This window comes from Pistacia vera, unplaced genomic scaffold (genome assembly GCF_008641045.1).
Source record: "Pistacia vera cultivar Batoury unplaced genomic scaffold, PisVer_v2 Contig292, whole genome shotgun sequence".
NCBI classification, from domain to species: Eukaryota; Viridiplantae; Streptophyta; class Magnoliopsida; order Sapindales; family Anacardiaceae; genus Pistacia; species Pistacia vera.
In genome coordinates this window covers 148,064-270,589 of record NW_022196104.1, presented here as the reverse complement: position 1 = coordinate 270,589, position 122,526 = coordinate 148,064, and the positions used below count along the sequence as shown (strand labels likewise).

Sequence of the window (122,526 nt, the reverse complement as noted above, 5' to 3'; positions counted from 1 at the left end):
ATTAAATAATTTTTTTATTAAATTATTCATCTTCAATTTCATCGTCAACAATAGTTACATCATTCAAATCTGTATTCCTAAAGAGTTCAAGTAGTTCGGGATCTTCAGGATGCTGTTGTAGTCTTCTTTCTGCATGAGTCCAATCCCATAAACACTTTATTACTTCAATCATCTCATCGGTTAAAGAACATCTTCTGTCTTCAACAATTTGACCACTCGTTGAAAATGTTGACTCGGATGCAATTGTAGAAACCGGCATAGATAAAATGTCACATGCCATTTGGGATACAATGGGGAATCGACTTTCATGTTGGTTCCACCATTGAAGAATATCTATGTCAAGTTGCTCCTTCATCGTCATAAACGTTAGGTCCAACTGTAGGTAGCGATTCAGCTCATTTGGTACATGTATGTACGAGCTGGAGCTTCCACCACGTTCCACATACGTCCACTTGCTTGATCCTTGACGGAGGGCTGAATCAAGGTCCTGATCCTCTCTCCTGAACGTTCCTTTTCCACTTCTACTTCCATTGTACCTGTTCTCATATAAAGAAAAAAGTCTATCCAATTTTTGTTTAAAGTTAGTCAAAAAAGACGTATAATCATGTCCTAAATGCTGGCTTAACTCAGTAATTACACCGTTAACTATGTGTAATTTAAACCTAGGATCTAGAAAAAGGCCTAATTCATATAAGAATGGAATATCTAACCAATATTTCTGATATTTTTCTTCTATCTTTAAAACAATTTCCCTTAAAACGTTATTATATCTATATTTAGCAAAAGTTATAGCAATTTGAAGTAAAATATCTAACACTAAATTAGTAATCGGATAATAAATACCACTTAATGTATTAGTAGCATCATAAAAATTTTTAAAAAATGAATAAAAAAGTTCACAAACCGCCCAATCATCATAGCTGACAACTTCCTCTAGATAGTGCTTTCGGTTGACGAAATCTGTAATTTGTTTCGCAGTTGGCAAAGCTTTTTCCAACATCAAGTAGGTGGAGTTCCAACGGATAGGCATGTCCGTACATAACTTCAAAGGTCGAACCGGTGGCTCTTCTTGCTTACAATATTTGACGTACTCCTGCCATCTTTTATTGCCTCCGCTGACGATAAATCCGATAGCTGCACACACCCTCTCCATGTTCGAATGTATAGCATCTAAACCTGCTTTAACTATTAAATTGATGATGTGACAAGCACATCTCTGGTGAAAAAAATTGCCTACACCACGTAGATCCAATCTCTTTTCAAATAAAGAGATTGTCGCGGTGTTAGCAGCTGCATTATCAAGCGTTAGCCCTACAACTCTATCAGTTAATAAATTTTCTTGCAAAACTTCAAGAATTGTAAAATAAATAGTTTTAACACCTTTTTTTTTCTTCATATAATGGTTTAAAACCTATCAATTTTTGTTGTAAACCCTAATTATGATCTAAGAAATATACTGTGACAGTTAAAAAATCACCAAAAAAACAGGTACTTAGGGATATGGTACAAAATGACTCCTCAGGAAGTTGTGTGGGTTGCCAACAGAAAAATCCCATACCTGATAAAAACGGAGTTCTTGCTATTTCCGTAACGGAAGCCTTCTACTCATCAACGAAGCTCAGAGCATTTTCTGGTCGTCTAATTCATCATGGATGCCTGCAAATCCAGAAGCACAACTCCTAGATTCCGGGAACTTTGTCCTCAGAGACGGTAATGACAGGAGTTCTGAAAACTACATCTGGCAGAGCTTTGATTACCCATCAGATACGTTGTTAAAAGGCATGAAGCTAGGATGGAATTAAAGACTAATTTTCAGCGGAATCTACATCATGGAGAAGTGCTGATGATCCATCCCCGGAGAATATAGCCTCAAACTCGAGGCTGATGATGTACCTCAGTTAGTCCTTGTCTCTCGATCAAAAATAGTGGCGCGCAGTGGGCCTTGGAATGGCCTTCAGTTTGGAGGTATTCCCATGATGCAAAACTATGTCTCAAACCAAAGTTGGTGCATAACGAAGATGATTGTACTACATGATGACCCTTTCAACGACACAGTTCTCACTCGATTGACAGTTAATCAATCAACCGGAAAAATGCAGCGTTTTGTTTCGAATGTGGCAGCAGAGAATGGGTATTCTCTACTCTTGGCCATTGACATATGTGACAATATGAACAGTGTGGTGCTAATAGTTACTGCAGAGTTGGCGGGCTACCATGTGGTGTTTGAAAGGATTTGTAACCAAGCCACAGACGAATGGGGTACACCTCAGACCCCAACATGTGTAAAGAAACCACCAGTAGGATCAGATTGCCGGAATGGAGAAGGGTTTCTGAAGCTTGCTCGTATGAAATTGCCTGATGATAACTGGTCCAACAAAGTATGAATACTAAGGAATGCCGGGCCGAGGGCTGAAGAATTGTTCATGCAGGGCTATGCGAATTCAGAATAAGGGAAAAGGTAGTGGCTGTTTGATGTGGTTTGGGACCTGGCTGATATGAAAGAATGTTCAACAGGTATCAGTTGGGGACAGGATATATTTATAAGGGTTCCCGCTCAGAACTAGGTAAGTTTTAAATTTCTTTTTGATTTACAGTGAACAAGGCGTAAAAGCATTCTCTGTTTCTTATTCTGTCTTTGATTTTAAAAATATAGAACTTAATAAGTTCCAAAGGTTTGATCAAGTTTCCTGATGTTTTGTTTCTAAAACAGTTAATCATTCGCATAAAAAAAAATAATGATGATCGTCGTGACGGTGGTCCATCATTTTTTGCTGTTTCTATTGGGCCTTTTAGTCTACAAGCTTGGAAGAACGAGGAGCAAAGGTAATACATTCTTCAATCTTGTTGATTTTAACTCGGAAAAAGTTTATTGACTCCTCAAATGGACTAGGTGAATTTTGAAATTGTTAGATTTTATCATACAATTCTGAAATTCATTAGCAACTCCTTAGCAGGAATGTTATGAAAATTAAGCAATCAGATTGTCCATATTTTATTCAAATTTCAGGGAGGTCCTTGTCATTTTGTTAAAACTCAATAAAATAAATAATGATGTATGGTTCATTGTTGAACAGGTAAGGAAGAAGTTCAAACTTCAATAAACATGGAGAATAGGAAGGAGGTATAGAAGTACCTTTGTTGATTTGGCCCATTGTTGCTGCTACATACAATTTCTCCCACGCAACATGATTGGTGAGGGTGGATTTGGTCCTGTTTACAAGGTACTCAAATTCTATTGTAGTAGAAACTCTCAACAGAAAGGATATGATATTGAACCTCTAGCTAATAATGTTGGAGAACATGGATTATCTCTATGACAAACACAGGGAACACTTTTGGACGGACAAGAAATTGCAGTAAAGAGACTTTCGAAAAAATCAGGACAAGGTCTGGAAGAGTTCAAGAATGAAGTAGAGTTAATTGGAAAACTTCAACACAGGAATCTGTTGCACTTGTTGGCGGCTGCATTGAAGGAGATGAAAGGATGCTGATCTACGAGTATATGCCCAACAAGAGCGGATATTTTATTTTCGGTTAGCACATCTGGACCTTGCCTTCTTGCTCGTTACACATATTTAGTGCTCAAGCTTAAAGCTACATTATTTTGCATTTGTTTGAAATACTGCAATTGAAACTTAGAGGCAACAGGTCAACTGTCAACATACTGAAGTCGGCAATGGTGTGCAGATAAGGAAAGAAGGGAACTACTGTCATGGAAAAAGCGCTTTGAAATTATATTGGATTGCACGAGGACTTCTATACCCACCAAGATTCACACTTAAAGTAGTTCATAGAGATTTGAAGACAAGCAATGTTTGTGTAGACAGGCCTGAATCTACAGATTTCAGATTTTGGTTTGGCAAGAATATTCGGGGATGATGACACAGAAGTAAGCACAAAGAGAGTCGTTGGAACATAGTAAGTTCTACTACTACTATAATTTGTAAATTGTAAAAATGTGTTTTACAAGATAAAGTACATGCTTGATAATTTGATACAGTGGCTACATGTCTCTGAGTATGCCACGGAAGGGATATTTTCATTGCAATCCGATGTTACAGCTTTGGAGTGCTTCTGCTAGAGATAATAACTGGAAAAAGGAATAAAGGGTTTGTCATATGTCACCATCATAATCTCATTGGACATGTAAGTAGAAAAAATACATCCCGCTTCCTTTTCACACATTGTCCATTTTGGTGAAAAAATTAGCATACGTGTTGAAATATTTCAGGCCTGCTGTTGTGGAATAATGGAAGGGCCCTGGAACTAATGGATAGGCATTTAGAAGATTCTTTCATAGAATCTAAAGTCCAAAGATGTATTCAAGTGGGTTTGTTATGTGTGCAAAAGTTCCCAGAAAAAAGACCAGATATGTCATCTGTGGTTCATGAGCAAATGAAGAGGTAGCACTGCTCGACCTAGAGAGCCAGGTTTCTTCACAGAAAGAGGTTTCAGCACAGATACCATCAAGTAAAGAAACAGCTAATACACACAAATGATGAGTATAACCATCCGGAAGGAAGATAGAATTTCATGCCCCAGTTAATAGTTATTTTCTGTTGGAGCCTGCAGTAACTATGCTATATTTTTTGTCAGGTCTATTTTTGAGTTTAAATCCTACCCAAACCCGTTTATCAAGAGAAAAAAAAAAAAAAAAAATCAAGAGAAAAAAAAAAAAAAAAAAAAAAAAAAGGGCATCATAACAATTAAACAACCATACGGCATTAGGGCCCTGATTTTCAGAATACAAAGAATTTATGTCCTCAGGTCGCAACTTTGTAAGAAAAATCAAAGCTTCGTTACACATGGATGGTACTTGTGAAATGAAATCAAGTAACTGAGTTCTTCTTTTACAGGACAACTTTAATTATACTTCTCTATGACTTAAATTTCTAATATACACAAACTGGGAATAGCGAAATTTGTTAAATTTAGTTGCCAGGAGAACATCTTTTAGATTTTATTTTGCTTCTTTAGATTACAGTTCGAAATTTCCAGGGTCCGTAATAAGTGGGAGCTGGGATGTGACCAATATTTAGATCAAACAACCAGAAACTGAAACCAAGTGTGAACTTGCTGTATCATAGATGGAAAAAAAGTTGCTTGAGACAACGACTGCATTGGATTATATATGCATGGCAAAAACATCTCAACTACATGGTTCCGCAAATCATCATACTTAACACCAACAACACATGTATATAAAAATTTGATTTCCAAAAAGGTAAAGATTTCAAATTAAAACCAAAATAATATAATTATGCATATACCTACCGTTCGAGCCATTAAAACAAGATTTAAAACAAAATTTACTATTCCACTCACACTCTTTCCTTCCTCCTAGCTCAAATGCTCGAGTCTTGGCTCCTCCTCTCTCTTCTTCTTCTTTACCAAATTTCACTCAATCCTTCTTCTTCTCTCCTTAATTCTCTCGGCACTCTCTCTAAAATTGCTCTCCAATTTCACTTCTTCAATTTTTTTGTTGCAAATGAACTAAAATTGCGTTTACATATAACACTTCCCTAGAACATTTCACTTGAGTCCAAAGTCCCTCGGTAATTTTTTTGCACCTTCTAGGAATCCACTATCACACTTCACCCCCTAAAACATATAACAAATGTTTTGACATGTTACAAATCACCCCTTGGCAAAAGCATGCACCTCTATTTGGCAACATTTTTGAAAACCCTTCATCTTTTGATAAACTAATTTGCCCCCTTAAATTTCTACCTCTTCTTGCACTCAAGTCCCCTTGCCAAATTACTTAATGATCCTACCAGTTCTTATTTCCTTAGCACGACACCCTGGCAAGTTTTAATTTCTTTCAATTTACACTCATATAGAAAAATCAATTATTATACTTTAATAAAGGAAATATTGAGGAATTTCAAATTTACTGTTCCCATATATATTGTGAAGGTAATCAAATTGCTGATCGATTAGCTAATATAGGGTTACGATCTTCCCTTACGGAATGATGGGTTGAACCTCCTTTGGATATTCGTAATATGCTTCTTCAAGATTGTTGGGGGTTTACTAGTTAGATACTTATTTTTTTTATTTTTTTTTCAATAATACTACTCCCTAATCTTTTAGGTTTGCTTAAAAACAAAAAAAAAAAATACATCGTTAAATACTCTTATCTTGATAGAAATCCTTCATAATGTTGTCCGCATCACAACAAGTCTTTGACTAAAGGGAGTATGACTTTGGCACCATGAATGGCATTATCTACAGAAAGAGAAATGTTGAAATTTCAAGGATTGTCACAAATTTGTAGGCAAAATTCCTAAAAATAACAGTGCCTTATGGACCACAGACAAGTGACATAGAAATTCTAAGAAGTTACCGGACTTAGTTAAGGTTTATGGTGATGACACTATTTAATAAACTTAGTTGGTTACCTCTTTGAAAATTCTTCAAAATTATCAGCTCTATCTGACTACAATAATTGCTGATACTATATAAGTTTGAAACGGCAGACAGACTTAGTAGTAGTTCCAGGATTGGTACAAAGGGTTAGGTGACACATAAATAACTTGTCAATTTTTTCCAGCAAGAACTGTATCCTGGACCATTCAATTGATTAGCCCCGAACAGATTCTTTACTCCTATACCCAAATTCCAGGTCAGCTTTGGATGCCCTTTGTTGATTTTTCATAGTTAATTGGTTCTATTTGAGAGCTATTTTAATCATAGAAACTATTCCAATGTCTTGGATCGATGACAACCATCTCATTTTCCTTGTAATTATTCAGTTTTCAACAAAGCTTATCAGTAAAAAAAAAAAAAAAAAAAAAAAAAATCAAGTCTAGGTGGTCAACTATGTGAAAACTTATGAAAGGTTTTAAAAAATATTTTCTTCCAGCATGAAAGCAATTTGATTTTTTTTTTTTTTTTTTTCCCTCTGAAATAAGAATGGGGAGCCTTCCATTCTTCGCTTCCTTTTGCACTTTGATTCTTTTGTCAATCTTGGAGTTCTCATCTGCAGCTGATAAGATAACTTCCGGACAGTCTATCAGAGACGATGAGACCTTAATTTCGTTGTCCCAAAGATTTGAGCTAGGATTCTTCTTACCAGGAAACTCAAAAAACAGGTACTTAGGGATATGGTACAAAATGACTCCTCAGGAAGTTGTGTGGGTTGCCAACAGAAAAAATCCCATACCTGATAAAACCGGAGTTCTGACTATTTCCAGTAACGGAAGCCTTCTACTCATCAACGAAGCTCAGAGCATTTTCTGGTCGTCTAATTCATCATGGATGCCTGCAAATCCAGAAGCACAACTCCTAGATTCCGGGAACTTTGTCCTCAGAGACGGTAATGACAGGAGTTCTGAAAACTACATCTGGCAGAGCTTTGATTACCCATCAGATACGTTGTTAACAGGCATGAAGCTAGGATGGAATTTAAAGACTAATTTTCAGCGGAATCTAACATCATGGAGAAGTGCTGATGATCCATCCCCCGGAGAATATAGCCTCAAACTCGAGGCTGATGATGTACCTCAGTTAGTCCTTGTCTCTCGATCAAAAATAGTAGCGCGCAGTGGGCCTTGGAATGGCCTTCAGTTTGGAGGTATTCCCATGATGCAAAACTATGTCTTCAAACCAAAGTTGGTGCATAACGAAGATGAGTTGTACTACATGTATGACCCTTTCAACGACACAGTTCTCACTCGATTGACAGTTAATCAATCAACCGGAAAAATGCAGCGTTTTGTTTCGAATGTGGGCAGCAGAGAATGGGATATTCTCTACTCTTGGCCATTTGACTTATGTGACAATTATGAACAGTGTGGTGCTAATGGTTACTGCAGAGTTGGCGGGCTACCTATGTGTGAGTGTTTGAAAGGATTTGTAACCAAGCCACAAGATGAATGGGGTACACCTCAGACCACAACATGTGTAAAGAAACCACCAGTAGGATCAGATTGCCGGAATGGAGAAGGGTTTCTGAAGCTTGCTCGTATGAAATTGCCTGATGATAACTGGTCCAACCAAAGTATGAATACTAAGGAATGCCGGGCCGAGTGCTTGAAGAATTGTTCATGCAGGGCTTATGCGAATTCAGATATAAGGGGAAAAGGTAGTGGCTGTTTGATGTGGTTTGGGGACCTGGCTGATATGAAAGAATGTTCAACAGGTATCAGTTGGGGACAGGATATATTTATAAGGGTTCCAGCTTCAGAACTAGGTAAGTTTTTAAATTTCTTTTTGATTTACAGTTGAACAAGCGTAATGTAAAAGCATTCCTCTGTTTCTTATTCTGTCTTTGATTTTAAAAATATAGAACTTAATAAGTTCCAAAGGTTTGATCAAGTTTCCTGATGTTTTGTGTTCTAAAAACAGTTAATCATTCGCATAAAAAAAAAATAATGATGATCGTCGTGACGGTGGTCTCAATCATTTTTTGCATGTTTCTATTGGGCCTTTTAGTCTACAAAGCTTGGAAGAATACGAGGAGCAAAGGTAATACATTCTTCAATCTTGTTGATTTTAACTCGGAAAAAGTTTATTGACCTCCCTCAAATGGACTAGGTAAATTTTGAAATTGTTAGAATTTTATCATACAAATTCGTGAAATTCATTAGCAACATCCTTGCAGGAATGTTATGAATAAATTAAGCAATCAGATCTGTCCATATTTTATTCAATTTCCCGGGGGTCCTTGTCATTTAGTTTAAAACTCATAAAATAAATAATGATGTCATGGTTCATTGTTGAACAGGTAAGGAAGAAGTTCAAACTTAATAAACATGGAGAATAGGAAGGAGGATAAGAAGTACCTTTGTTTGATTTGGCACCATGTTGCTGCTACTAACAATTTCTCCCACGCCAACATGATTGGTGAGGGTGGATTTGGTCCTGTTTACAAGGTACTACAAATTCTATTGTAAGTAGAAACTCTCAACAGAAAGGAATATGTCATATTGAACCTCTAGCTAATCAATGATTGGAGTAATGGATTATCTCTATGACAAAACACAGGGAAACTTTTGGACGGACAAGAAATTGCAGTAAAGAGACTTTCGAAAAAATCAGGACAAGGTCTGGAAGAGTTCAAGAATGAAGTAGAGTTAATTGGAAAACTTCACACAGGAATCTTGTTGCACTTGTTGGCGGCTGCATTGAAGGAGATGAAGGATGCTGATCTACGAGTATATGCCCACAAGAGCTTGGATTATTTTATTTTCGGTTAGCACATCTGGATCCCTTGCCTTCTTGCTCGTTACACATATTTAGTGCTCAAGCTTAAAGCTATTCATTATTTTGCATTTGTTTGAACTTACTGATGAAACTTAGAGAGCAACAGGTCTAACTGTAACATACTGAAGTCGGCAATGGGGGCAGGTAAGGAAAGAAGGAACTACTGTCATGGAAAAAGCGCTTTGAAATATTATTGGAATTGCACGAGGACTTCTATACCTCCACCAAGATTCTACACTTAAGTAGTTCAGAGATTTGAAGACAAGCAATGTTTTGTTAGACAGGGACCTGAATCCTAAGATTTCAGATTTTGTGGGGCAAGAATATTCGGGGATGATGACACAGAAGTAAGCACAAAGAGAGTCGTTGGAACATAGTAAGTCTACTACTACTATAATTGTAAATTGTAAACATGTGTAATACAAGATAAAAGTATATGCTTGATAATTTGATACAGTGGCTACATGTCTCCTGAGTATGCCACGGAAGGGATATTTTCATTGCAATCCGATGTTTACAGCTTTGGAGTGCTTCTGCTAGAGATAATAAATGGAAAAAGGAATAAAGGGTTTCGTATATTGATCACCATCATAAACATTGGACATGTAAGTAGAAAAAATACCCGCTTCCTTTTTCACACATTGTCCATTTTGGTGAAAAAATTAAGCATACGTGTTGAAATATTTCAGGCCGGCTGTTGTGGAATAATGGAAGGGCCCTGGAACTAATGGATAGGCATTTAGAAGATTCTTTCATAGAATCTAAAGTCAAAGATGTATTCAAGGGGGTTTGTATGTGTGCAAAAGTTCCCAGAAAACAGACCAGATATGTCATCTGTGGTTTTCAGTTAGCAAATGAAGAGGTGCACGCCTCGACCTAGAGAGCCAGGTTCTTCACAGAAAGAGGTTTCAGCACAGATACATCATCAAGTAAAGAAACAGCTAATACACAAAATGCATTGAGTAAACCATCCCGGAAGGAAGATAGAATTTCATGCCCCAGTTTAATAGTTATTTCTGTTGGAGCATGCAGTAACTAGCATAATTTTATCTTGGATCACTAAGCTTTAGGACGATTCATTGCCATAGATAATTTCTTGTGTACAAACGTTTCCATAAGCTTAAAATGGAGACTCGTCTCAATTCTGTAATATTATGTGTCAATTTAGCAAAGCTATATATTATAGGATGAATTGTATCTTAAAACTACAGACCTGTACTTTAATTTCAGGCTTTTACTCTTCCTTTTCCTCTTTAGCCACAGTTTTTTCTTTCCTCTCATGAAAATCTTCTAATTATACATGAGTAATGGCTTTTTAAAGTACAACATGAACCCAAAAAAACAAATTACAGAAAGTTTCTTCTTTGTTTCTTTAAGAAAAACCAAAAAAAAAAAAAAAAAAAAAAAAAGGCAGCATTATAACAACCAGCAACCATACGGCAGTAAGGTTCAATTTCAGAATCCAAAGAATTTGTTATGATCTCAGGTCACAACTTCGTAAGAAAAATCAAAGCTTCATAAGATGGATGGCACTTGTGAAGTGAACAAAGTAAATTGGTACTTTGATGCAAAACAAATTTAGTTATACTTCTCTATACTTTAATATCTATTACATACAACCAAGGAACAGGGAAATTGGTTAAATTAGTTGCCAGGATTAGTGCTGGTCAAGGACTAGTCCCAAGCAGGCCCAGGCCTGGGCTGTTGGGACTGGTCCATCGCTCATGGACTTGAGACTGGTCCTAGGCCCATGAGAAACATGAGGACCGGACTAGACTTAGGAGGATAATTCCCCCCTTCCTCCCCCTCACAACACATCTTTTTTTATATTTTAGGGACAAAATGAAATTTATAGGGGGTTTTTAGTATTTTTTAGGGTTGATTAGTAAGTTTCTAAAAATTTAATTAATTTGAAAAATATAAATTATAGTTATTCTAATTTTAACATAAATGTATATTCACATTTCACACATTCACGCTTCACAAATAAAAAATTAAATAATTTTTTTATTAAATTATTCATCTTCAATTTCATGTCAACAATAGTTACATCATTCAAATCTGTATTCCTAAAGAGTTCAAGTAGTTCGGGATCTTCAGGATGCTGTTGTAGTCTTCTTTCTGCAGAGTCCAATCCCATAAACACTTTATTACTTCAATCATCACGGTTAAAGAACATCTTCTGTCTTCAACAATTTGACCACTCGTTGAAAATGTTGACTCGGATGCAATTGTAGAAACCGCATAGATAAAATGTCACATGCCATTTGGGTACAATGGGATCGACTTTCATGTTGGTTCCACATTGAAGAATATCTATGTCAAGTTGCTCTTCACGTCATAACGTTAGGTCCAACTGTAGTAGCGATTCAGCTCATTTGGTACATGTATGTACGAGCTGGGAGCTTCACCACGTTCCACATACGCCACTTGCTTGATCCTTGACGGAGGGCTAATCAAGGTCCTGATCCTCTCTCCTGAACGTTCCTTTTCCACTTCTACTTCCATTGTACCGTTCTCATATAAAGAAAAAGTCTATCCAATTTTGTTTAAAGTAGTCAAAAAGACGTATAATCATGTCCTAAATGCTGGCTCTAACTCAGTAATTACACGTTAACTATGTGTAATTTAAACCTAGGATCTAGAAAAAAGGCCTAATTCATATAAGAATGGAATATCTAACCAATATTTCTGATATTTTTCTTCATCTTTAAAACAATTTCCCTTAAAACGTTATTAATATATTTAGCAAAAGTTTTAGCAATTTGAAGTAAAATATCTAACACTAAATTAGTAATCGGATAATAAATACACTTAATGTATTAGTAGCATCATAAAAATTTTTAAAAAATGAATAAAAAAGTTCACAAACCGCCCATCATCATAGCTGACAACTTCTCTAGATAGTGTTTCGGTTGACGAAATCTGTAATTTGTTTCGCAGTGGCAAAGCTTTTCCAACATCAAGTAGGTGGAGTTCCAACGGATAGGCATGTCCGTACATAACTTCAAAGGTCGAACCGGTGGCTCTTCTTGCTTACAATATTTGACGTACTCCTGCCATCTTTTATGCTCCGCTGACGATAAATCGATAGTGCACACACCCTCTCCATGTTGAATGTATAGCATCTAAACCTGCTTTAACTATTAAATTGATGATGTGACAAGCACATCTCTGGTGAAAAAAATTGCCTACACCACGTAGATCCAATCTCTTTTCAAATAAAGAGATTGCGCGGTGGTAGCAGCTGCATTATCAAGCGTTAGCCCTACAACTTATCAGTTAATAAATTTTCTTGCAAAACTTCAAGAATTGTAAAATAAATAGTTTAACACCTTTTTTTTCTTCATATAATGGTTTAAAACCTATCAATTTGTTGTAAACCCTAATTATGATTAGAAATATAGTGACAGTAAAAATCGTTTTTGATCTACAAACCCATATGTCTGATGTAAGTGCAATAGATATATTCCTAAAATTTTGAAATTCGTTTTTAAGTTTATTATTTATTTTGTTATAAAGTTTTAGTATATATATCTCTTCTACTTGACTCTACTAACAGGGGTATATGTTGGACAAAATGCAGTTTTAATTATGTGAATAAATAAGGATTTCTGATAAACAAATGGGAGAGTCCGTAGCAACTATGAATCTTGCTACTTCCTTCGTGCAATATGTGATTGTATTGTCATGTTGAGAGAGTTGAGGATTGTAGATTAAAATTAAGTTGAGTTTGAATTTGTCTACCTGATCGGTTGAAGATGTACGGGCAATACATATTTGGGGGTGCTTCTTTCCACGTGTTGTCGATCGTCGAAGTCCCCTCTTAGCGCCAATAATGGTTTCACAAAATTACATATCCCACACGATTCTTCCCCTTCCATTTGTCTTTGCCGTTTGATTTGGTGAAGTGTCGCCATAATACGGACACGACCCTCTTTGACGGTCGGGGGGTTGGGCTATGCCCGTGCCGTTGACTCGCAGCTTGCATATGTTTGGCTACACCTCGTCCCGATCGAATGTGGTTGTGGAATTGCAACTATTGCCTCTGGAGGAAATGGTGAAAATGGATTGAACCTTCCATTTCTTCGGTGGATGGAATGTAAAACTCATTTGGGGAATCCATTATAAATTTATGATAAAATAATAAATAAATAAAATGAAAGAAATTAATAATAATATGAAATTATGATGATATTGAAAAATAGAAAAAAAATTGTAATAAAATAAATAATATGAATAATATAAATATAAATTGAATGAGAATTTGCTTGGAGATTTAGAGTAGAGATTGGAGAATGAGAGAGAATGAGAGAATGAGAGATTGATTGGTGTGGAAAAAATAAAAGATTTTAGGGTTATTTATAGTGTGGTTGGGGGGGAAAATGAAAAAAAAAAGGTTATAATATAAATTATAAACGTTGGCTGGCAACGGTTAAAAAAAATATATTTTTTTTTTATTTTTTATAATTTTATAAAATATCAGTTTAACCGTTATAATTTATGTTTATTTTAATTGATAAGGGGTTTCAGTAATTTGCAGGGGACTAAACTAAAAAAGCCAATAAAATTTGGGCCCGGGCATGGGACCGGAGGAGGGCCTCCTCCTTAGGGCTAGTCCCATTTTGGGACCAGACCTCCTAGACAATCCTCTCAAGGACCGATCCTAGGATCAGTTTGTGGCTAGGTTTTTGGGCCCAGTCCCGGCACCTCTAGCCAGGATAAAGTTTCCAGGTTGGTGTTAAGTGGGGGCTAGGATGAGACTAAGAATTAATTCGAAACGATCGACTTTGATTTTATGATTTGAATTAATGATGTTTACACTGATGGATTTTCCACCAGAGGCTGAACCTAAGTGTGAACATGTTATTTCATAGATGGAAAAACTTGCTTCAGAAAACGACTTTATTGGATTATTATAAATGTGTATGGCACCAGTAGGTAGAAATAAGAATTTCTGTTGACCTTAAATTCCAAATGTTTAGGCAGGGAGGTTTTATACTTAGAATGTGAACACTTTTTTGTAGTTGATGAAGATTTTTAGGAGAATTTCAGTTTGAGGCAAATTTCTATTTAAGAGTTTGTATTGGAGTATATTTGTTTTTCTTTATTTTGATATGAATTAGAAAAAAAGAATTGGTTTAAGATTTTATTTTAAGTCAAATAGAGAATGAATTAAATAAGAGAAGTCATATTAGGATTTAAATATCAATCTTAGTAGAAAAAAAAAATGTCCTATTCTGCATCTAAATATAGAGGTGAACCAATTTATGGTTTTTGAGAGAAATCACAAGAGAAGAGAGAATGAGAAAACACAAGATGAGAAAGGGTATTAAATACCTTTGGAAGGGGTATTAAATACCTTAGGAATAGAATGTTGCCTATTGTAACAAATCCCACATTGAAAGCGTATTGGAGAGGTCTTGGGGTTTTAAATGGGGGGAGTCCCTCTACTAATAGGTTAGCCTTTTGAGTGTGAGACTCCTAGCCCGTGACAAGTGGTATCAGAGTAGACCCATCCATCTTTCGATGTCCCGTCAAGCGCCGACACAGGGGCATCCACGTGTGATTGTGGGTCTACACGAGAGTGAGGTGGATGGGTAAGCAGGGGACCCCACCGTGACGAGGGAGTCACAGGATTGGGTGGGGAGAATGTAACAAATCCCACATTGAAAGCATATTGAGGAGGTCTTGGGTTATAAATGGGGGGAGTCCTCTACCTAATAGATTAGCCTTTTGGGTGTGAAACTCCTAGCCATGACACTATGTAATGGTTGATGGTGTTGTACTGATAAAACAACCATAGGGTAGAGTTCCTGCCTAACGCTCTAGCATTGTGTTCTTAAAATTATAGAGAAACCATCTCATCCGTGAATATAGGCGATTTATGCTGAACCACATAAATATGTGTCCTGTGTGTTGTATTTTTACTCCTCCATATTTTGACATGGTATCATACTAGATTCTGATTTTTAATAACAGCTTGTAGTTCCAAACTTCACGGTTGACTGATAGGTAGAAACTGTCAGGTGGCTTGCATAGTTTTCAGTCGTTCAAGTGTGCTACAAAATTGTTTGCATTTATGAGGAGTCAGGAGTTATTCACAAAGAAGTATTGGTTCTATACAAATACAGTCCATCTTTGACCCTAAGAATACATTCAAACCAAATATATCATTTGGAACTATTCATTCTTCACCAAAATTACTGATTACCGGCTATGCCGTCACTTTCAAGAAAAACAAGCGCATGGAATTCACTGAACAAATACACTTGTAAATTATCCTCGACTAATTTGGGACCACAAATGTCATCGTTTATGGGGAGTTGGAAGACTAGGTGCCTTAGAAAGTTCAAAGATTGTGACAACTCTGAGGGAATGTCCCTCAATGACAGTTGTATGTATACTGCAGACAAACGACATTATATTCCAAGAAGTGACAGGACTGAGATAACGTTTTTCGTGGTTTTGATTAGAAACTTGGTATCTCCTAGAAATTTCTTACAAATTACCAGCTCTCTAACTACAATAATTGTTGATACCACAAAAGTTATAAAACGTAGGGCTGGGAATGGTAAGGAAAGGATTAGGTGAAACACAAATAAACTATCAAATTTCCACAAGAACTGACACAAACCCATCATGACCTGAAAACGTTATGCTTGGCCAACCTTGGTTAACCTTGTTTATCTTTCAGGGCCAGCTATTCTTATGTGAAATGATATTCTTTGCGGGATGCTTTCCGTCTCATTTTCCATCAATTCTGAGTTTTCAACAAAGCCTTATCAGTGGGAAACACAAATCTACGAGGTCAACTATGGGACAATGTATGAAAGTTCTAAATTAAAAGAACTTCTTGACCTCTTCCACCATGAATGCAATTTTCAATTTTTCCTCTCCAAAATAAGAATGGAGAGCCTTATATCTTCACCTTGTTTGGTCTTTAATTCTTTTATCAGCCATGGAGGTTCTCATCTGCAGCTGATACGATAACTCCGGGACAACCTATCAGAGATGGTGAGACATTAATTTCCTCATCCCAGAGATTTGAGCTAGGCTTCTTCTCACCAGGAAACTCAAACAACAGGTACCTGGGAATCTGGTACTACACGATTAGTCCTAAGGCCGTTGTATGGGTTGCCAACAGAAACATCCCAATAGATGATAAGTCCGGAGTTTAACTGTGTTAAATGGAAACCTTGTAATTCTCAAACAAGATAAGAGAATTATCTGGTCTTCAAATTCTTCAAGATTGCCAGAAAATCCAGTGGCAAAACTCTAGTCTGGGAACTTTATTCTTAGGGAAGATATTGACACTTTTGAAAATTATATGTGGCAGAGCTTTGATTACCAATCGGACACATTGTTAACGGGCATGAAGTTGGGATGGAACTTGAAAACTGACTTTCAGAGAACTATGACAGCATGGAGAAGTGCCAGTGATCCAGCCCCTGGAAACTTTACTCTAAGACTTGAGAAAAATGATGTACCTGAGTTAGTCATTAGCACGCCATCAAAAAAAGTAGCCCGCAGCGGACCATGGAATGGTTTCCAGTTTAATGGTATTCCCATGATGCACAACTTGATCTTCAAACCAGATTTGGTGCATAACGAAGATGAGTCATACTACATGTATGATGTTTTCAGTGACACGGTTGTGACACGATTAATATTGGATCCATCTGGCTCAATTCAGCGTTTGATATGGGACGAGGGGAACGGAGAATGGAATCGTTTGTACTCTTTGCCATATGACATATGTGACCATTATGCAGAGTGTGGTGCTAATGGTTACTGCAGAATTGGCAAGACAGGTTTGTGGACACCTATTTGTGAGTGCTTAAAGGGGTTTGTACCTAATTCAGAAGAAGGGGACACAACTCAGACTAAAAAATGTGTCAAGAAATCGTCAATGGAATCAGAATGCCGAAATGGAGAAGGATTTCTAAAGCTTGTGCGGATGAAAGTGCCTGATTCTCCTTGGTTGAATGAGAGTATGAATTTTCAGGAATGTCAGGCAGAGTGCTTGAAGAATTGTGCATGCAGCGCTTTCTCGAATCTGGATATCAGGGGAAAGGGTAGTGGCTGTTTGATGTGGTTTGGAGACCTCACTGATATGAAAGAATGCTCAGAAGGATTCACTTGGGGACAGGATATTTTTATACGAGTTCCAGCTTCAGAACTAGGTCAGTTTGCTTTTCAATTTACAGCTGACAGCAAATTCAAAGCATTCTTTATAGCTTGGCTTGGATCTACACTCTACCAATTTAAGGAAAATTAATCTCGAAAATGTTTGTCCTCTTTGTTTCTTTCTTTTTGTTCTTGGTTTTTGAAATGTAAAACAGAATTAGTTGATCAAGTTTCTTGATGTTCGCTGTTATAAAATCAGTTAACGATTCGCGCAAAAGAAAAGTAGTAAAAATTGTCCTGGTGGTCTCAACAGTCGCTGGCTTCTTTATATTGGTCATGGTACTCTGCAAAGCTTGGAAGAAAAGAAAGAACAAAGGTAATATATTCATCTAATATTGCTGACTTTAATAAAGTTCACTGACCTCCTCAAACCTTTGGTTAAATTATTTAAAATTCATTTGGAACCTCCATGCCCATCTGGCATCTATATATTGTTTTACTCAAATTTTAGAGAGTTCCCTAAAAAGATGAAAGTAATGTTCTGGTTCATGGCTGTACAGGTAAGAAAGAAGTTCAAACTTTAACAAGCATGGAGAAGAGAAAGGGGGAAATAGAAGTACCTTTATTTGATTTGGCTACCATTGCTGCTGCAACTAACAATTTCTCTAACGCCAACTTAATTGGCGAGGGTGGCTTTGGTCCTGTTTACAAGGTAGTAGTTACATATATGTTTACAAATCACTCAATAGAAAGGTATAAGGTGCGGTGTAACCTCACGCTAAATAGCAAAGCACGCATTATATACAGGGAAATCTTTCAGAGGGACAGGAAATTGCAGTCAAGAGGCTTTCAAGAAAATCAGGACAGGGTCTTGAAGAATTCATGAATGAAGTAATTTTAATTGGAAAGCTTCAACACAGGAATCTTGTTGCACTTGTTGGCAGCTGCATTGAAGGAGATGAAAGGATGCTAATCTATGAGTATTTGCCCAACAAAAGCTTGGATAACTTTATCTTCGGTTACTTCTCTAGACTTTATACTCAATCAGTTAGTTAACTACTATGAGTAACACAAGCTTGAAGCTACTCATTATATTGATTCATCTTATTGTCAAAATAGAAAATTGAACAACAGGTCTAGTTTTTGAAGTTACTAAAGTTGGCAACGATGTGCAGATCGTGAAAGAAGCAAACTATTATCCTGGAAAAAACGCTTAGATATTGTTATTTGGATTGCAAGAGGACTTCTCTACCTCCACCAAGATTCTAAACTTCAAATAGTTCACAGGGATCTGAAGACAAGCAATATTTTATTAGATATTGACCTGAATCCTAAAATTTCAGACTTCGGGTTGGCAAGAATTTTTGCAAGTGATGACAAAGAAGTGAACACAAAGAGAGTCGTCGGAACATAGTAAGTAGTATTACTGTAATCATGTGTGTTACCTAATTGAAGAACTTATATTTTGTGTTTTGATGCAGTGGCTATATGTCTCCTGAGTATGCAACCGAGGGCACATTTTCATTGAAATCCGATGTTTTTAGTTTTGGTGTGCTTCTGCTAGAGATAATAAGTGGTAGAAGGAATAGAGGGTTCCGTCACCAAGACCACCATCATAATCTTCTTGGACATGTAAGTAGAAAAAATGATGTGCCACTCACTCTTGCACACACTATCGGCTTTGGTGAATAAATAAAGCATATGCATTGCAATATTTCAGGCTTGGCTACTGTGGAATGATGGAAGGGCCCTGGATTTAATGGATACATGTTTGGAAGATTCTTTCATTGAATCTCTAGTTCAAAGGTGTATTCAAGTGGGCTTGTTGTGTGTTCAAAAGTTCCCAGAAAACAGGCCAGAAATGTCTTCTGTAGTTTTCATGTTAGGGAATGAAGAGGTGGTGCTTCCTCAGCCTAAACAGCCAGGTTTCTTCACAGAAATAAGTTTCAGCACAGATACAACATCTAGTAAAGATAAATTACAAACAGAAAATGCATTGAGCATAACCATTCAGCAGGGTAGATAGAGTTTCAAGCATTACTTTGGTGATAGTTTTACTGTTAAGGAATGCAGCAATTATACATAAATTTTTCCTTTACCTTATAAACTTTAAAGACTTATTTGTCATTGAATAACTTGTAGAAAATAATTGTACGAGTGTTTTCACAATGTGTTAATTTGAAGTGGAGATTGATTTCTAGTAAATATCAGTGGCAATGTGGATCCACTCAATCCTCAATCCTAGATATCAGTTAAGTTGATCTCTCTTTGTTTATTTTGTTTTATTATCACACGGCAGAGGCACCAAAATATAAGTCATATTTATATATTACTCTTCCTAATATATATAAATATATATATTTGGTGATTGAGAGTGTCCGGGCCAACTTGCACATACCTCAACTAATCCCTCGGGATCTTGAAGTTAACAATCGGGTAAATCTCCTTAGTAACCATCCCTATTAGCAACCCAAGTGCATCGAACTCAAGATCTCTTGAGTAATATATTTTAGAATCCTAGTTGACCGTTAGGCCACTCAATGGTGGTTCATTTATCCTAATATTCCTTCACCTAATATTGAATACCCCTATTAATAAAATAAAATAAATCTTGTGTTTTTATCTCATATCATGATGATGGAAATGTATTTTCACTGCTGTGAAAAACTTGAAGTTGATTGCAACTTAAAAATAGAATGCCAGAAGAAATAGTCCGCTTGAGCCAAGTGTCAGAAATTACAACAGAACGGACAATCTTTTCATCTTCTGTGTTAGAATTTGAGATGAGCCTAACTCCTCACCCAAAAGACCTTGTTGAATGGGAGGATTACCCCCTCTTATAACCCAATAGGCTTGAGCGTGCCTAGTCGATGTGGGACTCCAACATTCTGAATCAAACACTTGCAATTAGTACAGACACTAATGGTATAATAAAGCATCACAAACAAACAATTTTAACAACAGACTTGTATACTAACCATTAAACAGATTGTCTGGATATCTAAGGGCTGTTGAGATAATTGGTGATGTTCTACCTTGCCTCCAAAATGGAAAAAGTTGCCTGATGAAGACTCAGGTTCAAACAGATTTCTTTCTGAGAAAAACCCAGGTTGCTTTGGGTCAGGCAATGAACACTCACTTCCCAGCATTAGAACCACAGATGACATGCTTGGCCTGTCTTCTGGTCGTTGTTGCACGCATAACAAACCCACATGAATGCATCTCAACACAGGTGCGGACGAGAGTCACCAAATGCATCACCAATTAACTTCAATGGCCTTCACTCTTTCCAAAGTAAAACATAAAGCACAGATGACATATTTGTTTCAGAATAGTTATATATAAAATGTTATTCTCAACTCTTACATGTCCAAGAAGGTTAAGGTAATGATCTGGATGGGAAAATCCTCTGTTTTTCTTCCCACTAACAATCTCTAGGACTAAAACTCCAAAACTACATAAATATGTCAGATTTCATCGAGAAAACCCTATCAATTGCATACTCCGGAGACATATAGCCATGCAAAATGACATTGGAAGAGAAGGTCACAAGCTGAAGAAAGTAAAAGCAGAAAACAACGTTAGGTGTACTTACTATGTTCCAACTACTTTGTTTGTATTAGCCTCAATCATCTCCCCCAAATATTGTGGCCATGCCAAAGTCAGAAATTTTTGGGTTCGTATCATTATCTAGTAACAGATTGCTGGCTTTGAGGTCCCTATGTACAATCCTCATTCTAGAGTCTTGATGAAGATAGAGCATTCATCTCGCAACCGGTAATATGGATGCGCTTTGACCAAACAAATAATTCGCCTCTTGTTTGATCTGATCAACATCTTATCCATGTTAGTACAATGCTAAATCTTCACTGATCACAAATAAAAAACAAAGGAGTGTTTAGAGTTCAAACTAAAGATAAAGAAGTCCAAGCTTTTGTTAGGCATGTATTCATAGAGTAACAAATTTTCATTTGCTTGGATGCAACAACCAAGAAGCTTTACAAGATTCCAGTGTTGAAGATTATCGGTTAGTGTAACTTCGCTTTTGAACTCTTCGATTCCTTGCCTGGAACTTTTTGACAGCCTTTTAACTGCAATCTCCTGCCCCTCCTCCAATGTACCTGTAATCATCACTCAAAACTAGTATATATAAGCTGAATACTAATCTTGGAAGAATGTTGTAATGTTACCTTGTCTACTGGTCCAGAACCACCTTCTCCCAGTTTGTTATTACTTGAGAAGTTGCCTGTGGCATTTGCTATACTGGCAAAATTAAATACCCCCATAACTCCCTTTCTTCTTTCCCACCTTCATTATTATAATTCATTTTGTAGTTTCTCTTCATCATTCATGAAATTATATGACACTTCTCTTTTTAGCATTTTCATGATGATCTCTGTTATTGTTTGATTAGACAGGTAATGAATTTACCTTGTGTTGATGCTTGATTTTGACACCAACGACTCATACGTGCAAAGTGCTAAGCAGACTTAGAAATCACACGTGATAAGAAAACATGAAATGAAACAATGAATGAGAAGCGATATTTAAAGTGGTTCGAATGCCTAAAAGTGAATCCTATGTCCACTGCTATTGTATTAATAAATAGGTATGATTAGATCGCGTCCAGTGAGCTGAGTTATAATCTAGAGAATACAAAAAGAGCGAGAGAATGTGTAAGCTATTTTAGACTAAGATTAGCCAATCCCGTAAATGAGAGGGGTGTCATCTATTTATAGTGGGAGAGTTCAAGGTAATGATTACAAGTCTGCAAGTGGGTGGATGATGTGCAAATCTGATACAACACGCGAAGTGCGGGTGTACAAGAAGCGTGGGAAGGAGCACCAGGGGATCAATAATATTAAAAGAAGCAACTAAAGTGTGAATTGAAGGTAGTGGGACAGGTGGCGAAAGATTACTGGAGGAGGGATAAATTCTATTAGCAGAAGAAATGAATAAAAGGAGCAGCAGAAGGGTAAATAGGCATCGAGAAAGAAGTGAGGAAAAGGGGAGGTAGCTAGCCCTCGAAGTCTAGCATATCGGTTTCTATTATGTTCTAGTCTTGGTTTCTCTTATTTTCATTGTAGTTAATTAAATCCAGTAGTTCTTTTATTAGAGAGACGATCTAGAGTGGTGTAAACTGAGTTATCAATGAAATACCTCTCTTCTGTTATTTTGGAACTTTAGAGGTTGCTATAAACTGCTGTTTGTTTCAGTTATGAGCTATTGTATGTGTGAATGACTGAGAAATCTGGGTAGGTTCGCAACAATTTGGTATCAGAGCAGGTGTGTGTGTGGGTTATGGTAGCAACAAGAATAGAATCTAGGCTTGAAAATGTGGAACGGGAGGTAACGAAATTGGGCGTGGATATGGGGACAATTCGTGAATGCATGGTAGAGATACAGAGTTGGATGAGAAGAAAGGATGAAGAAGAAGCTGGGCGTGGGGAACAAAATTCATCTAGAAACGTGAGAAATCAGGAAGAGGAGAATCAAAACAGAGTAAGTGGATCAGGGAGTTTGGGACATAGTCAAAGTGAGTTGGGAGGAAGAAAACTGGAATTACCCATTTTCATGGGTGAAGATCCTTACGGGTGGATCTTTAGAATTGAAAGGTATTTTTCTTTGAATGGAATTCCTGATGATGGTAAATGAAACCTTGTAATTCTCAAACAAGATAAGAGAATTATCTGGTCTTCAAATTCTTCAAGATTGCCAGAAAATCCAGTGGCAAAACTCTAGTCTGGGAACTTTATTCTTAGGGAAGATATTGACACTTTTGAAATTATATGTGGCAGAGCTTTGATTACCAATCGGACACATTGTTAACGGGCATGAAGTTGGGATGGAACTTGAAAACTGACTTTCAGAGAACTATGACAGCATGGAGAAGTGCCAGTGATCCAGCCCCTGGAAACTTTACTTAAGACTTGAGAAAAATGATGTGACCTGAGTTAGTCATTAGCACGCCATCAAAAAAAGTAGCCCGCAGCGGACCATGGAATGGTTTCCAGTTTAATGGTATTCCCATGATGCACAACTTGATCTTCAAACCAGATTTGGTGCATAACGAAGATGAGTCATACTACATGTATGATGTTTTCAGTGACACGGTTGTGACACGATTAATATTGGATCCATCTGGCTCAATTCAGCGTTTGATATGGGACGAGGGGAACGGAGAATGGAATCGTTTGTACTCTTGGATATGACATATGTGACCATTATGCAGAGTGTGGTGCTAATGGTAACTGCAGAATCGGCAAGACAGGTTTGTGGACACCTATTTGTGGATGCTTAAAGGGGTGTACCTAATTCAGAAGAAGGGGACAAAACTCAGACTAACAAATGTGTCAAGAAATCGTCAATGGAATCAGAATGCCGAAAGGAGAAGGATTTCTAAAGCTTGTGCGGATGAAAGTGCCTGATTCCCTTGGTTGAATGAGAGTATGAATATTCAGGAATGTCAGGCAGAGTGCTTGAAGAATTGTGCATGCAGCGCTTTCTCGAATCTGGATACAGGGGAAAGGGTAGTGGCTGTTTGATGTGGTTTGGAGACCTCACTGATATGAAAGAATGCTCAGAAGGATTCACTGGGGACAGGATATTTTTATACGAGTTCCAGCTTCAGAACTAGGTCAGTTGCTTCAATTACAGCTGACAGCAAATTCAAAGCATTCTTTATAGCTTGGCTTGGATACACTCTACCAATTTAAGGAAAATTAATCTCGAAAATGTTTGTCCTCTTTGTTTCTTTCTTTTTCTGGTTTTTGAAATGTAAAACAGAATTAGTTGATCAAGTTTTTTGATGTTCGCTGTTATAAAATCAGTTACGATTCGCGCAAAGAAAAGTAGTTAAAAATTGTCCTGGTGGTCTCAACAGTCGCTGGCTTCTTTATATTGGTCATGGTACTCTGCAAAGCTTGGAAGAAAAGAAAGAACAAAGGTAATATACATCTAATATTGCTGACTTTAATAAAGTTCACTGACCTCCTCAAACCTTTGGTTAAATTATTTAATCATTTGGAACCTCCATGCCCATCTGGCATCTGATATTGTTTTACTCAAATTTTAGAGAGTTCCCTAAAAAGATGAAAGTAATGTCTGGCTCATGGCTGTACAGATAAGCAAGAAGTTCAAACTTAACAAGCATGGAGAAGAGAAAGGGGGAAATAGAAGTACCTTTATTTGATTTGGCTACCATTGCTGCGAACTAACAATTTCTCTAACGCAACTTAATTGGCGAGGGTGGCTTTGGTCCTGTTTACAAGGTAGTAGTTACATACATGTTTACAAATCCCTCAATAGAAAGGTATAAGGTGCGGTGTAACCTCACGCTAAATAGCAAAGCACGCATTATATACAGGAAATCTTTCAGAGGGACAGGAAATTGCAGTCAAGAGGCTTTCAAGAAAATCAGGACAGGGTCTTGAAGAATTCATGAATGAAGTAATTTTAATTGGAAAGGTTCAACAAGGAATCGTTGCCATTGTTGGCAGCTGCATTGAAGGAGATGAAAGGAGCTAATCTACGAGTATTTGCCCAACAAAAGCTGGATAACTTTATCTTCGGTTACTTCTCTAGACTTTATACTCAATCAGTTAGTTAACTACTATGAGTAACACAGCTTGAAGCTACTCATATATTGATTCATCTTATTGTCAAAATAGAAAATTGAACAACAGGTCTAGTTTTTGGTTACTAAAGTTGGCAACGATGTGCAGATCGTGAAAGAAGCAAACTATTATCCTGGAAAAAACGCTTAGACATTGTTATGGGATTGCAAGAGGACTTCTCTACCTCCACCAAGATTCTAAACTTCAAATAGTTCACAGGGATCTGAAGACAAGCAATATTTTAAGATATGACCTGATCCTAAAATTTCAGACTTCGGTGGTGGCAAGAATTTTTGCAAGTGATGACAAAGAAGTGAACAAAGAGAGTCGTCGGAACATAGTAAGTAGTATTACTGTAATCATGTGTGTTACTAATTGAAGAACTTATTTTTGTGTTTTGATGCAGTGGCTATATGTCTCCTGAGTATGCACCGAGGGCACATTTTCATTGAAATCCGATGTTTTAGTTTTGGTGTGCTTCTGCAGAGAAATAAGTGGTAGAAGGAATAGAGGGTTCCGTCACCCAAGACCACATCATAATCTTCTTGGACATGTAAGTAGAAAAAAGATGTGCACTCACTCTTGCACACACTATCGGCTTGGTGAATAAATAAAGCATATGCATTGCAATATTTCAGGCTGGCTACTGTGGAATGATGGAAGGGCCCTGGATTTAATGGATACATGTTTGGGATTCTTTCATTGAATCTCTAGTTCAAAGGTGTATTCAAGTGGGCTTGTTGTGTGTTCAAAAGTTCCCAGAAAACAGGCCAGAAATGTCTTCTGTAGTTTTCATGTTAGGGAATGAAGAGGTGGTGCTTCCTCAGCCTAAACAGCCAGGTTTCTCACAGAATAGGTTTCAGCACAGATACAACATCTAGGAACAAAATTACAACAGAAAATGCATTGAGCTTAACCATTCAGCAGGGTAGATAGAGTTTCAGCATTACTTTGGTGATAGTTTTACTGTTAAGGAATGCAGCAATTATACATAAATTTTTTCCTATACTTATACTTTAAAGACTATTTGTCATTGAATAACTTGTAGAAAATAATTGTACGAGTGTTTTCACAATGTGTTAATTTGAGTGGAGATTGATTCTAGAATATCAGTGGCAATGTGGATCCACTCAATCTCAATCCTAGATATCAGTTAAGTGATCTCTCTTTGTTTATTTGTTTATTATCACACGGCAGAGGCACCAAAATATAAGTATATTTATATATTACTCTCCTAATATATAAAATTATATATTTGGTGATTGGAGTGTCCGGGCCAACTTGCAACACCTCAACTAATCCCTCGGGATCTGAGTTAACAATCGGGTAAATCTCCTTAGTAACCATCCCTATTAGCAACCCAAGTGCATCGAACTCAAGATCTCTTGAGTAAATATTCCAGAATCCTAGTTGACCGTTAGGCCACCCAATGGTGGTTCATTTATCCTAATATTCCTTCACCTAATATTGAATACCCCTATTAATAAAATAAAATAAATCGTGTTTTTATCATATCATGATGATGGAAATGTATTTTCACTGCTGTGAAAAACTTGAAGTTGATTGCACTTAAAAATAGAATGCCAGAAGAAATAGTCCGCTTGAGCCAGTGTCAGAAATTACAACAGAACGGACAACTTTTCATCTTCTGTGTTAGAATTTGAGATGAGCCTAACTCTCACCCAAAAGACCTGTTGAATGGGAGGATTACCCCTCTTATAACCCAATAGGCTTGAGCGTGCCTAGTCGATGTGGGACTCCAACACTCCCCTCAAGGTCAAGCCCATATGTTGGGTCATGCCTATTATTGGAGGTAGTTGCTGGCCTAACTCCTCACTCGCTGGTGAAACGCTCAGCTCAAATAAACCTGGGCATGATACCACGTAGAATTTGAGGTGAGCCTAACTCCTCACCCAAAAGGCCTTGTTGAATGGGAGGATTACCCCTTTTATAACCCAATAGGCTGAGCGTGCCTAGTCGATGTGGGACTCCAACATTCTGAATCAAACACTTGCAATTAGTACAGACACTAATGGTATAATAAAGCATCACAACAAACAATTTAACAACAGACTTGTATAATAACCATTAAACAGATTGTCTGGATACTAAGGGCTGTTGGTAATTGGTGATGTTCTACCTTGCCTCCAAAATGGAAAAGTTGCCTGATGAAGACTCAGGGTCAAACAGATTTCTTTCTGAGAAAAACCCAGGTTGCTTTGGGTAGGCAATGAACACCACTTCCAGCATTAGAACTTAATTCGAAACGATCGACTTTGATTTTATGATTTGAATTAATGATGTTTACACTGATGGATTTTCCACCAGAGGCTGAACCTAAGTGTGAACATGTTATTTCATAGATGGAAAAACTTGCTTCAGAAAACGACTTTATTGGATTATTATATAAATGTGTATGGCACCAGTTAGGTAGACAAATAAGAATTTTCTGTTGACCTTAAATTCCAAATGTTTAGGCAGTGAGGTTTTATACTTAGAATGTGAACACTTTTTTGTAGTTGATGAAGATTTTTAGGAGAATTTCAGTTTGAGGCAAATTTCTATTTTAAGAGTTTGTATTGGAGTATATTTGTTTTTCTTTTATTTTGATATGAATTAGAAAAAAAGAATTGGTTTAAGATTTTATTTTAAGTCAAAATATGAGAATGAATTAAATAAGAGAAGTCATATTAGGATTTAAAATATCAATCTTAGTAGAAAAAAAAAATGTCCTATTCTGCATCTAAATATAGAGGTTAGAACCAATTTATGGTTTTTGAGAGAAATCACAAGAGAAGAGAGAATGTAAGAAACACAAGATGAGAAAGGGTATTAAATACCTTTGGAAGGGGTATTAAATACCTTAGGAATAGAATGTCTGCCTATTGTAACAAATCCCACATTGAAAGCGTATTGGAGAGGTCTTGGGCTTTTAAATGGGGGGAGTCCCTCTACCTAATAGGTTAGCCTTTTTGAGTGTGAGACTCCTAGCCCGTGACAAGTGGTATCAGAGTAGACCCAATCCATCTTTCGATGTCCCGTCAAGCGCCGACACAGGGGCATCCACGTGTGATTGTGGGTCTACACGAGAGTGAGGTGGATGGGTAAGCAGGGGACCCCACCTGTGACGAGGGAGTCACAGGATTGGGTAGGGGAGAATGTAACAAATCCCACATTGAAAGCATATTGAGGAGGTCTTGGGCTTATAAATGGGGGGAGTCCCTCTACCTAATAGATTAGCCTTTTGGGTGTGAAACTCCTAGCCCATGACACTATGTAATGGGTTGATGGTGTTGTACTGATAAAACACCATAGGGTAGAGTTCCTGCCTAACGCTCTAGCATTGTGTTCTTAAAATTATAGAGAAACCATCTCATCCGTGAATATAGGCGATTTATGCTGAACCACATAAATATTGTGTCCCTGTGTGTTGTTATTTTTACTCCTCCATATTTCTGACATGGTATCATACTAGATTCTGATTTTTAATAACAGCTTGTAGTTCCAAACTTCACGGTTGACTGATAGGTAGAAACTGTCAGGTGACTTTGCATAAGTTTCTCAGTCATTCAAGTGTGCTACACAAATTGTTTGCATTTATGAGGAGTCCAGGAGTTATTCACAAAGAAGTATTTGGTTCTATACAAATACAGTCCATCTTTGACCCTAAGAATACATTCAAGAACCAAATATATCATTTGGAACTATTCATTCTTCACCAAAATTACTGATTACCGGCTTATGCCGTCACTTTCCAAGAAAAACAAGCGCATGGAATTCACTGAACAAATATCACTTGTAAATTATCCTCGACTAATTTGGGACCACAAATGTCATCGTTTATGGGGAGTTGGAAGACTAAGGTGCCTTAGAAAGTTCAAAGATTGTGACAACTCTGAGGGTGAATGTCCCTCAAATGACAGTTGTATGTATACTGCAGACAAACGACATTTATATTCCAAGAAGTGACAGGACTGAGATAACGTTTTTCGTGGTTTTGATTAGAAATCTTGGTTATCTCCTAGAAATTTCTTCAAAATTACCAGCTCTTTAACTACAATAATTGTTGATACCACAAAAGTTATAAAACGTAGGGCTGGGAATGGTAAGGAAAGGATTAGGTGAAACACAAATAAACTATCAAATTTTCCACAAGAACTGACACAAACCCATTCATTAGACCTGAAAACGTTATGCTTGGCCAACCTTGGTTAACCTTGTTTATCTTTCAGGGCCAGCTATTCTTATGTGAAATGATATTCTTTGCGGGATGCTTTCCCTCTCATTTTCCATCAATTTCTGAGTTTTCAACAAAGCCTTATCAGTGGGAAACACAAATCTACGAGGTCAACTATGAGACAATGTATGAAAGTTCTAAATTAAAAGAACTTCTCTTGACCTCTTCCACCATGAATGCAATTTTCAATTTTTCCTCTCCAAAATAAGAATGGAGAGCCTTATATTCTTCACCTTGTTTTGGTCTTTAATTCTTTTATCAGCCATGGAGTTCTCATCTGCAGCTGATACGATAACTCCGGGACAACCTATCAGAGATGGTGAGACATTAATTTCCTCATCCCAGAGATTTGAGCTAGGCTTCTTCTCACCAGGAAACTCAAACAACAGGTACCTGGGAATCTGGTACTACACGATTAGTCCTAAGGCCGTTGTATGGGTTGCCAACAGAAACATCCCAATAGCTGATAAGTCCGGAGTTCTAACTGTGTTAAATGGAAACCTTGTAATTCTCAACCAAGATAAGAGAATTATCTGGTCTTCAAATTCTTCAAGATTGCCAGAAAATCCAGTGGCAAAACTCCTAGATTCTGGGAACTTTATTCTTAGGGAAGATATTGACACTTTTGAAAATTATATGTGGCAGAGCTTTGATTACCCATCGGACACATTGTTAACGGGCATGAAGTTGGGATGGAACTTGAAAACTGACTTTCAGAGAACTATGACAGCATGGAGAAGTGCCAGTGATCCAGCCCCTGGAAACTTTACTCTAAGACTTGAGAAAAATGATGGACCTGAGTTAGTCATTAGCACGCCATCAAAAAAAGTAGCCCGCAGCGGACCATGGAATGGTTTCCAGTTTAATGGTATTCCCATGATGCACAACTTGATCTTCAAACCAGATTTGGTGCATAACGAAGATGAGTCATACTACATGTATGATGTTTTCAGTGACACGGTTGTGACACGATTAATATTGGATCCATCTGGCTCAATTCAGCGTTTGATAGGGACGAGGGGAACGGAGAATGGAATCGTTTGTACTCTGGGATATGACATATGTGACCATTATGCAGAGTGTGGTGCTAATGGTAACTGCAGAATCGGCAAGACAGGTTTGTGGACACCTATTTGTGGATGCTTAAAGGGGTGTTACCTAATTCAGAAGAAGGGGACAAAACTCAGACTAAACAAATGTGTCAAGAAATCGTCAATGGAATCAGAATGCCGAAAGGAGAAGGATTTCTAAAGCTTGTGCGGATGAAAGTGCCTGATTCCCTTGGTTGAATGAGAGTATGAATATTCAGGAATGTCAGGCAGAGTGCTTGAAGAATTGTGCATGCAGCGCTTTCTCGAATCTGGATACAGGGGAAAGGGTAGTGGCTGTTTGATGTGGTTTGGAGACCTCACTGATATGAAAGAATGCTCAGAAGGATTCACTGGGGACAGGATATTTTTATACGAGTTCCAGCTTCAGAACTAGGTCAGTTGCTTCAATTACAGCTGACAGCAAATTCAAAGCATTCTTTATAGCTTGGCTTGGATACACTCTACCAATTTAAGAAAATTAATCTCGAAAATGTTTGTCCTCTTTGTTTCTTTCTTTTTCTGGTTTTTGAAATGTAAAACAGAATTAGTTGATCAAGTTTTTTGATGTTCGCTGTTATAAAATCAGTTACGATTCGCGCAAAGAAAAGTAGTAAAAATTGTCCTGGTGGTCTCAACAGTCGCTGGCTTCTTTATATTGGTCATGGTACTCTGCAAAGCTTGGAAGAAAAGAAAGAACAAAGGTAATATATCATCTAATATTGCTGACTTTAATAAAGTTCACTGACCTCCTCAAACCTTTGGTTAAATTATTTAATCATTTGGAACCTCCATGCCCATCTGGCATCTGATATTGTTTTACTCAAATTTTAGAGAGTTCCCTAAAAAGATGAAAGTAATGTCTGGCTCATGGCTGTACAGATAAGCAAGAAGTTCAAACTTAACAAGCATGGAGAAGAGAAAGGGGAAATAGAAGTACCTTTATTTGATTTGGCTACCATTGCTGCGAACTAACAATTTCTCTAACGCAACTTAATTGGCGAGGGTGGCTTTGGTCCTGTTTACAAGGTAGTAGTTACATACATGTTTACAAATCACTCAATAGAAAGGTATAAGGTGCGGTGTAACCTCACGCTAAATAGCAAAGCACGCATTATATACAGGAAATCTTTCAGAGGGACAGGAAATTGCAGTCAAGAGGCTTTCAAGAAAATCAGGACAGGGTCTTGAAGAATTCATGAATGAAGTAATTTTAATTGGAAAGTTCAACAAGGAATCGTTGCCATTGTTGGCAGCTGCATTGAAGGAGATGAAAGGAGCTAATCTACGAGTATTTGCCCAACAAAAGCTGGATAACTTTATCTTCGGTTACTTCTCTAGACTTTATACTCAATCAGTTAGTTAACTACTATGAGTAACACAGCTTGAAGCTACTCATATATTGATTCATCTTATTGTCAAAATAGAAAATTGAACAACAGGTCTAGTTTTTGGTTACTAAAGTTGGCAACGATGTGCAGATCGTGAAAGAAGCAAACTATTATCCTGGAAAAAACGCTTAGACATTGTTATGGGATTGCAAGAGGACTTCTCTACCTCCACCAAGATTCTAAACTTCAAATAGTTCACAGGGATCTGAAGACAAGCAATATTTTAAGATATGACCTGATCCTAAAATTTCAGACTTCGGTGGTGGCAAGAATTTTTGCAAGTGATGACAAAGAAGTGAAACAAAGAGAGTCGTCGGAACATAGTAAGTAGTATTACTGTAATCATGTGTGTTACTAATTGAAGAACTTATTTTTGTGTTTTGATGCAGTGGCTATATGTCTCCTGAGTATGCACCGAGGGCACATTTTCATTGAAATCCGATGTTTTAGTTTTGGTGTGCTTCTGCAGAGAAATAAGTGGTAGAAGGAATAGAGGGTTCCGTCCCCAAGACCACATCATAATCTTCTTGGACATGTAAGTAGAAAAAAGATGTGCACTCACTCTTGCACACACTATCGGCTTGGTGAATAAATAAAGCATATGCATTGCAATATTTCAGGCTGGCTACTGTGGAATGATGGAAGGGCCCTGGATTTAATGGATACATGTTTGGGATTCTTTCATTGAATCTCTAGTTCAAAGGTGTATTCAAGTGGGCTTGTTGTGTGTTCAAAAGTTCCCAGAAAACAGGCCAGAAATGTCTTCTGTAGTTTTCATGTTAGGGAATGAAGAGGTGGTGCTTCCTCAGCCTAAACAGCCAGGTTTCTCACAGAATAGGTTTCAGCACAGATACAACATCTAGAACAAAATTACAACAAGAAAATGCATTGAGCTAACCATTCAGCAGGGTAGATAGAGTTTCAGCATTACTTTGGTGATAGTTTTACTGTTAAGGAATGCAGCAATTATACATAAATTTTTTCCTATACTTATACTTTAAAGACTATTTGTCATTGAATAACTTGTAGAAAATAATTGTACGAGTGTTTTCACAATGTGTTAATTTGAGTGGAGATTGATTCTAGTAATATCAGTGGCAATGTGGATCCACTCAATCTCAATCCTAGATATCAGTTAAGTGATCTCTCTTTGTTTATTTGTTTATTATCACACGCAGAGGCACCAAAATATAAGTATATTTATATATTACTCTCCTAATATATAAATTATATATTTGGTGATTGGAGTGTCCGGGCCAACTTGCAACACCTCAACTAATCCCTCGGGATCTGAGTTAACAATCGGGTAAATCTCCTTAGTAACCATCCCTATTAGCAACCCAAGTGCATCGAACTCAAGATCTCTTGAGTAAATATTCAGAATCCTAGTTGACCGTTAGGCCACCCAATGGTGGTTCATTTATCCTAATATTCCTTCACCTAATATTGAATACCCCTATTAATAAAATAAAATAAATCGTGTTTTTATCATATCATGATGATGGAAATGTATTTTCACTGCTGTGAAAAACTTGAAGTTGATTGCACTTAAAAATAGAATGCCAGAAGAAATAGTCCGCTTGAGCCAGTGTCAGAAATTACAACAGAACGGACAATCTTTTCATCTTCTGTGTTAGAATTTGAGATGAGCCTAACTTCACCCAAAAGACCTGTTGAATGGGAGGATTACCCCTCTATAACCCAATAGGCTTGAGCGTGCCTAGTCGATGTGGGACTCCAACACTCCCCTCAAGGTCAAGCCCATATGTTGGGTCATGCCTATTATTGGAGGTAGTTGCTGGCGCTACTCCTCACTCGCTGGTGAAACGCTCAGCTCAAATAAACCTGGGCATATACCACGTAGAATTGAGGTGAGCCTAACTCCTCACCCAAAAGGCCTTGTTGAATGGGAGGATTACCCCTTTTATAACCCATAGGCTGAGCGTGCCTAGTCGATGTGGGACTCCAAATTCTGAATCAAACACTTGCAATTAGTACAGACACTAATGGTATAATAAAGCATCACAACAAACAATTTAACAACAGACTTGTAATAACCATTAAACAGATTGTCTGGATACTAAGGGCTGTTGGTAATTGGTGATGTTCTACCTTGCCTCCAAAATGGAAAAAGTTGCCTGATGAAGACTCAGGTCAAACAGATTTCTTTCTGAGAAAAACCCAGGTTGCTTTGGGTAGGCAATGAACACTCACTTCCCAGCATTAGAACCACAGATGACATGCTTGGCCTGTCTTTGGTCGTTGTTGCACGCATAACAAACCACATGAATGAATCAACACAGGGGCGGACGAGAGTCACCAAATGCATCACCAATTAACTTCAATGGCCTTCACTCTTTCCAAAGTAAAACATAAAGCACAGATGACATATTTGTTTCAGAATAGTTATATATAAAATGTTATTCTCAACTTTACATGTCCAAGAAGGTTAAGGTAATGATCTGGATGGGAAATCCTCTGTTTTTCTTCCCACTAACAATCTCTAGGACTAAAACTCCAAAACTACATAAATATGTCAGATTTCACCGAGAAAACCCCATCAGTTGCATACTCCGGAGACTATAGCCATGCAAAATGACATTGGAAGAGAAGGTCACAAGCTGAAGAAAGTAAAAGAAGAAAACAACGTTAGGTGTACTACTATGTTCCAACTACTTTGTTGTATTAGCTCAATCATTCCCCCAAATATTGTGGCCATGCCAAGTCAGAAATTTTTGGTTCGTATCATATTCTAGTAACAGATTGCTGGCTTTGAGGTCCCTATGTACAATCCTCATTCTAGAGTCTTGATGAGTAGAGCATTCATCTCGCAACGGTTATGGATGCGCTTTGACCAATCAAATAATTCGCCTCTTGTTTGATCTGATCAACAATCTATCCATGTTAGTACAATGCTAAATCTTCACGATCACAATAAAAAAAAAAGGAGTGTTTAGAGTTCAAACTAAAGATAAAGAAGTCCGAGCTTTTGTTAGGCATGTATCATAGAGTAACAAATTTTCATTTGCTTGGATGCAACAACCAAAGCTTCACAAGATTCCAGTGTTGAAGATTATCGGTTAGTGTAACTTCGCTTTTGAACTCTTCGATTCCTTGCCTGGAACTTTTTGACAGCCTTTAACTGCAATCTCCTGCCCCTCCTCCAATGTACCCTGTAATGATCACTCAAAACTAGTATATATAAGCTGAATACTAATCTTGGAAGAATGTTGTAATGTTACCTTGTCTACTGGTCCAGAACCACCTTCTCCCAGTTTGTTATTACTTGAGAAGTTGCCTGTGGCATTTGCTATACGGCAAAATTAAATACCCCCATAACTCCCTTTCTTCTTTCCCACCTTCATTATTATAATTCATTTTGTAGTTTCTCTTCATCATCATGAAATTATATGACACTTCTCTTTTAGCATTTTCATGATGATCTCTGTTATTGTTGATTAGACAGGTAATGATACTGTGTTGATGCTTGATTTTGACACCAACGATCATAAGTGCAAAGTGCTAAGCAGACTTAGAAACACACGTGATAAGAAAACATGAAATGAAACAATGAATGAGAAGCGATATTTAAAGTGGTTCGAATGCCTAAAAGTGAATCCTAGTCCACTGCTATTGTATAATAAATAGGTATGATTAGATCGCGTCCAGTGAGCTGAGTTATAATCTAGAGAATACAAAAAGAGCGAGAGAATGTGTAAGCTATTAGACTAAGATTAGCCAATCCCGTAAATGAGAGGGGTGTCATCTATTTATAGTGGGAGAGTTCAAGGTATGATTACAAGTTGCAAGTGGGTGGATGATGTGCAAATCTGATACAACACGCGAAGTGCGGGTGTACAAGAAGGTGGGAAGGAGCACCAGGGGATCAATAATATTAAAAGAAGCAACTAAAGTGTGAATTGAAGGTGTGGGACAGGTGGCGAAAGATTACTGGAGGAGGGATAAATTCTATTAGCAGAAGAAATGAATAAAAGGAGCAGCAGAAGGGTAAATAGGCATCGAGAAAGAAGTGAGGAAAAGGGGAGGTAGCTAGCCTCGAAGTCTAGCATATCGGTTTCTATTATGTTCTAGTCTTGGTTTCTCTTATTTTCATTGTAGTTAATTAAATCCAGTAGTTCTTTATTAGAGAGACGATCAGAGTGGTGTAAACTGAGTTATCAATGAAATAACTCTCTTCTGTTATTTTGGAACTTTAGAGGTTGCTATAAACTGGTTTGTTTCAGTTATGAGTATTGTATGTGTGAATGACTGAGAAATCTGGGTAGGTTCGCAACAATTTGGTATCAGAGCAGGTGTGTGTGTGTGGGTTATGGTAGCAACAAGAATAGATCTAGGTTGAAAATGTGGAATGGGAGGTAACGAAATTGGGCGTGGATATGGGGACAATTCGTGAATGCATGGTAGAGATACAGAGTTGGATGAGAAGAAAGGATGAAGAAGAAGCTGGGCGTGGGGAACAAAATCATCTAGAAACGTGAGAATCAGGAAGAGGAGAATCAAAACGAGTAAGTGGATCAGGGAGTTTGGGACAAAGTCAAAGTGAGTTGGGAGGAAGAAAACTGAATTACCCTTTTCATGGGTGAGATCCTTACGGGTGGATCTTTAGAATTGAAAGGTATTTTTCTTTGAATGGAATTCCATGATGATGGTAAACTAACAGCTGCGACAGTGTGCGGAAGGGGAAGCCATTAACTGGTATCAATGGATGGAAGTCAGAGCACCTGTAACCTCGCGGCCATCGTTTAAACTTGCTTAATTCAGAGATTAGCGGATCTCAAGAGAGTAACCCTTATGAAACTCAATGGCCCTGAAGCAAAACAGTACAGTCACTAATTACAGAAGAAGATTCGAAGCTGTAGCTGCTTGTGTAGTGGAAGAGAAGGAAGAGATCCTGAACGCTGCGTTTCTGAATGGGTTAAAGGCAGAAATCGGGCTGAGCTGAGGTTGATCCAGCCCATTCTCTTCTCCAAACAATAGAAAGGCACCACAGAGTAGAGGAACGTAACTGGGCTTTAGAAGAACTTAAGACAGGTCCAGCAAGAGCCAATAGGTGGAAGGGCCTAGATTAAATGTCGGGTCAAACAATTTTGGATCTAGGAGTTTTAACCCGATATCCACCACCCGACCCGGAGATTCATTTAAAGCCCAAATTGACTGAATCCCTAAAATCAAACTCCTTCTCAAATTATTTCTCAAATTCATTCTCCAATTTCTCAAATTTGGGCGAAGAAACGCAGAGGGTACTGTCGTGGGTTCATCCATGAATTCCTTCCTTGCGAAACACCTCTACAAACTTCAGATCCTTCGACAGAAACCATCCATCGCGACATGAATTTCCCTTTCGAAAAATGACGGAGGCCAAAATACAGAAGAAAAGAGAGAAAGGGTTGTGTTTCAAGTGTGATGGGAAGTATTCTTTGGCCATAAGTGTGGTGAGAAGCAATTTCAAGTAATCCTTGTTGATGAGGAAGAAGAAGATTTGGATCCAGGGGACATGGAAACCAGTGAAGGAACGACGGCAGAACAAACCCAAGGTAATGTTGAACTTTCCCTTAGCTCGGTTGGGGGAATCAATGGCCCAAAACGATGAAGTGAAGGGCAGTATTATGGGCCAGGAGGTTATTATCTTGATTGACAGTGGGGCTTCCCACAATTTCATTAGCTGAGAGTTGGTTGAGAAGCTGCGTATTGCTGTAGAAAGAACACAGGCATTTGGAGTGAGAGTGGTGGATGGATATAAAGTCCGATGTGAGGGAGAGTGTAAGGCAGTATGTTTGGCAGTCCCGAGGGTACAAATAACTCAAGATTTTTTTCCCTTTGAAATGAGTAGTGCAGATGTAGTGTTAGGCATGGCTTGGCTTGAAACATTAGGGGAAACTACAATGAATTGGAGGCAGCAGGTGATGAAATTAAATTGGGTGAGGAAACGGTGACAATTGTAGGGGATCCTGCACTTAGCAAAACAATGGTTTCCTTGAAAGCCATGATCCGAACGTTGAGAAGTGAGGGAAAGATACATGGTTGAATTGGGCAGCTGCAAAAACAGTCAGACGAAGAGATCAATGTCAGTAGAGACTGTTTCCGTGTTAGAAACTTTCAGATCCGTATTTGAGCCTCTATCGGATTTGCCCTAGCAGACCCCAAGACCATGCAATTAGGTTACTACCAGAGCCCAACCCCCAAACTTTAGGCCTTTAGATATCCGTTTTACCAGAAAAACGAATTGAGAAAATCATTGGGGAGATGTTAGCCTCAGGAATTATTAAGCCTAGTATCAATCCTTTTTCCAGCCAGTGTTGTTGGTTAAGAAAAAGATGGTGGTTGGAGGTTTTGTGTAGACTATAGGGCACTCAATAAATTGACCATCTCGACCGATTCCCCATTCCGGCCATTGATGAACTGTTTGATGAAAAGAAAGGGGAGGTAGCTGGCCCTCGAAGTCCAGCATATCGGTTTATTATGTTCTAGTCTTGGTTTCTCTATTTTCATTGTAGTTAATTAAATCCAGTATGTCTTTTATTTGAGAGACGATCTAGAGTGGTGTAAACTGAGTTATCAATGAATACCTCTCTTCTGTTATTTGGAACTCTAGAGGTTGATATAAACGCTGTTTGTTTCGGTATGAGCTATTGTATGTGTGAATGACTGAGAAATCGGGTAGGTTCGCAACAAAATCCCTCTTTGCGTCCCATTGGTTATCTGCACGAGAAATATCCTCAAATTGCGTAGGGCTTAGACAGGTGGATAATCCCTAACCATTCGCAAGCCTGACACTCACCTATTGCACTGACAAGAATCATACCCTTGCATCACAAACAAACAATTTTAACAACGACTTGTTACTAACCATTAAACAGATTGTTGGATATCTAGGGCTGTTGAGATAATTTTTTATGCCAATTGGTGATGTTTACCTTGCCTCCAAAATGGAAAAGTTGCCTGATGAAGACTCAGGTTCAAATAGATTTCTTTTGAAAAAAACCCAGGTTGCTTTGGGTCAGGCAATGAACACTCACTTCCCAACATTAGAACCACTGACGACATGCTCGGCCTGTCTTCTGGCCGTTGTTACGCATAACAAACCCACATGAATTCATCTCAACACCTCAGGTGGCAAAGAGAGTCAATTAATGTTTCACCAGTTAGTTCCAATCGCCTTTCCTCTTTCCAAAGTATCCATGCCTGAAAAAAATTGAAGTACAGAGAAATATTTGTTTCCAAATAGTTAAATAAATCGTTGTGTTCTACTCTACATGTCCAAGAAGATTATGGTAGTGATCGGATGGGAAAATCCTCTGTTTTCTTCCCACTAACAATCTCTAGTACTAAAACTCCAAAGCTAAATATGTCAGATTCATCGAGAAAACACCGTCAAATGCATACTCCGGAGACATTAACCACTGCAAAATGACATTGGCAGAGGTCTCAAGTGGAAGTGAGCAAAGCAGAAAACAATATTAGTTACCTACTAGTTCCAACTACTTATTTGTATTGGCCTCAATTTCCTGTCCCCCAAATATTCTGGTATGCCAAAGTCAGAAATTTTGGGGTTCATATCGTTATCTAATAACACATTGCTGGCTTTGAGGTCCCTATGTATAATCCTCATTCTAGAGTCTTGATGAAGATAGAGCATTCCTCTAGCAATTCCACTGATAATGTGGGTGCGCTTCGACCAATAAGTAATTTGCTTTCTTGTTTGATTGGTCAACACCTCATACCAGGTCAGTAAAATGATACATCTTTAATTGATCACAAATCAAAATAAAGATGAGTTTTTAGATTCAAACCAAAGATAAAGAAGTCCAAGCTTTTGTTAGGCATGTATTCATAGATTAACATGTTTTCGTCTTCCTGGATGCAACAACCGAGAAGCTTTACAAGATTTCTGTGTTGAAGTTTTGCAATCAATGTAACTTCGTTTTTGAACTCTTCGATTCCTTGGCCTGAACTTTTTGACAGCCTTTTAACTGCAATCTCTTTCCCCCCAGCAATGTACCCTGGAATCATCACTCAAAATTAGTTGATGTATAAGCAGAATACAAATCTTGTATTCTGGAAGAATGTTGTAAGGTTACCTTGTATACTGGTCCAAAACCACCTTGTCCCAGCTTGTTATTGCTTGAGAAGTTGTCTGTGGCTTTTGCTATACTGGCAATATCAAATACCCATAACTCCATATTTTCTTTCCCAGCTCCATTATTATATTTTTTGTAGTTGCTCTTCAAAATTCCTAAAATTATATGAAACTTTTCTTTTTAGCAGAGGAAAATTAAGGGATTAAGTTAACAAATTCCTGATGATGCCTGTTATTGTTTAATTAGACAGGTAATGAGTTTACCTTGCTTTTTGAGCTTCTTCGTTCTGATAAACAATATCAATCCCACCATAAGGATTGCCATAAATCCTACAGAGCCAACTATGATTCCCACCTCTCTGCTTCTATCCGATTGATCTGAAAATCAAAAGCAAAGTTAGCGGATGTATCCAAGCGCTTGAGCAGTATCCCTAGGTTGTTTCATTATCTGTTCAAAATAGTGATATTTTGCTTGAAACAAATATTTTGATTATGCTGGAAGCTGTGAACTGGCTGTAAAAGGGCAGAATTTGAAGTCTGGAGGCTGGTCTGGAGCAGTTCACGTAGCTGGTCTGTAGGCATGCTGAAGTGATATATTTTGGTGAATTCAGCTTGCATTTGGTTGCCAACTTTATATCAAATTAATTTAATGTAATCAGAGTTGCTAAGAATGTATGGTTAAGAAGTTATTTTGGACTAAAATATGTCTTATGATTAGGTACAACAGTATGTATGTATGCATATAAAAACTCTGCTGTATTTTTCTGTAATATGACTGCAATATACAAGTCCTTCTTCTCTCTTGCTATTCTCTCTCTTTTTTCTCTCCCGTATAACCATATTTACATGCTCAAATAACCAACATTATCTACTGCTTTTAGCTGCCTTAATCAAATGCTTTATATGATAAATATAGTTTTCTTTCAAAATCAAAAGTAAATACTTCCAAAATTACCTGGTTCTGAAGTGGCCATCCTTATGTAGAGATCTTGCTGAACATCATTGTTCAATCTCATATCCGTCAGGTCACCAAACAAAAGCAAGCAACCACTTCCTTTGCTGATATCAGAATTAGCACAGGTAGTGCAAGTACAGTTTCTCAAACACATTTCCTTACATTCCTCAAGGCTCATGCTTGTATTGTACGAGGAATTAGAAGTGTCCGGCAACTTCAACCCAGCATCAACCTTAAATTCATTCCCATTTTTACAATTAAATGGACTCCTTCTGACACACCCTTCAGTCCAATTTGACAAGCTCCAACCTTCTGGTGATTTTGGTACAAATCCTTCCAGGCAAGAACATACATGGCTGCTGTTTGTCTGACATCGAGCATTTGCACCACACAAAGAATAATTGTCACACCGATCAACCGGAACAACATAAGCAAGCCACCAATTTTTTGTTTGAGAGCTTTGTATTAAGCGCTCAGCAGTACCTGATTGATTTACCCATATCCTTGAAAGTAAGGGAAAGTTGGGGTCACACTTATAATAGACCTCATTCTCATTCAATTCAAATTGAAAATCACATACAGGATCGTTTGGTTTCAGCGCAGGAGTCCCGGTAAAACCAATGCCATTCCACGAGCCAGCTCTATTCTTGATGGCAGCTCCTTCCCTGAGAACTAGTTGTGGAAATCCATTTAAATCAATGCCCACAGAAAATTGGCCTGGAGCAGGATTTTCTGTGCTTTTCCAGGACGAAAGGAACCTATCCATTCCAGTTTTGAGGTTCCTTCGGAGCTTCATCCCTGTTAGTAAGGTGTCAAAAGGATGATCAAAACTCTGCCACAAAACGTTCTCTGGATCGTTATCGTTTCTATCCTTCACAACAAGATTTCCTGAACCTAAGAGCTGCAAAACAGGATATTTCAGTGATCTCGATCTATTGGTTGACCAAATCATTCTATCTTCTCCATCTAGTAGTATAAGCTTCCCTTGATCAATGACATTTAGAATTCCTGAAAAATCAGAGAGTGAAGTTACTCTGTTGGCCACCCATGCAACTGTTTTATCAGTATCTTTCTTGTACCATATTCCCAAGTAACGCTTTGCTGAGTTACCTGGGCTGAAAAATCCCAGTTCAAAGATTCCACTGGCGGAAACTAGAGTCTCACCATCTTTGATGGACTGATTTGGTGTTTTGGTATCTAGTTTAGCAGAAGCTCCAAAAATAAAGAACAAAAAATAATACACAAGAAACATTTTTGAAACTTTTGACAGATTGGCTTATGCTTTTTGTCCTCATTGTGGTTAAAGATAATAGCAGTCCATTTCTCCTATGAAAGTGAAACAGCTCGAACTGGCCAACTGTCCTCAATATGTATACTAAGTAATAAATCCTTGCTTACTTTTGTTTGCCCATGGATTTGAATAGTCTGAATCGATTATCGATGTCAAAATCCAAAATTCATCAGTTGACGGAGTCAACCATCGCCAACTAACAGAAGTCAGGATAAGTTAACACTGGATGGTAACAGAACGAATCCTACGACATCTCATTTTTCATGTGGGTAGCCCAAAATTTAAATTGTTTGTTAACTGTCAGCCTCAGTGGTGCAAGTTTTCTATCTAAACTCTTAGCTCCTACAGCTACTGTTTTTCTGATAGCAGATGCTGTCTTTGATTCATACTATTACAATGTTTCTGTAATATTACCCTCCAATTAATCTCATGTTTGAGGGGGGGAAGAAATTTTGTGTTTTCAACAAGTGGATTAAGGTGATTGTATATTGCTGAACATCTTGGAACTAATACATACATAAAAACTGGTAACTATCAATTCCATCAGGCTTCCAAGTTGTTCTCTCACAGTGCATTCAAAACCGAGTCCTTGCAGAATAGAACATCTAACTGCACCGATGGACTTGCATGAGTTGAACTTTTCGGTTATTAAATGCGCCACAGGACTAGAGATGAAACAGATGATTCTGAATTCGCATCTTTTTTTTTCTTACAAATAGTTAAACCGTGTGTGGTTTATGAGGTTAAAATGCATCTGTTAGTTTGAATGAAGAATTGTAGGTCTTAATTNGTAACGCTTTGCTGAGTTACCTGGGCTGAAAAATCCCAGTTCAAAGATTCCACTGGCGGAAACTAGAGTCTCACCATCTTTGATGGACTGATTTGGTGTTTTGGTATCTAGTTTAGCAGAAGCTCCAAAAATAAAGAACAAAAAATAATACATAAGAAACATTTTTGAAACTTTTGACAGATTGGCTTATGCTTTTTGTCCTCATTGTGGTTAAAGATAATAGCAGTCCATTTCTCCTATGAAAGTGAAACAGCTCGAACTGGCCAACTGTCCTCAATATGTATACTAAGTAATAAATCCTTGCTTACTTTTGTTTGCCCATGGATTTGAATAGTCTGAATCGATTATCGATGTCAAAATCCAAAATTCATCAGTTGACGGAGTCAACCATCGCCAACTAACAGAAGTCAGGATAAGTTAACACTGGATGGTAACAGAACGAATCCTACGACATCTCATTTTTCATGTGGGTAGCCCAAAATTTAAATTGTTTGTTAACTGTCAGCCTCAGTGGTGCAAGTTTTCTATCTAAACTCTTAGCTCCTACAGCTACTGTTTTTCTGATAGCAGATGCTGTCTTTGATTCATACTATTACAATGTTTCTGTAATATTACCCTCCAATTAATCTCATGTTTGAGGGGGGGAAGAAATTTTGTGTTTTCAACAAGTGGATTAAGGTGATTGTATATTGCTGAACATCTTGGAACTAATACATACATAAAAACTGGTAACTATCAATTCCATCAGGCTTCCAAGTTGTTCTCTCACACTGCATTCAAAACCGAGTCCTTGCAGAATAGAACATCTAACTGCACCGATGGACTTGCATGAGTTGAACTTTTCGGTTATTAAATGCGCCACAGGTCTAGAGATGAAACAGATGATTCTGAATTCGCATCTTTTTTTTTTTCTTACAAATAGTTAAACCGTGTGTGGTTTATGAGGTTAAAATGCATCTGTTAGTTTGAATGAAGAATTGTAGGTCTTAATTTTATATTTACACTCATGATTACAGGTTTTTATAGGTAGAATACAGTCTACATAATCTCTTAATTATGTCAATACAATATACAGACATAATTAAGAGATTATAGGATATCAAATACATTATGAATATCTTAAGACTAACATAATTAGGAGATTACAATATATTCATGAAATATTAAGTAAATCTCAACATTCCCTCTCAAGTTGGTACATAGTTGGTGCGTAGATGTCACACATGCCCAACTTGTCTGACACTTCTGAGGAAATACGTTTGGAGACAACCTTGGTAAGAATATTGGCCAACTGATCCTCTGATCGAATCTTGGGTAATTCAATAATCTTTTCATCCAGTTTTTCTTTGATGAAAAATCTATCTACCTCAATATGCTTCATACGATCATGTTTAATTGGATTGTGAGCAATATCACATGCTACTTTATTATCAGAATATAACTGGATTGGTTGATTAGGTTGATAGCTTAAATCTTGTAGGAGAAATCTTAGCCACGAAGCTACACAAATCCCAAGTGTCATTCCTCTAAATTCTGCTTTGGCACTTGAGCGTGGAGAATGTGTGGGATATGTGGAGAAATTCTATGAAACCCAGTTCCAAATTTGGAAGCAAGTTACTCAGAGGCGACTAAACCCGGCATGCTCAACAACGACAAAAGGAAAAGTTCTACTGATGTTGTTGTGGAAAAGAAAGCAGATGCCCAGCAATCCTCATCATTTATAGCTACTATTGGAAATGATGATAAGTCTTTAAATATGTGTACATTTGTTTCTAATAGTGCATGGAAAATTGATTCTGGTGCTACCGATCATATATCATTTGATTCTAGGCATGTTTCTAACCTTAAGTCATCCTCACAAAACTTTGTTTCTATCTAACTGGGTCATTAAGGAAGGTTTGTTAACTCTAAAAAACTCTTTACACTTAGATTATGTCTTAGTTGTCATATCCCTAAATTAAAACTTCTTGTTAGTCTCCAAGATAACCAAAAGCTTATCTTGTGTGGTGATTTTTTTGACTGAATTTTGTGAGTTTAAAAGTATTCAAACAAAGCAAACGATTTGTTTTGGTATTAGACAGGGGCAATTGTATTACTTGGATTTAGAGTCGCAAAGTTCTATCGTGATACAACAGGCTTTAACAGTAGATTACTCTAAAAGGGATAACAGCAATCCACATTTCCTATGAAAGTGAAAGAGCTTTAATTGCCCAACATGTTTGTTATGCCTAAAAAGGTAGGGCTGATGTGGAGCCTCATCAACAAGGGACAGCCAGAGCTCAAGAAGCTTTTATGATGTCCTAGTGCAGCCACGTCGCGCAATGGCGCAAGTGGCATGGCTCCTGTCAGCGTAGTAGGTGAGTGCTAGGCTAGCAAGCGGTTGGAGATTGCCCACGTGTCCAAACCCTGCACAAGTCAAGGAAATCCCTTGAGCAGGTGACCAATGAGACACAAAGAAGGATTTGCACGGCACCCACCCACTTGCAGATTTTGTAATCATTATCTTGAACTCTCCCACTATAAATAGTGGCCTTCCCTCTCATTTGCGAGATTAGCTAATTTTGGTCTAAAATAGCTTACTCTCTCTCTCTCTCTCTCTCTCTCTCCTCTCTCTCTTTTGTATTCTCTCTGAACTGTAACTCAGCTTGCTGAAAGCCACCTGACCTTACTCTCTTATTAATACAATAGCAGTGGACGTAGGATTCGCTTTTGAGCATCCAAACCACTTTAAATATTGCTTCTCACCCATTATTTAATTTAATAACCCCATATCACGTGTGACTTTTAAGTCCGCTTAGCATTTTATACGTGCGGGTAGTTGGTGTCAAAATCAAGCATCAACAGTTTGGCGCTAGAAGGAGGGCCTGATTTAGTACCTGCTCTTCTGACTAATCGGTCCCACCACAGCAAATGGATCATCATTTCGAATCTGAGCGAACCAATTACGGTAATGAAGAGATCCCCTAGGTACAAAAGGACACTTCTCCCGAAGTGCCGCCAGTCCAGCAGAATATCATGGGGGATATTCCTTCAAGCTCACAGCTCGATCCAGCCGTCATGAGTTATTTGGAGAGGTTCAATAATACTCTCCAAACGGTCAGCCAAAGGCTAAATCGATTGGATCGGGTCATGCCACCTAAATCCAATGAGGCGGTGCCACTGCCAAAAACGCCTACAGGTCACTTGAAAGCGCGGAAAAGGGTGAAAGCCCATGTCACGCGCATTGCAGCACATCAAAGAAAGGGAAAGCAAGCAGCGCAAAACGGACCAAAGGGCTCCGAGGGACCAACGAACACCGATCGTGCCCTGGGTAGAATACCCGTGACATTGCTACTCGGTGACATGTCGGAGCATGAGCCGTCACGTGCCACGTCACAGAAGCACTCCCATAAAAGTGCAAGGCTGGGAGATTCCCAATATCACCAAAATGACGACTTCGATCGTCGTCGTGCAGGGGATTCCCATTGTCCGTGGGTCGGTTTGTACCACCGTAGAGGTCGAAAAGACTCCCCGAATCACTCAATGCCATCACATAGCTCCAGCCAGTATGTGTCGAGATTGGTCAGAGCTTCTACCAAGGTGAGGAATAGTCTGATTTGTTGTCTTTCCTCAAGCACAACTATGAGGGTCGAACCCACATTGTGGAAAGTGATCCTCAGATAGCTCCGTTGCCTCAGATTGAGGAACTACAGCGAGCTCTGGATCAGCTCAAGGCTCAACAGAATGAGCAGGGGCAGGTCATAGAGGCGTCCCCCTTTTCTTTGGCAGTGTTAGCTGCTCCTCTCCCATCGAGATTCAAAATGCCCGACATACGAGCATTTGATGGGAATTCTGATCCGTAGGATTATTTATACGAGCTGAATGACCTCGTGGAACTCCACCAAGTCTCTAACTTGGCAAAATGTCATTGCTTGGCAGTAACCCTAACCACCCATGCCAAGCACTGGTTCAGGTTGCTTCTAGCAGGATCAGTCGGCTCATGGTCTCAAATGAGCTTGACATTTCTGAGGCACTTCCAGGTGAATAGGAAGTTCTCAATGCTGCTAAGCCACCTGAGTAATATACGGCAAGAGAGGGATGAATCCCTCCAATCTTATATAGACAGGTTTTATAGGGAGCTCCACAAAGTGGTTCATACTTCCGAAGAGTTCGTTTGGACTCTCATCATTGCGGGAGTTCACCCGCAGATAGACTTGTGGAAGGAACTACAATCTCATGATGATGTTTCCCTCACTCGTTTCTATAACCTTACTGAAAAGTACCTCCGCATTGAAAATTATGTGGCTTCTCTCAATCGTCACGACCCTGGTCTTTCGGGCAGTACTCCCAACTGGAGGGAGAATAGGAGAGCTGATCGCAGATGGGCTAATAACAATCAACGAAAAGGAAAGAAGCAGTGGTATGAGCCCATGAAATCTTATGCCCCAGTTCCTCGTCACGATCGCGATAAGAGTCAATACACTCCTTTGAATGCCTCGGTATTGTCTATTCTAGATAAATCAAAAGACGTCGATTTGTTCAGAGAGCCCAAGCCCATGAAGAATCCCTCCTCGGCCAGAAACAATAAAAAGTACTATCGCTATCATCAGGATAATGGGCACCACACTAATGAGTATTAGGCCCTTAAGTAGGCAATTGAGGACCTCATTAAACAGGGGCACTTCAAAGAGTATGTTGATGACTCAGCTCCCATTTGGGAGAAAAATCAAGAGGAACTAGGGAAGAAGCGTCGTGGTCGCAAAGGCCTCTACTGTGTGGGGATCATCTTCAAAGGACCACACCTCGCGAGGAATTCTCAAGGTGCCTAGGAAAGGTATGCTCGGGAAGCCCGTCATGACCCCATAAGTGTAATAAGCACGACGCTGTGACTCTCTAAGGTTCACAGAGAGGAGGAAATCACCTTCTCTAAGAAAGACGCGATGTGATTGCATTATCCCCATGAGGATGCTCTCGTCATTGCGCTTGAAATAGGTCGGTGCGAGGTCCACATGATGTTGGTGGACAATGGAAGCATCGTAAATATCTTATTTTAGCAGGTCTTCAAGAAGATGAAATTGGATGAGGCAGATCTGAAGCTTGACTCTATCCCTCTTTATGGTTTCACCGGGGATCATTTGATTCCCAAGGGAACAATCTCGCTCCAGGTCACCTTGGGAGAAACCAACGAGATGACCAAAATGACTGAGTTTTTAGTAGTAGACTGTCTGTCTGCTTTCAATGGCATTTTGGGACTACCTCTAATACGAAGCTTTAAGGCAGTCACCTCAATCTACCATCTGAAGATGAAGTTCCCCACCCTGATGGGGATAGGGGAAGTAAATGGATCTCAATGCGCATCTCGCGACTGCTATGTAAGGGTAGTGTAGATGGCATGCAAAGGAAACGGAATACCAGTTGGCATCCCTGACTAGGCAATGGTGATCAATAGGATCGACCCACAGCCTGACCCAGTTAAGGATAACATGGATCCTCGCATCCAAGAATGCCCTCACAGTAGGCCGGTTGAGACCTATCCAAGGTATCGGTCGATCAAAGAGAGCCGACCTGAGTGTTGAGAATCAGAAGTAATCTCAACCCTTAGCTTGCCAACGACCTGATAAGCTTCCTTAGGGAAAATGTCAACGTATTCACATGGACTCATGTTGACATGGTCGAGATTAGCCCGAATATTATATGTCATGCCCTGAATATTGATAGTGCGGTTAGGCCGGTTTGCTGAAAGAGAAGAGTAATAGACCCCAAGCAATATGCTACCTTGAAAGTTGAGGTAGATAACTTCCTCTTGAACGAGTCCATCCGAAAGGCACTTTACCTGAGCTGGGTTGCCAACCCAGGCTTACTAAAGAAGCCTAACGGCAAATAGCGGACTAGCGTTAACTTCACCTCCTTAACAAAATGTGTCCAAAGAACAGCTTTCCCTTACCAAAAATCAACCAGCTCATCAATGCCACCTCCGGGCACGAGCTACCGAGTTTTATGGATGCCTACTTGGGATATAATCAAATTTCGATGTACGCATCAGACGAAGAGCATACCTCCTTTGTTACAGATTGGGGGCTGTATTGCTATAAGGTTATGCCTTTCGACCTAAAAAACGTTGGGGCGACTTACCAACGGCTGGTTAACCGAATGTTTTTCGAGCAGATCGGAAGATAGATGGAAGTCTATGTTGATGACATGTTGGTCAAGTCGCATGTCGCTTTAGATCACATAGCGTATCTTGCTGAGATGTTCAGTATACTCCAAAGGTACAAAATGAAACTCAATCTTCTCAAGTGTTCATTTGGAGTATCCTCGGGAAAATTCCTAAGGTATATGGTTAAATAAAGGAGAATAGAAATCAACCCCAAAAAGATCCAAGCTCCCCTTGATATGAGAAGACCGACCAACCGAAAACAGGTTCAGAGTCTCAATGGGAGAATAGCGGCTCTCAGTCGCTTCATATCAAGGGCAACAGATCGCTACTTGCCATTTTTCAATATATACAAGGCCAACAAAAAGTTTGAATGGACTCCAGACTGAGAACAGGCTTTTTAAAGTGTTAAAGAGCACCTCGGAAAGCCACCTCTTTTGTCAAAGCCTCTCCCTCAGGAAATTCTTCTCTTGTATCTATCCGTCTCTCAACATATGGTCAGTGTAGCTCTAATTCGAGAAGAAGACAAAGTCCAATGGCCGATATATTACGTGAGGAGGCATTTGTTGGACGCCGAAATACGGTATCCAGAAATGGAGCGATTAGCTTATACCCTACTGATCGCCTCCAAAAAGTTGCAACCTTATTTCCATACCCACACAATCCATGTATTGACCAACTACTTGCTCAGGCAAGTCCTTCAGAAACCAGAGGCTTCGGTTAAGTTACTCAAGTGGGCAATGGAACTGAGTTAGTTCGATCTGTAGTACAGACCAAAGGCAACCGTTAAAGGGCAGGTTGTTACCGATTTCATTTCGAAGTTTTCACAACAACCGATTCAAGAATCCGAGTAATAGGCCAGCGAAGTCACCCAGGAAACTATTCAGAATCTATCGACTTGGAGCCTCTATATCGATGGTTCCTCAAACAAGAAAAGAGTTGGGGTAGGCCTTCTTCTCCTTAGTCCCGAAGGGACTCGCATCCATGGTATTCTCCGGTTTGGGTTCAAAGCTACCAACAATGAGGCCGAATACGAAGCACTGCTCGCTAGTCTACGGTTGGCAAAAGAGATGGGATCAACCGCGATCAGTATTCACAACGACTCCATGCTGGTTGTTAATCAGATTTTGGGAGAATATCAAGCCAATGAAGAAAACATGATCAGTTATCTGAAGAAAGCTAAGGTCGCACTCGAGTCTTTCAAGCACTTCACGATCACGTAGATTCCTAGAGATAGTAATTCTATCACAGATGCTTTGGCAAGAATAGCCTCGTCGTTAGACTTAGATGCACCAAAAAGTATTCATGTTCAGTGCATAGAGATCCTTTGTATCAACTCGCCCGAACATGCCGTGGTTACGACAAAATTAGTTTCCTAGATAACCCCAGTTATTTAGTATCTCCGAGATGGGACCTTGCCCAATGACAAGACTGAGGCAAGAACCCTGCGAACTAGAATTGTTCGTTACACACTCATAAGAGATCAGTTGTACAGGTGAAGGTTTAGCGCCTCTCTCCTCCAATGTGTAACCGATAAGGAAGCAGATTATATCATGGGGGAGATACATGAAGGGATCTACAGTAATCACACTGCCACGTGATCCCTCGCCAACAAAGTTATTCGTTAAGGGTACTACTGGCCCCTGCTTCAAGAGGATACCTTCAACTTTATCAAAAAGTGTGACAAGTGCTAATGATTCACGAACATACCGCGAGCTTCTTCCCCCCAACTGATAACAATGACCAGCCCCTGGCCATTCTCCATGTGGGGAATTAATCTTATTGGACCTATGCCAGCCAGAAATGGAGGAGTCAAGTGTGCTGTGGTTGTAGTGGATTATTTCACCAAGTGGGTCGAGGCTAAACCATTGGTCGTGATCACTACCAAGAAGCTTAAGGACTTCGTCTTAAAAAATATAGTGTACCGCTATGGAATTCCTCATACACTAATCTCTGATAATGGGAAACAGTTTGACAACGAGGAATTCAAGCAGTTTTGCAACAAGTTGGAGATCTATAAGAAGTTCGCCTCAGTCGCAAGACTGCAAGCCAATGGCCAGGTTGAAGCTGTCAACAAAACCATCAAGCATACTTTGAAAGCTAAGCTTGGCGCTGCCAAGGCTATTTAGGTCAACGACCTCCCAGAAGTCCTATGGGCATACAGGACAACTACAAGAACCTCTACTTCGGAGACACCTTTCTCGCTAGCATATGGCTACGAGGCTATGATCCCAGTGGAAGTAGGGACTGGTTTATTTCGGAGAGACCTGTTCAATGAAATAGACAATAAAGCACTTCTGCATGCAAGTATAGACTTAGTTGAAGAACACTGCGACAAAGCTCAGTTAAGGATAGCAGCCTACCAATAGCGCACGAAAAGATTCTTAGACTCTAAAGTCAGGAGAAGAGACTTTCATGTCGACGACCTGGTTCTGAAAGAAGTTGTTCTCGATACAAGGGAACCAAGCATGGGAGTATTGGGACCAAACTGGGAAGGCCCATCCTACATCGCCAAGGTAATACGACCAAGGACGTATCACCTCAAAAGGCTTAACGGTTCCGAAGTACCGTAAGCTTAGAATGCTGACCATCTTCACCTCGACATTATTGGAGTAATTAAATATGCCTCCCTCGATCGAAGATCGCTTCGAGAGGTAGTAAGAATCTTTATCCTTGCTCTCTTCAAATAATACGAGCAAGCGAGCTCCAACGCAATCAACTGGCCGAGGCCGTTCTTGCCACACGCGATATACATAGCCACGATTATCATATATACGTTCAACATTAGCTGTAGAGGTGCGACCTCGAAGTAATCGAGAATCAACCTGATAAAGGGGTGGAAGGGAATTAGCGCCCCACATTTGAATATCGACTCGGAGATCGTGGCCATTCCCTCTAGGGATTCTTTGCTGTGTACGATCTGTACCAGAAGACATCTACACTAAGTGTGTATTGGTCTACTACCCCCTGTATCTCCTTCGGGGTGGCCACTGACAAAATCTCTTGCGAAGGACCCATTGAGGCATCCTACGCCTGTGAGCTCGTACCCTCATTTGTTATGGTCGCTGAAGAATCCATCTCTTCTACAGTCTGAAAAAGGAGGACATGCAGAGGTTACTCAATCTCCATACAAAATTTCGTACGACGATGTGGAAGAACGAAAACCCTAATGTATCTTACAAAAATCCTAACAAAACCTTGAGGACCACCCCCAATGATTCGTACCCTAAAAACCTATTCCTTACAAAAGACTGACCATAAACACCCACCATTATCGCTTGGATAAGCCACCTACGTGGCAGAAAAAGAAAAGTAATGGAAGGATCTTCCTTACCTCTTAGCTGTAGGGGTTGAACTTCTTGCTGTGAATGTAAAGTGTGCACCAACTTGAAGGATGGAAAATCTGGTCTCGTGAGAGCTTTTTGCTTTTTCTAAAAGTGCGAGTGTTGTGACATTGCTTAAGGTAAGCCTGGGGTTTTATAGTGGAGGAAATGACGATTGGTTTTCTCGAAGTCAAGTGATGTTTGGGTAGAATACACCTCTCGCTGTTGATCACGACCACGTGTCATCAATCGGCGAGAAGGAGTAACCGCCACGCTTCAAGAAATTCAATCGTCGCTTCCCTCCATTGAAATAATTAAGCAACGGCTCGATTCTCTCCTCCACAATTAAATGCGCTCTCATCTGCAATTAATGCCCTAATAAAGAATGTCGTTTCAGCATGGCTTGCATTTAATGCACATGGCAAGCACTTATTACGCACAGGACACGTCTGTCAAAATAAAGGTTACTTTATTAATGGATTGGCTATCAAGTGCAACGGATAACATCTAAAGAGGTCGTTGGGATAGAACACTCTTCATCGCATGTCGGTTACGGAACGATGTGATTACTTGTCTTCGGTAGAAATATGCTAAGTATAATCAGGTCGTGCACCTTGGTTGAGATAAGAGGCACATTGATACGACACTAAGTAGGGTCAAATCCAGGTCGTTGACTTTGCAGAAGAAGATCATCTCAGGTCGCTCATAGAAAAGTGTGCTGCGACCTCCTTGTAGCTAGGTCGGCTCGATCAAGCGTCATTTAGGACATGTCAAATCGTGGTATAATTATGAAGTTCTCAAGGTTCGATCCTTAAACCTTAAAAACTGGGGGACTTCTGTTATGCCTGAAAAGGTAGGGCTGACGTAGAGCCTCGTCAGCAAGGGACAGTCAGAGCTTAGGAAGGTTTCATGCTATCCAGGTGCAGCCACGTCGCACAATAGCGCAAGTGGCATGGCTCCTATCAGCACAGCAGGTGAGTGCTAGGCTAGAAAGTGGCTGGAGATCACCCACGTGTCCAAACCCTATACAAGTCGAGGAAATCCCTCGGGCAGGTGACCAATGGGACGCAAAGAAGGATTTACACGGCACCTATCCACTTGTAGATTTTGTAATCATTACTTTGAACTCTCCCACTATAAATAGAGGTCTTCCCTCTCATTTGCAGGATTAGCTAATTTTACTCTGAAATAGCTTACTCTCTCTCTCTCTCTCTCTCTCTCTCTCTCTCTCTCTCTCTCTTGTATTCTCTTTAAACTGTAACTCAGCTCACTGAATGCGACCTGACCTTACTCTCTTATTAATTTAGTAGTAGTGGACGTAGGATTTGCTTTTGAGCATCCGAACCACTTTAAATATTGCTTTTCACCCATTATTTAATTTAATATCTCCATATCACGTGTGACTTTTAAGTCTGCTTAGCATTTTATACGTGCGGGTAGTTGGTGTCAAATCAAGCATCAACAATGTTTTTAGGTGGAAAACTTATAGTCCAATTAATATGTATACTAAGTAATTGTTCCTTGCCTACTTTTTTTTTTTTTCTTTTTTGCTATGGATTTTTAATAGTCTAAATCGATTATCAATGTGAAGGTCTCCAGTTGACGGAGTCAACCATCGCCAACTAACAAATGTCAAGGTAATTCGACAGTAGGTGGTAACAGCATCAATCCTGTGACATCTCATCTTTCAAGTGCTGGGCCTAAAATTTCAATTATCTGTTCTGTCAACCTCAGTGATACAAGTTTTCTGTCTAAATATTAGTTCCTACAGCTATTATATTTCTGATAGTATAAGCTGCATTGCAGCATTGATTCATCCTATTTCAATGTATCTATAATATTAGCCTCTGATTAGTATCATGTTTGGGCGGAAAAGGAATTTTGTTTTCTCAAGTAATGCTTCATTGAATCACCTGACAGAAAAATCCCAATTCCAACTAGGCTTGCAAAGGAGCAGAACCGCTCGCAAGCTGTTTGGGCTCAACTCGAGTCGAGCTCAGGCTTGAGTAGCTTGCATGTCGAGTCAAGCCGAGTTCGAGTCTAATAATACTCGACTCAAGCTTGACATATTATATAATATTCTAATTTTATATATATATATATAATTATCGAGTTTGAGCTGATCAAATATCTATCGAGCTCGAGCTTCTGCTATTCCAACCGAGCCGAGTTCGAACTTCTCAATACTTGGCTCGGCTCAGTTTGATTGCAGCCCGAGTTCCAACTTAAACTAGAGCCTCAACTCACTTCCTTGATGGACAGACTTGGTGTAATTGTTCTATAAGTACTGGAAGCTCCGATCCTGGAGAGAGTAGAAAATTAAAGAGCATTTGGAACGCTTCCTCTATATCTTCTTGTTAATTTAAAGACTAATTGAGATGATTAGAGTAACGCCTAGGATTTGGGTAGGTGAGTAAATTGTTTTAGTATAATCTTATAAGATTGGATATTATACTTTTTATGTAGGACAGCCTACATATTAGGGAATTATTGTAATTTCAAGGATTTCGCTCTTATTTTCTTTCCTCTTACGAGGAGATTTAATTTCCTCATATATAGTTATTTTATTCACTATTTTTTTTTCTTTTTTATTTAACTCTATAAATTAAAGTCAATATCATTATTGTAAGGAAACTTGAATTATGAATTGATAATAAACTTCCTTCCCCGATTTCTATCTTCTCCCCTTTCTTCTAAAATTCTTCTTTTCTATTTTCCAAGTTTTCTCCCCTTTCTCCCAAGCTCTACCTATCCTCATCCTCTCACTTTTTTTTTTTTTTTTCCTTTTTGATTATTGTGCACACTAACTTAGTATGTTAGGTGTTGTAAGAATAAGATTAATTATGAGCGAATATATTACATGAAATTAATTTCTAATTTTCAAAATATTCCGATTTGAGTGTCTTACAGTAGGTAATACTACACTTACAACTCAATCTTACAAATTTTCTCTCACAACCTCGATATGAAAGCTTACAATTATTCGGTTCGCAAATAGATCATGTCTGCTAGCTATGGTTTCCGCATGCCCAATTACGAACTGATCAATTGCAAACGTGTCGGGATTGTGAGAGAAAATTTGTAAGATTGAATTGTAAATCAATTTTTATTGGTTTTACAATATGTCTATGCTCTTTACTTGCTTAGGCGTTATACATGTTTGTGTTTATGAGTGTTTTTGGAACCTAATTGCGTGGTCATTCCCTTAGGATTAGTATTCGTTTTGTATATGAGTTGTGGTAAGAAATATCGTACGATTACTTGTAGGAATAATGTTTCTTCTACACATTCTTATGTTTGGATGTAAGAATACAAGTGCGAGGACACACTAATAATTACAGGTTGGGTTTGACTCTTACTTCAGGGTATCAGCGTATTTTTAATATTATAAAATAAATCCGTTTGTCTTCATCTCATCTTGATGACTTGAAATCTTTAACTACTGAGATAGACTTGAAATTCATCGCCAACCTTTTTATCTTCTAAAGCAAACACTTGTAACAACAAACAATTACGGTATAATAAAAGTTTTACAAACAAACATATTTTACAACAGACTAGTTTAATAACCATGTAACAGGTTATTTGGATATGTAAGGACTCTTAAGACAAATTTTTATGACAATTGGTGATGTTTTACCTTGCCTCCAAAGTAGAAAGAGTGAGTTCATTTGTGGTACATGAGTGAGTGTTGCCTGATGAAGACTCAGGTTCAAACAGATTTCTTTCTGAAAAAAACCCAGGTTGCTTTGGGTCAGGCAATGAACACTCACTTCCCAACATTAGAACCACAGATGACATGCTTGGCCTGTCTTCTGGTCGTTGTTGCACGCATAACAAACCCACATGAATGTATCTCAACACCTCAGGTGGCGGGCGAGACTCACCTAATGTGTCCACAGCTAGTTCCAGTCGCCTTTCCTCTTTCCAAAGTATCCATGCCTGGAAAAAATTAAAGTAAAATGAAATATTTGTTTCAGAATAATTAAATAAATTGTTGAGTTCTACTCTTACATGTCCAAGAAGATTATGGTAGTGATCTGGATGGGAAAATCCTCTGTTTTTCTTCCCACTAACAATCTCTAGGACTAAAACTCCAAAGCTAAATACGTCAGATTTCATCGAGAAAACCCCGTCAATTGCATACTCTGGAGACATGTAGCCACTGTAAAATGACATTGGCACAGGTCACAAGCTGAAGAGAGTAAAGAAGAAAACAATAGTAGTTGTACTTACTATGTTCCAACTACTTTATTTGTATTGGCCTCAATTTCGTCTCCCCCAAATATTCTGGCCATGCCAAAGTCAGAAATTTTGGGGTTCATGTCATTATCTAATAACACATTGCTGGCTTTGAGGTCCCTATGTATAATCCTCATTCTAGAGTCTTGATGAAGATAGAGCATTCCTCTAGCAATTCCACCGATAATGTGGATGCGCTTCAACCAATCGAGTAATTTGCTTCTTGTTTGATCTGGTCAAACTCTCATCATGTCAGTAAAATGATATATCTTTGATTGATCACAAATCAAAATAAAGATGAGTTTTTAGATTTCAAACCAAAGATAAAGAAGTCCAAGCTTTTGTTAGGCATGTATTCATAGATTAACATGTTTTCGTCTTCCTGGATGCAACAACCGAGAAGCTTTACAAGATTTCTGTGTTGAAGTTTTGCAATCAATGTAACTTCGTTTTTGAACTCTTCGATTCCTTGTCCCGAACTTTTTGACAGCCTTTTAACTGCAATCTCTTGCCCCTCCTGTAATGTACCCTGGAATCATCACTCAAAATTAGTTGATTTATAAGCCGAATACAAATCTTGTATCCTGGAAGAATGTTGTAAAGTTACCTTGTATACTGGTCCAAAACCACCTTGTCCCAGCTTGTTATTGCTTGAGAAGTTGTCTGTCGCTTTTGCTATACTGGCAATATCAAATACCCATAACTCCATATCTTCTTTCCCATCTCCAGTTTTATATTTTTTGTAGTTGCTGTTCAACATTCCTAAAATTATATGAAAGTTTTCTTTTTAGCAGAGGAAAATTAAGGGATTAAGTTAACAAATTCCTGATGATGTCTGTTATTGTTTAATTAGACAGGTAATGAGTTTACCTTGCTTTTTGAGTTTCTTCTTCCTGATAAACAATATCAATCCTACCATAAGGATTGCCATCAATCCTACAGAGCCAACTATGATTCCCACCTCTCTGCTTTTATCCGTTCGATCTGAAAATCAAAAGCAAAGTTAGCAGACGTATCTATGCGTTGGAGCAGTATCCCTATTTTCTTTCATTATCTACTGCTTTTATGTGCCTTCATCAAATGTTTTATATGATAAATATAGTTTTCTTTCAAAATGAAAAGTAAACACTTCTAAAATTACCTTGTTCTGAATTGACCATCCTTATGAAGAGATCTTGCTGAACATCAGTGCGTAATCTCATATCCACCAGGTCACCAAACCAAAGCAAGCAGCCACTTTTTTTGCTGATATCAGAATTAGCAGAGGCAGTGCAAGAACAGTTTCTCAAACACATTTCCCTACATTCCTCAACGCTCATGCTTGTATTGAACCAGGAATTAGAAGTGTCTGGCAACTTGAATCCAGCATAAATCTTAAATTCATTCCCATTTTTACAATCTAATGGACTCCCTCTTCTGACACACCCTTCAGTCCAATTTGACAAGCTCCAACCTTCTGGTGATTTTGGTACAAATCCTTCCAGGCAAGAACATACACGGCTGCTGTTTGTTTCACATCGAGCATTTGCACCACACAAAGAATAATTGTCACACTGATCAACTGGGGCAGAATAGGCATGCAACCAAGTTTTTCTTTGAGAGCTTAGTATTAAGCGCTCAATACTACCTGTTTGATTTACCCATAACCTTGAAACTAAGGAATTCGTGGGGTCACACTTATAATAGACCTCATTCTCATTCAGTACAAATTTAAAATCACATACAGGATCGTTTGGTTTCAGCGCAGGAGTCCCGGTAAAACCAACGCCATTCCACGAGCCAGCTCTATACTGGATGGCTGCTCCTTCCCTGAGAACTAGTTGTGGAAATCCATTTGAATCAATCCACACAGAAAATTGGCCTGGAGCAGGATCTTCTGTGCTTTTCCAGGACGAAAGGAACCTATCCATTCTAGTTTTGAAGTTCCTTCCGAGCTTCATCCCTGGTAGTAAGGTGTCACAAGGATGGTCAAAACTCTGCCACAAAAAGTTCTCTGGATGGCTATCGTTTCTATCTTTCACAACAAGATTTCCTGAATCTAAGAGCTGTAAAACAGGATATCTCATTGATCCAGATATATTTGATGACCAAATCACTCTATCTTTTCCATCTAGTAGTACAAGATTCCCTTGATCAGTGACATTTAGAATTCCTGACAGATCAGAGAGTGAAGTTACTCTGTTGGCCACCCATGCAACTGTCTGAGTATCTTTCTTGTACCATATTCCCAAGTAACGCTTTGATGAGTTACCTGGGTTGAAAAATCCCAGTTCAAAGATTCCTCTGGCGGAAACTAGAGTCTGACCATCTTTGATGGACTGATTTGGTGCTATTGTATCTAGTGCATTAGAAGCTCCAAAAACAAAGAACAAAAAATAATACACAAGAAACATTTTTGAAACTTTGGACAGATTGGCTGTTGCTTTTTGTCCTCAATGTGCTACCCTTTTATGTAGTTAAAGATAATAGCAGTCCATTTCTCCTTTGAAAGCAAAACATCTCTGATTGCCCAACTTGTTAGTTGTTAGGTGGAAAAGTTATAGTTCAATTTATATGTGTACTACGTGGTTCATTTCTTGCCTATTTTTGTTTGCCCATTGATTTGAATAGTCTGAATCGATTGTCGGTGTCAAAATTCCACAGTTCATCAGTTGACAGAGTCAACCATCGCCAACTAACACAAGTCAGGATCAGTTGACACTTGCTGGCAGGGGCGGATTTAGCCCCTCAGATCAAAAAATAATAAAAATTTATTAATGTACAGCTACAAAAAAATTGTTAATTAGTATATCAATAACACTACGGACACCGAAAAAATTACACCGAAATTTTGTATCGGCCTACATGTAATATGCGTTTGAATTTTTTTACAATTTTTTTCTAGTGAACGGCCGTCCATCACATTTGGACGGCCGTTCACTCACATGGACGCCCGTCCATATTATATGGACGGGCGTCCATACACAATGGAAGGGCGTCCCCATTTAAAGGACGCCCGTCCCTAATTAAAATATAATTAAAAAATTTGTAAAACATTAGGGACGGCTGTTCATCCATTATGGACAGGCGTCCATTAATTTTGGACGGACGTCCACAAATAATGGACGCCCGTCCTTCACCCAAATATAAAAAAAAAAAAAAAAAAATTGGGGACGTCGTCCCTTACTTTGCTTTTACAAATAAAAAAGAACAGCCATAGCATGTTTCACTTGCCCCCCCCCCCCCCCCCCCCCCAACTATCTTCTCAACAGCCCTTCCACCTTCGCCGGAACCACCTCACTCGTTGTTTCTGGGCTCTGCTTTCTTCTTTCTTATTCTCCTGAAACGCGCTACTGTTTCATCTGCAGAGCCCAGAATGCGCAGCTCCACGCTGCTGTTTCAGTGGCTGCAGTGGCTGCTGCCATACAGCCGTTACAGCAGCCACTGCTGCGTCTTCATCTTCAAGAAAGAACGAGCAGCAGCCATTTCCAGGTGGGGTGTCCCTCCAGTTCCAAGGAGAACTCCGGTGGCACAACGCGTCAGCTATGGTAATAGCAAGAGGACGTCCCTCATGATCTACCGCCTTTCAAGATTGAGTGTTGGCCTGCCACTAGCTGCACACCAAAAAACTTTAACAGAGGGAAAGCATATCTCATTTAATTTAGATAAAACAAAAAGCACACAGGATATATGAGTGATATACAATGAAACTCATAGCAATCCAAGAACCTTGTGAACAACTGCGAGACAAAGGGAGACTAGCTACCATATACTTTGAAGATCTTCGAGGAGATGATTTATTTTTTTCAACCTACTAGACTCTTGCCTGCTCTTAGAGTGAATAGAAAGATCATTTCCAGAAAAGTCTTATATATTGATGACGAAAAGAGGACGAAGAAGAAAGGCTTAATGTTTTTTTCTTTTTTAAAAGTATGACGGGCGTCCATTAGGAATGGACGCCCATCCAAACGTAAGGGACTGGCGTCCATTCCTAATGGACGCCCATCCAAACGTAAGGGACGGCCGTCCAAAATTTATGGACGGCTGTCCCATTTTTTTTTTTTTTTTTTTTATATTTAGGTGAAGGACGGAGTCCATTATTTGTGGACGGCCGTCCATAATGGATGGACGGCATTATGGACGGCCGTCCCTAATGTTTACAAATTTTTTATTGTATTTTAATTGGACGGGCGTCCTTTAATGGGGACTCTCGTCCCTTGTGTATGGACGCCCGTCCATATATATGGACGGGCCCATGTGAGTGAACGCCGTCCAAATGTGATGGACGGCCGTTCACTAAAAAAATGTGTAAAAAAATTCAGTCGCGCGTTACACGTGGGCCGGTACAAAATTTCAGTGCAATTTTTTCAGTGTCCGTAGTATTATTGTTAATATATATACCCAGCCTTACTGTCAGATTTTGAAAAAAAAAAAAAAAAATTGCTATACATATATCTAAGTCTACGAAAAACTTGTTAACATATATATTCCAAACTCAAATCATATTAAAAGTTTAAAACTCTCTCCACTCTTTTTTCACAGCTCTACTTGTTTTTTATGTTTTTATTCCCAAAAATGGTTGTGTTTGTTTTATTATTTTGAGTAGTATTTTTAAAATATTATTGGTAAGTAAGTTGGGTGATTATTACGAGATGAATTTAAAAATTAACCAAAAATAATCTCCTAGGTTTGCTAATTTAACTTAATACCCCAATATATAAAATTTTGTAAAATGAAAAACACCCCCACCACATACAGTTGAGATTCCGGCCGCCACATGCCAAAATCTGCCGAAATTGGCATACGGTGCACAACCGCTGGATCTAGCCAGTCGTGCGTCGAGATGGCCTTTTTAACTAGATCCACCTTAGATCTGGTTGAAAATGTCATCTATGGCCAGATTTAACCGTTGACGACCAGATCGGCCGTGTTTAGTCGTCAACGAAGGCCAGATATGACCGTCATTGAAGACTAGCTACGGCCAAAGATCTGCGTCAAGGGCTAGATCCATCGGTAATGGTAGATCGGCCACATACCGCCAGATCCAACCGTAGTGTGCCATATACCGGATTCCGACCACCTTCCGATGGTGGTGGCCGGAATCTGGCAAATGTGGTTGGGTGAGGGTTTTTTTGTCAATTTTTAAACTTTTTTTCAGGGTGTTTTTAGTTAATATAACTTAAGGGATTTAAAAAGTTAAATAAAATATAATAGTATTTTCAGAATAGGGAAACAAACGGTGTATTTTGAAAATAGTATTAGTAGGATAGTGAAAAATAATTAAACAAATGGATCTTTCTCTCACTCTCTCTTTCTCATGTTATTCGCTCTTAAAACTTTTAAAAACTGAAATTATTAAATTTTCACTATTCAAGGTATCATAATTAGCTCCGTTTTCTATTTTATCAATTTTAAGTATGTGTATTGTTCATTTCAATTTAGTTTATTTTATGATTGAATCTTTTTTTTTTTTTTTTGATGTTTTTTATTCTAATTTGAGGGGGGAAAAAAGTAATCTTATAGGTTTATTTTGTATTTTGTGTCTAAGAATGAATCTGCTTTCTCAAATTAAAACCTGATTATATTTTAAAGGACATTATTCTTCACCTTTTACCAACCACTTTCCTATATTTCAAACGTCACTATTTAGCTGCTCAAAATTATTAAAGAAATTTAAGTTATTATCTATATTTATACCAAGAAAATTCTTTTTTTTCATTAATTAATATTAAAAGTCAATGCAACGTTGACTTAATTTAAGTTTTGGTTGACTTTAGCTTAATTAGGCTAGGTCTGATCAAAATTATGAAAATTTATGTTATAATCTTTGAAAGCCAAAAATAAAAATCTTAAAAGAAGGTTTTGCTCAAGGTTTACTCAACACATTTACTCAAAATTTTGTTTCTCATAGATTTATTTAAGTAGGAAAATATTATGTTATTGCATATTCTTTTCTCTCAAGGTTTTAATATTGTATTATTATTTTATTATTAAGATTTTATATTTTTTAAAGTTTTCACTAGCTGTTTGGCAAATAATGACGGAGCCGCAGAGGCATCCCTCGACAAAAATTCTGGATCCGTCATTGCTAGCTGGTAACAAAAAGAATCCTATGACATCTCATCTTTTATGTGGGTGGCCCAAAATTTCAATTGTTTGGTAACTGTCAGCCTCAGTGGTACAAGTTTTCTATCTAAACTGTTAGCTCCTGCAGCTACTATATAGTATATGCTGCATTTGATTCATACTATTACAATGTTGATGTAATATTACCCTCCAATTAATCTCATGTTTGAGGGGGGAAGGAATTTTGTGTTTTCAACTAGTGGATTAAGGTGATTGTAAATTGATGAACATCTTGGAACTACTACATACATAAAAACTTGTAACTATCAACTCCATCATATTAGAGTTGTCAACTATTTTAATAATAATGGGTCACGCAGATGTATTTGGGTTACTGATCTTTGTGAAGGCTGCTTACTGTTTTCGTCATGCGCTTGTGCCCCACAGTTGGGCAACTGATGCATTTTAACCTCATAAACCGCACACGGTTTAACTGTTGGAAAAGAAAAAAAAAAAAGATGTGAATTCAGAATCATCTGTTTCATCTCTAGTCCTGTGGCGCATTTAATAACCGAAAAGTTCAACTCATGCATGGCCATCGGTGCAGTTAGATGTTCCGTTCTGCAAGGACTGGGATTTAAATGCAGCGTGAGAAAACAACTTGGAAGCTTGATGCGAAAGATAGAGAGTAATGGGAAACTAAAAACAGTAAACACATACAAACCACTAATAGTAAAGAGAAAAAAGAAATACGCATGATTTATCTTGATTCATTATTAGGAACCAAGAAGAACGCTATACATATAGTATTTCACAACACACTTATCACCTGTACAGAAAATAAGTTAGATTACAGCATTGATAAATTTTCTTACTTTTGCAGAGAGGAAAGATAGATGTAAAGTTTAATGTGGAGAGCTTTTATATTTTGTGTACTTTTTTGGCTTTCTCCTGCAAGGCTGCTAGTATGGAAAAGCAATTTGAGACTCAAGGTCTCCTTTGGCATGCTTATGAGTAAATTATGTAGCTCTCACTACAACTAACATCCGTACCTCTTCTCCAAAGAGCAATTAATAATCCTTAGCCTACAGTTCATAATTGAAGGGAACAGAGATAACACATCTATCATACAGTACACTATTTGTGGCTTACTATTACAAAGAGAGTGGCCTATCTAATTGAGAATCTACTTGCTTGCATGTTATCCACATTGTTTTACTTGGATTTTACTGGAAAGTCCATTAGCTTTATCTGGGAAGTAGTGCTTTTTTTAACGAGGCTCTAACAGAGAGAATGTGATTTCATTTGTTGAAGATGGTATCTCCTTGCTAATGCTTGATGAGGACTCCGATAAAGGTGGTTTACTCTCAGTGAAAAAACCAGGCTGCTTTGGTTGAGGCAATGACCTTTCACCACTCAACATTAGAACCACAGTCGACATGCTTGGCCTGTCTTCTGGTGCTTGTTGCACACATAGCAGACCCACATGGATGCATCTTAGTAATTCAGATAAAGCACAAGAGTTGTCTAATGATTTATTGATTAGTTCCACCGGTCTCCCTTCTATCCACAGTCTCCATGCCTGGAACGGATAAAACTGATTATTACACTATTTGCACACTTTGAGGAGCTTCTGTTAGCTATAAGAATTAGACATCAAATTATATTACAGAATCATCCTCTATACATATATGACACTGTGAACATTATATTTGAAGCTTACATGTCCAAGAAGGTTATGACGGTGATCACCATGGTGAAATCCTCTGTTTCTCTTCCCACTCACTATCTCTGTTACTAAAACACCGAAGCTGTAGACATCAGATTTCACTGAGAATAGCCCTTCTCCTGCATACTCAGGAGACATGTAACCACTGAAACATCGTATTTTAAAGAGTCAAAGACGGGAGATTGCAGCTGATATAAAATGAATAACAAACCAATTGCAAGCATACTTACTATGTCCCAACTACTCTATTTGTGTTTGCCTCAGTTTGATCTCCCCCAACTGTCCTGGCCAGGCCAAAGTCTGAAATTTTTGGGTTCATTTCATTATCTAATAAAACATTACTCGCCTTCAGATCTCTATGTATAATCCTCAGTCTAGAGTCTTGATGAAGATAAAGAAGCCCTCTAGCAATCCCTCCAATAATGCTGACTCGCTTGCTCCAATCCAGTAATTTGCTTTTAGTTTCATCTGAACAGTTTCTCATCCAAATTATTCCTCAGTCTAAACTTAACATTCATAAAAAGAGGATATGGAATACACTGATATGACTACCACCTACAAATAAAAGAGTATCAGTTTGGATAACATCTCACCAAAAATAAAGTAGTCCAAGCTTTTGTTCGGCATGTATTCATAAATTAACATTCTTTCATCTCGTTGAGTGCAGCAACCAAGAAGTTTTACTAGATTTCGATGCTGAAGTTTAGCAATTAGTATTACTTCATTTTTGAACTCTTCCTTCCCTTGTCCAGAACATTTAGAAAGCTTTTTAACTGCAATTTCTTGCCCCTCTATTAATGTACCCTGGAAGTCATCATCCACAGAAGTTAAAATCCCATTTTAAATGAAAGTACAATATCTTAAGTTCATATACATTGTCATGTCACCTTGTAAACAGGTCCGAATCCCCCTTCTCCTAGCTTGTTCTTGTCTGAAAAGTTGCTAGTGGCATTAGCTATTGTTGTCCAATCAAACATTTGTAGATCCGTTTCTTCATTCCCGTTGCCTGTATCAAATAATTCATAGATGTTTTTAGTGTTACCTGAAATAGAGCCTAAATGGAATTGGATGAAATCAACAGGATGTTTGATGAACTAATTTACCTTGATTACTGAGTTTCCTTTTCCGCCTGTATAAGAAACATCCTAGCATAAGCAGTCCCGTTGCTAATAGTATAGACAAAACTATTATCGCCACCAGTATTTTCTTTCTTGATTGTCTTCTTCTCTCAATATTAGCTGAAGGATTGAAAATTGAGATGTCAAACATACTCTTGCAATTGAACACAGTAACTTCAAAATAAGTCAGTAAGTTTGGACCTAATAGATAACCAATCTAAACTGCTATCTGTAATCGAATACCATTACTCGAAAGAAGAAAAGGGAAAAGAAAATTACCTATTTCTGAACTAGCCAGCCGTATGTAGAGATCTTGCCCAATCTCAGTAAGTTCTCTTATATCAATTAGTTCATCGAACCAGAGCAAACAGCCACTTCCACGTTCTCTGATATCTGCAGTTGCATATGCCGTACAAGAGCAATTTTTTAAGCACAATTTTTCGCATTCTGAAAGGCTGATGTTCTTGTCAACCCATGCGTGGCGAGTGTCTGGCAATTTCACTGCTTTGTGCTTCAAAAAGCCATCCCCTTTCTCGCATCCCAATTTAGTCCTTCGAACACACCCATCAGACCAATCTGAAAAGTTCCATTCATCTGGAAACTTGGGTATGAATCCCTCCAAGCATTCACATACAGGAGAGTTCATTTTAAAGCCACAACTAGCATATGCACCACAAAAGGCATATTTTTCACATTGATCAAGTGTCACGCCGCTGAACCGCGACAACGACTCCCAACGATTGGTTCTTTCCACCCAAGTGAGACGATGAACAACACCTGCGGGGTCCAACACCATCCTTGAAAGGACTGAACTGTTTTCGATGTTGAACCTGTAAAATGCCTCATTCGCATTCCACACAAACTCAAATGTATAAACTGGATTTGGTTTCAGTTGAGGAACTCCCGTCCAACGGAGACCATTCCAAGAACCTCCTCTTAATTGAATAACAGACCCCTTATAAAACTAGCTGAGGAACCCCACGAGGATCTATCATATACTTGAATTCGCCTTCAGCGGGATCGTCCAAGCTCTTCCAGGAAGAGAGAAACCTGTTTAGCCCAGTAACCAAGTTTGCTCCAAGTTTCATTCCTGGTAATAAGTTATCACACAGATGATCAAAACTCTGCCACAGAAACCTATCTGGGTTATTATCATCATTTCCATCTTTCACAACGAGATTTCCTGTTTCTAAAAGCACAGCAATTGGATTCTTCGCAGTTCTGGATACATTAGTTGACCAAACAGTGTAGTTTGAGCTATTGAGAAGGACAAGAGTTCCTTGTTGAGTGATACTTAGAACTCCTGAGTGATCAGAAATTGGAGCATCTCTGTTAGCGACCCATGTGACTGTCCTAGTTGACACTTTCTTGTACCAAATTCCGACGTACCGGCTCTTCGATTTCCCAGGACTGAAGAACCCCAGTTCAAAACCCTCACCTGCTGAAACTATTGTTTCACCATCTCTAATAGATTGGCCAAGCGTAATGGAGTCTGTTGTAATTGCAACTGTTACAGTAGAAACTATCAAAGAACAGATAATTAGCAACATGAAACCTTCCATGGACTTCCTCGTCTCAAGCTTTCACTCAATTTTTATCTCTTGTTTTATATGGCCACCATAGTTGGCCCAGCAAGCAAGGTGTATACACGATAAAATTTGGTAGTTGGTACTGTATTTATAATTATTTTCTTAGGTACTTTTTCCAGAGAGTAGGAAATGTGAAGTGAATATGTCGCAGAAAAATTTACTTGAGTTGACTTGACCTGTCAATTTGTCACCTTAATTATGGTTATCCCTTAATTAGCGTCACCCTTCACGGCACTGGCATTAAGTCATTAACTACTATGTTTAGAACAAATGAATAATTAATTTTCCTCATATCATTTGATTAAGCTAGTAATTTACCTCTATTTCAAGGCATCTCTTCCTTCCATTTTAAATCTTTTTTATCAGAAATAAACTGTAACAACTATTGAGATTGTTTTCAGGGCATTACTCCCTACTGACAGGGATCACTTTACCAGGCCAATAGAAAGCCATTGAGTCAGCAATATATATATAATAGAAAGTAGAAAATTACTTTACTGTCTGTATAATATTATCGAAAATTTAGTAAGATTGTTTGTAAAATATCTTCATAAATCCAAATATATAACAATTCCCTGACAATGATCCTTAAGCTTATATAGAGTGCATACTTGAAGGAAGAGACAACACATGTAACATAACACAAAGTATCAGGACAATACATGTATAATGACAGCATATGTAAAATTATGTATGATGAATGTGTTTGCTTGTAGATTTGACCAGAAACTCCAGAGCTTTCTTCATGAAATGGTGTTTTTTTTTTTTTTCAACGAGGCTCAATCAATGAGATTGTGATTTCATTTGTTGAACATGATTTATCTTTACTTGACGAAGACTCTGATCCAGGTACATTCCTTTCTGTGAAAAAACCAGGCTGCTTTGGTTGAGGCAATGATCTTTCGCCATTCAACATTAGAACCACAGTTGACATATTTGGCCTGTCTTCTGGTGCTTGCTGCACACATAACAGACCGACATGAATGCATCGTAGTAAGTCAGATAAAGCACAAGAGTCATCTAAAGATTTCTCTATTAGCTCCACTGGTCTTCCTTCTATCCACAGTCTCCATGCCTGAAACAGAAGACAATGATAGTTACATTCCATTTCCATACTTTTAGGAGCTCCCATTAACTATAAGAATCAGATTTCATATTCTGAAGCTTACATGTCCGACAAGGTTATGCTGGTGATCATCATGGTGAAATCCTCTGTTTCTCTTCCCACTCACTATCTCTAGTACTAAAACACCAAAGCTGAAGACGTCAGATTTCACTGAGAAGAGCCCATCTACTGCATACTCCGGAGACATATAACCACTGAAACATCGCATTGTAAAGAGTAAGAGAAAGGAGGCTATAGATTATGGAAGATGAATTATAAAACAAATGCAAGCTTACTTACTATGTTCCAACTACTCTGTTTGTGTTTGCCTCAGTTTGATCTCCCCCAAATGTCCTGGCCAGGCCAAAGTCTGAAATTTTTGGGTTCATTTCATTATCTAATAAAACATTACTAGCTTTGAGATCTCTATGTATAATCCTCAGTCTAGAGTCTTGATGAAGATAAAGAAGCCCTCTGGCAATTCCTCCAATAATGCTGACTCGCTTGCTCCAATTGAGTAACTTGCTTCTTCTTTCATCTGAACAGTTTCTCATCTAAGTTAGTTATCACCCTATACTTCAATTCCAGAAAACAGAATACCGAATTATACTGTTTTGAATAAAAAAAATATATATATACAGTATATATATAAAAGAGTATCAATTTGAAGAAGAAGATCAAACCAAAGATAAAGTAGTCCAAGCTTTTGTTGGACATGTATTCGTAAATTAACAATCTTTCATCTTTTTCAATGCAACAACCAAGAAGTTTCACAAGATTTCGGTGCTGAAGATTAGCAATCAGAATAACTTCATTTTTGAACTCTTCCTTTCCTTGTCCAGAACTTTTGGAAAGCTTTTTAACTGCAATTTCTTGCCCCTCTAATAATATACCCTGGAAAACATCATTCACAAAAGTAAACATCCTATTTTATATGAAGATAGAACACCTTATTTGCATATCAGTAAAGTCACCTTGTAAACAGGTCCAAAACCACCTTCCCCCAACTTGTTATTGTTTGAGAAGTTGCAAGTGGCATTAGCTATGGTTGCCCAATCAAATATTGGTAAATCCATTTCTTCATTCCCCTTACCTTAAATCAATTTGTTCACAGCTGTTATTGTTTTTCACTGAAATAGTATAGCCTAAATTGTATTAGTTGATGAACTAAATTACCTTGATTCTTGAGTTTCTTTTTTCTCAAATATAAGATCCATCCTAAGATAAGCACTCCCATGGCCATGGCTAAAAGTATAGATGTGACTATGATGATCACCAGCTTTTTCTTTCTTGATTGTCTTCTCCTTTCAATACTAGCTGAAAGATTGAAAATAAAATTCTCAAACATATTCCTGAAAATGAAAAATAACTTAAGTTTGGACCTAATATTGCAATTTGCAAGTAATTAGATCTACCATATATTTCAAAACCCTTTAAGAACTGAAAAAAATACATAGGGTGAAAAGATGAGGCAAAAAGGGAAAGAGATGGTACCTAGTTCTGAAGCAGCCATTCGCACATAGAGGTCTTGTTGATTCTCAGTAAGTGCTCTTATATCAACCAAGTCATCAAACCAGAGCAAACAACCACTTCCTCTGATATCTGAATTTGCATAGGCTGTACAAGAGCAATCCTTAGAACACAATTTCTCACATTCCAAAAGGCTGATGTTCTTGTTAATTCTAGACGAACGTGTGTCGGGTAATTTCGCTCCTTTGTGCTTCAGAAAGCCATCCCCATTCTTACAGTCCAATTCAGTCCTTCGAACACACCCATTAGACCAATCTAAGTTACTCCACTCATCTGGAAATTTTGGTTTGAATCCTTCCAAACATTCACATGATGGAGTGTTCATATTAATGTTGCAACTAGCATATGCACCACACAATGCATAATTGTCACATTGATCAAGTGTCAACCCAGAGAAGCGCGAAAAAGGCTGCCAACTTTGGCTTCGATCTATCCATGTTAACCGCCCTGTAACACCTGATGGACTCAACACCATCCTTGAAGGGACAGAGCTGTTAGTAACATTAAACCTGTAAAACACTTCATTCTGATTTAACACAAACTCAAATCTATAAACAGGATTTTCTCTCAGTTGAGGAACGCCCGTCCAACGAAGACCATTCCATGAACCTGCTCTAAATTGAATTGTATTCCCTTTTGTAAGAACTAGTTGTGGAACCCCATGAGGGTCTATCATATATTTGTAATCGCCATGGGCAGGATCATCTATGCTCCTCCAGGATTACATGTACCTGTTTAGACCAGTAACCAAGTTCACTCCAAGTTTCATACCCGGTAACAAGTTATCACCTGGATAATCAAAGCTTTGCCACAAAAAGTTATCCTCGTTATCATCCTTCTTCGCATCTTTCACAACAAGATTTCCTGATTCTAATAGCTCAGCAACTGGATTGTTTGCAATTTTTGACACAGTTGATGACCAAACGGTGCCATTTGTGCTATTGAGAAGAACAAGAAATCCTTTTTGAGTGATAGTTAGAACTCCAGAGGAATCTGAGAGGGGAATATCTCTGTTGGCTACCCATATAACAGTCCTATCAGATACTTTTCCAGATAGTTTCTTGTACCAAATTCCCACGTATCGGTTTCTTGATTTTCCAGGAGTGAAAAAACCAAGTTCAAAAGCTTGGCCTCGTGAAACAACTGTACTCTCACCATCTCTTATGGATTGGCCAGGGGTAATGGTGTCTACTGTAGTGGCGGTTGTTACTGTAGAAAACAGAAAAGAGAAAATAATTAGGATTGTGCAGCCACCTGCCATGCATAGACTTTCTCAAGCTTTAGCTCTAATTCTGTATCTCTTAATCTTATCGCCTATGTTCTGCTGCCACCACCATAATTGGCCTGGCACAGTACATAAACCATAAATCCTGGTAGGTCGGTAGCGTTAAAGTCTTCAGTAGAGTAAACGACATTTTCCCACCTAAGGTTTGGCAAATCTCCCTACAAGTTTCCTCGTTTCATAAATTACATAGTCCCACCCTTAAATTAACACCATTACTTTTCACTTAAAATAATCTCTGCATCTCAATTTTTTTCCAAATAACCCCCAGAGGATCCCGACCAAGTCAAAAATCCAGCCTAATTCCGATTTTCGACACCATTAGACCTCCCCAACACCACCTTTAGCATCCTCTTATCCTCCTCACCAAAACCTCTAACTTTTCCACCTGGTTGCACCTCGCCGGAATTTGGCTAGAAAGGTGCAACAAAAAAAGAAAACCTAACGGAGAGGCGATGGCGATCGACAGGCAATTGCGGTTGGCAATGTGGGGGATTTTGATGGGGGGAAGCCGATGATGCTATTGGTGGTGTTAAAGGTGGTTTCCAGTGTTGGAGCCTACCAGAATTTGGATAAGTCAGATTTGGATGAAACATCAACTGAAACTAAGAGCGGCAATCGACGATTGGGAGGTTCAATCACTCAGGGAGGTTAAAGGTTTTGATGTGGGGGTTGAAGGGATTGTAATGGTAGTGTTGGGAGAGGTCGACTGCGTCGAGAATAAGCCGAAATGACCTAAAATCACCGATGGGGTGAATTTGAGAAGTCAAGAGTTATTTTAAAATTTTTCAATAGGATGAATTTGAGAAGTCAATGGTTATTTTAAAATTTTTATCTTTGAAATGATCACTTAACCTTTTTAACTGTTAGATTAAACAGTTTTTTTGTTAATTTAAAGGTAGGAATTGTAATTTATGAAATTAGGGGTAGAATATGTGATTCAGCAAACCTTGGGTGGGAAAATGTCGTATACTCCACAACAAAATATCATTTTGGAAGGCGTTTATTGAAAATGTCCCATTATTACTTGGATACACCAAATGCATCTTGTCACATGCTTGACTGGAAATTGTATTTGGGATAGATGATATCATAAGAACTATTTAAAACGATAAATAAAACGAAACTATATACATGATTTAAATATATGATTTAATAATGAGAAAATGACACTTCAACAAACCACACGAATGACTTCTTGCTGAAGACCCCGCTTTACTCTTAACGACTTTGGAGACTCTTTTCTAAAATCCCTACTTTATACAAACGACTTTGATGAATTTTTCCTAATGCCCTGCTTTTTTAAACCCACAAAAGAGTCGAAAAATGTGAAAAAGGATGGGAATATTCTGCAGCCTGCAACAAAATTTTTGTCTGAGATTAATCATTAACTTTAATATGATGATAATTAATATTTCCTAATGCGCTAGAAGATGTGGCCACTCTAAATTAATTAAATATATACTAAGACATCACAAAATTACAACATATATTATTGCATATAACATAACATAATACAAATTAAAACAAAAATATCACATTAATTATGCATTGCAGACAAATATGCGCCACAAAAACCATCACACATGTTGTCACTGATGCCCATGAGCAGTAACTCGCCACTGCAACACCTCCACACACCGCCATGCGCCAACAAAAGGGTTGCATGCGTTGCCATGCGCCTCTAAAGGAAGTCACGTGCTATCAAGCGCCAAACACGTCTTCACACACACGCCCACGTGCCGAGTCTAAATAAGGTCTAAATAAACCGTTTACTAGGTCGGTTTGACCCGTCATGACTCACTAACCCGATTTGACCGTTGACCCGTTCGTTGACCTGGTTTGATCGGTCCATTGATTGGTTTGACTTTGTTCTTGACCGAGTCAAGTTAACCCATTGGGTCGTTGAACAAGCTTGATCGGTTCGGGTTAACCTATTGGGTCGTTGACCATGTTTGACCTTTGCCTTTGATCGGGTCAAATTGACTTGTTTTGGCCTCGATCGAGTCGATTTGACCCGATTACCCAATTTGACCGGTTCTTCTTGACTCGGATTTTGCAACTTTTTAATCCATTTTCGGCAGTTTTTAATAGCCTAATTCTAGCCAATTTTCCAGCATTTTAGAAAGGAAACTTGAACGTGGACGTGTGGCCTATGTCAATGGCATCCCATCCCAAATCGGTGCCGTAAATGGCAGCCGAAATTAATCAAATGGTGATTTTTATCGAAACTTTAAACTAGCATAACTTTGCAGTTACAACTCTGTTTTTGACAAATAATATATAATTGGAAAGCTCTCTCAACAAGGATTTCAATGATACCAAAATAAAAAATAAACATGATTTATACAAAAAATTATGTCCTATTAAAGTTACAGGTTTTAATATAAAAAGTCTCAATTTTATGCAATATATTCCAAATTTTCAACAAACAATTACATGTCAAGTTGAGATTAAAAGAAAGGCTTTGATACCACATGAAAGATCAATAATGGAAAAACACTCAAAACAACATGTATATATATTCATATCATATCTACTATATACATGTTCATACTTTCATTGAATTTGCTAAAGCGAAATAACTTTATCACTAACCTCTAGTCATAGCAATTTGTTGTTGTTATCTTTTTCAAAGATTACAGATTCTAGCACTGCAATTCTTAGAACGATGGTTTTGAGAATATCAGAATTAATTGTGTGTATTGGAGACCTGTAACTGTTCCCCTTTTAAAGTATACAAAAATCTTTCCATTAAAAAACAATTGTTGGGGATAACTGCTCATTTGCTAAGAAATTGTTCAGCAGTTATATATTATATAAAACTAATATATAAAAGTGAAGGACCAAATAGTAATTAATTAATTTTAATTAATTAAAATTTTAACATTTACTATCCAAATTTATATTCTGTTTCCAATTCCGGCATCGTTATGACCCCACACCATCACCATTCTCTTCTCTGATCATCACTCAACAAAACCCCTCAAATCTTACTCTCGCTAGCCCCGTTAATCACCAGCAAACGAGCAATTAAGGTTTGCGTAGCCACCTCTCCTAAGTCAAATTCTAATCAACTCTAACCACCAAAATCTAACTTTCCACGACTAAAAGACTCATTGGCCTCCCTTCTTCAAAAGCTCTAACAGCCTAGACCGAGTTTGCTGTCGAAATATAAATTAGGTAGTAAAGTGGTATTTTAAAATCTTGTGGGTGGAAAAATGTCATCGAGTCATTATTTGGGTACGAATTAAACTCTTATAAGAATGAACAAATATCTTGATAACTATACTACAAGGCAGCTCTTCCTTTTATTCTCTTTCATTTTCCTAGAAAGAGCCAATGGGGTACCAAACCCAACTCATTGTAGACAAACTTAATAATATAAATTACTTGAAAAACTTTTCATCTTTTCTACCATATCTTTTACTTTTTGACTTGAGAGGATACGTTTGTGTTTACTCTTTAAGGTAATTCTAGAAATTACATTATCACATCAAAGGTGGAAGGAGATTATGTCATACCCACTTATCTCTCTGAGGATTTGATTGTGATAGATTTTCTAAAAATAAAGTTGATTATGAGAAGATGGAACTATACCTAACATTCACTTGAGTCAATGACAAAAGAATTTTTTACATATTAGTATTGAACAATAGTGTAATTTGAGCGTAAGAGAGTCAACAAAGGAGAAACCCCCACCCACCAACTTAAATTAAAAAAGGAAAATAATACAGTTATCGAAGAATACACACCGAATTTATGCATCAAATGACGTGGTACAATCCTAACCGTTGATTAATTATGAATTACTATTAATCAACGGTCAAGATTATGCTACGTCATTTGGTACACGAATTCGGTACACATCCTTTGGTAACTGTAGCATTACTCATTAAAAAATGTTGTTAGTTTTAATAATGGATCATTAATTAGGTGGGCTTCTATGCCCAAAATTACGTACCCAACAAGGCTCCAATCTTAGTCCAATGGCACCAACAAGACAAACAATCGATAAGAATTAAAGATAATTTTTCTCTCGTTAAAATTGGTTCATAACTCAATCTTATAAATTTTCTCTCAAAACTTAATATGATAGAATTGGTCAACTCGCAATTGGATAGGTAGAACCCATAGCGAGCAGATGGGATTTATTTGAGAACTGTCACATCAAGATTGTGAGAGAAAGTTCGTGAGATTTGATTGCCTTTATTACTAGGAAAATATCTTCATTGTTCAGTGTGGTATACTAAAATTATTATAGTTTGGATAGCATGTGTCCAAAAGAGTAATGTTATACCCACAATCTCTTCTCATAACTCCGATATGACAACTCGCAATTAATCAATCATAATTTATCAGGTGGGACTCAGATGAGAACTATTACAAGTTGATCAATTATAAACTATCATATTAAGATTGTGAAATAAAGTTTGTGAGAAGAAGTTGCACGCATAGCATTTTTCATGTCCAAAATTGATTGAACAATAAAATGGTTTGATGAAAGACTAATATAGTTTTTTAAATGGGCCCCGTTCCATGCTTAATGCTTGCAGCCCAAAACCCTTTGCAGTTTTGGCTTGGGCTTGTCAACATAACGGCATCCTTAGTGCTTGAACATTGCTACGACACCGTTGGAGAGAAAAAAGAAAACGGCTTTGTTAAAGAGTATAAAAATGCGGTGAACGTGGATCGAACACGTGACCTTCAGATCTTCAGTCTGACGCTCTCCCAACTGAGCTATCCCCGCTTTTGTGGTTTTAATTATCAAGTTTATTTAATTTAACCAAGTATTTATGATTATTAAACCAGAAATCTTCATAGGATTGCATAATCCATACTTTGAATCATTTGAGTAGATATTTTCCTATTTCCCACAAAAAATTTATAATGTAACACAATGTGATGATGACATGTAAGCACCCTCAACAAATTCCTTTTATCTGTAATTCTGCATCGACTAAGAGGACATACTAACAATAACAAATTTGTTGATACTGGCCAAAAAAAAAAAAAAAAAAAAAGGGAACTACAAAATGAATAATAGGACAGTGTTAGATAGAAAAATATTGGATTGACAGCAGACACTTAACGAGCCTCTAACAATGAGAATGTGATTTCATTGTTTGAAGAAAATCTTTGCTTGCTTGATGAGGACTCTGAGGATTCAGGTAGATTCCTTTCTGTGAAAAAACCAGGTTGCTTCGGTTGAGGCAATGATCTTTCACCACCCAACATTAGAACAACAGATGCCATAATTGGCCTATCTTCCGGTGCTTGTTGCACACATAATAGACCAACATGAATGCACCTTAATATTTCAGGTAATGGACAAGCCTCATCCAAAGATCCATCAATTAGCTCCATTGCCCTCTCTTCTATCCACAGTCTCCATGCCTGGAAGTACAGATAAAAACATTAGTAACGTTCCAAACTAAGGCACTTGAAGTTGAAGTTGAAGTTGAAGTTCAAAAGAGTTTTGGCAAAATCTTTGTGCTTACATGTCCAAGAAGATTATGGTTGTGATCAGGGTGTTGAAATCCTCTGTTTCTTTTTCCACTTAGTATCTCCAGTACTAAAACACCAAAGCTAAAGACATCAGATTTCATTGAAAACAGCCCGTCTACTGCATACTCCGGAGACATATAACCACTGCAAGATTACATTGGAAAGGGTCAAGGAGGGGATATTATTATAGATTGCATAAGCTGAATAAGAAAGAAATATAAGCTCACTTACTATGTTCCTGCAATTTTAGTTGTGTTTGCTGTAGTTTGATCACCCCAAAATGTCCTAGCCATTCCAAAATCTGAAATTTTTGGATTCATTTCATCATCTAATAACACATTACTAGCTTTCAAGTCTCTATGTATAATCCTTAGTCTAGAGTCTTGATGAAGATAAAGAAGCCCTCGAGCAATTCCTTCAATTATACAGATTCGCTTGCCCCAATCCAGTAATCTGCTTCTTTTTTCATCTGAAAAGTTCCCCATCAAATTAATTTTTTTAGCTTTATGCTTAAATGAGTACTATATGACTAGAAATTGTCAGTTTGCAGATATATCCTACCAAAAATAAAGTGGTCCAAGCTTTTGTTGCGCATGTATTCATAAATTAACATTCTTTCATTTTGATCATTGCAACAACCCAGAAGCTTTACAAGATTTCGATGCTGAAGTTTAGCAATCAGAAGAACTTCATTTCTGAACTCTACCATTCCTTGTCCAGAACTTGTTGAAAGCCTTTTAACTGCAATTTCTTGTCCCTCTATCAACTTACCCTGGAAAACATCACTTAAAACATTAATCATTTTCTTTTATGAAGATTTGTTGTACAAAAACTTGTTTGCATACTGTGAAGTTACCTTGTATACAGGCCCAAAACCACCCTCTCCCAGCTTGTTATAGTTTGAAAAGTTGTCTGTGGCATTAGCTATGGTGGTTAAATCAAACATTGGTAGTTCCATTTCTCCTTCCCTGCTGTCCTTATTGCTGTAGTCCAATGATTGAAAGCTGTTAGCAGCCCTCCCTGTGAGTTTATCAGAAAGAAATATGGCATGTATTAATTACAATGAAACAACAATTGCTTTCACATTGTTGCGTGTAAAATGAGGGGATTTGGTATATATTGTTTCCTTTCTATAAAATAGAGTCAATTGAACCAAATGTAGTCTAGCAGAGCTTTTGATGTAGCCATTTTACCTTGATTCTTAGGTTTCTTTCTCCGCATATACGCGATGCATCCTAATACAAGTACTCCCATGGCTGCAATTACAGATGTTACTATGATTACCACATGCTTCTTCTTACTGGATTTCCTTCTCTTCCTAATTTTATCTGAAACATTGAAAACAGAGTTATTAAACATATTCTTGGACTTGAGACACAATAATTACAAATTTTAGCAGTAAAATTGTAGGCATGTACTTAATGTAATTAACTACATGCATCAGAACTTGGAAATACTTAAGGAAACTATGAAGAAATACTACAAAGAAAGAGAACTAGATATGTGAACTAGCAAGAATACCTAGTTCTGAAGCAGCCATCCGAACATAGAGATCTTGCCCACCGTCAATGTCAGTATAATCTCTTATGTCAATCAGGTCATCAAACCAGAGCAAACAACCACTCCCCCCATCTCTGACATCTAAATTGGCATATGCCGTACAAGAGCAATTGTCAAAACACAATTTCTCGCATTCCAAAAGGCTGAAATTCTTATCAGCCTTGGAATGACTCGTATCCGGCAATTTTACTGCTGAGAGCTTCAAAAAGCCATCTCCACTCTCACTGCAGTTCAATGGAGTCCTTGGAACACACCCATCGGACCAATCAAAGATATTCCAGTCTCCAGGAGATTTTGGTGAGAATCCATCCAAGCATCCACATTCAGTAGGAGGGTTATTAATGTTACAACTAGCATATGCACCACACAGGTCATAATTGTCACACTGATCACTTATTGTTGCAGAATATGGAGCCCATCTTCGTGTTCGATCTATCCATGTGAAACGCTGCAGCTGACCTGATGGGCTCAGCACCATCCTTGAAGGGACTGAATCATTCAGGATCTCAAATTTGAAATACACTTCGTGCTCATTCAAGACAAACTCATAAGTATATACTGAATTTGGTTTCAGTGTAGGAGCTCCTGTCCAACGGAGACCGTTCCAGGAACCTGATCTAAATTGTATATCAGAACCCTTTCTAAGATATGTTTGTGGATACCCATCAGGGTCTATCTTAAACGTGAAATCTCCTTCGGCAGCATCATCTAAGCTCTTCCACGATGATAAAAACCTGTTCAAACCTGTATCCAAGTTTATGCCAAGTTTCATACCTGGTAATAAAGTGTCACATGGGTAATCAAAGCTTTGCCACAAGAAGTTATCTGGGTTATTATCATCACTTCCATCTTTCACAACAACGTTTCCAGAATCTAAGAGCACCGCCACCGGATTCGATGCTGTTCTCGATGCATTTGATGACCAAATAGTGTCATTGGTGCTATTGAGAAGCACAAGAACTCCCTGACGAGAAATACTAAGAACTCCTGAGTGATCAGAAAGTGGAGCATCTCTATTAGCAACCCATGCAACTGTCCCAGGTGAAACTTTCTTGTACCAAATCCCCAAGTATCTGCTATTTGAGTTCTCTGGACTGAAGAACCCAAGTTCAAAGCTTTCGGCTGCTGAAACCACTGTTTCCCCATCTCTGATAGATTCCCCTGCAGTAATTCTGTCTTCTGCAGTAGCAATTCTTATGGCACAAACTAGAAATGAGTGTATAATTAGGATTCCGAATCCCCTCAAAGGTCTTCTCATGTTTGCATTCAAGCACTGGCTGTTACGTATTTAGCCAAAGTTGGCCTAGCATAATAATAGTTTTATATAAATAAATAGGTATTTTGATTTCCTGTGAATCTTTAAAGCTTGTCAAACACCCTTTCGTGCGGTCTATTTGTATTATTATTTTAATCATACGTTTGGCTACCAAATGAGCACCAAAGTCCAAAAGGTTAAAATTTATTAAGAAGAAAGAGGTCAAGTACAATCAAATAACCGCAGATAATACAAAAACAATATGAAGCCTCTAGAAAGAAGCCAAGACAACCCTGAAAAGACCCAGAATAATATTATAGATGTAAAAGCTCTTCTGCTAATGTGAATTGGTTTTCAGCCTAATTCAAAATGGAAGAAACTGATAAGGTAATGTTACCAGGCCATTACCCATCAGTGACACGTGTGCTTTGATCATGCAGGGGCTATCCACCATTTTTCTCCCTTATTAAATTCTACAAATTAAACAAGGGCCAATCTGTTTCTATAACGTGGGCAACAGGGCAAAGTGGATAGAGAAAGCTTGTTAGTTAATTGGGATTTGAAGTTTACAGATGTTTTGTTGTGATGGTGAGGATATCTTCATATAAGTCTTTGAGACAAATCATAGATTCGTGTTCACATGACTTTATCAACTAACTTAAGGAATTTTCTGTCAGCAAAATAATTCACCAACTTATATTAATTAAATCAAACCATATGATCAGATTAAGACCTTTAACTACTGTAATTTATTTGAAATGCACTGAAATAAACATAACGCCAAAACTGTAGTCAACTGCTCTTTTCTTAAAGTCATTCGACTCCGGAATGGCGGCTTCTTCAGGGAAGGGAGTTGCCTATGTTTAATTCTTTTTTGTTTTTTCTTCTTCTTCTTTCTGTCAAATTCGAAATTTTGCAGAGGAATAATAATGATTTTCACCATTACTTACCATAAAGACAAGCTTCCATCACAACAAATCTCTTATATTTTCATAGATTTCCCCCCCATATTGTACAATTACATTATTTATATTTTTAAGTGTAATCTTACTCTTACATATACAAGCTGTGTATAAATTTTTGTATACAAATAAAGGCTACCTCAACATAAACAAATTAAAGCAACTCTTATCTTCCTGACTAAACATGACTTTAATACAACCCATGGCCAGATAATAAAACCAAATTATTGACTCATTAAAGGCTAATATAATTTAAAAAAAAAAAAAAATTGATAAAATGAAAGAAATAAATAAAAAAGGTGAAACAAATAAGGCTATCAGAACCTAAAGAGATTCTCTATAGCCCAATACAATGGGCCCGTTTGGAACCCTCGGCCCAAGCCTAACAAAAGACGACCCAAGTAAAACAAATTGATTGTATCCACCTGAAATAATCTTACACAAGTTTTTCCGCAAAGCACTACTTACTTGCAGCAAGTAAATTGTTATAAAAACAAGAGTAAACGACTTTTTCCCACTCAAATAGTTATTTGGGTAGGAAAAAGTTGTTAACTCTAAAAATAAATAAATAACTTGAATTCTGTTAATTTAACTTCTTACTTCATGAGTATATGGAACGATGAAACCAGCAAGTAAAAGAATGCTCAATCAAGTCAAGTGGAATACGCTTGCTGTCTTATTGAGAGCTTGTATTACATTATATTGTATGGTAGATTTTTTTTGGTACCTCAGTGGTTTCAACTTTCAATTTTTATTTAACTCCTACAGCTGAAAAACTCTTAGCGAATGTGACTGTGATTTCATTGATTGAAGAAGATTTTCGAATGCTTTATGAGGACTCTGAGGATTCAGGCAGATTCCTCTCTGTGAAAAAAAAAAACCAGGCTGCTTTGGTTGAGGCAGTGATCTTTCACCTCCCAACATGAGAACAATGATGCCATGATTGGCCTATCTTCTGGTGCTTGTTGCACATCTAAATGTCCAACATGAACGCACCTTAATATTTCAGACAAAGAACTATACTCATCTAAAGATTTCATCAATTAGTTCCACCGCCCTCTCCACCATCCAGAGTCTCCATGCCTGAAATTACAGATTAAAAAAAAAAAAAACAGTTACATTCAACACTATGGCACTTGAAATTGAAGTGCAAAGTTTGATAATTCTTTATGCTCACATTTCCAAGAAGGTTATGGTTGTGATCAGGTTCAGGGTGATAAAAGCCTCTGTTTCTCTTTCCACTCACTATCTCAAGGACTAAAACGCCGAAGCTGAAGACATCGGATTTCATTGATAAGAGCCCGTCTACTGCATGGGTTTGGAAACGGATTTGAATAGGTTTGTAACATCCTGGAAGAGTACAGGGGTACTTTGCCACCCAAACCACCATTTTAATCTCCTGGGACTTGTAAGCGAAAAGATACAATGCCAACATCTGTATAGTCTTGTCACAGTTTTGACTGACTGTCATAAAGTTAATGCTATTGCTGTTGCTAATGCTGAATCAATACTCATGAACAAAAAGCAGGGGACTCAGCTTTCTGACTTATGGATTTTGCTATGTTCCAGGTATGGAAATTGTGGATTGAAGGGAGGCCATTGGAACTAATCGACCAAGCTGAATCTTTCACTCCATTGAAAGCGTTAAGGTGCATTCATGTGGCTTTGTTATGTATGCAAAGCCAGAAGATAGACCATACATGTCATCTGTGGTTCTGATGTTGAGCAGTGAGTGTTCTTTGCCTCAACCAAAGCAGCCTGGCTTTTTCATAGAGAGAGATACACTAGTAGCGGATAATCCATTAATCAAGAATGAACCATGTTCAGTCAATGAAATAACTATTACATCTTTGGAAGCAGGGTTGAAGATCAATGCATTATTTTATTTTCAGGTCATATACTACTACACTAGTCTACTAAGATGCCCTTTAAAATAATTGTTGTATTCATATATCAGAACTGGTCATTCATTGAAAAAATTAACTGTCTCCTTGTTTAGACGTCAAATTCAGGCGACAATCCATCTGAGGACATGGTTGACGTGACAGTCTATGTATTTCTGGGAAGCTCTGATTATTCGAGGAGCTGTTTCAAAGTGGTTCTAAGCATCACTGCACAATTGTTTTAGACTTTTTAGTCTTTTGTGTTTTTAAGTTCCATTGCCTGTTTTCTTGGTGATATTTGTCGGAAGGTGAACACTTTTTATAATTGACGAAGAAAAGGCAATCAAGAAGAAAAGGCAAACAATAATTGTTTTGCTTCTCTATTGTGAGATATATTAGGAAAGAAGAATTGGTTTATGATTTTATTCAAGTTAAAATAGGAAAATGATTAAAATTAGAGGAGTTCTATTATAAATTAGAATATGAATCCTAGTAGAATAAGAATATCATATTTTACCTATAAATAAGGGAGAACCAATTCAAGGTTATGAGAGAGGGAGGTAAAAAAAGAGAGAATATGAAGATAAAAGAGGTTCTAATGTAAGGGTACCATATAGTAGAGGGCTCTAAGGATTGGGTAAATACCAAGAGGTATTAAACATCATAGGAATAAGATGTTCGGCTGAAGAATTAGAGGATCCAACGATCACTCAGAATGAAGGTTGATGGTGTGATGAAACACTTGTATCGTATTCATATTATTATAGTGAAAACCCTCTTATCTGTGGATATAGACCAGTTATGTCAAACCAAATAAAATATTGTATGCCTCTGTTCTTTGATTTTATGTTTTTTGCACACCTCCGATTTCAACAATATTCAGAACTGTAACTCCTCTTCTCTTAATAAAATTTCTCCTTAGATCATATTCAAGGCCAAACAGTCGATTAAGGGAATACCATTTGGAGCAAAACGGTTTGGTGTTCTAGAACTTATCCTGTGCATTACTTTAATTGAATTCTGGGTTTCTTAGGTTTTCTTTTCTATGAAAGGATTTTCCTCGTACGCATATGCTTCAAATATTTTCTGTTGGTTTCGCGGTTGCTTTCAGAGAAATCAATCCATAGGCATTTTCTCCATCATCTAGAGTGTCTTGATGGTTTTTAGACACTCTTTTGTCTTCATGAATTCACTAAGCTCTGATAGATAGTAAGAGATTATGGCCTAGTAACATGGAATTTAGCCTTAAATAATGTGATTAAAACATGTATTGAGGATGTATATGCATTGAAAATTTCACAGGCTCTGATACAAGACGTGTATTTTATCGAGCCTCTAGCAATGTAACAGTTACTTCATTGGTTGAAGATGTATCTTGCTTGCCTGTTGAAGAATCTCCTCCTATCAAACTCCTTTCAGCATAAAAACCAGGTTTCTTAGGCTGAGGCAATGCTATATCACTACTCAACATCAGAACTACAGTTGACATGCTTGGTCTATCTTCTGGACTTTGTTGCACACATAATAAGCCTACATGAACTGAACGCAACACTTCGGCTATGTTGCACGAGTCCTTTACCGATTCATCAATCAATTCTATAAACCTTTCTTCATTAAAGAGTCTCCAAGCCTGAAAAGTTTTGAAACCATGAATCTTGTCAAACTGATCAGAAGAAGAGAACTGGTTAAAAAAAAAAAAAATGGCATCATATTGCCACTTACATGTCCAAGAAGGTTGAGCTTGTGATCAGAGTGAGTAAATCCCCTGTTTCTCTTCCCACTGACCATCTCTAATACCAACACTCCAAAACTAAAAACATCAGATTTTACGGAAAAGAGACCATCAATTGCATACTCTGGAGACATGTAGCCGCTGCAGTGAAAAAAATTGAATAAGTTCATCTGCAAATAGCTAGTTGAAGATAAAATGAAGTATTCATTGAGATTGCTTGCTTACTATGTTCCAACCACTTTCTTTGTATTTGCTGCTGTTTCATCTCCCCCAAAAATTCTAGCCAGTCCAAAGTCTGAAATTTTTGGATTCATATCATAGTCTAATAAAATGTTGCTAGCTTTTAGATCCCTATGAATAATTCTTAGTCTGGAATCTTGATGAAGATAAAGAATCCCCCGAGCAATGCCATTGATGATATTGAAGCGCTTAGGCCAATCCAATAATCTGCTTCGGTTTTGATCTGCCCAAGTTTTTCCTTAAAATTACTGTGATGCTGATGGTTATGAAAATTGTGGAAATGGAGTGAAACTAATGAGGGTCTTGAGAATACCATACCGAAAATAAAGAAGTTCAAGCTTTTGTTAGGCATATATTCATAGATCAGCAACCTTTCTTCTGCATGAATGCAGCAACCGAGAAGCTTCACCAGGTTGCGGTGCTGAAGTTTAACAATACATGAAACTTCATTCTTGAATTCATCAATTCCCTGTCTTGATGTCTCTGAAAGCCTCTTCACAGCTATTTCTTGTCCATCATTTAATGTTCCCTGAAAACATTGTTTCTATCAGTGGCAAATCTTTATATGCACTGATAAATTTAAGTTAAAAGATAATTTTGCTTTCGAAGATGTCAGGAAAACTAGAGACCTAGGCTGATACACAAAAATCCAGATATTAAAGCCTTAATGATGTATTCTGCAGATTGCATAGTATCAACAATAATAACCAAGAAGCCATATAAAAATGTTGGGAAAACCTTATACACTGATCCGAATCCGCCCTGGCCAAGCATATTGCTCATTGAAAAATAACCAGTGGCATCAGTTAATGTAGCAAAATCAAATAATGGTAGCTCCAAATCATCTGTCTCTCTTTCTTCAGGGACCTCTTGTTCTCGATTCAGCACCACGGCCCCTGCAAAATTAGAAATAGTGGAGCATAGGAAGGAGGATAAGTAACATTTTCTTCAAGTTCATTCATTTTAACAAAAAGGAGAAAAACAAAGAAAGTGTGCCACAAACTGGCAAAAGACCAAGGACTGTTTTGAAGTCTAGGAAGAATCAAGAAGATTTAAAACACATAATACAATTGAAATGAAATATCAATAAGGTTTAACTGATAATGAAACTTCCTACATTCGATCACCAAGAAGAGCTTGAATAACATGATAAATTTACTTATCCTTACAATTATATCTGAGAAATCAAGAGGAATTACCTTTTCTCCTAAATTTCTTCCTTCTCTTCAAGATAACGAAGATCAGAAAAAGACCTAGGAGAACTATTGCAAAGGATAAAACAGGGATGATTATCTTCCTCACCCGTTCTTTCCCTTTGGAACTTCTGTATGCAGCTGCATAGCGAAATTAATAGGAAATTGTCATTAGATAAATATGTGGGAAATACATTAATTCAGCAGTATGATTATGATTTGGAATAAATGAAAATATTACCTATTTCTGAGGCAGCCAATCTTATGTAAATGTCTTGCCCATTTTCATTATACTGTCTAATATCAATCAGGTCATTGAACCAAAGTATGCATCCACTTCCTCCCCCCCTGATAACCATATTGGCATATGCAGTACATGAGCAGTTCTTCAAACACACCCGCTTGCATTCTTCAAGGTTCATGGTCTTATTATACCAAGACTGCCGTGTGTCAGGCAGTTTAATTCCAGAATACTTCAGAAAATCCTCTCCTTCACGGCAATCCAATGATACCTTCCGCACACATCCATTAGACCAATCAGCTGCAACCCATTCTTCGGGGAATTTTGGAACAAATCCCTTCAAGCACCCACACGCTGGAGAATTGTTTATGTTGCAACTGCCGTGTGCACCACACAGTGCATACCTGTCACAATCATCCATTGATGCTCCTAAGTACAGGTTCCATTCCTGAGTTCTATCAACCCATATGTATCGCTGCAGGGCTCCATCAGGGGTCAACTCCATTCTTGTAACAACTGAGCTGTTAATCAGTTCATACTTGTAGTATATTTCCGTATCATTGAAAACAAATTCAAATGTGTAAATTTGGTTGGGTTTTAAGTTTGGCATACCACTAAACCTGAGACCATTCCATGGACCAGACCTGAACCTCAAAACTGAACCCTTCCATAAAAGAATCTGTGGTACTCCGCCAGGATGAAGCCGGTTTGAATATTCACCTACAGAAGGATCATCTGAACTCTTCCAGGATGTCAGGTCTCTTTTCAGGCCGGTGCGCAAGTCTATGCCAGCCTTCATGCCTGCTAGAAATGCGTTACCAGGGTAATCAAAACTCTGCCACAAGAAGTTTTCAGGGTCATCATCATTCACATCTACCACAACAAGATTTCCTGTATCCAAAAGTCGTGCGACTGGATTGGTTGCTGATCTAGATAACCTGGAAGACCAGATGATGTTATTTGTACTATTGACAAGAACAAGATCTCCTTCAGAAAACTTGAGCACTCCTGAAGAATCATTGAGAGGAATATCTCTGTTGGCAACCCAAACTACTGTCCCGTTAGCTATCTTCTTGTACCATATCCCCACATAACGTTTCTTGGATTTTCCAGGCGTAAAAAATCCCATCTCAAAACTTCCTTCTGCAGACACTATGGTGTCACCATCTTTGAGTGATTGAGTTGCATTAAGATTGTCTCCTGCTGAACAGCTTATTGAGAAAAAGAATGAAATGAAACATATGATTAGTATAACAAAGCCTGCTACTGATATCTTCATTCTACTAGTTTATGGCCAACATCAAGAAAACTTCATCAGTCTTCTAAGTTAAGCAAAGACATTGATTTGCGAAATGAACTTGATTTGGTAGCTAGAGGTTCACTTTTCTGGCTAGTATTTGATCAATCAATCTTTTTCTTTTTGCAAGTTTAGCTTTATATGGAATACTTGGACCAATCATAATAATCATAAAAAAAAGGTCCATTTTTTCAGCTGCAATGAAGTCCATTCATTAATAATGTGTCTTTCAAAATTGACAAATGAGAGATTGACTAACAACGCAGTCAACCATCTAAAAAACTCCTCAAGACTTATTGGTTGAGGAAAACGATTGGATATCACATAAAATTCTTTATTTATATTGTAGAAATTGAAAGTTAAAATTATTTATAAGAATATAACACCAAAAACATTAGATTAATCCACAATCTTAAGTAATGACTCTTGACATCTGACTTATGTGATTATTATAATAATTAAAAAAAAAATTATTCCTATTTGTTTTTCCATCTTGAAAGATAAGTATCTTAATTTCTCTTAAGGCTGCGCTTGAGCCATATTCCACTTTTATGCATTAAAAAATTCATGGAACTACTGCTGGGTACAAGAGAGTTTTTTTTATTTAAAGGAAAACCAGTTTCTCCAAATGGGCAAAACTAATAAAAGATTCACATATTCAGATAGGCAGAACTAGTAATCATAAGAGATCCAACCAGCTGAAGTAGCTGTAATCCACAATATATTGAAAAGTAAAGTAGTTCTTGGCTTCATGCCTAACTCTTGGATGGTTAGATCCCATGAATTTTCTTCTTTATTTATTTATTTTTTTACTCACTCTGAAAGGGTTCTAGACGTCAACAATATTGTCAAAAATATGATTTCCAAATTTGTAGTGGGTAAAGGTTCCAAAGTCTCTGTTTGAAAATTCAATGACTATCATCATCAATACATCATTTCTTTATAGTATTCTGAACGCACAAATATTTGAATGCCTAAAGAACAAAGATCAATCGATTTATAATCCACTTTTCTAGTGGGAAATTATCTGCCCAGAACTCTTTTTGTTATGTAATATGAGCTTTTGTATAAACTTTGACTGTGCGCTTGGTGTTTATTGCTTGGTTTCATACGTGGATTGGCCCTAAAGAATATTATGATTTTTCTAGTACCCGAAGATGTTGGTATTGACAATTACAGTTGGCTCTTTCTGTGGCCATGGTATATGGTTGTGGGGTGGGGTTCAGTTTTCTTGGATTCTGTAGCTTGTGTGGCTACTATACATTGGAAGACCAATCACCACGCCCAATAGTCAAGTCAATTGATCCTAAAATTGGCCCTTTTCCCATTGGCCTGTTCCCGTATTCATTCCATTCGGGGAATTGACCTAAGATGTCAGCATCCTATCCAAGACCTACGTCAAAAATCAGGAATGAAATAGAAAGCCATGAGATTTTTTTGATATTCAGAAATACTTTTATAAAGCGTAACCAATCAAGCTGTTTCTGATTTCGCATATTGGAAAGATCCAAAACTTTTTGTTATTTTCCAGTCTAGTTGCCCCATTTTTAGGGGAAAATTTTACTCCTCGGACATCCGAAGTTTCCATTTAACAAAATAGCCATGAAAATATTTTTGATTTTTTTTTAATTTAGGAAAGCTGACGTGGCACAGGTAGGATTCATTAAACATGTAAAATGGGTTAAAATGAAAAGATTTAAACATATGTAGGCAAAATCATAATTAATGAAAGTTATTTAAAATTTGAAAATTAAAAATGAGCCCCACCCATTCAAAATTGCTTAATCGAACGTATTAGGCAAAAATCGACCGACGAACCCTAAACCCATTCTCTACGATTTCCGACGACTACAGTCCCACATTCTTGCAAATTTTCAATCCATTTTCAATCCTAAAGCTTCCTTTCTTAAAACCATGGCTAACATTCACAAGGAGGAGGAAAACCCAACGTCACTTCGAATCCTAGAGTCTGGCGGCGCAAACAGTTCAATGGCTACTCCGGTGGATCATCCGATCAGTGAAGGTGATCCACAGGTAGAGGAGACGATGGCGGCACAACAATAGAGAGAAGAATCACAAAACAGTTCTGAAGAAGAGGACACTAGCGCGAATTCAGGTGAGGAGGAGGACGCCGGCGAGAATTGAGGTGAGGAGGAGGACGACGGCGAGAATTCAGGCAGGGAGAGGACGCGGGCGAAGAAATGGTACATATTTTTACTTGTTTTTTTAATTGGATGAGAAAATGGATGATTTGTGCGAATTTAGGGGAATTTTGTTGTGCGAGGGGTTTCAGAACATGGAATTTTGTTGGCACACCCTCTTCAGACCGAGGGGTTTCAGATTTGTTGGAAGTGTTTTATTATGACAAAGCTATTTTCAGTGAATCTCTTTATTTTGTGCTTCATAATGCTTTAGTTTTGCATGGATGAACAAGAATGTCAATATTTGACTCTTATATTTTGTGGTTAATTCTTTAAGGCCGCAATGCTGATGTGGATCATTTTGGAGTCTCGTGTCTCAGAGGATGTTTGTTCTATGAATGGATTTTAGGTGGTGAGAAAAGCATGTTGGCATTTGACAATTTTCACAGAGTTGACAAATTTATAGTTTAGCTTGATTTTAGCCTAGTGTTGTTGCTTTGGTCATTGGCATTTTCTGGGGGGGATTATGTTGCCTGAGTTTTAAGTTTTAGAAAGTGAAGTTTGTTATAAGTGGGAGAGGACAACTATTTTTATTCAAAGTTGTGGTTTGTGATGGGCGCTTTCCTTGATTCAGTTACAGACAGTGAAGCAGGTATGTTGCTGTTTACAACAGAAAATCGAAAGGTGTGGTGCTTTTATATTTAGGTTTAAAACATAGTTACATGAGTGGAACGGGTTCAGTACTAATATTTTTAAGGTTTACAATTTGTTTTTAGTCTCCTATGGTGGTTCTTTTCTTATGTTGGTTGGCAACCTTCTTAATGAGACTGGCGCTTCAAATTTATCCTAGATATTGTACATTCAAGGTTTGAATTTTACCAATAGTCATTGCAAGAACAAGAACCATCTTTGAAATGGTGGAAACGATTTCTATCTCTAGCAATAATTTTCCTATTGAAGATCTTTGATATTAGCTTCGTTGCAGAATGACAATTCCCACATACTCGAAGATTCTTCACAATTCTAATTGTTGTCCCTGGCTTAGTACTAATCAAACCGAAAGCAATTGCCAACTTTTCACTATGATGATTCAAGGCTCCTTCCTTCCACTCCTCATCCATGTCATACAGGACTTCCGATGTATCAGGAACAAACCCAGGCTTCTCCAAGAGTGTATCCATTTCATCTAACATCTCATATATTTGTTTGCATTGAAGATGAACTTTGTCGCCCACAAGAAACTCATGAACTACACTGTTGATAATCTGTGGATTATACAGTTTTCATTAGACTTTTTATTCGGATTTCAGGTACTTTTTGGTGCATTTTAACCTGAATTGTTGTTTAATTCTTTACATTTTGTGTTTCAGGTTAAAATGGACATTTTGAGCAAATAAGGACAAAATTGGAAGTTTTTGACTCAGAAGTTAGCGGATCTCAGAAGTTAGGAGAGTTCTGAAGCAGGATAAAGCACGATGAGGCTTGTTCCAAAGGGAGAGCACCGAGAATCAAAGAAGAAAGCGAAGAAGCAAGCAGAGTGGCAGTTCTGTAAATTCAGAACTTTTCAAGTAGCTTCGCCGCGGCGAAGACTTGTCCTTCGCCGCGGCGAAGTACGCCAGACACGAACAAGTCTGCTTCTTTCTTCACTGCGGCGAGATTTCTTCTTTGCTGCGGCGACAGTCGTAATTTCCAGTTTTGTAAAACGCACAGTTTTACTTTGTGCGTGTTTTTCTTAGAAATTTGGGGCGAGGTATAAAAGAAACACTTAACCTTTTTGCCCAGGGTCATGCAGGAAGTAGGGTTAGCAACTTTTACATTTTCTTTGATTAAGCTTAGAGAGATTTAGCGATTAGAAGGGTGAAGATTCGATTTTGAACCAAACGATTCATCAATTGGGGAGATTTCTTGTCCTCTCTCTTACTTTTCGTTATGTTGAACTTGACTATTATCGTTTTTCTTAATTGTAGTGTTAATTTAGCTATGAACTAACCCAATTTGGGTTAGGGTTTTGATTGTAATTCGGATTTCTAATGGGTTAATTTATTGATCATGTTATGTTCATATGACTATGTTTTGATTGTGTGTTTGCTCTGAGTTTTAATGCTTTATGTGATGAACATGATGAGATTGAGAAATGAATCATGTTAGGCTTCTTGGGTAATCACCATTATAGTATTGGATACTAGAGATAGATTCACAAATTAATGAAATCATTGTAGGATTCTTATGCTTAATGAGTTTGGAATTGTTAACTTTCAAATTGTTGGGTGCGGAAAGTTAAAAAGGAAGAATAAGAAAACATAGCCTAAGAAGGTATGTTTAACACCTTAATGAGTTCGGTTTACATTCAATGCATATGAATGTGAATGTAGTGTAATTTTTAGGTTTAACCCATAAAATCCGAATGAAGTCAAAACCCTACCCGTTTTACTTGAATTGATTATCCGTATTTTTCATCTTGCATTCTTAGTTAAATTTTAGTTTAAAATTTATTGTTCAGTTTAATTAGAAATAGCTCCCATCAATCCAAAGAAGTCGATTGCTCCAACTTGAGAACAGTAGAATACTTAGTGCTTAGCTAACAATCCTCATGGGAACGATACTCTACTCATCATTTTATTACTTGGGCGATTAGTATACTTGCTACATATTGCATGTTGTAGGAAACACGCATCAACTGTCCACCTCAATTGAGCTACAACCAGGAACCTTCTTCATTCCCTTGTCATTTAGCCTGGTTCTTATCCTTGCTATATCATCCCATCTACCAACTCCTGCATAGATGTTTGATAATACCATCTGGCTTGAATGCTTCACTGATCATTCTCGAGAAGAGTTCAAGAGCCTTATCTGCATTCCCATGCATGCCTAACCCAGATATCATTACATTCCAAGAAGCCAAGCTTTTGGAACTCATGGTGTCAAAAACTTATGCTGCTGCCTCTATATTTCCGTATTTAGCATACATGTCAACAAGACTTGTCTAGAGGGATATATTGTTTAGTTTTTGGAAGTTCTTGTCTATATAAGCATGAATCCATTTGCCAAGATCAATCGCACCTAAATAAGCACAAGCCGGAAGAATGCTTAAAAATGTGACATCATTAGGCTCTACATCTGATCGTAGCATTTGCCGAAATAACATTAATGCTTCTTTGTAGTGGCTCATATGAGTATAGCCACCAATCATAATATTCCATGAAATAACATCCCTTTGCTATGTACTGTCAAACAATTCATGAGCCTTCTCCAAATCACCACATTTTGAGTACATATCAATAGCGCATTAACAGTATGAAGATTAGTACCAAGTCTATGTTCTTCAATCCAAGAGTGAACCTAGTTGCCCAATTCAAGAGAACCCAAATGAGCACAAGCGGAAAGGACAGTAACCATTGTGCTTTCATTAGGAACAACATTTTCATTACAAGTCTCTTGAAACACTTCTATCTCTAGCAATAAATACTTCTTAATGAGATCCTCCCAATTGCAACATTATATCTTATGTTTTTTGTGTTCACATTTGTTGGACACCCACAAAAAAGCAAGTATACATTACATTCACGTTACTTTTCCTTTAATTAGTGTCTATAATAAAGGCATTTGCAAAATAAAATAAAGCAGAGTAGGGCAGCCAAAAGCTTGGCTAACAAGGTTTTGGGAGGGTATGCATCTATTACGGGATAGGATTTAGAGGAGAGGTTAGAAGAAGGTGGGTTAACCTCTTCAGAGAAGTTCAAAATTTGCTTGCTATTGTTCCTACAATCGATCCTAATGGTTGTTGACTCAACAAAAGCCGTTGATATGGATTGGGTGATGTTTGTAAGCAACTTGGACTTCTTTAATGCTTATCCGTGGGGACGGGTATCATTTAAGTGAACCATGGAGATTCCCTACAACTAAAAGTCATGGCGTCAAAGCACTCCCAATGGGTCGGGAAGAATAGACCGAGCACGTACAATTTGTTTGGCTTCCCACGGGCAATGCAGGTAAATAGTAATAGCTTTTTGTTATTTTTTTTGTAATATATGGGTTTGAATTATGATATGGACTATTTTTTTACAATGTAGGCTTGGATGTATGAGGTCGTCCCTGTCCTCGCTAAGGCGAGGAGGAGGATGAAGACTTCAGATGAGCGACAACAATTTCCTAGGATGTTGTAGTGGCACGTTGAGAAGTGTACCCATTGGGATTATGACCAAATAGACATTGAAATTCAAGCAGCTCGAGTAAGATTAAAGGATTCAGCTTTTGAATATGCACTTGTTTTAAAATGTGGCTTAAATCTGATTGATTTTGTTTCTTATTGCAGGGAGTCGTCCGTCATTTCCTCACCGCTACTAGGGATGAAGCGGAAAAGCAGTATGTCACATCTTTTCAACAACTAGAGGATGAACCAGATGAAGGGATAGACTGTCTAATGCGGGACCTAGAAGGGGTCACGCATGTGAGGGCAGTTACAGGGCCACTACTTGAGAATGTGGTTGACGCCGAGGATGATAAAGCTCCAATCGGCGGGAGAGAGAACGAGGAGGAAAGAGAGGAAGAGGAAGAGGTTCGTATGCCTCCACCCAATTGGCAAATCGGTACAAAATGTACCTCTTTCCCGAGGCATCGGGGTCGAGAGAATGAGGCGGTTGACCTCATAAACGGTTTGTTTGAGAGTTTTACAATAGCCATTTATGAGAGGTTTGAGAAGATGGAAAAGCGGATGAAAATGGTGGAGGAGAAAGTGGATAAGGTGGAAGAGAAAGTTGGTAGGATGGAGGAGGAAGTTGGTGGAGTATTGAAGGCAGTTGAATTTCACCCTGGGCTGAAAAGAGAGAGCCGAAAGAGCAAATTTGTCAAATCGCCTTACACTATAGTAACACATGGAAAGAAGAGGAAAATGAAGAAACAAATTGAGGAAGAAGCAAAAATGGGGGAGGTTGCTAGAGGAAGTGGGGCAGTGATAATAAAGGAGGGTGGGGCGGGAGGCCAAGGAAGCGGGGATGTACAAATGGAGGAAGTGGGCAAGGAAAATGGAGTTAAATGTCGATTTGTATAGGCCAATAGAAAAGGAAAATAAAAAACTCTTATATGCCTATTATAATGAATCTGGAAGTGATGCCCATGTAAAGTGTAAGACCGGGGATTATCCTCGGGACTGGTTTGAAAAGATGTTGACGATAGGCAGGTGGCTTGACAACTCGGTGAGTTATTTTCGCTTAATTTTCCTTATTTTTGCTTATATTTTCCATGAGGCTTTGTATACATATCATGTTGTTTTTATTTGATGCAGCACATCGATGAGGTATTGGCACTGATGAGGCTACGACAGAGCAGTAATGGTGATCTATTTTATCTCGATTGTGCCATCACTGATGTGGCCTTTGACCAAATGCTCGTAACGACATGTCACAGTTTAATGAAAAAGGCCATTGGTAGAGGTGCAACAAAAGAAGCCAAGCGAAAAAGATTGGGCACAGAAGACTTGAACTGCATCCCTGATGATTTTCAGTTTGATGACAAGATCATGCAATATGTATGGGGGGAAAGGCCCAAATATGGCCACAGTTGGGCAAAGGTTAAAAGAGTCTACTGCATCATTAACATCAAGGATATGCACTGGATAGCAGTCTTCGCGCTTTTAGAGGCGGGGTTGCTGAAGATCCTTGACTGCAACTCAACTATTTGTTGAGACAAGCAGTTGGAGATCGAGTTGCAGCCATTGTTTGTGTTGTTCCCATAGCTGTTGCGCGACAGCCAGATGTTTGAGCACTTCGGTGATCAAGTACTGACGGGAAAGTAGCCACTCAAGAGCTTTCCCGTCCCAACAAATGAGTCAAGGTAATTTTTGTATAAAACTAACTTACATAATACAATTGTTCTATTATATAAGCTGATTCTAATGCTAATGCCTTCTTCCTATTATAGTGTTGATTGTGGGGCATATGCCCTGAAATTTATTGAGTTCGACATGACCAACACCCCGATGGACGGTTTGAATGACGAGACAATGAGCAACTGTCGGGAGTGCTGGGCTGTTGAGTGCTTCCATAGGCATATGTGATAATCCGAGGATTATACTAATTTATTTAAGCTTTTAGGCCGAATTTTAGATACTTCTTAGTCTATTTTTGCCTGAATTGCTACTTAATTCCTTACATTTCGTGTTTCAGGTTAAAATGGAAATTTTGAGCGAATAGAGGCAGATTTGGAGTTTTTTGACTCAGAAGCATGCGGAGGGCAATTCTGGAATTTCAGAATTCTTTAGGAAGCTTCACCGCGGCGAAGGTTGTTCTTCGCCGTGGCGAAATGGGCGAGTGACGCACCAGATTCATCTCCTTTGTCGCCGCGGCGAGATTCCTTCTTCGCCGCAGTGAAGTCTGCGTACTCCACTTTTTGTAAAACGCACAGTTTCGTTTTTAGGCTAAGTGCTAATATTTTGGGTGAGGTATAAAAGAAATACTTAGTCTTTTTGTTTAGGGCGTTCGTGGAGAGATAGAGAGAGTTTTTACATTATTTTAGATTCATTTTTGAGTGATTTTGGATTAACAAAGTTGGAAGATTCGAGGAAACCAGTGGATTCATCAATTTGGGGAGATTCTTTTCCTTTTCTTTTGTTTCCATTATGTTGAACCTGGAGTTTTTCATTTCTTTTAATTGTTTTATTGATTTAGCCATGAACTAACCTATTTTGGGTTAGGGTTTTGATGTAGTTCGGATTCTAATGGGTTAGAAAGTTGATGATTATTAATTTCATATGATTTTGCTTTGATTGTGTGATTATTCTGTTTTTATTGTTTGTAGTGATAACATGGAAGACTAATTCATGTTAAGCTTCTTGGGTAATCACCGTTGTATTATTGGATGCTAGAGATAGATTCAAGAACCGATGAAATCAATCTAGGATTCTTGTGCTTAATGAACTTAGATTTGTTAACTTTCATTTTGTTGGGTGCGAAAGGTTAATAGGGAAGAGTAGGACAACATAGCATGAAGGTATGTTGGACAATTTAGAGAGTTCGATTTACAGTCAATGCATGAGAATATGAATTTAGTTTAATTCTTAAAGTTTACCCATAGAGTCCGAATGAAGTCAAAACCTACCCGTTTGTTTTGAATGATTTATCCCATTTTTAATCTTGCTGTCATAGTTAAGTTTATTCTAGTAAAATTTTGTTTTAATTATAGTTTAAATTGCTCCCTTTAATCCAAAAGAATTCGATTTCTTCAACTTGAAAACGGAGAAAACTTAGTGCTTAGCAAGAATCCTCGTGGGAACATACTCACTCATCACTATTACTTGTGCGACTAGTATACTTGCTACATATTGCATGTTGTAGGAAACACGCATCAAGTTTTTGGCACCGTTGCCGGGATTGAGTTTTAAGTTAACATTAAGTTTTTCTTAGTTAGCTAGATTGAAGTTTTAATTTTTGTTTTAAATTTTCAGTTGGTTTGTGATCTCACTTTCTTTCGTTAATTCTGTGCAGTTTATGCGAAGAGTAAGACGTCAGCCAGTGGTTCCTGTTGATCTTGAGATTGAGAGAACCGCCAGACGACTTAATAGAGAGGAAGACAAAGAGAGGATATAATGGTTGAAACAGAAGAATAGTTGTTGAATTGCAGAACCAGAAAAACAAGACACTAGGCAATTCTCAGTTCCCACTATTAATGGTTGTGGGTCGAGTATTACTAGGCCTACAGTCCAAGCTAACAACTTTGAGATTAAGCCGGCAATCATTCAAATGATCCAGCAGTCGGTAAGGTTTAATGGTGATTTGAAGGAAGATCCGAATCAGCATATTACGAACTTCTTGAAATTTGTGACACCTTCAAGTCACTGAGTGTCAGATGACGCCATTAGGTTGAGATTATTCCCATTCTCACTAGGAGATAAAGCTAAGGGTGGTTAATGGCACTACCATCGGGGACTATCACAACTTGGAATGATCTAGCATAGAAGTTCCTGACTAAGTTCTTTCCTCCAGCAAAATCAGCGAAACTAGAAATGATATCACATCATTTCTACAAGAGGAATCCGATCATGTATGAGGCTTAGGAGAGGTCACAGGAATTGATGAGGAAATGTCCACACACATGGTTCCAGTTTGGCTTCAAGTCCAAACTTTCTACAAGACTGTAGGTAACTGCAAACCATGGTGGATGCGCATCAGGAGAAGCTTTGCAGAATAGACACCAGAGAGTTATGAGTTTCTTGAGGTTTTGGCAAGCAACAACTATCAAAGACCAATGAGAGAGCAATACCAGAAAATCTGCGGGTCTTCATGAAGTTGATGTCTTCACAGCCATCTCAGCCCAACTCACAGCACTTCAGAAGTAGTTGGAAGTATGCAGGTAAACTCTATTCAAGCACCTCACTAACTTGTGATTTTTGTGCAGGAAACCATGTGAGCAGTGAGTGTCAAGTGGGGAACACATTTGCTTTGTCATCTTCATCATCGGAACAAGTGAACTACTTGCAGGGAATCAGAGGCAACCAAACAACCCGTATTCCAACACTACAACCCCGGGGTGGAGAAATCATCCAATCTGGCTTGGGGCAATCAGAACCAGCAAAATAATCAATGGAACTCAAGGACATTGCCAAATAACCAACCAGGGATGATAATTACTAGGAGATCCAAGGTGACAAGTTGGAGGACATGTTTGGGAAATTCATGCAGGAGACCACGAATTTATGAATGAGACAAGGACGAATTTCAGAAATCAGGGGCACCATTCGGAATCTTGAGGTACAGATGGGCTTATTGGCCGAGAAGCTAATGAGAGACTGCAGGTTCCTTACCAAGCAATACAGTGACACCCTGTGAGCAGCAAATGCCATAATTTTGAGGATGGGGACAGTTTTGGAAGAGGTTGAACAAGCTGGAAAGAAAGAAGCTGGAAAGAAAAGATCTGATGAGGAAGTTGATGAAGAGATGTAGTTGATGAGAAACCAAGCGGTTTGAGGAAGAGAACAAGAAGAAGGATGAAAGGCACAAGAAGAAGGAGAAATTTCCATTCCCCGAGATACCACCAGAGTTGCACTCACACTCCACCCGTGCCTTTTCCTCAGAGACTAAAGAAAAAGAATCAGGATAAGCAGTTTTTAAAATTTATTGAAATTTTTAAAAAATTGCATATTAACATTCCTTTTGCAGATGCTTGCAGCAGATGCCGAGCTACGCAAGTTCCTTAAGGAAATCCTATCGAACAAAAGGAAGTTAGAAGATGAGAAACGGTGATGCTTATGAAGGAGTGCAGTGCCATTCTCCAAAGAAGTTACCCCCGAAGCTCAAAGATTCAGGGATTTTTACTATTCCTTGCATCATAGGAGATATTATGTTTGATCATGTTTTATGTGATTTAGGTGCTAGTATTATTATGCCCTTTTCTGTTTTCAGGAGATTGGGAATTGGTGAAGTGAAGCCAACGACCATGTCGTTGCAACTAGCGAATAGGTCTATAAAACATCCGAAGAGGATAGTGGAAGATGTGTTGTGAAGGTGGATAAGATAATTTTTCTAGCTCATTTTGTGGTTCTGGACTGGAAGAGGATAAGGAAATTCCTCTCATTTTGGCTGACCATTCTTAGCCACGGGGAGAGCACTAATAGATGTCAAGAAGGAAAGTTACTGTTGAGAGTTCAAGATGAAATAGTAACTTTCAATGTCTTTGAGGTGATAAAGTTCCATCCGAAACGGATTCGTGTTTTAGTGTCGATGTAGTGGATAAATTGGTTGTGGAATTTATTGAAGAAACACCCCACAATTACTCTCTAAAAGCATGTATAGCCAAATCCAAAACGTAGAGGTAGTGATTTGGCAGTAATGAATGTGCTAGGTTGTTAGAACACTTCAACCGATTGATGAGAGTCAAGATTTAGAATTTAAGGAGTTGATTTTGAAAAGGAAAGGAAAAGGAAAAAAATGAAGAACCTCCAAAGCTTGAGTTGAAACCTTTACCTTCCCACCTCAAATATGTATATCTTGGGGACTCAGAAACCTTACCAATGATCATTAGTTTAGGATTGAGTAAATTGGAGGAAGACGGTTGATTAGGGTGTTGAGGGAACATAGACTAGCAATTGGATGGACGATTTCGGACATTAGAGGCATCTTGCCGCATTTTGCATGCATAAGATACTCATGGAGGATGATATTAAGCCTAGGGTACAATGCAATGAAGATGAATCCTTCAATGAAGGAAGTGGTGAGAAATGAGGTGGTGAAACTCTTAGATGCGGGGATTATCTATCATATTTCCGACAGTCCATGGTGGAGCCCAATCAAGTGGTTCTGAAGAAGGGAGGTATCACGGCAGTAAGGAATGAGAGTAACAAATTGATACCAACTAGGACGGTGACGGGCTGGAGAGTGTGCATTAATTACCAAAAATTGAATTAGGCGACAAGGAAGGATCATTTTCCACTACCTTTCATTGATCAGAGTTAGAGAGAGTTGGCAGGACTGTCATTACTGTTTCCTAGATGGATATTCAGGATACAACCAGATTGCCATTGCTCCTGAGGATTAAGAGAAAACGACCTTTACTTGCCCCTATGGCACCTTGCTTCCGAAGGATGCCTTTTGGGTTATGCAATGCACTAGCAACATTCCAGAGTGCTGATGTCGATCTTTGGAGACATGGTGGAATGGTTCGTAGAAGTCTTCATGGATGACTTCTCAGTTTTTGGTTCGTCTTTTGATAGCTGTCTAATGAATATTTCTCTTGTTTTACAGCGATGTAAGGAACGAACTTAGTCTCAATTGGGAGAAGTGTCATTTCATGGTCCAGGAGGGATAGTGCTCGATCATAGATTTCAAAGGACAGATAAAAGTTGATCAAGCAAAGACAGAAGTATAGAGAAGCTGCCCCACCCATCAATGTCAAAGCGGTCCAAAGTTTCTTAGGGCATGCGGGTTTTACAGACGATTCATCAAGGATTTTTCTAATATTCTAAACCCCTTTGCAATTCATTGAATAAGATTTTTTGTTGATTTTAATGATGAAAGCATGCATGCCTTTCTAACCCTAAAAAAATTATTAATATCGCACATATTTTGCAGTTCCCGATTGGGGACTGCCATTTGAATTAATATGTGATGCTAGTGATTTTGCTTTAGGGGTAGTGTTAAGACAGCGGAAGAACAAAAGTTGCAGTAATTCAATATGCTAGCAAAACACTCACTAATGCACAATTGATTACACCACCACTGAAAACGATTTGTTGGCTGTGGTTTTTTCTTTTGACAAATTTCGTTCGTATTTGTTAGGTGCAAAGGTGATCGTCTCCACGGACCATTCAGCACTTAGGCACCTATTGGCAAAGCAAGAAGCGAAACCTCAGTTTCAGGAGTTTGAGTTGGAAATTCGCAATAGAAAGGGTTAGAAATGTGTGGCAGATCACTTGTCGAGAATTGAGAGACCAATCCAAGGAAATGAAGAGGAAGTCCAATTACGGAAACATTTCCGGATGAGAAGTTGATGAGAGTGCATGAAACACCATGGTATGCAGATTTTGCAAATTATTGTCCAAGGGTGCTCCCAAGTGGTATACATTCTAACAAAAGAACAAATCTTTCTCAAATTTGAAGTACTACTTTTGGGAAGAGCCATTTCTATACAGACACTATGCTGACCAAGTGATACGGAGATGTGTCCCGGAGGGAGATGAAAAGCATTCTATGGCATTGTCACGAGAGGGAAGTATGGCCATTTTGGAGGAACTAGGACAACAGCCAAGGTTCTACAATCAGGTTTTATTGGCCAACCCTCTTTAAGGATTCTTTCCGATGATTCAGGAGTGCGAGCAATGTCAACAGAGTGGTAATATTTCAAAAAGAGATAGATGCCGTTGAACAACATCCTGGTGGTTGAGCTTTTTGATGTGTGGGGGATTCATTTCATGGGTCCCTTCCCAAATTCTTTTGGGAATACATATATATTGATAGCGGTGTATACGTGTCGAAGTGGGTAAAAGCAGTTGCATTGCCGACTAATGATGCTAGGGTAGTGATTAACTTGGTGAGAAAACATATTTCTCAAGGTTTGGGATACCACGGGCAATATAGCGACGAGGTTCCTACTTTTGATATAGGCAGTTGGATGCACTTTTGGGTAAGTATGGAGTGACACATAAAGTTGCAACACCTTACCATCCCAAAACGAGTGGGCAGTGGAACTGTCGAATAAAGAGCTTAAAGGCATTTTGGAAAAGACAGTTAATGCATCAGGAAGGATTGGTCACAGAAATTGGATGATGCATTATGGGCCTACCGAACTGCATTTAAGAATCTAATTGGTATGTCCCCATTTAGAATGGTTTATGGGAAAGCATGTCACTTACTGGTAGAACTCGAGTCAAAACATACTGGGCAGTCAAGCGCTAAATGATTTAAAGCTGCTGGGGAGGAAGGATGCTGACTTTGAACGAACTCGATGAGTTCCGTCTCGAAGCATATGAAAATGCTCGAATTTACAACGAGAAGACAAAAAGGTGGCATGACAAGCATATCAAGAAGAAGGATTTTAAAGTGGGGCAAAGAGTGTTGTTGTTCAATTCTAGACTTAGGCTATTCCCCGGAAAACTTAAGTCTAGATGGTCCGGACCATTCCGATTACAGAATTTACTCATCCGGAGCAGTGGAAGTTACACATGAAGAAAAGGGCACTTTTACAGTCAATGGACAGAGATTGAAGCCATACATTGATGGGGTGATAAGTTGCAATCCTCCCAATACGGCTTGACATTCCGACATGAAAAATTGAGAGAGTCAAGCTTACCGCTATAACAAGCGCTTCTTGGGAGGCAACCACAAGTGTTTTAAATTTGTGTTCTTCTATGTTTTTTTATTTCAGTGTGTTTAAATGTGCTTGATGTTTTGATGAATTTGCATGAATTTTAATTTGTGTTTTTGGTGTTTCAGGTGAAGTTTTCAGCTAAGGCAAGGAAAGAAAGCTCCAGACTTGCCGGGCGAAGTATTCTTCGCCGCGGCGAAGCACATTGGGTAAAAATTAGTTTTGAAAAGTCCCAAACTTCACCGCGGCGAAGATTCTTCTTCACCAGGCGAAGCACCTGAAATTTGTGGCAGGTACTGTATTTTATCTCCCCGCGAAGATTTTTCTTCGTCGCGACGAAGTAGGTTGGACGAAATTTCTCTAAGCAATTTTCGCCGCAGCGAGACTTTTACTTCGCCGGGCGATTAGCCACTATAATTTTTCCCCCCGTGAGTATTTTGCTTCGCCACGGCGAAACCTGGGTTTCAAATTAGGGTTCATGACGAAGAACTTCGCCCGCGGCAAAGCCTGTTTTCTATATATACTCACTACTTTGGCTTTCCATTTTCCACGCGATTTTCAAATACATTTCAGAGAAAATTTTCAATTCAATCTTTGCCTCCCAAGTGCTTTCCCAACCAAAGTTTTCACTCCTTAACCCTCCAAACACCAAAACAACTCGTTTCAACAACAAATTTTTCGAAAATTTCACGAAATTTCAGATTCAATAAATTTGGGGCTTTCCAATCTGGTGATTCTGGATAAATTGGCGGCGAATATCTTCGTATTGGTAAGATCTCAAGTTCCCTAAACTCATTTTCGCACATTTTAAATTTTAATTTTAAATTGTAGATCTGAAAAATTGATTAGGTTGAGTTGCGATTTTTTGGGTGATTTGTGAGTTTGATCTTGTTGAGGAAGGGTTATTGTCATGTTGTGATATTGAGGAGTGTGGTTTTGAGTTTTGGAGAGTTTTGTTGAATTTGGAGAAATCGTAGTTTGGGGGTCTGATTGCGAATTTTTGGAAGTGTTTTCAAATTTCCTTTTTCAGGTTTGAATTGTTTGTAGAGGGGAACCTAGGCTTGAATTTTTGGGGTGCACTATGAGTTGAATTATAGAAAATGTATACCCAAAGTTAAGTTGCCATACAAGGAAAGGGAAAAGAAAGAAAGTGGACACTGTTTTGTGAATGAGAGGCCCAGAACGATATCAAGGGGCTATCCAGAAGGATAAGGGCTTTATTCCTGAGAGCGGACTAACTGCGAGTCAGGCTTGATTGGAGTCGAGGAGACGATGGAACTGTTTATGAGTGCTCCTGCACAACCGGCTGTAGAGCCGCTAGTAAGGGAGTTTTATGCCAACCTCCCGGATTGTGAAGAGGGTTTTACATTGTGGAGAGGGGTTGATGTGCCGTTTACAGAAGATGTGATCAATAAGTTTTATAACTTGCCTGATTTGATCAGGATGAGTAGGGAAGGTTTAGGGGGACACAGTTTAGGATAGTTCATTCCTCTGGTCATTGTAAAACCGGATGCAACTTGGTTAGTGTCGAAGAAACAAAAAAGACCATTAAGGGAACTTCTTTGACACCGATTGCTCAAGTGTGGCAATATTTTGTTAGTGCGAGTTGATGCTGGAAACCATTATAGCACAGTAACTTACGAAAAAGCATTACTGCTTTATTCTATTGCCCAGGAAAGAGTATAAATGTGGGAAGAATTACTTTAACAACTTCATCATGCCGCCAAACCACACGATCAAGTTATTCTTTCCCACATCTCATTACAACCTTGTGCATTAGAGCTGGAGCCAGGTAGAAGCTGATGAGCAATGTATTCATGCTGCCCCTATCCTTGATTCAGATTATTTTTAGAAGCATCTTGAATGTCCGGAAGCTGAGCAAACGGCAGGAACAAAACGACAGAGAACCACCAAGGCCATGTCACATCCTCCAGCTCCACAGCTACACAGAAGGAGATGATGCAGCAGATGATGGGTATGATGAAACGGATGGCAAAACGTCAAGATTGGTTGGTTGCAACCCAGATGATGTATGAGATGCAGAAGGTAGCTTTAACAACTCAACGTTAACACTTCAGGATTCCAATGGGTCGACTGGGATTCAGATGAGTGGATGGGCTCAGAGTCGGAAGAGGAAGATGAGGATAAGAGGAGACGAGGGAGCGAAGATGAGCACCGGAACACCTGTTTTGTTTTTCTTTATTTTAATTGTTTTTCATTGATTTTTTTTTCATTGCAAACATTAAACTCAGTTTATATTTTGTTTTGGATTGTTGTAGTTGTTTCGTTTGTAGTTTGTGCAAGGACGAGATTAGTGTTAATACTTTCATATTAGTCTATAAATTTTTCTAACCAAGTGGATACCACAGTTTCTGTTTTGACAGATGTGGGTGATGAAAAGGTCACCGATCGGGTGTGCACTATGAGTGAAACTTCACGGATTAATCGAACTATCTCTACCTTTGTTATTTTTATTTTTCTATTCCTAATTTATGCGTAATGGGCATTGGGGACAATGTCATCTTTGTTTGGGGTAGGAAAATTAAAAAATTTTGATTCTGTTTATTGTATTTTGGTTGATTGTTTTTGCCGATGATGAATTGTATAAATCAATGATGCGATTGAATTGTTGCATTTTTATTGTTAGAAATGTTAAGCATTACTTCAGTTTAGGTTTATTGACTGAATTTTGATTGAGGTTTGTTGAGTGGTTCAACCACAATTTTCACTTTGTCGGCATGCTTAGATTCATTTTATGTACTTAGGTAAAGTTTGATAATGTTGTGGACTCTAGAACCTAGTAGAGAAATGCTTGAGGCGAAATTCTAGGATTAGACATGGTTGAGGAGATGATTTAGGCATTATTTTTTGGAATGTTTGAGCCTTTCTAGCCAACCTATGAAGAAATGTCCCTAGTTACCCATTTGAGCCGTTTTGATCATTATTGCTTTATTTTTCTTGGCTACCAAAATTGTCCAATCCTTATACCCTAAACACTATGGCGTACCCTTAGGAAATCGTCCTTATGCAAAACAAAAGAAAGCAAGAGTTGTACGAATTGACTAAAAGAATAGTTTGGGGTTGTAAGAAGGGCAAAAAATAAAAGAGGTGGTTCACCTCAATTCAATGGATTGTCTTGATTGTATAAATTTTGTTTTATTGATGTAAAAAAAAAAAAAAAAAAATTCTTTTGCCAAGTTTAAGGGTACTCGACTGGAAACCAATAACCGCCTTAAAAACTGCCTAGCAGTACTTGGCGACTTCTGGTTTAACAATGCCACGTACACCTTAGACCCGCGCATTTATGGTATCAGAAATAAGAAAGATACAAGTTGAGGGGTGTAATTAGTGGATACGTTGATTGTGGTTGAGAAGAATGGAGTTCGATTTGATTTGAGTGTTTGCATAGGAAAACCGAGTTCTATTACTTTGTATTTCCTATCCTTTTTCTTGGAACCCACTTCCCTAGCCTAGCGTTACAAGCTTACTAAGACCTTTTGATTCTTATCTTTGTCTAGTCCTCATTAGTGGAGTAGTTCGATATTTAGGCTTATGGAGTCTCCACCATTTGATAAACTTTGCATTCCTGCATAAAATAATCCGGAAGCAGAAGGCGGATTGAAGTGGGGATTACCTACTCGGGGACCAATTGAGAAAGAAAGTCGATGCAACTTATAACTTCTTGGAGTGTTAAACATTTTCTATTAATATTTTGCAACAACTTTTAAGATTGTTATAAATTCTAGCTTTGTTTTGTGAGTCAGTCTTTTGTTTCTCTTGTTTAATTTTTGTCATTTGCTGTTTTGTGTGTTTGAAAGTTGTGTTTCTTTTTTTTTTTTTTTTTTTTCTTGTTTTGTACCTTATGCTCAGGACGAGCATTTCCTTAGTTTGGGGGCATTTGATAATCCGAGGATTATACTAATTTATTTAAGCTTTTAGGCCGATTTTAGTATCTTCTTAGTCTATTTTTGCCTGAATTGCTACTTAATTGCTTACATTTCGTGTTTCAGGTTAAAATGGAAATTTCGAGCGAATAAAGGCAGATTTGGAGTTTTTGGACTCAGAAGCACGCGGAGGGCATTCTGGAATTTCAAAATTCTTCAGGAAGCTTCGCCGCAGCGAAGGTGTTTCTTCGCCACTGCGAAATGGGCCAATACGCACCAGATTCATCTCCTTTGTCGCCGCGGCAGATTCCTTCTTCGCCGCAGCAGATTCCTTCTTCGCCGCTGTGAAGTCGCGTACTCCACTTTTGTAAAACGCACAGTTTCGTTTTTAGGCTAAGTGCTAATATTTTGGTGAGGTATAAAAGAAATACTTAGTCTTTTGTTTAGGGCGTTCGTGGAGATAGAGAGAGTTTTTACATTATTTTAGATTCATTTTTGAGTGATTTTGGATTAACAAAGTTGAGATTCGAGGAAACCAGTGGATTCATCAATTTGGGGAGATTCTTTTCCTTTCTTGTGTTTCCATTATGTTGAACCTGGAGTTTTTCATTTCTTTTAATTTGTTATTGATTTAGCCATGAACTAACCTATTTTAGGTAAGGGTTTTGATGTAGTTTGGATTCTAATGGGTTAGAAGTGATGATTTTAATTTCATATGATTTTCTTTGATTGTGTGATTATTCTTTTTTTATTGTTTGTATGTGATGAACATGAGAGATAATTCATGTTAGCTTCTTGGGTAATCACCGTTGATATTGGATGCTAGAGATAGATTCAAGAACCGTGAAATCAATCTAGGATTCTTGTGCTTAATGAACTTAGATTTGTTAACTTTCTTTGTTGGGTGCGAAAGGTTAATAGGGAAGAGTAGAACAACATAGCTGGAAAGGTATGTTGGACACTTTAGAGAGTTCGATTTACAGTCCCGCATGAGAATATGAATTTAGTTTATTCTTAAAGTTTAACCCATAGAGTCTGAATGAAGTCAAAACCCTACCCGTTTGTTTGAATTGATTTATCCCATTTTTAATCTTGCTTTCATAGTTAAGTTTATTCTAGTAAATTTTGTTTTAATTATAGTTTAAATTGCTCCCTTTAATCCAAAAAGAATTCGATTTCTCAACTTGAAAACGGTAGAAAACTTAGTGCTTAGCAAGAATCCTCGTGGGAACGATACTCACTCATCACTATATTACTTGTGCGACTATTATACTTCTACATATTGCATGTTGTAGGAAACACGCATCAATATGGCTCTTTTGAGTGACCAAAACCCAATCAAAAGGTATGGAAGTTGGACTTTGAATTTTGTAGTTTATGTATATTGATGTTGATACTTGGGTTGTGGTGCTAATGCCTGCAGGTGTCATGCTTATACAGAGCTTTACTAAAAGAGACGGACTCAGTGAACTTCTCAATCTTGCACTCCATAACTTATCCTCTTTGGACGCAAACATTTTACACCATAAAAGCTTCTGTTTCGGCTATATTCGTGAAAGCGAGTAAGACTCCTACTTTAAGCTTAGTTTGGTTAAATAAATTAACAGATGGTGAAAGCAATAGTTGGGTTCGTGAAGAGAGAAAATTTAACTCCCCGGACATCCCAAGTTTCCATTTAACAAATGGCCCTCAAAATCTTTTTTTATTTTTTTTTTTTAATTTAGAAAAGTTGACGTGGCTACAAGTGTGCTGGATAATTTTGCAAATTGCTGGCAAACAATGAGAGGAAACTTCTCAAAGTGGCTTGGGGTGCCACAATAGGTTACCGGCAAGGCATCTACAATCAAGGCCGCTGGCAATGAGGAGGCATCTGTTATCAAGGTTGCTGACAAGGCATGGTACCAAACAATGATCTCAGACAGTGATTATACAGAATTCGAAAACTTCTCAAAGTGGCTTGGGGTGTCACAGGAGGCTGCTGGCAAGGCATCTGCAATCAAGGCTGCTGGCAAGGCATGGTACCAAACAATGATCTCAGACAGTGATTATATAGAATTCGAAAACTTCTCAAAGTGGCTTGGGGTGTCACAGTAGTGTGAGTTTTTGGTATTTGAAGTTTATCGTAAGACTATATTTTGTTAATCCTTTTTGTTTTGCTATTGGAACAATTTTGGTTTGCATTGAGTCATGGATGAGAATGTATAGAAGGGAAATGAGAGGAAAAAATGGTACTTGGAATTGGATTTATTGTGTTTTGGCACTATTATGGATGATTTTAAGTTTAAACTTTCAATTACATTGATGTCTCTTATATTTTGATTTGTGAAGAATTAGCTTGATATAAATTACTTAATTTTGCTGCTTATTCTTTTCGGATTCGAGAGGAATTTACAGAGTACTTGATTCTTCTAATTTGGTGCCCAGTTCCAATGAATCATTGTTATTCATTGTTGGCCAATGTATCTTTGTCAAATTTCATTAATTTTATGTTGTGCGGAATACTCTCTTGTCAGTCTCGAATGCACCAATTTCATCGCAATAGAAAGGACGTAGAATCAAATGTTAACTGATATCAATACTATTTATGAAAATGAGTGAGGTCGAAATGTATCACAATCACAGTAATTTAGAAATTAGATCTGTGAAGAGAGATTATCACATAATGCATGTGAGGTCGAAAAATCTGCATTGCCCATGATCGCTTAAGCGATATATGAGCGACCAAATATATCGCTTAAGCGACAATGAGTTTTCTAGAAAGGATCGCTTAAGCGATCACCTAAATCGCTTAAGCAACCAAGAGTAAAAGCGAGCAATCACTTAAGCGATACAAAAGATCGCTTAAGCGATCTTGCATTTGGGCAGATGTTGATTCTGCCTCGGACATGATTGCTTAAGAGATCAAGGATCGCTTAAGTGACCAACAGTAAAACCGATGAATCGCTTAAGCGAGATCTTGCATCTGGGCAGATGTTGTTCTGTCTTGGACATGATTGCTTAAGCGACCAAGAGTAAAAGCAATGAATCGCTTAAGCGATACATTTAATCGCTTAAGCGATCTTGCATCTGGGCATATGTTGATTCTGCCTTGGACAGTGTCGCTTAAGCGATCTATCACTTAAGCGACCAAGAGTAAAAGCAATGAATCGTTTAAGCGATACTCTTAATCGCGTAAGCGATCTTGCATTTGGGCAGATGTTAATTCTGCCTCGGACATGATCGCTTTAGCTATCAAGGATCGCTTAAGCGACCATGAGTAAAAGCGATGAATCGCTTAAGCAATACAATGTATCGCTTAAGTGATCTTGCATCTGGGCATATGCTGACTCTGCCTCGAACATGGTCGCTTAAGCGACCATGAGAAAAAGAGATGAATCACTTAAGCGATCTATCATCTGGGCATATCATCTATCTCCGATCGCTTAAGCGACCAAGAGTGAAAGCAATGAATCGCTTAAGCGATCTTGCATCTAGGCAGATGTTGATTCTGCCTCGGACATGATCGCTTAAGAGACCAAGAGTAAAAGCAAAGAATCACTGAAACGATACAAATGATCGGTTAAGCGATCTTGCATTTGGGAAGATGTTGTTCTGCCTCGGACACGATCGATTAAGCGATTGTTCGTGTGGGCACTTATGTATTCTTTGTTCGTGATCGCTTAAGCGACCAAGTGTAAAAGTATAGAATCGGTTAAGCGATATCATAAATACCACCAGATCTCTTAAGCGACTAAGTCTAAATACACAGTATCACTTAAGCAAGTAATAAAATCTCTTAAGTGATCGACTGTATTTGGATTATTTTTATTGTATTTCACAAGATCGGTTAAGCGATTAACGCTATCTTAAACATATAAGGTGTACGATTCGTTCAGTAGACCATGATCGTTATTATATTTTAATTAAATTAGTTCTTTTACATCTATATTAAACATATATGGTGTAGAACGTTTACGTCTATATTAAACATATAGGGTGTACGATTCATTCAGTGGAAGATGGTCATTATTATATTTTAATTAAACATATGGTTCTTTTACGTCTATATTAAACATATATAGTGTAGAATGTTTATGTCTATATTAAACATATATCCATAAACTTGGAAAAGAAATATTGAAGTAAATTACCCTTAATCACTTCAGCAATCCTGTCTATTTAGCTTTGGTCGCTTAAGAAGGTTACAACAGTTGTGCTGAAATACTTATTGTGATAATAGGAGCCACAGTTCATAGTGAAAAAGTTTCTGAAAAATTCTGGCACTCTGTTGGTCTGCAGAGTGTGGAGCATATGGTTGTAGAGTTCAATTTTATATTAATATTATATTTTTTATATATTACTTTCTTGCCAAGAACTAACAAAAATAATAGAATAACAATAGATCTTTCAGTTTTATATACAGTGCTGATCGACAAAGACCGAAGTGTTATTTTCACATTCTATTGAAATGAAAAAAATAATTAATAATAATAAATATTAAAAAAAAAGGACTAACAACAGTAATATAATAACTGTAAGTAATTTAGGGTCCGTTTGGTTAATTATTTTCCACCCTATTCCCAATTATATTCTCAAAATAACTGTTTGTTTCATTATTTAGGAAATACTACCATATTTGATCCAATTCCTTTAGACCCCTTAAGTTTATTAATTAAATTAAACACCCCAAGAAAAAAGTTTAAAAATTAACAAAAACACCCCCACCCACCGACATTGACCAGATTATGGCGGCCAACCGCTGTAATATGGCCAGAATCTGATATATCGCTTAGCGAGACATTAAATCGCTTAAGCGATCAAGCGAATTTCCTTTTGTAGAATAATCATTGTCAAATATAGGATCACTTAAGCGATGTTATATATCGGTTAAGCGATTCTATATACATAAGCCATGATTTGCTTAAGTGATACCTCACGTCGCTTAATCGATCATGCCTAATTTCCTTTGTACTCTACAATAATCATTCTCAAATTCAAGGGTAGGGATTTGGGTAGAAGAGAACTAGATAACCATGCAAGCTTAGTGAACATATCTTCTTCTTCTTTCTTCAGAACATAAAGATGTTAAGAGTTCAAGAAAGAAAATGACTTCAGAGTTGAGATATGGACGAAGAAGAAGACGGTGAAATTTTTAGAGCATTGATAAATATTACACTCTTTTGAGATTCTTCTCGGTCTGATTTTAAAAGAGTTGTTATTTTAAGAAGTAAACGAAGTTTGAATGACTAATCAATAGATTGTTTGTGCAAATGGTTTTGCAAAGCTACAACTCCGTACATAAAACTAAATGATCTACGGTTATTCTATTACTGTTGTTAGTCCTTTTTTATTTAATATTTATTATTATTAATAATTTTTTTCATTTCAATAAAATGTGAAAATAACACTTCGGTCTTTGTCAGTCAGCACCGTACATAAAACTGAATGATCTATTGTTATTCTATTATTTGTGTTAGTTCTTGGCAAAAAAAATAATTAAATACGATTTGTTCAATAAAGAATACTTTCTTGCCAAGAACTGACAAAAATAATAGAATAACAATAGATCTTTCAGTTTTATGTACGGTGCTGACCGACAAAGACCGAAGTGTTATTTTCACATTCTATTGAAATGAAAAAAATTATTAATAATAATAAATATTAAACAAAAAAGGACTAACAACAGTAATAGAATAACTGTAGATCATTTAGTTTTATGTACGGAGTTGTAACTCTGCAAAACCATTTGCACAAACAATTTGTTGATTAGTCATTCAAACTTCGTTTACTTCTTAAAATAACAACTCTTTTAAAATTAGACCGAGAATAATCTCAAAAGAGTGTAATATTTATCAATGCTCTAAAAATTTCACCGTCTTCTTCTTCGTCCAAATCTCAACTCTGAAGCCATTTTCTTGCTTGAACTCTTAACATCTTTATGTTATGAAGAAAAAGTTTAAAAATTAACAAAAACACCCCCACCCACCCACATTGACCAGATTCTGGTGGCCAATCGCCAGAATCTGGTATAATGACGCACTATCGACTGCACCTTGCCGATAGTACGCCGATCTATAATTTCCCGGCCAGTTACAGCCCAATATCTGGCTATTGACGACCAAATCTTTGGCCATAACCGGTCGTTAATGACAACCAAGGTATGCCTGTCGTTGATAGATCTGGTCGTAACTAGTCGTCAACGACGGCCATACCATCAACGATGGCCATATTTTTTATGGTCATTGACGACCAAACATAGCCACATTTGGCCGTGGATCTGGCCCTTTTCGACCAGATCTGGCTGGAAAAGGCCATCTCAGGGTACACCCGGCCAGTTTCAGACGGTTGTGTGTCGATACGGCAACTCCGGCAACCCTCCGGTAGTGATGACCGGCTGTCAGAATTTAATGGGTGAGTGGGGGTGTTTTTGTAACTTTAATGTTTTCATTACAGGGGTGTTTAGTTATTTAAAAAACCTAGAGGGTGTTTTGTTAATTTTCAAATCTTACATTGTGTCTGGCTTAAGCGATGATTTCTTTGCGTTTACATAAGGTCGCTTAAGCGATTTTCTATCGCTTAAGCGATCAAGTCCGACGTAGAATCAATATCTGCCAGATGCACGATCGCTTAAGTAATTTAGGGTGTCGCTTAAGCGACTCTTTGCTTTTACACAGTGTCGCTTAAGCGATCAAGTCCGAGGCAGAATCAATATCTGCCCAAGTGCATGATCGCTTAAACGATCCATGATATCGCTTAAGCGATCCTTTATGAAAAACCCTTTGTCGCTTAAGCGATATACTTAGTCGCTTAAGCGATCATGGACAATACATACTTTTCCATCTTTTCTCCTGAATTTTGACAAACTAAAATTACCAACACATATTAATTCCATACTTTCTCCTTAATTTGCACCAACACATATTTAGGCCATGTAACAAGAATACTAAATATAAAAAATGATTTATTCAAGGTAACAATAAAATTTAAAACATCAATAATTGAAAACAATAACTCATCAACGGTTGGCCTTGGCAACTCCCTGAATTTTATCCTTCTTTGAACCTAATTTTCTGGATCTGCATGTGATTACTTTTGGCAACTGCTTCTCTTGTGGCCAGGTTGGTTGCAAATTGAGCACTTAGTCATCTTCCGGGGAACCTCAGAAGCTGATGGAATACGCTTAACTCTTTTTCTCCCCTTTGCTATCTTCTTGAATGGTGGATGGATGATAATGTCAACCAACTCTGGCAGCACTACCCACTGCTCTTCTGGAGGTATTGGATATATCGTTTCTGAATAAGCTAGCATGTAGTGATTTGCCATATAGAGAGGGGAGCAAAGTTCCATGTAAATTCTTCAACCAAAATCCGACTTCCGTTGGTGTTTCAGTGCTGCTAGTGCATGAGGATAAGGTAAACATTGAATGTCAAGCACTTTACAGCTGCAATTTTTACTAACAAGGTTAACTAAGGCATCCGGACCATAGCCGCGCACAGTGAACTCTTGAGCATTAAGAGGATAGGCAAACAGTGCATTCTGTTCCATACGTTCTCGAAATAATTTTTCAGTTGACAAAACAAGGGTTTGAGTAAAATTATCTGACTCCGTACGACCTCATGGAACCACCATGACAATGTCCTCTAGATTACATCAAAAAGTACAACTATTGGAAACTCTTTTTCTATTAACAACTTCGAATTTATGGACTCGGCTATGTTCATGGTCATGACATCAAACCTTCTTCCAGGAAAGTAAGCTCTACTTCATCGCTCAAAACCAACATCATGCTCAAGATACTTAGCAACTCTATCATCCTTGATTCGGATTTGCTGGAAGTGCTCCTCGAACTCATCAACCCGATAAGCTTTTGCTACCATGTAGTATGTCTGAAGGAGGCCAGCACACTTAAACTTTTGTTTTATGTTCTCCCCAAGGTGCCTTATACAAAATCTGTGATGTGCTTGAGGGTAAATAATGGCAATCCCCTTCTTTATAGAGTTGTGCCTATCGAATATTATGCACAACTTGTAACTGTCAGGCACTATCATACGTAATTGCTGAAAAAACCAAGTCCACGACTTGTCATTCTCAGAGTCAACCACACACCATACAACAGGATATGTATGATTCTCATTGTCCTGTGCAATGGCCACCAACAATGTACCTCTATACTTTCCCGTCAGAAAGCAACCATCAACAGCCAACACCTTTCTCATGTTTACAAAACCCCTTATAGCAGAACCATAAGCAACAAAAAAATATTTAAACATCATATTCCTGTCCCACTGCAAAGCCGTCTTGCTACCTTGGTTTGTCAACTCTTGTGCATTTTGTCTCCCTTTCCAGCATTTCCAGTAACTGACAGCATATCCCAACTCTATGCGCACAAGTCTCTGAATGTCTTTAGGAGATGAACCTTTCCCTTCAACGAACTGATTTTCGACAAATTGTCCAATAACATCAGCAGAGGCTTGTCGATGCTCACCTGAACTATATCCCAAACCACATGTGTGCTCACGGGTATATGTGCTAAGAATAAATTTTTCATACTCCGCCAACCTTCTACAATAAACCCGCCACTTGCACTTTCGGTCACGACATGCAACCGTCACAACCAATGAATTTGACTTTTTGGTGATGAACTCAAAATTACCTCTCACGATAACAAGTTTTAGCTTCCTCACCACTTCCTCTTTGTTGTCAAATAAATACCCTATGCGCAACTCTGATCCATCCGTAAAAACATGAGTTGATTCACTACTACCTGCAATTGCCCCCTCTGAACCTGCATAAACGATCATAGTGTTCTCTTCCTCACAAACTACACCTTCTACATAATTTGTATTTAAAGGAATCTCTACATCTGCGAGAACATGTACGGGGTCCTCCCCCTTAACATTTTCATTCTGCCCCCTATGACTAACCTCTTCTACAGTGTCCTCCTCACCACCCAATTCACCGTCTACTCTTGATTTTTCAACTAACAAATCAATGCCCTCATAGTTCAAATTAAAACCAAGCAAATCTCTACCAACTTCCTCGTTATCCCCTTCCTTTGAACCAACTTCCAATGGTTTTTCTATAAAAGAAACCCTTAAAATCGGCCTCGAACCATTATCGGCCACATCAGTCATATATAACTTTACACTTTCATCTGACTTTAATATAGCAGGAGGTACCTTATAATGTTTAGGAACTATGCTTAAAACATACTTCACAACTATATCACTATGTAAGCAACTCAAGTCACCTCTTCTAATTATTTCATCAATCAACTCATCAAAACTAACCTCTGTGCTCACAACAATTGGTATAACTTCTTTGCTCTTCCCAATCCACTTCTAGCTACTTTCTTCCTCCACCTACTCACCAAAATATTCAACACCCAAAACAGCTTGTGCCATGTCTAATAATAGCCAACAACCTATAATATAGGAAAAAAAAATATTCTTAACTAATGTATTAAGGGTTGAAATATTTTAAAAAGCATCTGTACAGTCGCTTGACAAATCTGGTATATCACTTAAGCGATCTGGTATATTGTTTACTGGATCACTTAAGCGATCCAGTATAAATAAGCATGATCGCTTAAGCGATCTTATGCCATTTACTAATCGCTTAAGCGATCTGCTGCAGACTTTTAACAGATCGCTTAAGCGATCTTATGTCACATACCTGATCGCTTAAGCGATCTATTTGCTACATTACCTGACATACCGATCGCTTAAGCGATCCATCACATCTAGAACACATTTTTAGTCATCTCCACCCACAATCGGTGCTACCACCCGCAGCTACCCACAATGTAAGAAAATTTTCAACAAATTTCACTCCTTTCAACTTCCATTACATCAAACACAACCTAACAACCTAAACAACTAAATCAAAATCATAACCCAAACCCAATCCATCATTAAATCTTTGTAAATCGAAATATAAAATCGAAAGGGGAGATACACATACCTGGACGAAATGTCAGGAGGAGGAGGAGGAGGAGAATCTGTGTTGGAGAAGTTAATGGCGGAGGAATGCATTAATGTGGGGGGAGGAAAAAGAAGAAGGTGTTTGGGTTTGTTTGCAAGAATTTCAACTCTTTGGGGACATATTATAATTTTTAAAAGATTACACAATTATTCATTAATCCTAATTAACCCCTAATCATGTTTAATTAAGCTTAATAAAAAANAGGAGGAGGAGGAGGGGGATCTTTGCCGGAGAAGATGTTAATGGTGGAGGAAGAAGAAAGTGTTAATGGCGGAGGAACAAGAAGATATAGAGGAATGAGGAAGAAGAAGATGTATAGGAAGGAGGAAGAAGAAGAAGATGCAGAGGAAGAAGAAGATGTAGACGAAGCTAAGAAGAAGAGAAGAAGATGCAGAGGTAGAGATGCGTTAATGGCGAGAGGAAGAAGAAGGTGTTTGGGTTTGTTTGCAATAATTTCGAGTTTGTGGGAATATAGTATAATTTTGAAAAGATTACATAATACTTCATTAATCCTAATTAAGCACTAATTACCCTTAATCAATAATATAGTATTAATCCTAATTAAGCACTAATTACCCTTAATCAATAATATGGCTATTTAGTTAACACTTTAAAACTTAATAGCCTATTAAATGTAAACTTTAAATGTCTTTTTAATAAACTCCCTCAGGAAAAAAAAGGGTAGAGGAGGTTTCTATAAATATCTTTAAGATGATTTATTAAATTGAGTAAAATTGAATACAGTTACTATTTATATACTTTAATAAAATGACAGGAAATAATGTGTTTTGATAACAACATCCACCTTATAAAACTACACCATTTTATGGAAACTCAATAAGAATAGTAAATATTTATTCTAGACGTTTGGGTTTCCAAGAGTTTTTGTTCTAAGAAATATTGGAGGAATGACTCTCTCTCATCCTTCCATTGTCAATAGAGGGAATTGTTTCCTCTTCAAAAGGCAAGGTTTGGGAGCCAAAAATAAATTTATTTTATAGAAGGGTAAATTTATAAATTTACATTCTCAAAAAAGTTTTTGATCCGGATCAAATTTTCAAAACAACCTTATTAATTTCTGGGATTTACAATTCTGTGTCTAACAGAATAACTAACTCTTTTAACGCCTCTCTAGACTCGAGTTCACTCAGCTTCTGCACTTGACTTGTCACTAAGACTGAACAGCTAACGACATGTTGTCTTCAATGTCGAAGGACTTTTGTAGAGATGAATGGGTTATTAATACTGCGGGAAGATGTGAAGTTTCTGAGGGCAAGAAGTATTGGTCCTGCAAAGTGATGAGTGAACTGTAGAATGGAATGAGTACGTCTATTTAGATCAAAAAGATGATGCAGCTTTACTTGAATCAAGTAATTAATATAATATATTGTTGACCGGTGAAGCCAAAGGGATTAAAGTGAAGTCTTACAAAATGCAAGGGTTGGTTTTGTAAATCACGAAAAAGGGTGACGTTTAGAAAAGTTAGTTTGTTTGTATAAACTCACTGTACCCACTTTACCAGATTTAGTTAATGAAAAACAGTGGCCTTACAACATTTTGTTTTCTTGATTTCTCTAAGTGTTCAAGTTCGTTTTTGCTTCCTCTTTTCTTGTTCATCTATTACATTGACATGGTATCAGAGTTGTGACTAACGTCAATGGCGAACGTTTCTGGTTCTTCCTCTCAATTGCTTAAAAGTGTTGAGGAAATGTTGCGAGAATCTTCACATCGTACCAGTTAAGCTCTGGCTTCAAATTTGAAAGTTATAAGTCCAAAGCTCACTTGAAATAATTATCGATTTTGGAGCTCATAGGTCTTATTTGCGGTTGGTTCACACGAACTTGAGGATCATTTACCTTGTAAAGTTCCTGGTCGTCCTCCTCTTATATTGCCTAATTCTAAAATTGAGAATGAACTAGGACGAATTCGTGGAGAACCTAAGACTACTAGTGACTCTATTAGAGATAAACTTAATCCTGCTTACGTCTTGTGGAAACATATAGATAAATTTCTTGTGAGTTGGTTGTTAGCGTCCATATCTGAGAGTATGTTTGGAAAGGCTTCAAAGTGTAAATACTCTACAAAAATTTGGTTCACTTTAGAAAATGAATTTGTTAGTGATTCAAAAGCCAGAGCTCTACATTTAAAGAATCTGTTACAAACAACTCAAAAATGCAATTTAAGTGTTGGAGAGTATATAAAAAAGATGACAGAAATTGCAGAGTTTATCAGCTAGTGGATTGGTTATAATAGATGAGGAATTGTTGCAGCATGTACTTGATGGTTTAGGTCCAGAGTATGATGCTGTTGTAGTAAATCTCACTTCTAGGCTTGAACCAAAAGTGGATAGTGTTACCTTACAAGAGGCTTAATTTCTGCTACAGAATTTTGAGATTAGACTTGAAAAATTCAACTCCACTGATATAATAGCTTTGCCAATATTGCATCAATCAACCATTCTGGACCTGTCAATGAAAATACACCTTCCAATACTCAGCTTGACTCAACTGTAGGCATTCAGCCTTCTTCTAACTCTTTTACCAATTCTGTTCCTTCTCTTGTCTCACTGGGAAACCCACACTATCATCAAAATTTTCTTGTGCCTGTCATAGAAAATTATGGTTTAGGACATGGAGGATAACCAACTTTAGGACATGAAGGACAACCATATTTTTACTCTAATATCTCTGTGAACAGTTCAAGATCATCTAGATTTTAGACCTATGGAAGAGGTAGAGATCGAGCAAATGAGAGAAGCAAGTTAACATGTCAAGTTTGTCATAAAGCTGGTCATTCAGCTGCTCAATGTTATCATACATTCAATGCTGCCTGTACTAGAGTTATAATGGTGGTTACAATTCTGGTCCACAAACTCAAGGGTTCAATTTTGCACAACAATCTCAGCCACATCAGATTGGCTCTTATCAAACTTTCTCTCAGACACCATCATAGAGAGGTGATTCTGACCTAGTTAACAAATGTCAGGAATTAGTCATGCTTTTCTGGCATCTGCTGGTGCTGCACAATCCACTCTCAATGGTACTGCTCATTCTTATGATCATCTCAAGGTGTTTGGTTGTTCTTGCTTTACTTTTCTTATAACCTTTAACAAACACAAGTTCAGTTTTCATTCTGTTAAGCATGTTTTTGTGGGTTATAGTTTTATGCACAAAGGATATAAATGCTTGAAACCTGATGGTAAAGTCTTTGTCACACCAAGTGTTAAATTTAATGAATGTGAATTGCCATTCTCTCAAGGTAATGTACTTTTGTCATTTGATGATAGTTCTTCTGACATTTCAAAGTCCTACCCTTTTACCTGCTTCTTTTTCATTCATTCCTATACATTCTCGTAATTCTTCAACTAAACATGATCATGGCTCTTCAACTGGACATGCTCCTTGTTCCTCTACGGTAGCTAGCTCTCCACCTTAGCACATCTATCACAATACAGCAGAAGGTAATAATTCTACGATTGCATTCTCTATTGATTCTCCTTCTTTGTTTTCATCACTTAATAATACTAATTCTACAAACTCACACTTTTCCAAAAACCATCTAACACAACCTTCCTCAAACACTCAGATGTCTCATTCATCTAAATCAGACACCACCTCTTCTATTCAAATCTCCTCACTACCACTCATAACTTCACCTGATTTACTAACCTCTTGCTCATTTAAAGTTGATTTGTCACTGTCTAAGTTTGATGATGTTTCTCTTGGTTGAAAATCTGATGCTACTAACATTCATCCTATGATCACAAGAGAAGCTACAAGGAATTCTAGTGGAATTCACTTGAAACAAACCAAATATGCTTCAGAATTGTTAGCCAATACTAAGATGCTGGATGCTAATGCTTGCCTCACCCCAATGGCTATTGATACCAAGTTGTTCTCTACTGACAGTGCTCTCTTTGAAAATCCTACCCTTTATAGAAGCACCATAGGTGCTCTTCAATACCTTACTCTTACCAAACCTGATCTCAGCTTCCTTGTAAACAAGTTGAGTCAGTTTTTGTCAGTTCCTACAGAATTACAATGGCAAGCTTGTAAGAGAATCCTTAGATATTTAAAAGGCATATTGAATTATGGTTTACACTTCAAACCAGCAGGAGCTTTACAAGTGGATTGCTATGTTCATGCTGATTGGGAAAGTAATCTGGAAGACATGAGATCTACAAATGGATACTGTGTGTATTTTCAGTGAAGCAAAAAGTTGCAGCATTGTCATCTACTAAGGCTAAATATTGAGCCTTAGCTCAATCTGGTCTTGAAGTGGCTTGGTTAGAAAGTGTATTTAGCGAATTAAGATAACCTTTGTCTACCACACTTGTCATTTGGTGTGATAATGTCAGTGCAGGAGCTTTAGCAACCAATCCTATTTTCCATGATAGAACTAAGCACATAGAAATTGATGCACACTATATCAGGTAGCAAGTGTTAGCTAAACAAGTCACAATCTAGTTTGTTTCTTCCAAGCTTCAAATAGCTGGTATCTTAACTAAACCTTTGTCAGCTGCTCAGTTTGCTGAATTGAGACAAAAAATAACTGTTGTTAGTTAAGAGGAAGTGTAGTATTGTAGAGTTATAATAAAGGTTTATGCAGTTGAGTTACTGAGTTTGTGGTGAAGGTTGTAATATGGAGGAAGTAACGTAGTTTAAGTTGTTAATTTTTGGCTGGTAAAGCTGGTTGTTGGATTTGCCCAGTGAATTGGTGTTGAGTAATGATAAGTTTTTTATATTGATGAGTTTGTACTGTTGTAGTGCAGGGTTGAATCTGGCTGATAAAACTGAGTAGTGATGCATTTGTTCTATTGCAGTACAGTGTTGATTTTGGCTGATAAAACTGAGTAGTGATGTTTTTGTTCTGTTTCAATTTGGTGATGCAGGCTGTAATATGAGCAGTACTAATTTGGCTNTCTTTTTTTTTTTTTTTTTTAATAATTAAAATAAATTGCATTACGTAACATTCAAGATATATCACTAGATTGAAAGAGATAAGGTCAAGTAGAAAATCTGATACAAAGATGAAATGAAATTAATTAGAAAATACTTCAACTGGAATTTATTATAAACGTGTGCCTTTAAGAATCTTATAAATTTTCTCATTTGAATATCTTTAAACGTACTATAAGAACAAATGTGTATAATGTATAAGGCTATCTTATAATTTTTTTTTTAATCTCTCTCAATTGTACCAGGCTTGTAATATAAGATCCCCTCATATTTTATTATATTTTTCTTATTAAATGTTTTAATAATTGATTTATTTATTCTTTGAAATAAATGGACGCCAATTGCAAAGACTAATAATCGATCAAGAAATATATAATTAAAAAAAAAAAAAATGAGTAGGCAGAATAAAAGTTTAGAAAATTAGAATAGATTGCAACATTACATCTAGATTTATAAACAATATTTTCACTTTTTAAAAGTTTAAATGTAATATTCCTGCCCATTAATTGGTAAGAATTTATATATAGTAAGTAGTAATGAGTAAGAAAAAAAAAGGTTATATACATATACATATACGGACTACATCCTCCAATTATCTCTTCTACCGTATGTAAGTTAGTCAAAATATCTTAAATTCAAGTAATTATTTGAAAGATTTACATAATCTATGAATTATAAATTTTAAAGCCCTATGAAAATTTGACTTTGAAATTCAATGTATATAAAATTTATTTAACATTATGTGACTTATTGTATATGTATGACCTGTATATAGTATTGATCTACTATATATTTATATAATAGGTCATATATATATAAAGTACCATCATATACGTGCCATATATATAATTGTACCGTATATATCTTTGCATGTTGTATTTCACTTGTCATATATGCTATATTTATAGTGTATCATATATATATACATTTATCTTTACATGTCATATATATATATATAACATAAATATGTGATAAATGCATTGAAAGCATTGACGTACGGACTATATCCTTTACATGCCCTATTTATCTCCACATGCCATATATTATGTGATAAATATGGCATATAATGTTGACTCACTATGTGATTTTTTATATAGTGTACCATATATATATATATATATATTTAATTTGGTAAATGACATGATTTATCAAATAACACACACACACACACACACACACACACACACACATATATATATATGTAACATTTAATTAATCACTAGTTGGATTTCTGGTACCTGACATAGCTTCGTCCATAATCTGTCACAAATTTTTTATAGTAGTATAACTTTTTAATTTTTGTTATGTCTATGGTTGTCGAATCATAACTGTAAATCTATATATATATATTATAAAGTATATATATAAAGTATATAGTATTATATATATAGATATCACATATATTATTATTATATGCCAACTGTAATGTGTCCATACTGATTGTTTAATGACATGACTTACCAATCATCACGCATACCACCATATACTAGATTGAAACAACATTGTTTGTCACGATTGTACTTGTAGTAGTATAGGATTTTTTTCATTTTTTCTAGTATGTCCTAACTTCTTTGTGAGATCAATATAAAACATTTTTAAATAGAATATCTGCATATCATCACTAAAAATCGTCTCACTTGCATTAATAGTAATATAGTATAACTTATAATGGCTTACATAGTGTTTTAATATGAGATTAGGGTTTGCATTATCTTTTAAACCATTAACGATAATATTATTTTTTAAATATATTATTTTAAGACTATTCACGGTATTTACCCTAAAGTGAAACACATTATTATCAAAATAAATATTTATTCTGCGAACACTTGTGGTTACAAGTTGATGAAGAAGGAAAAAAGAGAACAATTTGCTGCCCGTCTCATCCCAAGGTTCGATTTTAAGAAAATGGCCTTGAAACGTTCATCATTTTTTTTTTTAATTTAGAGAAGATGACTGGCAGTTAGGATTAATTAAACACGTAAAGTTTAAAATGAAAAGATTAAACTATTGGTGGC

The 122,526-nt window shown here is 37.7% G+C and overlaps 9 protein-coding genes, 1 non-coding gene and 4 pseudogenes across 11 annotated transcripts; 3 read left to right on the top strand and 11 right to left on the bottom strand.

Moving 5' to 3' along the window:
- Positions 1-2,018: 2,018 nt before the first annotated feature.
- On the top strand, positions 2,019-16,391 carry LOC116134915 (annotated as a pseudogene).
- Positions 16,392-16,499: 108 nt separating this feature from the next.
- On the top strand, positions 16,500-19,571 carry LOC116134844 (G-type lectin S-receptor-like serine/threonine-protein kinase SD1-1). 2 transcript variants are annotated; one of them, XM_031420495.1, is made up of 7 exons: positions 16,500-17,396; positions 17,600-17,720; positions 17,905-18,052; positions 18,148-18,358; positions 18,516-18,753; positions 18,822-18,972; positions 19,061-19,571. In XM_031420495.1, exons 1-7 carry the CDS (start codon positions 16,541-16,543, stop codon positions 19,364-19,366), a joined length of 2,031 nt encoding a protein of 676 aa, XP_031276355.1. In that variant the 5' UTR covers positions 16,500-16,540; the 3' UTR covers positions 19,367-19,571. The 2 variants fall into 2 exon arrangements, with proteins under 2 accessions (XP_031276355.1, XP_031276356.1); XM_031420496.1 differs by having other exon boundaries at positions 17,278-17,396; positions 17,556-17,716; positions 17,901-18,052; positions 19,061-19,562.
- A 467-nt stretch (positions 19,572-20,038) lies between these two features.
- On the bottom strand, positions 20,039-21,594 carry LOC116134847 (annotated as a pseudogene).
- Positions 21,595-29,457: 7,863 nt separating this feature from the next.
- On the top strand, positions 29,458-30,678 carry LOC116134914 (G-type lectin S-receptor-like serine/threonine-protein kinase At4g27290). The gene is made up of 2 exons (XM_031420599.1): positions 29,458-30,310; positions 30,503-30,678. Exons 1-2 carry the CDS (start codon positions 29,458-29,460, stop codon positions 30,676-30,678), a joined length of 1,029 nt encoding a protein of 342 aa, XP_031276459.1.
- A 6,892-nt stretch (positions 30,679-37,570) lies between these two features.
- Positions 37,571-40,139, bottom strand: LOC116134912 (annotated as a pseudogene).
- Positions 40,140-40,699: 560 nt separating this feature from the next.
- Positions 40,700-41,977, bottom strand: LOC116134911 (G-type lectin S-receptor-like serine/threonine-protein kinase At4g27290). Its single transcript, XM_031420597.1, has one exon. The coding sequence runs from the start codon at positions 41,975-41,977 to the stop codon at positions 40,700-40,702; it is 1,278 nt and encodes a 425-aa protein (XP_031276457.1).
- Positions 41,978-55,611: 13,634 nt separating this feature from the next.
- Positions 55,612-58,915, bottom strand: LOC116134843 (G-type lectin S-receptor-like serine/threonine-protein kinase At4g27290). Its single transcript, XM_031420494.1, has 7 exons — positions 57,646-58,915; positions 57,375-57,488; positions 57,112-57,266; positions 56,823-57,033; positions 56,499-56,736; positions 56,277-56,427; positions 55,612-56,204 (listed from the first exon to the last, which is right to left on the bottom strand). The coding sequence occupies exons 1-7, from the start codon at positions 58,895-58,897 to the stop codon at positions 55,899-55,901; spliced, it is 2,427 nt and encodes an 808-aa protein (XP_031276354.1). The 5' UTR covers positions 58,898-58,915; the 3' UTR covers positions 55,612-55,898.
- A 4,466-nt stretch (positions 58,916-63,381) lies between these two features.
- Positions 63,382-67,033, bottom strand: LOC116134842 (G-type lectin S-receptor-like serine/threonine-protein kinase At4g27290). Its single transcript, XM_031420493.1, is given in 8 exon segments — positions 63,382-64,131; positions 64,273-64,423; positions 64,509-64,746; positions 64,872-65,082; positions 65,166-65,284; positions 65,382-65,516; positions 65,676-66,355; positions 66,357-67,033. Coding segments are annotated over 8 exon segments (2,448 nt in total). The 5' UTR covers positions 66,959-67,033; the 3' UTR covers positions 63,382-63,819.
- Positions 67,034-67,488: 455 nt separating this feature from the next.
- Positions 67,489-70,774, bottom strand: LOC116134846 (G-type lectin S-receptor-like serine/threonine-protein kinase At4g27290). The gene is given in 7 exon segments (XM_031420498.1): positions 67,489-68,060; positions 68,155-68,305; positions 68,391-68,628; positions 68,774-68,984; positions 69,065-69,183; positions 69,267-69,407; positions 69,585-70,774. Coding segments are annotated over 7 exon segments (2,136 nt in total). The 5' UTR covers positions 70,297-70,774; the 3' UTR covers positions 67,489-67,496.
- On the bottom strand, positions 70,342-70,881 carry LOC116134910 (G-type lectin S-receptor-like serine/threonine-protein kinase At4g27290). The gene has a single exon (XM_031420596.1). The coding sequence runs from the start codon at positions 70,879-70,881 to the stop codon at positions 70,342-70,344; it is 540 nt and encodes a 179-aa protein (XP_031276456.1).
- Positions 70,882-75,579: 4,698 nt separating this feature from the next.
- TRNAF-GAA lies at positions 75,580-75,652 on the bottom strand. Its single transcript has one exon. It is a non-coding gene; the product is annotated as a tRNA-Phe (tRNA).
- A 289-nt stretch (positions 75,653-75,941) lies between these two features.
- LOC116134840 (G-type lectin S-receptor-like serine/threonine-protein kinase At4g27290) lies at positions 75,942-79,266 on the bottom strand. The gene is made up of 7 exons (XM_031420491.1): positions 77,932-79,266; positions 77,604-77,738; positions 77,267-77,430; positions 76,972-77,182; positions 76,642-76,879; positions 76,404-76,554; positions 75,942-76,299 (listed from the first exon to the last, which is right to left on the bottom strand). The coding sequence occupies exons 1-7, from the start codon at positions 79,226-79,228 to the stop codon at positions 75,991-75,993; spliced, it is 2,505 nt and encodes an 834-aa protein (XP_031276351.1). The 5' UTR covers positions 79,229-79,266; the 3' UTR covers positions 75,942-75,990.
- A 4,049-nt stretch (positions 79,267-83,315) lies between these two features.
- On the bottom strand, positions 83,316-86,887 carry LOC116134841 (G-type lectin S-receptor-like serine/threonine-protein kinase At4g27290). The gene is made up of 7 exons (XM_031420492.1): positions 85,477-86,887; positions 85,242-85,376; positions 84,781-84,938; positions 84,361-84,571; positions 84,028-84,265; positions 83,793-83,943; positions 83,316-83,700 (listed from the first exon to the last, which is right to left on the bottom strand). The coding sequence occupies exons 1-7, from the start codon at positions 86,753-86,755 to the stop codon at positions 83,395-83,397; spliced, it is 2,478 nt and encodes an 825-aa protein (XP_031276352.1). The 5' UTR covers positions 86,756-86,887; the 3' UTR covers positions 83,316-83,394.
- Positions 86,888-89,789: 2,902 nt separating this feature from the next.
- LOC116134909 lies at positions 89,790-114,970 on the bottom strand (annotated as a pseudogene).
- Between the last annotated feature and the right edge of the window lie 7,556 nt (positions 114,971-122,526).

Bases quoted from the DNA above. Each gene is read 5' to 3' on its own strand.
- LOC116134844 (XM_031420495.1), top strand. From the start codon at position 16,541: ATGTGGCAGAGCTTTGATTACCAATCGGACACATTGTTAACGGGCATG. The intron at 17,397-17,599 runs GTCAGTTTGCTT...TTATAAAATCAG, and splicing joins AGTTCCAGCTTCAGAACTAG to TTAACGATTCGCGCAAAAGA. The intron at 18,053-18,147 runs GTAGTAGTTACA...CATTATATACAG, and splicing joins GCTTTGGTCCTGTTTACAAG to GGAAATCTTTCAGAGGGACA.
- LOC116134914 (XM_031420599.1), top strand. From the start codon at position 29,458: ATGGAGTTCTCATCTGCAGCTGATACGATAACTCCGGGACAACCTATC. The intron at 30,311-30,502 runs GTTTGTGGACAC...ATGAATATTCAG, and splicing joins CTGCAGAATCGGCAAGACAG to GAATGTCAGGCAGAGTGCTT.
- LOC116134911 (XM_031420597.1), bottom strand. From the start codon at position 41,977: ATGTTTCTTGTGTATTATTTTTTGTTCTTTATTTTTGGAGCTTCTGCT.
- LOC116134843 (XM_031420494.1), bottom strand. From the start codon at position 58,897: ATGTTTCTTGTGTATTATTTTTTGTTCTTTGTTTTTGGAGCTTCTAAT. The intron at 57,489-57,645 runs GTAATTTTAGAA...TTTGATTTTCAG, and splicing joins GATGGTCAATTCAGAACAAG to ATCGAACGGATAAAAGCAGA. The intron at 56,737-56,822 runs GTTTGAAATCTA...GAGTTTGACCAG, and splicing joins CTTGGACTTCTTTATCTTTG to ATCAAACAAGAAGCAAATTA.
- LOC116134910 (XM_031420596.1), bottom strand. From the start codon at position 70,881: ATGGCAGGTGGCTGCACAATCCTAATTATTTTCTCTTTTCTGTTTTCT.
- LOC116134840 (XM_031420491.1), bottom strand. From the start codon at position 79,228: ATGAGAAGACCTTTGAGGGGATTCGGAATCCTAATTATACACTCATTT. The intron at 77,183-77,266 runs GTAACTTCACAG...GATGTTTTCCAG, and splicing joins GTTTTGGGCCTGTATACAAG to GGTAAGTTGATAGAGGGACA. The intron at 76,555-76,641 runs GTAAGTGAGCTT...GTAATCTTGCAG, and splicing joins ACTAAAATTGCAGGAACATA to TGGTTATATGTCTCCGGAGT.
- LOC116134841 (XM_031420492.1), bottom strand. From the start codon at position 86,755: ATGAAGATATCAGTAGCAGGCTTTGTTATACTAATCATATGTTTCATT. The intron at 84,266-84,360 runs GTATGGTATTCT...AAACTTGGGCAG, and splicing joins CTTGAACTTCTTTATTTTCG to ATCAAAACCGAAGCAGATTA. The intron at 83,701-83,792 runs GTAAGTGGCAAT...AAAACTTTTCAG, and splicing joins AGCTCAACCTTCTTGGACAT to GCTTGGAGACTCTTTAATGA.